At 33.4% G+C, this 127,885-nt stretch overlaps 2 protein-coding genes across 2 annotated transcripts; both read right to left on the bottom strand.

The window, feature by feature from the left end:
- Positions 1 to 22,534: 22,534 nt before the first annotated feature.
- Positions 22,535 to 94,429, bottom strand: LOC129225814 (2-Hydroxyacid oxidase 1-like). Its single transcript, XM_054860325.1, has 11 exons — positions 94,305 to 94,429; positions 90,418 to 90,596; positions 84,388 to 84,488; positions 82,675 to 82,812; positions 48,589 to 48,746; positions 42,305 to 42,560; positions 39,332 to 39,663; positions 38,827 to 38,918; positions 38,580 to 38,744; positions 25,224 to 25,293; positions 22,535 to 23,764 (listed from the first exon to the last, which is right to left on the bottom strand). Exons 2-11 carry the CDS (start codon positions 90,577 to 90,579, stop codon positions 23,541 to 23,543), a joined length of 1,698 nt encoding a protein of 565 aa, XP_054716300.1. The 5' UTR covers positions 90,580 to 90,596; positions 94,305 to 94,429; the 3' UTR covers positions 22,535 to 23,540.
- Positions 94,430 to 105,773: 11,344 nt separating this feature from the next.
- Positions 105,774 to 123,254, bottom strand: LOC129225813 (2-Hydroxyacid oxidase 1-like). Its single transcript, XM_054860324.1, has 11 exons — positions 123,092 to 123,254; positions 121,102 to 121,280; positions 119,464 to 119,564; positions 117,927 to 118,076; positions 115,625 to 115,776; positions 112,243 to 112,498; positions 110,723 to 111,054; positions 108,444 to 108,535; positions 108,193 to 108,357; positions 107,275 to 107,344; positions 105,774 to 106,319 (listed from the first exon to the last, which is right to left on the bottom strand). Exons 2-11 carry the CDS (start codon positions 121,261 to 121,263, stop codon positions 106,096 to 106,098), a joined length of 1,704 nt encoding a protein of 567 aa, XP_054716299.1. The 5' UTR covers positions 121,264 to 121,280; positions 123,092 to 123,254; the 3' UTR covers positions 105,774 to 106,095.
- Positions 123,255 to 127,885: the final 4,631 nt, after the last annotated feature.

Below are 127,885 nucleotides of genomic sequence, written 5' to 3'. Positions count from 1 at the left end.
TAATAATGCAATGTAAAATAACAACAAAAAAAGTTGAGGTGTTTAAATTATTTGTTGTATTTATTATCCACCAAAGTTGAAAACCTACGATTTTATGACCACTTTACCCCACCAGACCCTATATAGTGGATGGCCAAATTATTATGGACACAACTCAAATTCTCGTATTTTCAAGTTTAGACTCCTTTTTTGAAGAAGATAACCACATTTTATTTTTGAAATGTTTGCTTTGCATTGTTGCTACTATCATTATTGTTTTTTAGGAGTGGCAACACTACCAGTCCACGTCATTTTACAAATATGTGAAGTTTTTCACGTTTTAGTCTCTAATGTGTAAAATCAGCTGTTGTTATGAGTTATATTAAGTACTCTAAAAGTATTTCTAAGAAAGTTTTAGTGTCTGCTATAGTCAATACGCAACATAATCATCTTATGTATTATTTCTGTAGCCTGTTTTTTCTGTCACTACGCGAAATCTTTCGCATTTCTTGATCAAATTCCATGATTTACCCCTCATTTTAAAGATTATCGTGCCGGCTAATGACAAAAATAGACCTACGTTTAAAAAATATTTTTTCTGCCAAAAAAGCTGTATTTAAAAGCACCGGGCTGAGTTGTTCGGTTTAATTAAGAAGTTTAAATTGCGTTGTAACCGACAGAGCTGAGTGGTTCAATCATTAGAGCGTTCGGCTGGTAACCAGCTGGACCAGTACAGTTCTGGCGCCTCGTGAACGACCTGCCGAAATCGAAAAGTTAGACCAGAATCACGCATTTCGAAACCTTGATGTAGCCATTTATTCGTAATGTAAGCATAAATGCTTACATTATGTGCATAAAATGCTTACATTATGTGCATAAAATGCTTACATTATGTGATACATCTGATACCGTGATGTATCAGATTTAAAATTTTAGGCTTCAAGGGATTCCGTTTTATGTAGAAAAAAAAGTATTTTTCTTTGTGTGCTGAAATGCAGATTCTCCTGAAGACAGTTTTTGACTTTTAGAAAAAAAAAAATGTATAGTTCCTCAAATGGAAATTACGCTTTTAATTCAGTTGATCTCTTTTATATATTGTTTCTGTAGCCTGTTTTTCTCTCACTGCGCGATATCTTAATTACTCCTTAATCAAATTCCGTGATTTACCACTCATTTTAGAGTTTATTATGGTGGCGAATGACAAAATATTGAGCTATGGTTTTTTTGTGTCCGAAAAAAAAATCTTTTTATGTTTTTTTTAAATCACAAATTGCTTCATAGAATAGCGTTCGAAAATGGAGACATGTTTGCTCGGCTGAATAGAGCGTCGTGCTGGTAATGAGATTGGCGTGAGTTCGAATACAGGTCGAAAAGTCTTATATATTATTTCTCTCGTTACGCGAGATCTTCCTTTTGCCTTGATCAAATATCATGATTTACCCCTCATTTTAAAGCTTATCGTGCGGGCTAATTACAAAAGAAGCACTCACAACCTATTCATTTTTTTTTTTTTGTCAAGACAGAAAGTTTTCCTGTTTTTTACTGCGCATTATTTCAATTAATAGCATTCGAATAATTGCTCGGTTGTAATAGTAAGAAGGGGATGAGTTTGAATCTGGGCCGAGAAATGTTTAATATGTTGTTTCAACTTTTTTCTTTCATTCAGCAGAATTCTCATCCAAGTTTCCTTTAATACGTAATGTTAACTCATTGTAGGATTCCGAGCTACAGTTCTATTATTATTAAAATCAAGAAACAAAACATTAATTTTTGCACGATAAAATGAGTTTATCTTTAAAAAAAAATTATAATCATGAAAGTAACTTTTCTTAAGCACTTACTGAGAATCCAGGTAGTTGCCGGATTAGTTGACTATGAAACATAGCGGTATAATGCTTTGTCAACACAACAAGTTGAAATTTACCGGATAGTACATTTCAGATTTTTCTTAGCGGAATTAAAATATTTATACACTTACAATGCTCGTCTAATTGAAAATTTCTTTTCTTGTTGGTAAAAGATGCACTTTATTTTAAAATTTAACCAGGTGATTCGAAAGTTAAGTCAAGAAACTAAACATTTTCCGAAAACCGTATCCGAAATTTTCGCTATGAGATGAAGTTCATGGATTACCTGTTTAAAGAATATGAAATGTTTGAAATTTACAAACTGTAATTTTTATCCAACCGAAAATATAATCTATGATTATGGCAGAGTTTTCAAAAGTTTGCTACTTATCTGACCTATTGTCTAGACGACAATTAATCTCGCCAAAAACTTGCAACGGGCGTTTTAGGAGAATTCGCTAGTAGACTTATTTGCTTTCCTTCTCTCTCTCTTTGTGTGTGTGTGTGTGTGTGTGTGTGTGTGTGTGTGTCTGTGTGTGTTTTCCTTCAAAAGTTACACTTTGGTTTTCACCAAGCATTTTTGCAAACAAAATATTTTGGCGTGATTTCAAATTTGCTGAACTTGCGCTAGTAATTTAAAGCACGATTTTCGGCATGATTTTAAATGCCGGAAAACAATGTTAAAACATTTATTTCTGTAGAATAATCGGTCAACTAAATGAATGAAGCCGTAATATAAATTTTAAATGTGCATAATTAAGCATGTTTTGGTATAATTTTAAAACCCACCAAATTTGCTATACTCATTTTGGAAAACTTTGAGATATAGATTTTTGGCGCAATTTCATGATCGCGAACATTTTCTAGGCTTTCGACAAAAATTTTAGTTTTGACAAAATTTTAACTGCGCCTTGACATTTTGTTTGGCTCTGAAAGTGTTTTGAAGGTTTGATTTCTACAAAAGAAAAAAATCCCATTTAAACAATTTCCAAGAAACTTGGTAAAGTTTTAAACTGCGCCAACAATCAACGTTATCGGAATTTTTACTGTAATGGTTAGTTGGTAATTGGGTTGTCTTAATAGGCCATGCTGCGCCAAACAATTGTTAGTTAGTTAAAAGTGGTACATTGTACCATTAGGTTTAGTGTTAGTGCATTGAGTCGACAACCTAAATTTGATATTACCGAACACTTAATGGCAAGTCAAAGAAACTTAGATCCAAAAAGCTAGTACAAATTGCGCTTTTGTAAAACTTTCAGGCATGAGTAAAACCATTGAGAAGGAATCAAGGATTAGTATTCCTTTCAATGAGTAAAACCTTACTCATTAAAAAAAAATAAGTTTAAATAACTCTATATAAAAATAATTATGAATATCCATATATTAATATGTATATAAAACTTTAAAGTATTTTCTTGCAGTCTTTGTGATCTGTGACGGATCATAGATGTTGACCATCTCGTCATTTGCCCTGCTCTTTCCAAACGCCCTCTTGCGGACCGTTACTGGGAGTTCAGGGGTCTTTTGGATTCATAGACTTTTGCTACACATGCTTTTTTATTATTTTATATTTTTGTATCTTTGTCGACTTGTTTATATCCTTAATCCAATTGTACTTTTGTATCTGTCATAAAATCTTGCCATTAGAAATTAAAAAAAAAAAACATTTTCAATTATCTTTCTTTTCCAATTCTATAAAATCAACTTATTTCTCAAAAATGAAAAGTTTAATCAAAGCGTGCCAATATTAAGCGCCAACATAATCCGGTTGCCTAGGTTGAGTGACGTCACATTTCAGCGCGTGGGCTTTGTGTTGCGACGGCATCGGTTAGATAGAGATTCATGCCGTCAGGCCCAATAATGGAAGGGGCTTGATTTCGAGTTCGTGTGTGATGTCACATTCGGGCCTAAATATGTGTATCGTTTCAGTTTTTATTTCTTCAGCAGATTTCTAACCCAAGTTCTGGTTAAAAACGTTCTGTAGGATTTTGAGCTCCAGTTCTGATGTTGTTAAAATCCAAGAAACAAAACATTAATTTTAACAAGGTAAATCGTAGTTTAACTTTTTAAAAATATTTTGACAAAGTAGTAATTCGAATTGTAAATTCGAATCATACGTACTGTTTCTCAAAGATGTTTTTTTTTTTTTTGGGGGGGGGGGACAATACCATAATCTTATGAATAAGTCATTACATTTCTTAAGTAAAACAATTTGAAGATTTTTTTCAACGCTTTCTGCGAAAAATAAACAGAAAACTCACAATGTGGCGATTTTTCGAAAAATTCGGTTTATTTAGTTACTAGTTGTACCCGCGCGGCTTTGCCCGTAATAGAAAATTAAAAGGTTTTTTGGTTCGTCTGGTATATTTAGAAATAATGCATGGTGAATTTTCACGCCAATTGGCTTGTGCCTATGCTACGGTTACACGTTATAATAATTTCGTAATTTACTCGTCCATCTTATGATAATTTTGTTCTTAAAATTGGAATAGAAAAAGATCCACATCGAATTTTCGAAAAATCACTTCGAGGTGCACACCCCCATGCTACAAACTAACTTTGTGCCAAATTTCATGAAAATCGGCCGAACGGTCTGGGCGCTATGCGCATCACAGAGATCCTGACAGACAGATAGACTTTCAGCTTTATTATTAGTAAAGAAAAGTTTGATACGCGCTTAGCTCATTTAGTTAGAGCGTCGTGTTGGAAAAGTGAAGGTTGTGAATTCGATTCCTATATGGGTTTTGTTGCCTTTGAATACATTGCATCCTGAGTATAGTTATGGTATAAATTTCCAAGATATTCTAAAATTATTAGCGACCACATTAGGATTAGGAACCACACATGTGTTCTGTGTCATTAAAATCAGATAAAAAGAACGTGTATTTTAGCTTGGATCAGAATATTATATCTTGAGGGTGTTTCTTTTTTTCGGAGGTGGGGGGGGGGGAGATCCCTACTGCTTAAAAGAAAAACAAAGATACTTTTTTTTCTTTCACCGTCATCGCTGAAAAATAAAAAAAAAATTCATCACTTTTTTTCAAAAAACAGTCAATGTGACTGTTTCTCGAAAGATAGTTGTTAGATACGACATTAAAAGCACACCACTTTGCCCATTCGTATATTTTTATTTCTTAATATTTCTTATCAACTTCTTACAACATTTCGTAATAACACTGCTTAAAACATTTTAAACTTAGCTGCTCTAACAAAATATATTAACTGTTGCCACTCAATAGAAAACAAAATTAAATAAAAATATACTACTTGACATAATTATATATTTCATGTCTCGACTGTAACGATTTGGATGTCCTTTTGGATTTAATTGTAGTTTTGCATTCTAAGTTCATCTACCTCAGTGTTTTTTCTGCAAAAACGCAATTTTTTACGAAAAAAAAACTCGTTTTGAAGTAAAGTCTGCTTAAGTTAAGCCTTACAAAACTATGAATTGACACATAAGGCAGACGGTTTGCAACCATTATTATGAAAATTAGTCAGATCTCGATTTAAATTTCAAATTTTGCTTAGGGTTGCCAGGCTTGGCTGATATTTGCTACTTTGGCTGATTTCAATCAAACTTGGCTAAAAACAAAGTCAAAAGCATGTAAGTCAATGTTAGGCTCAATATTATTATTTATTATTATTATTATTATTATTATTATTATTATTATTATTTTATAGCGAACCCAATGCTTGACTGTATTATTTTATTTTATTTATTTATTTTCTTTTTTCACTTCAAATAACTTTACATGTTTTTTTTAAAATCACGCATTCAAATTTTATTTTGAAAAACATATTTCTCGAGACTGTTTCAAAATTGTTGGAGTAGATCATCAGTTTATATCATAGACTAATAATAAGAGTAGACCGAGCTTTCTCATTCTTGCTGATGAAGAAAATTGGTTCATAGATGTATCATGTGACTAGTGGAAGGGCTTGGCGAAGACTTTGGCAGCATGGTTGCTAGATGGCAGCATTATCTATAGTTTGGCACTCGACATGTATTTTAAGACAATGTGTTTTCATTAAAAAAAACTTCCAGGTGCAGAGATTGAACTGTTTTTCTTTTAGTTATGCATTATTTTGACATTAGTAATAGCTTTTGATCAGTTTTCGGTAACTTTTATTTCATTTGGAGCTGTCAGCGTTGGCGTGAACGAAATGGCGTAAACGTTTTGCGTTAACGCAAAAATGTACTAATCGGTATCTTTAATTGAAACTGTAGGTAAAAATCTTACCGTTTGCTGATTCTTCTTGGTCGCTTGTATCTTTTACTGCTTAGAGAGTTATTGAAATTGACTAAAGAAAATGCACAATACTATCTAAGCGAAAAACTCACTATATTAACAAAATATTTACAACTTAGAATAACAAATTTACAAATCGGACTCCATAAAAAATCATTCCTCCGTGTTCCATCAATTCTATTTATTTCATTTCGCGCTGGCGTTGATCGTCTGCTACGATTAACGCCCGCTGTTGCTAGGATATCCACCAGTCACATGGTTTGGTTTATGAGCAGCAAAAGGGTTGCCATAGCTCGGTCTACTCTTATTATTAGTCTATGGTTTATATGGATAGCATGTTGTGTAGCATTTTCTGGTGTAAAGTGACCAACTACACTAAAAGTACTTAATCCAAATGAAAATATCGATTGAGATGAAATCGCGAATCGCAACATAGTATGGAAGGAAGTTTTGGGTTAAGACCTGATTTCATCATAGTAAAAGTGGGTCCAAGTTCAAAATCTTTTAATTAATGACAGGAGATTTGTGTTGTGGAAGCAACAATGTAACAGATAGCATAAAGCAAAATGTTGATTTAATTGCATACAGAATCTTCTTTGTATGGTACTTTATTATTATAAGAAAGTCGTGGTGCATTTTCAATCCTAGTAATTTTTTTCATATTTATTGTCGCCATGTGTGATCTTCGAAACTACTTTTTTGGCAATACCGTTTGTTAAATATTTAAACGCAAACAGCTTTGAGTTCCCCTAGGTGGATGTCTGTATGGGAGGGGAGTCCTATATTCAGTAGTAGGCTTCTTATAGCTGAAATGCCGACACCCCCCCTTTCTGAAATAATCGATTCAATATCCTTAGCGTTTCCTGTTTAATTGTACATCTAACAATAAAAATTCAAAAAGCATCAAGATATCAGAATTTTTTCATAATTACTGTAATAATTAGCTGATCCGTGCATAGCATTCGCGCTCGTCAGAAGGAATTCAAAAACCCAGAAATTAAGTACTTTTTTGAATAGCAAAAATGTAGTTAGCTCTTTTTAGCTAATGGTGGAGAGCAAATCTTTAAAATGAAGTCTTACTGTAGAAGTTTAAGTTGTTAAGCAAGTTATGGCGCACCCATAAAAAGCAAATTTTAGAAATAATATGTATGATACTACCATGTTAAAAAAAGTTTTCTATGGTGTCAATACAACAACACAACACAGCTGTAATTTAGAATCTTGCAAACAGTTTGTTAAGATTGATAATACTCATGGAAATCCGGAAAAGAATTCTGCTGAAAAAATAAAACATTAAAACGATTTTTTTCGGCCCATGAGCATCGGAACTCACGATCTAAAAATATAAATGATTATTTTTGAAAGTATAATGATGTGCTGAAAGTTTTGCTTAAATGTTATTAACTTTAATGAAAATAAATCTTCCGGCCATTGGGTTTGTAACTCGAGCACTGAACTTCAAACTCAGATTACTGAAGTTTTGCCCGTATTAAAATTTTTTAAATATATTATGTATTGTTTAAATAAAGATATTTCTGGAACAATTCAATGAAATTCTATCAGAGAAGTATTGTGAGGCTCTGAGAAGTTGAGCTCCGACTCTGACAATGTTTACCTTTGTTTCAGAAAATAGGGAGGGGTAATTGGCGCTAAACTGAGTTGAGAAACTTTCTTAGTAGTTCTTCAAAAATATTCCAACTAAAAAGAAAAATTAAGAGCCACAAAAAACACCAGCTTAATTGAGGCGGTAAGAAGCAAGAAGTGCCAAGTTAAAATGGGTGGATATTGCATAGATAGGAAACATATGATTGGAAGCCTCTCCACTGTAATGCGGTGCTGCTGTTCAGCACGACTTTGAAAAAAAATCAATGAAATTCTACCAAGGATCTGAACTTCAAATGCGTTGCACTCATAACTTAAAACAATCCACTTACACCCCTTTGCGTCTATAGCTGCCGATTGTTGCGAAAAAAGAACAAAAAATCTAATTCCAGTAATTTCCCCTTTCTCATCTCGTTCCTATTTTTAGTTACTAGTTGAATCGCAACTATTTACTTAAATTTGGTACAAAAACTTTAAATCTTGTATTGTTTTTCGTTCTATTGATTTGTGTTCGGTTTTTTAACTTGAAATTGTGAAATCAAAGATTATTTAACAGTGCATGCACAATTGCACATTAGAGGGGAGTGAAAAAATTTTCGGGGGGAATTTTAAATCGGTCAAAGTGAGAACAGTTTCCCACTAGATCTAAACAACTATATCGTCGCCTCAGAGCAACAGTAAGATATCTTAGTGCTTTATCTGGGATAAGATATCTTAATGTTGCTCTGAGGCAACGATATGTAGAATTTGAAGTTGGTCAGACAAAGTCTTCATGCTAAACAAGGAAGTCAAAGCTCACAAAATTGAGTTCAAAAATGCAATTTTTTCCTTAAAATTCATGAGTTTTGTTATGTTGAGCTCAGAACCTAGCCGTTTTACTACGAACAAAAAATTTATCTAAGCCTTTGAAATCGATCACTGGTGGAAAAAATTATCGAGAAGCCCTTCCGTCTTATAAAATCTATATAGAAAATGGTGTTCAAAAAAAAATTGATTACTTTAATACACGGTATTTTATTCGAACGATTTTGAGTGAAATTTACAAAGAAACTGAAATCACACTTAGTTGAACTTTGTTGATGGAGTATTTTGAGCGAAAAAAAAAGTTCAAAGAAAGTCCGTTACCAACTTCGAAAAAAAAGTTCATAAACATTGAAAGATGATTTTATTTTGCATTTGAAGACTAGAATTTTCACCTTTGAAGTAAGGAGTTGTCTTTTGAGCACCACTCTCTAGTATCTCTCAGTACAATGTGGCAAGATCATATGTAGGTGGTCGAACCGCTATGTGCTTCGACAAAACCGTGCCGTAAGTAGTCATATAAGTATGAATGTTTGATAGACATAACTTCAATCTGCACTTTTAAATCTACCTTCCAGGATACTTTATCTAGAAGATCTGACAAGTTCGACTAAAAATGAAAGACCTTGGCGATTAGTTCTTTAAGAACAATATTATTTTAGAAACTACGTTATACTGAATTTTCCCACAAACTCTGAAAAAACATTTTGTCCGGAGCCTACAAATTTTACCTCACTCCTAATATTTTACAATTTTTGTCTGTCTCTTCTTATCCACTTTTTTGACTTCGGCTGAAAAACAAAAAACACAAATCGTTAGAAAAGGTGCACGCTGCTGGTCTTAAAAGAGTAAGAGTGGTGAGCGCCAGACCTACAGTATTACATAAAGGCCCAAAAATCGTCTGTAGATCGGGATCTGAAGGGGGTTGAGCATGCATGGAAAGGCTGACGCAATATTATTTCTGATTATTGTTACAGGCACGATGGGGATTATGAAACCACATGTCGTCGCCCCCCTGGGTGGTCGACAACCCCAGGGGAGGGGGGAAAGCAGTGGGGGGAGCCGTTTTCTAAAACACTCATAACTCGCGAACTATTTGAGATAAAACACTGAAAAAAGTGGCAATCGACGCAACAAAACAAGGGCTTCATAAAAGCTAAATATAATTATGGACCTATCTTTGTTGGTTTCTGAGTAAAATTCCATTTTTCGCAAATAAGCAAAATTTTTGAATAAAATGCGCAAAACAAACCTTTTTTCACCAAAATAAATTCCAAATCAAAATTGTTTGATTTTTTTTTTCAAATAATGTCCAAAATATCATTATTCAGTTTGTTAAAATCATTTAAGTACTGTTAACGCGCTGAAAAACAAAATGACAGTAGCAAGCTCGAACACGATTTGCATTATAGTTCAAGATCTGAAGGGGTATTTTGAGCATGCCTGGAAGACCTGACGCAAAATTATTTCTGATTAATGTCACAGGCACTATAGTGAATATGAAACCACATGTCTTCGCCCCCCTGGGTGGTCGACAACCCCGGGGGAGGGGGGAAAGCAGTGGGGGGAGCTGTTTGCTAAAACACTCATAACTCGCGAACTATTTGAAATAAAACACTGAAAAAAATGGCAAAAGATGCAACAGAACAAGGGCTTGAAAAACCTAAATATGTTTATGGTCTTATCTTTGTTATTTTTTATTTAAAATTCCTTTTTTAGCAGACATGCAAAAATTTTGAATAAAATACGAAAAGTGTTTTTTTCAAAGATAAGTTCTTTTTTAAAATTTTTTAACCGTTTAGGGAATTAATAAAACCTGAGTTTCATTATTCAGTTTGTTTAAAATTACTTAATTATTATCAAACGTTGAAAAGTGAAATAAAAGCAAGCTCAAACAGCATTTGAGGTAATTCACAAAAAAAAAAAAAAAAAAAAGTTTACGGAATGTACCTTGAAGACTCGACATATAAACCAAAGAAAATTTTGTGACTCTCCTGTTGTGGCGGTTTTATTTCGTAATATTATCAAAACAATGTCTCAGTTAAGTAATTACTTAATTATTTACCCTTTAACGCATTATAGCTGCTTAGTATGGGTCACAATGGCACTTTTTAAAAAATTAAAACATGCAAGTTTGCAAGTACGAAGTAATTACGGAAAGGATAAACTATCAGGATAACCCTTTTTGCAGATTTTACACCTGAGTTATGAAACATAGTGAGCGAGGCTATTGCCACATAAGCAGCATCAAAATTTCAGTGTAACGTTAAAGAAAATGTAAATAGTATCTTATCCAGAGAAGTCCTGCAATGGCAATGTCTTCAATAGCGACTGCAAAACTGCAAAAGAAAACCAAAGAAACATTTAACCTGGAAAATGTTAGCTCAAAAGTGATGTTAGTACATCTAAAAATCATTCCCATACAATAAGCCCAATGCTAGGTTAGGTTCATCAGAATGGTTCACTGAAGCAAAGCGAGAGGTCCGATTTCGTGAATGTAATTGAATATGATACTTCTTTCAGCAAAACTCTAGAAGAAGCACCCTATTTTAAGAACAAAGTTCAAGTTATCGATGGAATGAATGACTCTGGTCCATAATGTCCCAAACACTACTTTCAAATGTAGCAAAGATTTTGCAGGTCTCCAAATAAAAAAATATTAAAATTTTCTCTCCAATAGTCAAACTACACGAGTGGACCTTAAACACGATCGGTACATCTCACTGTCGTTTTCATAACTTGAAAACCAGAAGTTCCAGAAAGTACATTACAATAATTTCTTGTCATTTCCATCAGAAATAAATATAATATCAGCTCTTTACCATGCTCCTGCAATTCTTTCCAACATGTGCTAAGAAGTATTGCTCAACTGTACTATTGAATCAATTCCCCTGTACCTTAGCAGTGCCTTTAGATGAAACCAAGATTGGGTTTCACTTGAATGAAAATAAAACAATAAAGCCTCACACCTTATGATGCAGCCAGTGTTACCAGAGAGTCTAATTCCACCCTGCGCAGGCAAGAACTGCAAATAATCTTGTAATTGTTTTATTAATAATTCATCTTCCTCTAAATACTGTACTTTAAAGACTAAAGCAAAAACCCATAAACTACAAAATACTCGGAAGAGAACGATTCAATAGAACAATTACAAGTCAACAAAAAAGAGTATGATCCAGCTTTCAGAATTTCTGATATATTAATGCTTTATGTATGCATATTGATATTCTACAATTATTTTTTAATACGCATTATTTTACTAATTTTATTCAATTAGTTTTTTAGAGCTCTAGTGTATAATTTTATATTTATATTCGTTTTCATAAAAGCTCTAACTTCTCATTTTTTATATTTATTTAGTACATATTATTTCTTGTATCATTGTTCTTTGTTGAGTAAATTATAAAAAGCAATATCCGCAAAACAATACCCGCAATATTCTTTTGTGCAAATTGAAAACGCAAATTAATAACCATAAATTAAAATCATATTTGAATTGAAACTACTCTGGGCCTGGTTCCCTAGTTCCTCTCAAATTTAAAGCAGTATATAACAAAATTAAAGCCATAGTTAAATACTTTGCAATTAGAATAAGTTTGTAAACTGAAGAATGAATAGTTCGTCATAAGGATAATAAGGCTATTTTTTTCTCCTTAGCATACTGCCGTTTTATTCAATGTGCTAACTTAGGCAAGTGCTTGCATTTTCTATTTCGCTTTTTAACGCTCACGTAGGTAATAATTAAGTAGTTTTAAACAAACTGAATAATGAAATTTCAGGTTTTATTGATTCCCTAAACGGTTAAATAATTTTAAAAAAGAACTTATCTTTGAAAAAAAAGCTTTTCGTATTTTATTCAAAATTTTTGCATGCCTGATAAAAAGGAATTTTAATTAAAAACCAACAAAGTTAAGACCATAAACATAGTTAGGTTTTTCAAGCCCTTGTTCTGTTGCATCTTTTGCCACTTTTTTCAGTGTTTTATTTCAAATAGTTCGAGAGTTATGAGTGTTTTAGCAAACGGCTCCCCCACTGCTTTCCCCCCTCCCCCGGGGTTGTCGACCATCCAGGGGGACGAAGACATGTGGTTTCATATTCACTATAGTGCCTGTGACATTAATCAGAAATAATTTTGCGTCAGGTCTTCCATGCATGCTCAAAATACCCCTTCAGATCTTGAACTATAATGCAAATCGCGTTCGAGCTTGCTACTGTCATTTTGTTTTTCAACGCGTTAACAGTACTTAAATGATTTTAACAAACTGAATAATGATATTTTGGACATTATTTGAAAAAAAAAATCAAACAATTTTGATTTTGAATTTATTTTGGTCAAAAAAAAGTTTGTTTTGCGCATTTTATTCAAAAATTTTGCTTGTTTGCGAAAAATGGAATTTTACTCAGAAACCAACAAAGATAGGTCCATAATTATATTTAGCTTTTATGAAGCCCTTGTTTTGTTGCGTCGATTGCCACTTTTTTCAGTGTTTTATTTCGAATAGTTCGCGAGTTATGAGTGTTTTAGAAAACGGCTATCCACTGCTTTTCCCCCTCCCCCGGGGTTGTCGACCACCCAGGAGGGCGACGACATGTGGTTTCATAATCACCATCGTGCCTGTAACAATAATCAGAAATAATATTGCGTCAGCCTTTCCATGCATGCTCAACCCCCTTCAGATCCTGGACTACTGCGTAAGCACATCTCAGCAGGTAAGAAAGGTTCACTATTATTTCAGCTAAGTCATGCCGACTTTTCAGGAAACAGGTCATTGAGTCATTCCATGTCAAAGGAGCTCGCTGCCTCCACCCGACCATCTTCGATTTGAGAGAAATTTTATAGAGGTGCAGACAAGCCTTTGAAGCTAACCTAAACAAATTTTCAGCCTCCAAGACTCAAATCCTGAAGATCTAGGATCAACAAAAAAGGGCTCCAAAATGGTATATCAGCTTTGTGAAACGAATTGCCATATTTAGGCTGATCTACCTTTGAAGCCTATTTTGGAGCGCACTTTTTTTTTCTTTTTCGGGTGTCCCAGATCCTCATGATTTGTGTCTTGGAACTGAAAATTCGCATAAGATAGTTTTAAAGGTGTCTTCACCTCTTATAAATGTCCTCAAAAATGATTAGATGGGGACCAACAGGTGACATGAAATCTATGATGTTTAGTTTTTGCACCAAGTTTACACAACTTCGCTGCCTGTTTCCTGCCAAAGACTGCTCAACTCAGCTTAAATAATAGCAAAACTTTTTTATCTACTGGTGTGTGCTTAAGCAGAAAACTTTTGGGCCATTGACTTTAGGTCTGGCACTAATGGGCTCTTAAACTTCAATATTCGACTCCATATGTTAACAATTAAACCCAATGTATCAAAACTACGTCCAGTAAAACATCCTCTCATTTTCCCTTAGTTCGAGGTTTAGTTTGGAATTTTTGGTTGCTCTATTACCAATTGATTTTTGCTTGTTAAAATTGATTTTCTTTCTCCAAAAATTGTAAATTAAGTTAAGCGTTGGAAACGAACTCATTTTTTGCCTACCTTCCCAGTAAAAGTCAGAAAAAGAAGAAAAAAGCATGAAAGAAGGCTTAATGCATCTTTAAAACATTGCGAAAAAAAAGGAAGTCAGAAATAAATAAAATCTCGAATAAATATCGAAAAATTGGAAAGTACGGTATTGAGATGGGGAGAGTCTGTCGATCTGTCTGTCTGCCCCCCCCCCCCAAATTATTTTTGAATAATTCGAACATTTTTTTTTAATTCAAAAGATCTCGGCGAGGACACCTCATTCCCAAATTTCACTTTTTTATTTGAACAATTTTTCATTCAATTTTGAACAGTTCTAATCCTTTAACATTAGCATCTACAGAGAAACTAAAAGTCAATATATGTCCCGATTTTAAAGGCGGATTTGCTCCAAACAAATTTTGTTCGAAATGGCTCTTGATGACCAACACCCGAAACTGGCTTCTAGAATTTCAAGGCCTTCCCCAATTGGACTCCGACTCTGTTGATTTGTCAGAAATTTAGACACGGGGGAAAAATGACCGACTCCGACTTATGGAAATTTAAAGTATTCGATTCCGACTACTTTATCTTAAAATAAGTCGGACTCCGACACCGCAAACATTGGCAGAGTTACGGACTTGAAGGGAAAATGACCGATTCCGAATCCGAGTTTTTGAATCACAAACCTTCATATTCCGAATCTGACTCTTTTACCCCAAAATGAGATTGACTCTGACTCCGAATCCACAGCCATGGTATTTTACTCTAAAATAGTTGTTGTTGATATGGTTTGTTTTTATTTTCACGCTTAAGTTTTAATTCATGTATTCACTCTTTGGCGGATAAATTAGGATTTCTTTATGTTTCTTAATAAAGATATGCACAGACGATTTTTTTCTTTTTTGATAATGAAAATTATTTCTTTCTTTAAGTTGACATTTTATTGTTCTTTATTTATTATGAAAGTAAATTCATTAAATTTTACTCTGCTTTCTCATTCAGAGAAAGAAGAAAAAAGCACGAACGAAGATTTAATGCATCTAAAAAATATCGCGAAAAACAAGAAAAAGTCAAATATAAATAAAATAATTAAATAAATATCAAAAAAATTAAAAAATGGAAGATAAGATATTGAGATGGGGAAAAATATCTGTCGCTCTGCCTGGTTGTCTGAATCCCCCCCCCCCCCGCCCCAATAACTTTTAATTGGTTCGATTCGAATTCGATTGTTATTTTTTTTTGTATCAGCAGGTGTGAAAACAACTCAAAAAAAAAAAATAATAATAATAATAATTAAGAAAAAGAAAAAACAGTGAAAAGGAATTTTTGACAGCTTTTAATTCAAATTATGCGTTTCGCAATCACGGATGTGAGTGTGCGTGTGTGTGTGCCGGCGTGTGTGTCAGCGCGCAAGTGTGTGCGTGTGTGGACGTGTGTGTGTGTATATGTTTCCGACGAAGAGTGGATTCCAGTGGACTTTTCCTTTTCACTTCAGGGTCGGTCTCCCGTACCTTTGTGGTTTAACCAGTTTCACTTGATTCTGAAGACAACACTTATCTTTGAACCCTACAGAAGCCCTACAATCCTTAGTCCAGCACCTCCAGAGGTATATCGTTTCACTTGTAGGATTTTGTGTTTGCAAGCATATAAATATTATTACGAGCTTCGACCGGCTAGGATCAAACCCGGAACCCACCGGTCACAAGTTCGATGCCTTGACCTTTTTGGCAAAAAAAAAAAAAAAAAAAAAAAAGAAGAAAAAAATCGTGTTAAAAGTTATGTATGTATATTGCTCTTGACTTTCAAAAAAACAAATAAAAACTTCATTTTATTGTATTTTTTTATATGATCCATAACGTTTGGCGACTTCCTAGGCTCGGAAATCCCTCTGATTTCGTGTACAGTACAATTATTTGCTCGTTTCATAGTATAATTATTTATTTTACATAAGGATCTGCAAAAAATTTTGAAATGTCATCCAGTTACTAAGCTCATCTAATAACTGTTACTTTTTGTTCACTGTAACAAATTTCGGAAATGTTTCTGGATATATCGGAAACGTTTCCGAAATAGTAAGATTCCTTCATCCAATAGCGAACTCCTCATTATTCAGAAAGCTTTTTGTTATTTCAAAAAATCTAGAAGCGGAAGTGCTGACGCAATGCTGCGAAACGTATTTTATCCTTCCAACACGAGCGCCAGTGAGTCGGAAATAACGAGAACTTATTTTTTCCTTATATATGGTAGCTGCAGTCAGCAACTGTTGAGCATTGGATTGCTTGTTATTTCATGTCTAGAGAGTGGTAAAATGTGTCGAAACTAATTTTACGCCTTTGCATTTTGGACTGCCCTTGATTTTTAGACGATGTACGCAGCTATTAAGTTAGTTAATAACGATTTGCTTCTTTACAATTTCCTTTGCGACCATGATTAGACATATATTGTGTGTTCAAGCGTTAATAGTTTGAACACCCGTGTTTATACTTTATGAAACGAAACCCTTTGGATTACTTATCCAGTTTTAATGGAGGTACTTAGATTTTATTCCGCTTGTTCACTTGTAAGTATTAATGAATATTTTAAAACATGTTTTTATGTACATTTATATTTTTGTTGATTTGCATTTGATGAGCTCCAATTGTAACTGATTTTGGGTTTATCTAATTAATTTAAAGTTATCCTACATACCTATGTGCTCAGTGAACTATTTGTTGTAACCAATTGAAACTGACTAATGAAGCAAAAGAAAGAAGATTTATATTTGAAAAGCCATCACAGAAAAGCTATTCCGAATTACTTGAAAACGGTTTTTATATACTACATTCGTAAAAAAAATCAATTGTGTAATTCATTAAAAATATGGTTCTGCAAATGTTTTCTAGTATTGTAATATGCTTCACAAAAAATGTGCCAGTATTATTTATCATTTTTTATTATAAGTTATTCATTCATTAAAAAATATTTATACCATCAGAAAATGACCCACACTGTAACAAATTTCGGAAACGTTTCTGGGTATGTCGGAAACGTTTCCAAAATAATAAGAATCCTTCATCCAATAGCGAACTCTTCATTATTCAAAAAGCTTTTTATTATTTCAAAAAGCTTTTTATTATTTCAAAAAATCTAGAAGCGGAAGTGAGGCGCAATGCTTCGAAACGTATTTTATCCTTCCAACACTGGCGCCAGTGAGTCGGAAATAACCAGAGCTTATTTTTTTCCTTATATATGGTTGCTGCAGTCAGCAACTGTTTAGCATTGGAATGCTTTCATGTCTAGAGAGTCGTAAATTGTGTCGAAACTAATTTTACGTTTTTGTATTTTGGGCTGCCCTTGATTTTTTTAGACGATGTACGCCGCTATTAAGTTAGTTAATAACGATTTGCTTCTTTACAATTTCCGGTGCGACCATGATTACATATATATTGTGTGTTCAAGCGTGAATAGTTTCAACACCCGTTTTTATACTTAATGAAACGAAACCCTTTGGATTAATTATCCAGTTGTAATGGAGGTACTTAGATTTTCTTCCGCTCATGTCCACTTGTAAGTATTAATGAATATTTTAAAACATGTTGTTATATACATTTATATTTTTGTTGATTTGCATTTGATGAGGCTCCAATTGTAACAGTTTTTGGGTTTTTTCGAATTAATTTAAAGTTATCCTACATATACCTATGTGCGCTGTGTACTATTTGTTGTAACCAATTGAAACTGATTAATTACGCAAAAGAAATAAGATTTATATTTGAAAAGCAATCACAGAAAAGTTATTTCGAAATACTTGGATATACATACATTGGTTCAAAAAAAAAATCAATTGTTTAATTCTTTAAAAATATGGTAATGCAAATGTTTTCTAGTATTGTAATATGCTTCACAAAAAATGTGCCAGTATTATTGATCTTTTTTTATTATAATTTATTCATTTATTTAAAAAATATTTATACCATTAGCAAATGGCCCAGTTATTTATTAGTAAGCAATATAGTTATGCAATTAATTCATGTGCTTATTCATTTTGTTAGATGTGGTTGACAATAAAAAGTTCCTTGACATTAGTTGTTCGGTAAATAACATTTCCTTCGTGGATATACTACTTTAATATAGGACAGTCAGGAGGAATGAGTCAGTGACAAAAATGGAACAGCTGCTTTTACAAGCCGAAATAAAAAGAAATATTATTTCATGACATTGTTTTAAAAGTGATCATTTTTTAAATACTATGTTATTAATATACAATGTACATATGGGGAGAAGACGAGGGGCGTTCACCACGCAGACCGCCATTGACATTTTCAGGGATTGCTTTTTTTTAAGGGGGGGGGGGGGATTTATAGCATTTTATGGGTTCACCATCACTCTTATGATGTGGGGGGGGGGGGAATCTCGTATATATGAAATGGAGTAATCATGCAATAGAATTCAATGTTTTAATAAATAAAATATATAATGCATTTTGCGCACATTGTAAAAATAAAATCAGTAACCTATTTTGATTAAGTATTTATATTTGTGATGAACTGGAAAAGGGCAAGAACAGAAGAATCAACCCGAATGGTTCCAACAGGAGGACTTGGTGTCATATTTAAATTCACCAATTTCTCTGTTGGCACTTTTCGGTACACTTTGTTCGTCAGAGAAATTGACTTGACGCGAAGGGAAGGTAAGATCTGTCAAATTTTATCCGAAAATAAAAGCTATCAAGTTTGATACAAGATATGGTTTTAAGTTCTGCATTAAAAATACAATATGTTGATAATTTTGTCTTGAAAATATTGAGAGAAAAACTGAAATTTAATCTTGTTTAACAAACAATCCCACTTTTGAGAAAGAACACCCCCCCCCACCTCTCCCCTGACGATTTTGTGATTAGGAATGAAACTACTATATTATTTCTTAAATTTTCAAAAATTTATAACTGTGCATAAGTTATGCTGTTAACCATGCTATTTGTCATTAGAAATTTAGAAAAAAAAAAAAAAATCCACGAATGATTCTAAAATTGCTTGTTTGTTTTATTGCTGTTAGATATGAAAGAACTGAAACTGATATGGTATGCAATACTATAGTAAAGAATTATATTTTAGAAAAAATCACGGAAAAGGATTCTGAAATTCTCGAAAACGTTTTTGAAAATTGTTTGAAGAGTTCCGAAATACTCGGAAACGTTTTCGAAACTTTCAAGAACCACAGCCGCACAGAATAATCAGAAACATTTCTGGAAATTACGGAAAGAGGATTCCGAAATACTCAGAAAAGTTTCTGAAAATTACAGAAAGAGTATTCCAAAATGCACAGAAACATTGAAAGAGGATTCCGAAATACTCAGACACGTTTCTGGACATTACAGAAAGAGAATTCCGAAATACTCAGAAACGTTTTTGAAAATTTCATGAACCGCAGCTGCACGATATACTCAGAAACGTTTCCGGATTTTTTTTACAGTACAGTTATCTATTAGTAAGTAACATAGCTATGCAATTAATTCATCTGCGTATTCATTTTGTTAAATGTGGTTAACAATAAAACATTCCTTGACATTAGTTGTTCCATAAATAACATTTCCTTCGTGGATATACTAGTTTAATGTAGGACAGTCATGAGGAATGAGTCAGTGGCAAAAATGGAACAGCTGCATTTACATGCCAAAATAAAAAGTAATATTATTTCATGTCATTGTTTTAAAAGTGATCATTTTTTAAAAAACTATGTTATTAATATGCAATGTACATATGGGAAGAAGACGAGGGGCGTTCACCACGCAGACTGTGCCATTGACATTTTCAGGGGGTTGCTTTTTTAAGAGGGGGGGGGGGGTAGAGTTCAATGTTTTAATAAACAAAATATATAATGCATTTTGCGAACACTGTAAAAATAAAATCAGTAACCTATTTTGATTAAGTATTTATATTTGTGATGAACTGGAAAAGGGCAAGAACAGAAGAATCAACCCGAATGGTTCCAGCAGGTGGACTTGGTGTCATATTTAAATTCATCAATTTCTCTGTTGGTACTTTTCGAACACTTTGTTCGTCAGAGAAATTGACTTGAGGTGAACGAATTCCGGAACGCGAAGGGTAGGTAAGTCCTGTCAAATTTTATGCGAAGATAAAAGCTATCAAGTTTGAAACGCGATATGTTTTTAAGTTCTGCATTAAAAATACAATATGTTGATAGTTTTATCTTGAAAATATTAAGAGAAAAACTGAAGTTTAAGATTGTTTAACAAACAATCCCCACTTTTCAGAAAGTAAACCCTCCAATCTCCCGACGATTTTGTGATTAGGAATGAAACTACTATTTTATTTCATAAATTTTCAAAAGTTTATAACTGTGCATATGTTATGCTGTTAACCTGCTATTTGTCATTAGAATTCAAAAAAAAAAAAAAAAATCCACGAATGATTCTAAAATTGCTTGTATTATTGCTCTTAGATATGAAAGAGTTGAAACTGATATGGTATGCAATACTATTGCAAAGAATTATATTTTAGAAAAAATCACGGGAAAAGGATTTCGAAATTCTCGGAAACGTTTTTGAAAATTGTTTGGAGAATTCCGAAATACTCGGAAACGTTTTCGAAACTTTCATGAACCACAGCTGCACAGAATATTCAGAAACATTTCTGGAAATTACAGAAAGAGGATTCTGAAATACTCAGACACGTTTCTGGACATTACAGAAAGAGAATTCCGAAATACTCAGAAACGTTTTTGAAACTTTCATGAACCGCAGCTGCACGATATACTCAGAAACGTTTCCGGATTTTTTTTACAGTATTGTAGAAATATTTTAGAAGTTAAATGCCATACGCCGACAGGTTAGTCATTGTTCCGTGACCCTAATTCAAATTGAGTAAAAATTCCAATTGCTTTGAGAATACTATTTTAATGAATCTGTATCACCCAGGTTGTATTCCTGTGCACGCTTTTAAGAATTTGTCTAAATTATCCGGAAAGATTTTTTAAAAATTCATTTACACCACTTAATTCAGTTTTAAACGAGCTGATGTGTGCATCACATGACTTCCTTTTACTCAAATTTAATGTCATTTTTTTATTATTGGCAGTTTTAAGATGATTCAATAGTTTACTCTCTAAATATCACCAACAGTGACCAAATTAAAACCATATTTTTAAAAAAAATTTTAAAAAAATCGTCAAATTGGTCGCCAAGTTGGCGACAAAACTTGGCGACCTTTAAGACTGGCGGTATATCACCAAGTGTCCGCCAAATTATAACACTACTTGTTTACATCGAAATTAACAATAATTTCCTCACCAAAAGGGGGCAAAAGACCCCCCTTGGAGCATACGAATGCCAACAAAAAAGAAGGTGCACAACTAGACCTCACTACGAGTCTACGTACCAAATTTCAACTTTCTAGAACATTTTGTTCTTGAGTTATGAAACATACATACACACATACGCACATAATACACGCACATACAGATGTCACGAGAAAACTCGTTGTAATTAACTCGGGGATCGTCAAAATGGATATTTCGGGTGTCTGTACGTTCCTAGGCACATATCCACGTGTGGTCGGGTTGAAAAAAATCAACATTCATTTGGGGGTGCGCAAAATGGAAATTAAGGCCGATTTTTGGGTGAAATTTTTTTCGCGAATACAATGCTTCCTTTTTGTAAAAGGAAGTAAAACGAGCTGATGTGACTTCCTTTTACTCCAATTTAATGTCATTTTCTCATTATTAGCAGTTTTAAGATGATTCAATAGTTTACTCTCAAAATATCACCAACAGTGGCGAAATTGAAACCAGATTTTAAAAAAAAAAATCGTCAAATTTATCGCCAAGTTGGCGACGAAACTTGGCGACCAAAAGACTGGCGATATATTGCCAAGTGTCCTCTAAATTATAACATCACTTGAGTTTACATCGAAATTAACAATGATTTCCCCTCAAAAAGGGGCAAAAGACTCCCTTTGGATGATGCGATGCAACCAAAAAGGAAGGTGCACAACTAGACCCCAGTAGGAGTCTAAGTAGCAAATTTCAACTTTCTAGGACATTCCGTTCTTAAGTTATGCGACATACATTCACACATACACACATACGCACATACGTATGTACGTATGTACATACAGACGTCACGAGAAAACTCGTTGTAATTTGCTCGGGTATCGTCAAAATGGACATTTCGGGTGTCTGTACGTTCCTAGGCATATATCCACGTGTGGTCGAGTTCAAATTTAAACTCAACATTCATTTGGAGGTGAGCAAAATGGAAATTTTTGAGTGAAATTTTTTTCACGAATACAATACTTCCTTTTTGGCAAAAGGAAGTAAAAATAAACCAAAGAAAAAATATTTTTAAAAATGTATGTTTCATGTTATGTATTTAAAAAAACTTTTTAATTTCTTTATTGAATGTTAGTCAGTTACCCGTGAAATTGCCCTTAAATATTACACATTACATATATACTGAATACCAGATCGAACAAATTAATGCACACACACACAACAAAAACATCTTTATTCTGTATTGTTAATTAATTTATTAATTTAACTTCTTTTTTTCAAAATACATAAACTGACAGTTTTCTTTCTTTCTTTTTTTTTCATTTTTACTTGTCCACTTTTTTGAAATATTTCATGAATATCATAAATCAGAGAAAGAGTTGTAATTAATTATACAAATCTCATCAGAGATTGATAATGAAAGGGCATCTTTTTTCTTTATTTCTTCCTTTTTTTTAATTGATCAGGGGGTTTTACTAATGCTCAGAAAATTTTCATCGCAAAAGCCTCAACATGTAAATTTTTTTTAAATTTCAAGGAAAAAAAAACATCAGCCGTAACGCAAAATACTGAGAAACAAAAACTAAGAAGTCTAGCAGTCTCATTCCTCCCTGCCAATGGGATTGAATTGGTCACTGATGCTGATAAAGGATATACTATTTTAAACTAAGAAAAATACCTACTAAAAAGTTATCTTTAATTATACGATGGTTTCTACCATGAATAAAGGATAAATGAGTATTTTGCTTGCATATTTATCAGAAAGAAATAAAAATGCCATTCTATTTGAAACTTGTAATTATTATTAAAAGTTTTTGCTTTCTTGGAAAACTCAATCAGCTGTCTAGATGGTTTCTAAAATCAATAGAATATTTAAAACTAAACTAGAATAATGTGTTAAAAACGATGAAACAAAAAGGATAAAAAATAAATCAAGATGCATCTTATAGTTGGTAACGAAATAAACGACATGAAACCTCCAAAATAACTGAAGGTTCAGAATACTCTGTTTTGTAAGAGGTATTCTAGAAACACATTAAAATCTTACTTTTCAAAAGTATACTTGCTTTAATTGTTATCTCAGATGAAAATGGGCTAACACAGTAGAACAATGATTTTACCAGATGACTTTAATCCCTACTTCTTTCAATTTATATATATATATGTTTTCAAAGTGCATTTACGGAAACTAGTAGTTACCCATTCAATTCCATGTTCCCTTCATTACTACTCTCCCCTCCAACGAAAGTCAGCAATGAAAGTCCGAAAGCGAATTGCATATCCCCTATAGATATGTGCGATATTTCCCGTTTCTCTTAATCAAGTTGAGATCGTTTACGTCCTTCAGGTCTTGCTGATAGCCCTCATCGTAATCGTAGCCAAATGGACACTCAAGTGCGTCTTCACGGGCCTTGCTCTTTGCATCTACATCATCGGGCTTGTATCTGTTGGCGAAATAGTTTTCGCTAACTAACATGGTAGAGGTAATTTCGTTCACATATTTTACTCCTGCAAATAAACAGAAAATACAAAGTGTTGAAAGAGAGATGATACTGTAGTAACGCCATAGTAAGAATTTGTTAATATGTTATATTTTACGGAAACAATAATGATCTGAAATTGGAAAAAAATGGAAATTTTTTACTTGCAGAAAAGCAATTATAAAAGAATGAGATATACAGGGTTTGTATAAGAAGTATCGGGAACAAATTTTTGATCATGTGACTGCACATCACGTTCACGCCGTGCATGCTCCATAGTGGGGAACTTGACCTTAAACACGTGCCAAGAATCAGTTGTCTGTGAGCGTTCTTTCATGATAGATTTTGTTTTGAGTGAGCTTTTTACGATTGACTCGTTGCTAGTGCAAATGCAACAAACGATTCAACAGAAGTACGCCATCAAATCTTCTGTTGGGCTAGGAAAATCGAGTACGGAGACATTGGGAATGCTTCGCCAAGTGTTTAAAGATGAAGGCCTGTTACAAAATGCAGTTTTTAAGCGTCACAAAATCTTCAAAGATGACCGAGAGAATGTGGGGGAGGAACCCAGCAATAACGTACAACGAGTGCATGAAGGGCTGAATTCATGTCACCGGTTGAATGTGCATTAGATGGCAGATCGTATTGGCCTTGATGAAGGTAACCGTCTGAATCAGTGCTCCAAGGTAATAGACTATTTGAAGAAATGTGGCATCCCAACGATTCCCCAACCCGACAGTCCCGACTTGGTACCAGCAGATTATTTCCTATTCTTAAAAGGAAACCCTCACTGAAATAACACCACCTTGGAGCCCTAAGCGCTGTCAAAAAAGCTGGCACACGTGCTTTTAAGTACCTTCCGGAATCCGCCTACCAAGAAGACTTCAACTCATGAAAAAAACCTCTGCAAAAAAGTATCGACACTCAAGGTATGTACTTTGAAGAATTTTGGAATACAGTGAAACCTCTCTGAGCGGCCACTCTTCCATCCGTAAAATTTCTGCCGTTCAGTGGGGTCGCCGCTTTAAAGAATTTTCGTTACAGTTGCAATATAATTTCTATACTACATAGTATATGCAAGTCTAACACATAAAATGAAGTTTGAGACTTTTTTAAAGGAAAAAAAGGATTTTTTAGAATAATTTTCTCAGGAAATAGAACTCAGCTGCAGATACTACTTTTGCGCTTATCACGACAGCATACCAATCATTAAAAAAGAGCAGAATTTTTTAGTAGATGTATACCTTCTATAAGTAATACTAGTTGCCTAATTCACAGATATGCTGATGATAAATAAGTTACTGAGACACAAAACTTATTATGACGTGCAGCTCAAAAAAAATCTTTATGTTCAATCTAACACACATACAAAAAAAAAAAAGCGAAAACATTAAAACCATTCTTTTACATATAGGTCAATGTATAAAACAACACAAATTATTACTTGCACTAATATGTATTTGCATTAGTAAGGGGTATGAATTTACCCATGAAGGCCATGTCTCTGTCAAATTCATCTCGGAGCAGCTGAAGAACTCTTCTGACTCCACATTTACCCTAAAAAAAAGTGGGTAAAAATTAATGCTTCTTTTTTTTCAACATTTCCTCATTTCAAAGTATTTTTCACTAAAATTTTGGCTTAAATTTCCACTTTGCTAACCCCCGAGAGAACGTTGAGTGGTTTTTTTCAACCCATCCGCACATTTACGTGTACAAGAACGAATGGGACAGCCAAAATATATATTTAGACGATGTCCGAGTAAATTATCGCAAGTTTTCTCATGACGTCTGTAAGTATGTATGTATCTAGTAAAACTGAAAAACGGGATGCAGTAGAAGGTTAAAATTTGGTATGTAGACTCCGAGTCGGGTCTTATTGGGCACCACTCCTTTTGGTTGCGTTTAACTGTTATAAAAAAGGACTTTTTACTCGTTGGGGCTAATCGGTGTTAGTTTCAAAGCCACCTTTAGTGATGTTGTGAGTTGAAGACTGTTTTGCAATACATTGCCAATCTCGGGGTTTTTCAGTTTTGTCACCAACATGGCAATACAGTGGCTCCCAAAAGTCTTCGTACACATACGACTTTCAACGAAATAGGCCCCATTCCATAGGTTAGAATTAATATTTCGGAATAGGTATTTAATTATAAGATCTATGATCCATTTTTAACAAAACTACATGAAAAGTTTTTAAAAAATATTAAAACTTAATTTTTTAAAAATCAAAAACCGAAAAGGCCGGAAATTTTATCTCACAAAAGTCTTCGTACACTTTATAAAATGTCTATATATTATTGAATAATCTAATTTTTGATTTAGTTATTAATTAGTAGAATATCATACAGTATTCATAACACCTTTTAAACGTCTGGGAATAGATTTCATTCTTTTCCTTTCTTTTTTTGCGTAATTTCTGAGTAAGCGTTCAACCACACTTCGAGTCTTATTGTTTCTAACTCTATTTTCGTTTTAAAGACCTATTTTCGTAATCTAGCCTCCAGATATCTCTAAATACGTTACATTCAGTTAAAATCTGGAGATAGAGGGGGTATTTTCTAAATTTTAGGACAATTTTCGAGGCACTAGACGCAAACGTTGAAAACTGTGTGTTCTTATCGTTATCTTGACAAAAAACAAAGTTGTTTCCAATAACCAAATTTTTGGCTCAGAGTTCAAAATTGGTTTTTAAAAGATTTAATGGAACAGCATGATTCATTATTTCATCAAAAAATTACAAACTACCAAGTCCTGATGCTAATGTGCACCCTCACACTAGAACACCTCTACCGTCCTGATTAACTGATCCAAATAAGTTCTTAAGATTAAGTCTCTAATTTTTTCTTCTACTTACAATTATATAAAAAATTAACCAAAAATGTTGAATTCATTTTTATCTGTAAGTAAGACGTGATTCTAAAACGTTTTTAGCTTATTTAGCATTGAATTGCGACGAAAACCGTAAGCTTTCTGTTTTTCACCTTCCAAGAAAATTTCTGCGGGAAGAGGTCCCATTTGATCCAGCTAATCAGAGAACTTGGCGAACAATTTTAGGTTAAAATTAAATGTAAAATGTTTCATTTAACTCTGCAGAAACTTTTACAGCACTCAAATGTGTATTTTTCATAAATGTTTTAACTTCAAATCTCCGATCACGTTTTTTCAACTTTGCCGGTTGACCTTTTCTTACCTTGTTTTCGGTCCAATTCCTTTCTTTAAAGCATTTTATCAAGCACTTTACTATACAAACAAATAAGTTAACTAATTTAGAGACATTTCAAACCAATTCACCCCTACTGTGGGAAAAAAAAAATCAAATTTTGAATGGTGTTTGCGGTTTTTTACGAATACCGACCATTTTACAGTAATAAGCACAATATTAAGGAATAAATAAACAAAAAAATAAAGCCAAATGACTTATAAGGGTCAACACAATGCAAAAATATTAATAAAACGGCATATGATAATTTTAATCAGGAATTTACTCGAAAATATTTGAGTGTACGATGACTTTTGTGGCGTGTTATTTCTCTGTCTCTTCTTTTTCTGACCCATTTCAAAAAGAAGATCCGTCAATATTTTGAAAAAACCAATGGGTTGTATTTAGAATGACATAGGAATGATGTGAAAAAATATTGGACTTCATATTCGAATTCAGTTTCGAGTTATTTTGGTTTTACTAAAAAATTTCCAAGTGTACGAACACTTTTTGGAGCCACTGTATATCGTCAAACTGGTGACAGATTTGGCAAAACTAAAATCTTTTTTTGAATCTTGTTTCGATTAGACTACATTGCCGTTGTTTTGCAAAAAATCCATTCACTCAAATAAAAATCAAATAATGTGGGTAAAACAGTTTTTTGCATCGGTTAGCGAAAAACTAGGGGTGTAATTAGTTGAAGTGTTTTCGTGATCACTCTAAGGCACTACTATATTGCATTTTTATTTTATATACACGTTCCATGCAATTCTTATAAAAATTTTCGATCACAAAATACGGCAAAGAAAGCGCGTGCTAAAAAAAAGTGGTTTCAATAATAAAGGAGCAGTGGCTTCAGAGTTAATAATTAAATGTTTCTTACTAACTTCTATAATACAATCACTTTGTGTTTTGTAAATAATACTTGCTTATTTCGACAGAACACTACAACTAATAACATTTAAAATATTCGCCAAATAAACTAGTAAATTGTGGCCATCTCGAAATTTTTGCAAAAGCGGAACTATTTCTGAAATTAGAAAATTGGCACACTATGTTCTCTGACTTAAAATCTTTTTGCACCAATGCCTGCGCAAGAAATGTTTTTCCTTAGCAAATGAAAACAAAGAGTGTTAAAAAAAAAACAATTTGCACAGGTTTACCACAAAACAACAGGCCTGTCAAAATATAGTTACTCACGTACAAATTTACAAATTTGACGACTGCGTCAATTTCTAAATTATCGGAAGATCCCCGCAAACGCAGAATCAAAGAGGGAAAATCAAAAATAATTTTAAATCTATAGTTGAACTTATTGCTAACATTTTACTTGTTAACAAGTAGACGATTTAAACATATGAAAATTTAAAATCATTCAAATTTCTCCATTTGTTTTGCAACAATAAATAGCTGTCGCAAGATTTAGCTGTCGCAGTAAACAAGAAAAAGCGTTCGATTTCCCCAATTTTCTCAATTACCTTTGGAGATGATGGCACAAAAATTAAATCAGCTCTTGTACCCTGTATAGTCCACATGTCTATCATTTTCTTTCTTTCGTTTTTTCTTTCTTTTTGGTGATTTGATGAGGATTACAATCTGAGTGGCTTGCCAACCCTTACGCATGATATATTTTTATTACAGTACAGAATACATATAAACAACACATGAAATAATTTACATCACAAAGTGGGGAAAGTATATCTGGAGTGAGGGTGGGAGCGAGCCCACCGCCTCAAGTGTGTGAAGCAATCGCTTAGATCACTCAGCCACTGAAGCCCCTTATCAATTTTTTGTAAATATAGTTTCGTACTTCTTGAAGCATTGCACTTACAAGTAACGAAAAACAAAGCTCGATTGCGCAACTCCTTTTGAGCTCTATGCACCAAAATTGAATCAGCACTTGTAACTTTTAGGCTCTGCATTTGGATCAATTTTTGCTTGATTCCGCCCCCTTATTTGGTTATGTAAAACAGGCACACATGACGGACAAAAAAAATTTACCGCCCTTCGAGGAATGGGCAACAAAAACAAATGGGCACTAATTCACATGGGGGCACATGTGCATAATAAATTTCGTTCAATTTCATGCAGTAGTTTTTTGCGCTATAGAAACCAGAAAAAACGGAGTCACACACACATTCAAACACACAGAAAAGCAGACAGTTTCCAAAAATGGTGAAAAGAGACTGAGCACATCTGGTTGTGTGTTGATCAAAACGTGTAAAATGGTCGAATATTGAAATTCAAAAGTGTTCACGAATTCAAAACATAGACCCCAAACTATGAAATTACATGTAAAATCATCCCCTCTCCTAACCCCCACTTCAAAAAATAATGCGCCAAATCAACTTTAAATGCTTCAAAAGCATTTTTTTTAATCAGAAAAATAAATATTTCAAATTAGTTTAAAACATTTAAAGTTCAATTAAAACGTAAACAAAGTCATTAAAAAAAGTATCTAAACTCTTGTATTACGGTAAGCGGAAAAAAATCACTTTTATTATGAACAACGAATGCTAAAAAAAAGCCCTGGTAAAGGCATATTCCAGATAATCAGGAAATGAGAATACACTTTAAAAAATAACAATCCAGAGTGAGTAGAGCATATGTGTACTACTAATGTACGTAGGTAGCAAATGTGAGTTACTTATGTAAGTAGATAAGTAGAGATTGATACACTTGCTTGAAATGACAGGGATTTTATTTAAAACACGAAAAAAATGTGTTGAATCGTTGGCGTTGGATATTTATCTTTTAGCATTCCAATTGATGTCGGTCAATCGCGGAAGACTGCTGATTTGAGGCATCCACAGAGCCAATAATCATACGGGGTGAGATATGGGGACCTGGAAGGTCAAGCATGACGAAAGTGAAAAGGCTCAACACGCGATCAACATCGAAGGACGCGCGCAAGATAGCTTTTACGCTTATCCGTAAAAGCAAAAGAAAGACGAAAAAAAAAACATGAAAAAAGGCTCAATGTATCTTTAAAATATCGCAAAAAAAGTAAAAAAGTAAAATAATTAAATAATTATAGAAAAATTGGAAAGTAAGATTTTGAGAAGAGGAAAATGTGCGGCGGTCGATCTGTCTGTCTCCGTCCCTAACTTTTGAATGAACCGTCCGATTTGAACATACTTTGTTTTTATTAGAAATATCTCGGTGAGAACACCTCCCCCTTCTCATTTCTCTCTATCTCTCTCTCTCTCTCTCTCTCTCTCCTTGTTTGATTTATTTTTCGTTTAGTTTTGAACAGTTCAAAATTTAGCGTTTCGGCAACATATATCCCGAATTTGCCTCAAAAAGGAAAACTTTGTTGGAAAATCTATTGATGAAGAAAATCTATAAAATAGTTTTTTAATTATATTATATAGAAATTATCAGGTAATATTATATGGAAAAAAGAGTGAAGATTCTAAATGTGTTCCAATTTTTTTTTTCAATTATTTGTTGAAAATTTATTTATAAAAATCGAAGTACCATCTCTCATCCACTTAACATTGACGCAAATCAGAAATAAATTTGACGGAACAAAAATAAAATGAATTCAAAGCACAAATAATTTCCCCATGGCTGCGGAGTTGGATTTAACCCTTAACAGGGTTAATCCAACTCTTAGGGGTCAATCCGCAGGCTTGACCCTTAGAATTTTAGGGCCTTCGATTTTAGGGTTTGACTATACGACTCCGATTCGGACACCGCAGCCTTAGCAGAAATCGGAGCGAATTTTTCTAACCCTTGGAATTTTTAAACCTTCAACTTCCGACTCCAAAACCGACTCCTTTTCCCAAAATTGGTATAACTCCGACTGTTTTTGATTGTAAAATAATGCTGCGATAGTTTTTTTTTCATTTTAATTCTAAAATTTTAATTTATTTATTTTATTTTTGAAAACGGGAAATAAAAGATAATTTAGAGTGTTTTTTTAACACAAAGGAAAAGCTGTGCAGACGATTTCATTTCTGAAGAAAAAATTTTTAAGATGATATTTTGCTATTTTCTAACTACGTCTCCTGACTTTGCACGGTGTAGCACGAAAAAAAAAGTTGCTTTAAATGACGCACGTTCACAAATCAAGACCCTCAAAATTCCCAATCGAATAAGAAAACATCGTAAATAAAGTTACCACTCTCCTAAAAATACCAATACCCAAATGAATGAAGATAACTATAGCTAAAAGAGCGTTATTAGAATAAAGGAAAGGATCCCCAAAATAGCGTCAACATACCCTATAAATCATCATTGTAAATGTAGGAGAGCATTACACAAAAATTCCCAGTGTAATCTTGACAATAGTCACCAAGAACCCTTATGTGAGAGAGGGCAACGGTCCTTAAGATTTATTATCAGGGTAAGAGAAACAATATCTTAAAACTCCTATTAGAATGATGACAGTAGTCCCAAAACGTTGGGACAATAGTCCAAAAATTTTCCGCAAGAAAGAGATAAACATTCCCTAAAATTCCCCGATAAAATAAAGTCATCAGCTTCCGAAAATCCCCTATAGAATGAGGGTTACAGTTCAAGTTTTCAAATAACGTCTACAGTCAATCTAAAATATCTATGTGAAGGAAAATAGTTCCTAAGCCCCCTCTGAGGTTCAGAAAAAAAACAACTACATCGATATTCTCTTTTTTAAATCCCTTTACAATTAGAAGAATAACTTCAAAAAATTTATTATGAAGTCCGCATTAGAATAAAGACGTCAGGCCCTTAAAATGCACAGAAGTATACAGCCGTTCTAAAATAACATCAATAGCAAATCTAAAATACCCGATTATATGAAATGAAACTGTAAAAGTTTCTATTATTACAAATAATATCTTTGATTATCTTTGGCTGGCCCTTAAAAAAAATTAAAAAATGATTAATGGCAAAGTTCTTAAACCAAGTCTTCTAAGGGCCATGAAGCGCTTCATTTCGTACATGCACGATAGATGGCGCCGCTATTTTTTCATTAATTGCGCTCTTTCCAGATTTCTCATCAAAATTTTCAATTCATGAAAATGGAAATGCAGTGACTTTTATTTTAGTGATGAAGTGTTTGTTTTAAAGTTGTGTTGGTGAAATATTTTCATTTTGAGAAAAATGTCAAAACAGTTTCATTTTCCTTATCATAAAATTTCTACCCGATTTCTCCCTTGTTTTTTTTTTTTTTTTTTTCATAATGTTTATTTCCAGATACTTCGTTGTTTCCTAACAGTTATATTGTTTCCTCAAAATATGTTTCCAAAAACTCCCAAACGTTTTAGTTTATCGAGATCTTAATTTCTTATGAAGATTTTTTGAACATTCATTTTGAAAAGCATAGCATTAAAACAAAAATTATTTAAAATTTTATAGCCCATTTTAACGTAAAATAAAATCATGTTCTTTGAAAACAAAACCCTGCTAAGGTTTATATGTATACTGCAACTACTGTTCCGCCTAATTCTTGTGAAAAAAAAAAGGCTTCTGACCCTCACACCGAGTCAAAGTATAGAACGGTTCTGATACTTTTTACTTCCTTTTACAAAAAAGGAAGTATTGTATTCGCGAAAAAATTTTCACTCAAAATTCGGCCTTAATTTCCATTTTGCTCACCCCCGAATTAATGCTGAGTTTTTTTTTTCAACCCGACCGCACGCGGTTAAGTACCTAAACGTATAAAACCTTAAGAACGTATAAAACCTCGAAGTATCCATTTTGACATTCCCCGAGTTAATTACAACGACTTTTCTCGTGACGTCCGTATGTACGTATGTGCGTATGTATGTCGTATAACTCAAGAACGGTATGTCCTATAAAGTTGAAATTTGATACGTAGACACCTTTTGGGGTCCAGTTGTGCACCTCCCCTTTTGGTTGCATTCAGGTATTTCTAAAGGGGTCTTTTGTCTCTTTTTGGGGGGAAATCATTGTTAATTTCGATGTATACTGAAGTGGTGTTGTAATTTGGCGGACACTTGGCAATACTCGCCAGTCTTTTGGTCGCCAAGTCTTGTCGTCAACTCGGAAACAAATATGGTGGATTTTTTTCTAAAATCTGGTTTCAGTTTGGCCACTGGTGGTGATATTTAGAGAGTAAACTATTGAATCACATTAAAATTGCAAATAATGGGAAAATGACATTAAAATTGGAGTAGAATAAGTCATGTGATGCGCACATCAGCTCGTTAATTCTGTCATTGGTACTAGCTACCCTCTTTCCAAAAATCTGACTATACTCAATGATATTTCTGAGTAAAAACATTTTTGCAATCTGGATTTGAAGAGTTCTTATTGGCAAATTCAGTTACCTGATGAATTTGAAAATATGACTACTTTCGTTACTTCTATAGGCTTTTTTTTTTTTTTTTTTGTAAACAAACAGATTTGAATAAAGGTGTAAAAGGTCGTCTTCTGCTTTCCAAGCTCTGACTGGCATTTTTATTGCTGAACTTAATTCCGAGCAAATCTTTGGTATCAGAAATTATTTGAATGATTTTTTAATTTTGGGACAGAACTTTCAGGACTGCTTTGTTCGAAACTCTCAAATATACTTACAATATAAAGCTAAAGCGCTTGTTTGTTTGTTTGCTTGTTTAAACGCGCTAATTTCAAGAACTACTGGTTCGAAATGAAACATTCTTTTTGTGTTTAATAGTACATTTATTGAGGAAGACGAGAGGCTATTTGTTTTAAAATCAGATTGACCGAAATATTTGTAATTGCAAACTAAATGTTTAACTAATTGTTTAGGTCTATGATTTCCTAATAGATGGCGGGGTTAGTTAACTCATCGAGAGGGTGCTGGCCGACAGTGTCGATAGCTGCGAGGTCCATGCCACGCGGCTCAGACATGCGGTTGGCTACGTTATTGTGGGACCGTTGTGGTTAGTGAATTGATTTTTGAATGCGTTTTTTTTTCTATATTCAGGCGCATAATTTGATTTTGTAGGATTGTTCTAACGAGTTTTGTTTTCCTTATTTCTTCAACATGTTTTTGTTCTTATAGTTGATGGTAGTTATTATCTTCGTAAATAATTTGATTTGTCGCATTATTCAATTGTGATTGATCTTTATAACGTTCTTATCATAGTACTGTTTATTTGATGAAACATTTCAAATTGCAGAAAAAAAACCTCAATCGCTGAAGGGTTGGGTTACGGTAGCATGGTTGCTTGGACTGTTAAGCGATGAACCACACAGTTAAAGAATTATTTTGAGTTTTTAAGCTACTGTTAATCTTTTATGTGTTTTGGCGAACATTTTTGAATTCCAAAGAGAATTTTATTGGTTTTTTGAAAAGCTGCTTAAGCATTTTAGTTGGAAAAAAAATGATTTCACATCAGAAGGGGGGGGGGGGGGGGCGGATTTTTTTTTTATTCAACAGACTTCTTTTAAATTCTTAGCACGATCGTCGCCATGGTGGTACTTCTAGTTAAAAAACATAACACTATATCGAGATAAGTATTTTTTAATAGCTAGACAATCAAGGGTTTTTACACTGCTCATTAAACAATTCAGTATGTATCTTCCAAAATCTCTAAGTTAACTTCATTTGCACTGCCAACAACTGCAAAACATGTGAAAACGTTTCTTGGTTTATGTATGTTTCATAGACATTTAATATATAGGGTAGACTGACACATGAAAAGTCAAATTTTACTGGGACTTCCGAACATCAAGATGCTTTAAAAAACGTCAACAAGGTTTCTTTTCAAACCCGCTTGTTAGTTTACATCTATGTGATTCTCTGTTCAAACACTGATGCTTCAGGTACAGTACTTAGTCATTCCTTCTACAAGAAAAAGATGGTTAATTATCTCCTGTGTCATATTACAGTAAGGGATTATCAGCTTCTGAGGAAAATTACTCTACTAACGAGTTAGAGCTATAGGTTATATATAAGAAAGTGCGGGACAATCCTATTATTTTTCTCACTGAATCAAAGTGTCTTCATTATTTTTTATAAATATCTAATCCTGCTAATGTAATTACTCGGTAGTTACCAAAATTACTGAAATACAGAACTTATTATGACAAAAATTATTTTCAAATTTTAACCAGAACATATTTGCGAGAAAGATAATATTTTGCCTAATTATTTATCGAGTTGTCCTGGCACAGACAATAAAGTTTCAGCTATCAATGCATGTCCTAAAAAATTACTGACATATCTGATGGTTTTGGAGAAGAAACATGCATGATTCATTCTGAACCTCCTATAGAAATTTCTAAAAATCCCTTTTGAGTTCAATAAAATAAGGTTGCTGAAATTCAGTAAAAAGTTGAATTATTGAAGACGAAATCCCTTGTAAATGCTTCAAAGACTCAAATTTTTTACATAGCTCCTATTACTGGACTACTCATATACTTGAATCCTAATACTTCATGTAATTGTATTGTAATTTCTAATGCTTTGACAGCTAAGGTGTTAAAATATTCTCATGTATGTCATATTGGTTAAATAGAATGCTGCAAATTTTTGTCTATTCGTTACTTTTGAAAGGAAAGTATGGCTGATACTCAAAATTATGTGCAATTACATGATCAGTGCGTAAAATTCAAGAATTATAAGCCCTGTTTTGCACCCTGCGAACAATGGCAGGAGCACTCTAGTGTCTTTACTCTGTGCTTGGATCCTTATGTTGTGGGCACATCTTCTAGAGGCGAGAAATGAAGCAGTCTGAAAGGGTATGTGTTGTCTAACCGTCTACGAATTGCGTGAAAGTAACTTTCTCTGAGGTAACTCTCCTAACTGTACAAGTCCTTATTCATTAGGGTGGGTTGATTTTGACTTTTTTTTAAAATCGAAAACGCCTGTGGTGGGAAAAGTTGTGTATTGGCATCAAATAATCGCCTAAAAATTTTTTTGGGAATCAAAATATATTTAGATCCCCCGCCAGCCCCTTAAGGTTTGCACAAACATGTAAAAATTGACATTTTTAAATTTTTTTTTAAAAAAATCTTATGTATAATATTTTTAATCGACTGTGGTGGGAAAAGTTTTGTATTGACATCTAATGCTCATATAAATTTTTTTTGGTAATCAAAATATATTTAGATCCCTCACCAGTCCCTTGAAATTTCTCCAAATATGGAAAATTTGACATTTATTTGTTATTTATTAAATTTCTCATGTTTGATTTTTTTTAATCACCCGTTGTGAAAATGATTTCCTAGTAAGATTCTTCATTCATAAGTAATAATAATAATAATATTCAAGCTCCGCTCAAACGGTGGAATTTGGAATATTTTCATACTTTTTAAAATCTTGACGTTTTAAAACAAAAGTATTATCCAACACATTTTTTTTATTTTAAGCATTTTTTATTCTTTATTTTTCTATAATAACACTATAGAATTCTTTAGGATTAAAACATAGGTATAAAAGATTAAAATACCAGAAGTCTGTCGTTGCAGATTTACAGCAGCTCTTTGCTCATTTTTCCGAAGCATTAGGGGAAAATGACTAAGAATTCACCTCGGAGTTTTTTTTTTTTTTTTTTTTTTTTGTAATAAAGAAGTTTTACACATTATACATTGCTTTGTTCTCAAATTTTGGCATTAATTTTCGGGAAGTCAATGCTGTACGTATAAAATCATCATGGCGCGTTGCTCCACGAACAGATAAAGATGCTTCTGTCACCAACCTAACTGCTCTTTCTATCGCTTGTGTATGACATGGTAAATTCCACAACTCACTTTCGATAACCCCCGTTCAGCTACTTTCTCAAGTTCCGCATTGGATATATGTTTGGTGAGTGGAGGGTATGTAAGGACACAATATTGCCAATTTATCGATTCTGTATAGTCTTTTGCTTGAAAATTTAGAGGTGGAATGACAAAACCACGAATAGTTTCATCAGTAAGAGTTCGGGCCTTCAGGATTGTTCTGAAGCCTAATTTCCTTACTGAGGATCGCATGCCGTTGATCATGGTTATCAGCAGGTTTTCTGGATGACCAAAAAAAAAAAACATTTCTTTAAATAACAAGGTCAACTACTAAATTCAGATCATAGCTAAGATATCTTGAGTAGTGGATAACTTCCCAAAGATGCTGTGCACCGGCTGTGCATGAAGGCTCAGTTTTAATCAAAAACCAAACTTTTGCATACACTTTTATAATGTATTCTACAATAGTTCCTATTTCCAGCGATGACCCTTTTGTACCAACATACAAAGGAAGTACTCTGTTTGCTGTTGTAAGTCACCTAGCATGAGATAGCTTTCCTGGTGATTTGGTGGACAGTGATGTTAAACAATTTCCTGAACATATTGCTTGACATATTTGATACAAGTATTTTTGGTCAGTGCCAAGACTGTCTATATCAACTGTTGACAAATCAAAAGCGATTTTTTAAAAGTGGCATGCTTACATGTGCCAAAGAGCTTCCCTATGAGACCATTATATGTGAAAGGACCTGTAGTGCTTCCATCCAGATAGCGAAAAGGTAGCTTGGCGTGCAATTGACATACGAGTCACTGCATTGGCCTTTTTAAATGCAGCTCAAACAGTCTTATTACACCACCTTTCACACCACCATTGACTGCTGTTCCATCTGAACCTACTGCAATAAAATCCACAGTAGATACTTGGGTTTTTTTTAAATAGTCTAATATGCTTGATAACACTTCATTCGCTGTACCAATTCTTCTGCTCAGAGTTTTTCGTTACGATTTCTATTTGGTTCATATATGCTTGATAAGTGCCAAGAACTGGCCAATTTGTCAGACTGGGCTTGGGTGATTCAAATAGTTTCATTATATCACAGAGAAGAAGAAACAATCGGAGGAATCACACCATCTGTCTTTTTGACAGTTAAAACTAAGCAGAAGGAGCAAAGAAAAAAGGCAAAACGCGCAATTTCAGATTCCCGGCAGGGGTGGTGCATATAATATGATATGATAATTATTTTTGTCACAAACAAAGGGTCTTATTAATTACTGTGTTCACCACAGGTGATTAAAAAAAACACATAAGAAATGAAAAAAAAGTTTTAAAGAAAGTCATTTTTTACATATTTAGCGAAACTTCAGAGACCTGGCAAAAGGTGTAAATATATTTTAATTACCAAAGTTCTTTTTTAATGAATATTAGATGTTAATACACAACTTTTAACACCATAGGCGATTAAAAATATTATACATAATATTTTTTTTTTAAATGTTAATTTTTACATATTTGGCCGAACTTTAAGGAGCTAGTTGGAGATCTAAACATATTTTGAGTTCCAAAAAATTTTTTATGCGAGCATTTGATGTCAATACACAACTTTTCCCACCATAGGCGTTTTCGATTTCAAAAAAAAAGTCAAAATTGACCCACCCTATTATTCATAGCTATTCATGCCCCGTAAATATACTAAGAATGAAAATTTAAATGGTTAACTTTGCTATGAAATTAAAAATCATTTCTCTTCCGTTGCGAAGAGAAGGGTGTAGTATAGATAAAATCAGGTTACCGTAACTTAAATCGAACAATATGCACTGCCATGAGTATTAAGTTTTTTTTTTTTTTTTTTTTTTTTTAACTCTGTTGTAGGCAAATCATATGTAGACTCAAAGTTCTTCGTCTTCAAAACGTTAGTATTTAAAAAGAAACTGGAGGCATTCAAAAGAATGAGATGAAAATGATCAAAATATAGATGGATGTGTGTTGAAAGCGCAGGAAAATACTTACGCTATGCGACAGGCCCCAAACGATAGGTCTGCTTACAAAAACTGCATCGGCTCCCATTGCTAAAGCCTTGAAAATGTCAGTTCCCCATCGCACTCCTCCCTCCATGTACACCTCGATGTTTTGGTACACGTCCACAGCTTCCAAAACTTCGGCAAGAGCTTCGATCTAAAGATAATTTTAAAAGAGTGGTGTTACTCAATGTGTAGAAAATACACTAATAAAGATAATAACTATAATATATACTAACCGAAGCTGGAGCAGTGTCCACTGTTCCGCCATTATTGTTGCTAACAAGAATCGCACTTACACCGTTTTCAACAGCTCTGATGGCGTCGCAACCTAAAATATATGAAAATAACCCTTAAAAAGCGTAGTTATAGATGCTTAAGTTTTAGTACCGAGTTTTATTATTTGTTGAAAAACTCTAACAGAAGCTTAATCAATATATAAAGATGGGTACGTCAAATAAGGGCCAGTAAGTTCAACTCTATTTTTCTATGTAGGATCATGCAAACTAGCTAGATCTTGATCGTATTGTCATCAGAAAGCCTAACTATCTAAAACTTGATAATAAATCGTTATCAACAAGTAGTTTGTTATCAACATTAATAGTTATTAGAAATTATTCTTATAAATAGTGCCTGATCCGACCATAAAGTCTGCAAATTTACATTTCATTTCATTGCTTGCATAACTGATTGCTCAGCAGTGCTAACAATAAAACATTTAAATAGCATGACAGTTTAACATACCAGTCTGTATCGCTCGAGCTACGACTGGCAGATCAGTCAGAGTAATGATCCAGCGCAGGTCATCCCAAGTTGCTGCGGGATTTATCAGATAGTTGTAGTACCTCGGGGCAAGAAACGAACCAATGCACCGCTCATACTTCTCATATTTCTGATCCACCTTGACTGTTTTGAAGTAACCTTTCCCTTTCACAAGCTCAATTCTCGGCAGCCCTCGGTGTCGTCGGTAATTATTTCTTGTGTTTCCTCCAAAATCATCATCAAGATATTGTTCTTCCAAGTTGTTTAAATGTTCGAAACCTTCGTTTGATTCGTCATTTTCGATGTTTGGAAGTCTAGAAAAAACGTAACAAAATCATGCAATAGTTAAGATTTTTATCTCTGATATGTGTGAATTATTAAAATATGTTTATCGTAGATGCATTCTTGCGATTTGCAGACAGAGTTAAAATGCAGGAGGTAAAGTACGAAAAAATTAAAGCAAAATAATAATAATAATAATAATAATAATAATAATAAAATAAAAACAACGAAACCTAAATTTTATATGATCCCCTAATCAGGGGCGGATACAGGATTTCATTTTAGGGGAGGGGGCCGTCATGCTGAAGAATGTAATCTTACGTAAAACAATTTTCTTGAACTTTGGTTTCTTTAGGTGTCATCAAATGCACAAAATCGGCCTTTAGTTGGTCGCAAACTTAATTAATTTCAACTGTTATAAATTAATTACTTAAATTATTATTGATTAAAATTGATTGATAATAATTCGATACATTAAAATGACCTAGTTAAAGTGTATTCTAATCTGTTTAGACCAGAATTCACACCAACCAACACAATGCAATAAATAAATACTAGGAAAATCTTTAAAAAATTAAATGTTTTATGAACACGATAAATTTAGATATTGATTGAATATTAGCATAATACGCGACACAGGACACATCCATCGTTGATTATAAATTTACGTGATACTCGCAGTAGTGTACCTAGCATGGGGGACACCCGGGGTGGTAATTTGTGGTGTAACTCCCCCCCCTTAAACGCAAAATGAAAATTAAAAAAAAACGTAAACATGAAATTTATGCAATTTTCAGAAACAACTACATTTGTGTTTTAACGATATTTTTGTGTGCTAATGTATAAACACAAACAAAAATGGAGGGTCCGGGTATTTAACCCCGCGAAAAATATTTCAGTTTGTAGTCTTAAAAATGCATTTCAGCTTCATATTTTTCAATAATTTACATCTTCACTTTAGGTGTCACCCCCCCCCCCCAGACCGGTGACATCCGGGGCGGATCACCCCTGCCCCCGCAGCGACGCCACTGATATGCTTGACACATCCATCTTGCATGCAGAAAAATACAATAAAACTTTACTTAATAATAAATGCGGCGAAAATCATCTTTGGGATTACATATTTTACAAATTTAATTCGGACTATTGATGGAATACTCGCCGATTCTTTTCAATTGTAGAAAAATCAGAGGCGAATGAAAACGTCGAAGCCTCAGGGTCTGAAACAAGAACTCCAAATATGTTTCCTTCGGTTTTAAGCTTATAATTTTCTATTTAAAAAAGACAACAATGTTTTGTCCCCCGAACGCTTCATTGTTTTTTACTTCCTTTTACAAAAGAGGAAGAATAGTATTCGCGAAAAAATGTTCACTCGAAAATCGACCTTGATTTCCATTTTGCTCACTCCCGAATGAATGTTGAGTTTTTTTTTTTGACTCGACTCCACTTGGATAAGTGCCTAAGAACGTATAGACATGCGAAATATCCATTTTGACGATTTCCGTGTTAGTTACGAGTTTTCTCGTGACACCTGTATGTATGAATGTATGTGTGGATATGCGTATGTGCGTATGTATGTCGCATAACTCAAGAACGGTATGTCCTAGAAAGTTGAAATTTTATACGTAGACTCCTAGTGGGGATTAGTTGTGCACCTTCTCTTTTGGTTTCATTCGGGTGTTTTTAAGTGGGTCTTTTGCCCCCTTTTGGGGGGAAATCATTGTTAATTTCGATGTAAACTCAAATGGTGTTACAATTTATCGAACACTTGGCGATATATCGCGAGTCTTTTGGTCACCAAGTTTTGTCGCCAACTTGGCGATAAATTTGGCGATTTAAAAAAAAAACCTGGTTTTAATTTGGCCACTGTTGGTGATATTTAGAGAGTAAACTATTGAATCACATTAAAACTGCCAATAATGAAAAAATCACATTAAATGGGAATAAAAGGAAGTCCTGTGATGCACACATCAACTCGTTTGAATTTAATAGCGGCATCAATCTGGCAGCTTTTCCCCCCGTACCAGCATGATTTATATCATAAGCCAAGAAAGTAAAATATAGCTTAGCTCAATGATTGAATAGCTCAATGTATCTTTGCATGTTTTAAAAGAGTTCATAACGTTTCAATGTTCTTGGACCGATTGTAGGTGTAGTTGATAATGACGTTTGATCAACAATAGCACACCCCTGGGAAATCTGCTGAGCAATTACTAACCTAACAATGTCCACTAAACTGTGAGATCCAAAAGTTTCGCACGTGGTCCCTCACTGTGTTAGGTTGCCAATTGCGCCACTCAGCTTCCCTTTTCTTTGATGACACTTAAACACCAATATCATAGATTCTTTCAAACATTTCACCGTCATTTTTCCATTCTTCATAAATGCTAGAAACGACGACCGTGAACAATATACTCCTTGTGCAGTTTCAGAGATATAATACTCATTTCTAGTAACAAGCTATTGCAAATCTGTTCTCTATCAGTTTCGCTTAAATCAATTGCCTTTCTCAACTCGTGCAAAAGTAAGTGCGAGACTGCTTCCTCACCTTGTTCAGCAGTAGTTAAATACCGTTCCCTTTGAACCACGTACCATACAAGTTCATGGAAAGAAATGAAATTGGCCGTAATGTTTTGGCTCTTCAGTGGATAACACCTATATTTTCAAACTTACCGAATGTATTCAGGTACGACTAAATGGTTATGAAGAGACAATACATGATTGCACGCAACCGGGCTGCCTACACTGACGACAATGGCTCTGCAGCCTGCTGCTTCTGCTCTTTCTACAATGCTTTGTGTGATGCTTTTGTCAAAAAACATGTAGGTCTCCTGCCACAAGTTGGCTTGAGGAGCTCTCAGTGCTATCTCTTGGATATCTGTGCTCGAGAAGGCGTTGACGATGTATGGAACACCCTCGCACTCCGCCGCTGGAATGACAAAATTAACCTAAATTTTATAACTTAAATTTCGCACATAAATGCTTTCCAAATTACATCTTCAAATAAGAACATTTATTTCGAAAGGCAAAATATTGTGAAAAAAATTTCGTTTTTTAACAACTGCATTATCAGCTACCGTATTTTATGTTTCTACCTTTAACTCTAAACCCCCTACTTTTCAAATTGAAACTCTGGAGTTGACCTGTGTTGCATGATATGCGGGATAGGTGATCAATCCCTTCCTTTTCTTAGTTTCATGCCAGATTCACCTTATCCTTTACTGATCTAACTACTTGATTGCGTGTGACTTTTTCCTTCAGTTACCAATAACACGTTCTATGGAACGACTTTAGCCCGCGCCAATTCGAACCTATGCCGTCGTGGAAATGCCCAATGAGAGACTTAATGTTGTGGTGAAAATAAATGAAAACTTCTTGTACGTGCTGCATTAGAAATAAAGTTTTGTTGACATTAAAGTAATAAAAGCTACTTTTTAAAAATTGATGCAAAACTGAACTCGGATTGTTTTTTTTTATCAGACAGTATTCAAACCAAGTACTCTAGTATACCAAACTCAAGGGATCCTTATTATGCTCCTAATAATGTGACACGGAAGTTGACGAATTTCAGCATCTTGAAATTCCACCGGTTGGAGTCGGGTTTGAAGCCCCCATCTTAGACATAAGAGACTAACGACTGATTACAATGCCGTCGTAATAGCGTAATTACAATCATACGGTTTGACCTAACATCTTGAGACATGTTTAGATTCGTTTTAACAAAGCAAGAATTTCTCTGCTCGGATACGTAGTGAAACAAAGTGCTTATTTTAATGCGCATTACGATTTAATTATCACCTTAGATGTAATAAAAAGAAAATTTTCTAAGCTAAATTAGTCCAGTCAATGAACGGTTTGAAAGAACAAAAGTACATGCAGTTTTGCAAATTGGCACACACGTACAGTAAAGGCTCCTGATGAGCTTACCAAAAGTCCCCGTTGGTAGGGGGAGCTCGCAGCGCCACCTAGGATTTTATAGTTGTGTTTTTTCAGTTTTTGTCTTATATCTTAAAAACTGTTTACTTGCGAACAAAATTTTACTTAATGAATTAATTGTTTACTCACCGCCCCACGGGGACTATTAGTATGTTCAACAGGAGCCCTTCCTGTACGTGTGTGCCAATTTGCAAAACTACATGTTTTTTGTTTTTTTCACCCTTATTTTCTCCTTCGTTTTCTAGACATCAGGTTTTGTTTGAAGGGATTTTAAAGGGCAGCTTGACAATGTACAAATAGACGTCGCGGTCCTGAACGACTCAGAAAGAAGGTGCTTAAATTCCCATCCCCCCCCCTTTTTTTTTTTTTTTGGATATTTGACCACCTAAAGCTATTGTTAAAGAAGCTTTGAAGGATTCCATCAGATTGTATTCAGTTGGACTTATGAGTACGCGTAAAATATATGGGGATATTTATCGTGATTTTTGCCCAGGACTGTGCTAGGGAAATGTGAAAATGAAATGAACTACCCGGGCGCAAATCAGTTTTACATAAGGGGAGTGAGAAGCAAAGGGATAAGTGGACTTTTTGAAATTTTGAGTAAAAACGTGTTCAAAGTTCAGGCCTGAGCTAGGCTTTCTTTGGAAATTCTTTCTAAATCATGATGTACAATAGCACCTACTGTGGCTTCTGGTATCACCGCGAAACAGGTTAGATGTTTTGCTAAAATTTTTAGTTTTGGCACTTAATCTCTTTGCTTCTCACTGCTTTATGTGTTGATGTTCAGTTAAAAGATCACTGTTCCAGTATTTCCAGTAGTTGAAGTTTCATGGAGTGAAAAATAATAGCCTCATAGCGAAACTAATTGAAGTTATATCGAAACGTATTTTAAAACTTGCGTATTCTTTTGTATTGGTTAACTTATTCAGTAATAATCTAAACATAACTAAATTCAATCCAACAAAAATTGTTTTTTGGAAAAATGCGTTGGTTTTTAAAAGAAAAACTGTCAGTATTCCAGAATTAATTAATACATTTTTAAATAACGCATTTCAAAAATTTTTAAATGATTAAACAGCTTTTTCACCGGGTATTGTTTTTAATTATGAATGATTTGGTAACTGAAAAATTCATTATTTTTCTTGTCTACTAGGTTTTTGAGGAAAAGATATCAACACTTGTTTTCTTTATTAAAAACTAGCAGTACCCGCACAGCAATGCCCGTGCAAAAAACTTAATGAAAGTCCGTTGAATAAAAAAAATTGATGCCCCCTCCCCCTCTGATGTGAAAATGATCGGTTTTCTTTGTATAAAATGCGAACACACCTCTTCAAAAAAAAAAAAGTTTCTTAGGAGTTTAAAACTTTTCGTCAAATCATTAAATTAGATTAACAGTTGCTTTAAAATTCGATTTAGCGAGTGAAGCGGTTTTTACTGCAATTTTAACTATTTCGCCAAATAAACAAAAAAGACATCAATTAATATCTTTCAAATGTAAAAATAATTTCGCAGCTCTATTGTTTATCGCCAAACTTGCCCAGCAACAACGCTATCATAATCCATCCGTCTAACGAAAAAAAAAATCCCGTTTAACATTTAAAAATCATCGTCAGAAAAAAAGAAGAAAATGTCGTACATTTCGCTCGGATAAAAATAAATCAAAAGTTTCTTTCCTTTCAAAACAAATCGCCAAAACAATGAATTACATTAACGGTTGCCTTAAAACAATATTCCTAGACTAAACCCTGCTCAGCGCCTAATGTGCCAAGCGACCACGCTACCGGAACTCAGCCCTTTTACGAGTGAAGCGGATGTTTTTTCTTAGGCAATAATAAATGTTTCGCCAAACAAACAAAAAGGTATAAAACCACATTAACAGTAGCTTTCAAATCTTTATATATTAAGAGCTGCGTTGAACGGCTTTGCCCGGTCTACCTTGAGAACAAAAATTGTGTCAAGTGACATATATTAAACAATTAATTAAAAGAATAATTTAATAACTTAAAGAATAACTTAAATAAAAGAAAAAAAACACCATGCAAAATTACCCTTCCAAACAATGACGACAGATATTAAAATACTTTTAAGAAATTAAAATGCGAAAGATTGATTTTAAGAGCGTAACCATGGAAACATGAAATAAAATAAGTTTAAGAAATCAGTTGCAAAGGATTCAAAAAGCGTAACCATGGAAACGTGAAAATAAAATGGTTGACAACCGCAATCAAAATGACTTATTTCGAAATTGATTTAAAAACGCTTGTAACTTTTTTTCCTTTGAAGACAGAAGCTAATTTTTTGGACCAAAGGTCGAGAGAGATCTGGAGTAAAAAATCTCGCTTTTTCCAATGCTGTCAAAAAGAAAACTGTGGGTCAATTCCTTCATTTTTTACTGATAGATTTAATGAAGAAAGTATTGCTAAAATTTCAGCCAAGCCTAAAAAGTTAGAGCTAAAAACGCAAATTACTCCCGCCGTAATTAAGTTAGAGCATTGAAATAAATTGTTTAGAACGCAGAAAATTCTACCCTTTTTAACGATATATAATATTAATATGTGCAAGTAATTTTTCTCCCTTTTAATAGCCAATAATAGGCAATTTTCGTGAAATTTGGGCCTAAATTTGAATAAAAAAAGAACCATTTATCGGATTTTTTCGAATTATAGCCTATGTTACTCAGTAAGAAGGCACTTTTCATATAGTGAAAGAATTTTTCAAATAGGTGCAGTGGTTCCGGAGATTACCTCGAACATATAAACACACAAAAATCCGCCCTCTCTCTTTATAATATTAGTAAAGATTTTAAATCAAGATAAAATCTTTTTTTCAAGATAAAATTTTTACTTTTACTTTTAAATCAAGATAAAATTTTTCAAATAGGTGCAGTGGTTCCGGAGATTACCTCGAACATATAAACACACAAAAATCCGCCCTCTCTCTTTATAATATTAGTAAAGATTTTAAATCAAGATAAAATCCTTTTTTATTATCCGTTTCAAGAGATGCAACTGATCATTACTTAATTTTACAGATGAAAGATATTAAACCTATGGCTTTGTAACAAGTTTCATTGTTTTTTAAGCGGAAGAAACTTCATGTTTTAAAATAAGAATTTTTACTTTTAAAACATTGAGTTATTTTACTTATTTTACTTGTCTAATGTCACATTAATATCCAAAGTAGCTTTAAAAGTAGGGTCACCCGGGGTAAAATGGGTATAAAAAACAGCATTTTTGATTTCAGTGACCCATAGCAGAAATATCATGAAATATAATTGTGTTTTTGTTCAATATTCTATACATTGTGTATCTTAGATCTAATTTGGACATTGTTTGTGTTAACTTTTTACTTTAAATTCAGTGTAAAGGGGTATACCTATTTTACCCCTGTGTATACTCATTTTACCCCGTGCTTCGGGGTAAAATGGGTATACACCGGGATAAAATGGGTATATGCTGTTTAAAGTTGAACTACACTAACTAATGGAGAATTTTTTTTTTTAATTGAGTATAATTGCATTGGAGGAAAAAAACTTTAATCCAATACAACCATAAAAAATGTTTACAGAACCAAATTTATGAACAAAAGACGCATTGGCAAAGACTCGCGTTTTGGCAGAGGCAGTATTTTTACAACTTTGTGATACCTGCACAACATCAATGTTGCCTCTCGTGGGGAACACATAGGATAGTTTGGCAGATGATTTTGTAGCAAACTTCTCAGTATATTCACCTTCAGCTGAGATTTCAGTGATTAAACCTTTGAATTCCACAAATTTAACAACGACCCTGTTGCCAATTGCTGGGATGAACAACTAGGAGAACCACTAATTTTCACTCCTACTTCATTAGTTATTTTATCAATTATTAATAATGCCTTTTTAATTTATTTAATTTATGTGTATTTATTTATTTTTTCTGCTTTTGTTTGTCTCTTGCCTGTTTGTGTACAATCTTGCTGTCACCTGCTCTGTAATTAAAACTTCTCCCACCTTTGTTTGGACTCTTACTTTTTTTTTTTTTTTTGTAAATTTTTCATTTCCTTACCAGTGCTAAAAAATGACTTTGAACCAAGAGGTATAGCAGGAGGATTTAGTTATTCAGTACAACTTTGCTATGAGACATAAGGATTCTGCTGTGATTGTATGTGAGGTTGTACTTAGACTATGTTCTGAGCATGGGAGGTTGGTAGTTTTAAAAGGAAATTAAAAAGACAGCGTATTAGCTATCAATACTTACTATGTTTTCTAATATGTAGCAATGAACCATATACATAATAAACTTACAGTAAATTACTAACGTACAGTAATCATGAACTATATCGATAAAAATCGAAAAATGTAATACCTTTAAGTACTAATTGCCGTAAGTCAAAGTAATTAAAATAAAACAAATAAATACAGAGTAATTATTTATAAAACTTTTTAAAAACATACTTTTAGTTTAAAAGATGAATAATATCTAACATTTGTCTTGCAAAGATAATTTAAGTTTTTTAATCTTCATGCATTCAACATCTTTAACTCGAAAATGTTGGCTATACCCATTTTACCCCGTACAACTAAAAGTGCTATAAAATTTTTGTAAATATTAAAATTTACTTATTTTTTGAGTTTTCTGTAAGAAAAATTCTTTTTCTATCAAATCCAAATAAAAAACTTCCGAAAATCTTCGAGTAATTTTTTTTAGAAAGAAGTTTATCACTCACTATAAATGCATTGTTTTGTGTTCTGAAAATTAAAACTGTTGCTAAGCCTGGTAAATGAGTTGCTAGATTTTTTTTCCTCAACTCAAAATGTTGCCTGACATGTAAACATTTTCATCATATTTTTTTATTTTCAAGAAATGTTGTCCAGTAGAATAAAATGAAGAAAAATGCAACTATACCCATTTTACCCCGGCTACCCATTTTACCCCGGGTCCTCCTACTCGTTTTTAATATTTCCATACGTAATTATTGAAACAGAAACCTTTTTGGCACTATGTAAAAAAAAAGGAAATAAGTGAAGAAAGAAATATTACCCCTTGCTACTCCAATTTCACCATCTGGATCCACCAATTCCAGTGCATTAGTAGGCCCTGAACCAATCCCAAGAGGGAAAGAAACATCATCACCTAAGATTTGAGTTGTAGTATCTCGAACACCAACACCACGCAGAACTCTAGGTCTTAAACGTAACCTATATTAAGAACGGAAAATACAAGTAAATGAATCAATTTAGACGTTTTTTTAAACGCAAATTAATTAACACAGAGCGATTAAACATGAAGCTGTGTCTCTATCAAAGTTTCACGCATTTTGTTTTGTGTAATGCTATATCGTTTAGGATTCCTTTTGAATCCTTTAAGAATTGTAGCGTCGTACTAACCTAACATTCTTTTAAACAAAAACTGGCCAACAACTTCACTACTTAGCAGTAAGTTACCAGACTTATGGCAGAACTACGTGTAATATACTAGGCAGACCGGTTCACATCCAGAGACTGCAGTTTCATTCTTATTAGAACTCTTAACACACAGTCTGGAATCTTTATCTTTACTAATAATAAAAATGAAAGTCTCTGTCTGGATCTATGTTTATCAGGATCTCTGTGACGCGTAAAGCGCCTATACCGTTTGGCCGATTTTCATGAAATTTGGCACAGAGTTAGTTTGTAGCATGGGGGTGTGCACCTCAAAGTGATTTTTCGAAAATTCGATTTGTTCTTTTTCTATTCCAATTTTAAGAAAAAAGTTCCGAGCAAATTATGACAACGTGGAAAAGCAAATTACCAAATTATCATAACGTGGAACCGTAACACGGGCAAGCATAGCAAATTGACGAGAAACTCATCGCCATATATTTGTAAATATACAGGCAAATCAAATGACCTTTTAATTTTCTACTACGAGCCAAGCCGTGAGGGTACCTCTAGTACTGAATAAACAAGCTAGAGACAGATGTCATCTCATTGAAGCTGAGAGTGCCAACAAACTGATAGATAAAGGAAATTTATCTCACCAGCGAGTGTCCTCAGCATGGTACGGTTTGACTCATAAATTGAAGGCAAAGTTTGGGATATTTAGCTATGAAATTCCTCCCTTAAGCCAGGACTAAGGCAGAATTGCATGCAATATACCAGACCGCCCGGTTATCACATGAAGAGACTGCAGTTTCGCTCTTATTAGAACTCTTCTTACTTATTTGAACTGGAATAGCAAATAACTGCATGACATTGTCTTCATCCTCGTACGAATCCAATATTTTGGAAAAAAAAAATAGTTAACAAATATCAACATTAATGACGCTCAAACGCCTCCTTACCCAAAAATATCGCTCCAATCGACGGACGGCGCTAAATCTGTGGCGTTCAATCTTCCCATACCATAATTATCAGTATTAACTTCATTATTTCTTTTTCGTTTTTTGCATCTAGACGCTCCAAATCAAAATCAGATGTCTTACATTTTTTTTCCTAAGTTGATCCATTTCAACAGAAATTAAGTTAGTAATCTATTAAGTTTCGATTAGTTTATTTACCTATCTATTTGTTTTATTTATTACTAGCTGCGTAGCCCGGCTTTGCACGGTCTACCTCGAAAATTAAAGGAATGACAAGTGACGCGTGTTCAATAACTTGCTTTAAATAATAGAAAAAAAAAACGAAGATACTATATATTTTTCCGTCAAAAAAATGATGCTAAAATTTCGTTAACGGCAAATCTTAAACTCCCAAATAAATTAAACGCAACTAAATTTCTTGATTTTTTTTTTTTTTCATGCTGGCAGTGCAAAACAAAAAAAAGGCGGGGGGGGGGGGGGGGGGGGGGGGGGGAATTGTCGAAAAATAATTAAAATGAAAAATATTTAATTCAAAGCAAAGGCAAGAATTTTATTTGTTCACAGAAGAGAAAAAATGCAAACGCTCTTTCTTCTCAATGGTTTTATTCACGCTAATTTAATTGAGCTCGTTGGCAAACGATAAATTTCCAGTTTGATATTGGTGTTCCATTTGGCTTAAAGATGCTTATAACTTTTTTTCCTGGTGATTTTACAGCTTATTTTTTTTTTTTTTTTTTTGTTAATTGAAGGAAATAAATCAACTTCAGAGGTATTTTTCTCAGGCTTTCGAATGGGACTTGTTTGGGAAACATCAAATTTGGAAAATTATTTCGGGTATGAAGAGTCATTTTATTCCATTTTCAGGTTCTAAAACAAAAATTAGAACGGTTCAGTTCTTTTTTGGAATTTGAAAACCCCTGCAAAGTAGGGTATTGAGATGGGGAAAAATGTCCGTCGGTCTGTCTGTCGGTCTGTCTGTCTGCGCCCCCCCCCCTAATAACTTTTGAATGAATAGTCCGATTCGAACAAACTTTTTTTTGTTCGAAAGATCTCGGCGAGGACACCTCATTCCCATAGTTCACTTTTTGATTTGAACTATTTTTTGTTCAATTTTGAACAGTTCAAAAAAACTTAACATTAGCGCCTACGGGGAAACTGAAAGTCAATGTAGATCCCGTACTTGAAGACGGATTTATTTCAAACAAATTTTGTTGGACATAGCTCTTGACGCCAGACTCCGACTCCGAGAATTTAGAGGCACCTGACTCCGACTCCCGTGCCCGACAATTAATCGGACTCCGATTCCCCGACTTCGGCTTTGACTTCGTAGCTTTGGCAAAAATTTATACACGGAGGACAAATGACTGACTCCGATTCTTGGATATTCGTCTCCGACTCCTTTATCCAGAAATGAGATTGACTCCGACTCCAACTCCGCAGCGATGGTTTTCACTGTGAAATAATTATTAGTGATATGATTTGTTTTTATTTCACTCTAAAGTTTTTATTTAGGTATTCAGTTTTCGGCGAATAAACTCGAAGTCATTTATGTTTCTACATAACGATATGCGCAGACGATTTTTTGTTTTTTTTTTTTTTTTTTTGACAATGAAAAGTATTTCTTTAAGTTGACATTTTATTGTTTTTATTTATTTTGGTAAGTGCATTAATTCATTCGCAACTCCAACGAACTATAGGGGGCACTGAAGTCACTGTCTAATGGCGGACTTAAAAACTAAAACAAACGCACATGGTAACGAAGAAAATGCTAAAAGTGTTGTGATTTTTGTTCGTACGTAAGATTTTTCGCTTTATTCTTTTTAAATTAATTTTCAAAGTCTTGTGGATATTCTGGCCCACGTAGAAATAAATGAGAAATCAAGAAGCATTACTAAACGTCAAAGATTAATGCAAACTACGTAGTTCGTAGTTCTAAGCAGCTATTTCCACGATGTGAATAAAATATGACAACGTATATAAAGTACAAATACAAAATGAAAAAAGGTTAAAAAACCAGCAAACAGCTGTTTCGGCACTCTAAAATACAAATGCCATCATCAGTGCAAATAAAAACGAAGAGAGGTTCAACCCGACTAAAACACAGTCGAGGCAAACATTGGAATGAGAGACGATTATAATTGGAATGAGAGACGATTTTATGGATACCATTTATAAGAAGCTATGTAGCTCAGCTAACAAAAATCAAACACTTGCTCCTGTGAACTATTCGAGTTCCGTTGTCTTACCCTTTTTTCCTAAAATCAGTCTTCAAATTGCCAAAATCTTAAAAAAGTTTCATTTTTCCGTCACTTTTTCTCCTGTTAATAAATTAAAATTTTCACAGCTTAAACACCCTGTTCAGAACCTTGACAAATGGGGCATTTATAGTGTTTCCTGCCAGTGCAAATTAGCCTACATTGGGCAGACTCGACGATCCCTCAAATTCCGGATAAAAGAACATGAAAACTACGTCAAAAAACAGGATCTCAAACGCTCCTCTATTGCTCAACATTGTTGGTCTTGTGGCCATAATTTTATTTTTTCTTCCGCCAAAGTTATTCACGAGTGTTCGTCCATTCATGATTTAGATTTTTGGGAGTCATATTACATATGGAAAAATGCTAATTTAATCGTCAATGATTTGTCTAGCACTCCCCCTTTTCCTAATGTTTGGAAGTCTGTTATTTGATTTATTTTTTGTCCGTGACGTTTTCTCCTGAGTGCAACTGTCCTCTGTAGTTCTGACGTAACCCTGACGTCATCGTTTCCGGTACTGCTCTCATATCTTTTACAACTCGTCTCTCATTCCAATGTTTGCCTCGACTGTGTTTTAGTCGGGTTGAACCTCTCTTCGTTTTTATTTGCACTGATGATGGCATTTGTATTTTAGAGTGCCGAAACAGCTGTTTGCTGGTTTTTTAACCTTTTTTCATTTTGTATTTGTACTTTATATACGTTGTCATATTTTATTCACTATGCAGTACAAAGTTTTCGACTACTTTTTATGTATTTCCACGATGTTGAATTCGATATTTATCAATTCTTGATAAAACTAAATAATAATTGTGGCCTGACAAGAACAACAATTAATGCTAGAAAATTCAATATGACATTACAAATTATTATCGAAAGAAGATGATACTTCTTTGCCTTGCTTGGCTAGCGTTTATTGTTTTGCATTTGTTGCTGAGTTATTTCTCTCGAATTCCCGAATCTGTTAATTTAAAATTTTTCTGTTTAAATTTTTCTCATTTCTGAGTTACGATTTAATTATGTCAAGTTATGAAAATCATCTACAGAATTCTTACGGATATATGGTGGTAGTTTTCTTTTCAGTTGATTGACCATTATTTCTTTTTACTTATCGAATTCTGTAATCTTACCACCATTTTATTCCACTCATGATAAAAATTAAAAATAAACTAAAAACGCGAAATCTCGCCAAGGCTGGTTTGCTCGCACAATACTAAAACTATAACCCTAAACAAATTTGGCGAAACCTTTCAGCTGAGAATAAAAGGAATAAAGTAAATTCTTTCTTGGTTATTCATTTTGTTCTACGATAATATATTCAAGAAAATATTTTGCATACTGTCCATTCCAACTAAATGCTGCTGTAAAATATGGTAAGTTTAATTAATTTAAGATTAAAAAAACCCCATATTCTTACAAATTCATACAAAACAATAAAATGTTTTACCTTGTATAACGTTATCCAAGTTTGTAAATCCAGAATTTTCGCTTTCACCAATTATTAAGGAAATAATGAAAACTAACATTATTTTGAGACGCTCGAGAATACTACTAAGGGACGAATTAATTTCTGTAGCTGAAAGCAAACTAAGACACATCGATTGCGTTAATAAATACTCAGAACAAACTGCCTGTGTTTACGTCAACAGACACACGTGGAACGCAACGTGGCAATGTTTTAGTTTCATTTGCAGTTTTGTAAATCACCGCAAGGTAGCGTATTCGAGCGCTGGAGTTCCGAATTTAAAAAATTATTTTTCGCCACAGGGGAAAAGAAACGTTTTTTTTTTTTTTTTTTTTTTTTTTGATATGATGTATTTATTTTAATAAGCTTATCAATTTTAATTATTATTTTTTCGTTTTGAAAACTGTTAAAGAATTTTTTTAAGGGAAAAAAGTGTATTAGCTGCTTTGTTTAAAAGGTGCTGCCTTTTTTTTTTCCTTTTTTTACGCATCTAATTTTTCTAGACTTGTAAAGAATACTTTATTCCTAGAAATTAACAAAAATATGTTTGAAACAATTCTCGATTTTAGCTATTTTTGAGAATTTTGATTAGGTACTAGAAAGTAGTATGAGTATACGGGAAAGTAGGCTCGTATAGTTCTAGACGGAACTTCTTGTTTCCTTTCAAAATTGAAATCCATATAAGTCTATCTTTGTTTACAATAGAATGTAGGGGGCTATTTCTGGAAATTCTCCGAAATGTGAAGTTTTGGACATGCAATTTTAGGCTACTCTTGTTAAATTTAATTGAACAGGAAAGAATATCGGGGCTTTCTACAAAAACTTTTCGACGTTGAACTATTAAAAAACGCAGAATTATCTTTGGTCACGTTAGAAAGGGAAGGAGGCTCAGTGATCTTAATTGGAAGCATTTCAAAACTGAAGTCTACTCGATCCAATTTTCGAGTACATTCAGTTACTATAACAAATCCGGCGACTCTGTTTCGGAATTCTTCTACATTGAAATTTTTAAAATCATAATCTTACAATATGTTTGGAAAGTTTAAAAGGAAAGGACACAGGTTTCCCTTGTGTTGCCTCCAAGATTTTTGAGTGGGTGTCGTGCCCTTCCGCTTTTCAGCCAACCTTTGACACTTAACTTAATCACTTCTCCTTGCCCCTTAAAAGTTTTAACATAACTTAACAAAAGCAAATTTTCTTCGAAAGGAAACGATTCACACAAGCCTGTCCTTGAAACGTCACTCCCTTGTTTTAATCACTTATCCACAAGAATCTGATTAGAATATATCTGATGTATTTAGAATTATTTTTGAAACTAAACATTAAAAAATAATTATAAAATAAAAACAAAAAACCCCGACTTTGTAAAAACTAAAAAAACTAAAAAGGAAAATGTATAAGCCCAGTAGTTTAGAATGCTATTAAGTACTACTGAATAACTGCACCATTGAAATAGTTTTCTATTCGTACACGGATAAGACATATCATAAATTCAAAAACAGAATAGAAGAATCAACAGTCGGGACCCATTCAAATTTTACGGGGTTCCTTCATTTAAAAAGGAATGGGCCTCGACTGTTGATCCTTCTATTCTGTTTTTGAATTTATGATATGTCTTATCTGTGTACGAATATAAAACTATTTCAATGGTGCAGTTATTCAGTAGTACTTAATAGCATTCTAAACTACTGGGCTTATACATTTTTCTTTTTATTTTTTTTCAGTTTTTACGCATCCGGGGTTTTTTTTTTAATAATTATTTTTATTTTACACTTTTTAGTTAATTTTCATTGGCTTAGTCATTATGCAATATATCGCAATCTTGTCATTTCATTAAGAAAGATAGTATCGTGAGGTTTATTAAGTAACTTGCGGTGGTTTAAACTACAGATAATTAGTCCCTCTAGGGACCTAACTCGGCTTAAAGCTAAACCTTTAGCAAAAATGTGAAAACTAATTCAACCACAGCTATATAAACAGCCTGTATAACTAACTCATGATGACGCAAGCTAGCAAACATCGTCAGTCAAATCTTTCTCGCAAAACTAAAAAAGCCTGTCGCGAAAGTATACGTAGAGAAACTCAGTCTCCTGAATCACGACAAAAACAAATGAGGTGAAAGAATGTCCGGAGCGAGGGTGGAAGTCCAACCCACCGCCTCAAGTGTGAGAAGCAATCGCTTAGACCACTCCGCCACTGACGCACCCAATTAGTAGACGCTAGTAAACAAAAAATTCAGGCAGTGAAAGCTACCTGCATTTGACTCACGTTGTGTCGCACGCAGGTAGTGAGCGACACAGCGACTGCGTCCGACACGATCCCGAACTAACAAAATGGCAACTGGTTGTTGATATGGAGAATTTTGATGACTGTCATGTGTTTAGTGACACTCTCAAGGTTAAGACAAATCAATTGACGTAAGAATTACCAAAATTATATAAACGGACTTACATACATAGACTGATAAACACATTACCCTCCTCTGCGTCGCGCACGCGCAGTCGGGTAAAAAGCTTTTCAATATTTTCAAAATAACTACTATCGAAAACACTTGGATATTGTATGCACCTAGTATACCAAAAAGTAAAAAAGGTACCTTTTTTATGTGCCAAAACTTCTATCAAACAGTGCCCTTTTATCTGACAGCGCACTGCCCCTTTTTTGGTCTTAGGGGAAACATTTTTTCTGAAACTAAAATCAATTTTAGATTATAGAGCAAATAAAAAGGTTACGTAACTCTCCCATGGAAATTTTTAAACATGAAACTTCAAAAGCTATCTTTAGTGACTTTAAGGGAATGGCGAAGGTTGGAAGACTTTGTCTGGAATTTTTTCTATATTTAAATAAAAAAAAAACACAATTGAGAGCCTTGATGCAAGAACCAGGTAAGTCCAGACTTGCGCACTGTTGGTAAGACCAACAAATAACACACCAGTGTCCAATAAAAACTCTATTTTCTTTCCTTCATTATTTACAACAAAGTAGAGGTCTGATCTTACATTTGTGTTCTGTTGTTGCACCAATCGGAACATTTATATTGTTCACACGCAAAAATAAATTTAAAAAAAAGAAGAAAAAGAACTTACCTGGTTCTTCCATCAAAGCCCTCAATATATAAAATATCGTTGGTGATTTTAAAAGAAAGCCTTGACGTTACCAAAAGTGGACTCTATTCCGAAGTTTTTCGAATTTGACTTACTAAAACCTCGACTTAAGGCTTTATTTGGAAACGATAGGAGAAGGGATGCGAGGTTCGTCCTCCTCGAATCTTTAATCATAAAACTTTTCTAAATTTGAAGTCAATTTCGAATCTTTTAGGGTATTAAAGGGTTCAAGGCTATCTTTGAGGACGTAGAAGTGTCAGGAAGTCCCCAGAGCTTTTTTGTCATTGAAGATTTAAAAATGCAATTTTTGGCTGTATAGTGCACGTTACGACTGTATGTACGTTAAAGTATTCACAGTCTTAAATTAAGTACGTGTACTCTCCCAGGAAATTTTTCAAAATTGAAGACCTAAAAACGTTTTCTACGCTATGTTTGATGACGTAAAGGGTTGGATTCTGGATCTTTCCTAGGAAATTTATAAACTTCAAGACTTCAAAATGGTTTTGGGGAAGTAATGGTAGATTTAGGAACTCTCCCTTTTGAGTTGAAATTTTGTTCTGTTTCGGATTCAGTTTATCGTAGTCCAGACTTGCTTCCCCGTATGCGATTCTGAGATGAAAGTACCCGTAGCGATAATTTACGATTGACCAATGAAATCTCTAGCCAACTTACAGCATTTAGTTGAATCTGTCACAACCAGCTGAATACATAGTGAATATTACAGCTGTCTTTTTCCAGTTGGCATGAAATTCAGGATATTGTCCTCTTATATTTGTTGCCCAATTCTAAATGGGCAGTCAACAATTTTCGTGGCTGCAGAGAGCAAGTTTTTGATTTCTCTCAACAGTTATTTTAGCCTTAAATTCATTTCACCATGAAATGGATGCATAAAGATAGCTGGTCTACGACTGAAATATCATTTACCGCAGTGGTGCCCAACCTACAGCCTGTGGACCTCATGGACCCACGAAGCTGATCTGTGTGACCCGTTGTATTCAATGTCATGTGAAACGTAAAATGTATTCTGAAAAATTTCAAACGCACTAATCATCTTTATCCGGTCTTAGGGAAGATTGATGCAAAATTTGAAGCCAAGTAGTCATATAGGTATTGGTTTTCAAAAAACAGATCCAAAGTTTGTATCAATAAAATAATCATGCAGTAACAATGGAAGCAAGTTTTGGTTAATAATTGTCTTTTATTTTCTTTGGTTTCCCATTCTATTTAGGAAAAAAATTACATTTATTCTGACCCGCGATATTCCTCTATCGTCTTAGGTTTGGCCCGAGGTAAAAATAAAAAAGGTTGGGCACCACTCATTCATAGCATCAATCTCAGTTCTCTAGAACTTTTTCCACTTGTTACTTTATGCACAATTTCGACTTGAATTTGGAAGACAAGAAATTAAGTTACTTTTTTAAAGAAAATTTGCTTTACAAAAAAGAGTCAACTATTTTAAGTTGGCCCCCTAAGCAGTTGGCCCAGTCGGGGATCCCCGACTAGCCGACCTGGCCAGTCTGCCCCTGTATATATATTAGTTTAGCAAATGTGGCTTTTGCCCATTGTTACTCTATATTGCATGTACTGGAGCTTAAACATTCTCTTTTAGTTAATAGTTAAAATTTTGGTCTTTTGACCATAATTAATGAATCCTCCACGGCTGATGAGCTCTGGATTCATACTTTATCTTTTCCTACCTAATAGCTGTTTGCATTTTTCCTTTTTGTCATCATTAATTATTTATAATTTGCTTAATATTTGGAATTCTGTTTGCTTAATTTTATATATATATATATATATATATATATATATATATATATATTAGGGTGGCCCAAAAATTTCAAATTTACCCTATACCCCAGGGCACCCACTATTTTTTTTTACCTTCGTTGATAGTAGTAAAGTGCCAAAAATTCAATGTCCTAGGTTGAGTAGAAGGCAGTGCTCAACATCGTCAAAGTTTTAAAAAATTTGTTATTTCCTTATTTCTTAAATATTGATTTCTGTATTCTTGTTTTCTTTCAGATGCTGTTTTTGTGAAAGAAATACCAAGAAAAATATCTTAAAAATATATAACTATCAATAGTTGTTTGTGAGGACTGTTTTTATACAAGACATTGTTTAGGACTTTTTTGTGAAAATATGGCTTTATCATCAATACGTCAAGCGGACACTATATTCTTGATAGGTATCAAAGATCTAGAACCAATATCTCGATTTAATCAGTTACCAACTATAAAGCAAGTCCTTCTTAGATTCCATTTTTTTCTCCAAAGGAAAAAATCGGTTCGAAATGCCAGTCACAGCACTGTAGAAGAATTAATTTTAGTGTGGCAAAAAACAGCTATCCCGATTAGACTTGTAAAACATTGTATTGATAAGCTTGAAAAATTACACTCTGAATGGCTTCTGTTTAAAAAAAATAAAGGAAGAATCTCTGATACCCAAAAGAAACGTGAAACACTATTTCAAGAGCAGCTAGATATGTTATTTGACATTGCTCACAATGATGCAATTACTATATGCAAAGTAGATGAAGACAGAAAATTTTTAATTGATCAGAGGACGGAAAGAAATATGATTATTTCATCAGAAGACAAGAAATACAACATGAAACAAGAAAGGAAATTTCAAAGAAAAATGAAAGAACAAAAGAGACTTGAAAAAGGGAATGAGCCAGGGTCCTCTTCCCTGATATCTCCAACTGTGACTATTTCAAATTCAGATGATGAATCAAGAGAACAATCTGATTCAGCCATAGATAAATCAGAAGAGATGTATAAGTATATGTATAAGCCACCATCTTCTTTTAAAAGAAGGGAATCCCAAAAAGACTAACAGAATGAACCAATTGCTAAGAAATCTTTATTTTCTAAACATGTCACAAGCGCATTAGATCGCAATAAGGTTTCTGATAGGGAAGCCTTTAGACTAATGGTCCCTATTGCATCGGCATTGGGGCATGACCCTAGTTCCTTGCCATTATCACGAAGTACTATTCAACGCAAAAGGAAAGAAGGAAGAAAAGCTGTGTTTGAAGAAATAAAGCAATGTGTTTCTTTTGACGATCCAGTTATTGTTCATTGGGACGGGAAGATTCTTCCTGATATTTTGGGCACTGATAAAGTAGATCGATTGCCCGTATTAGTATCTGCAGGTGCAGATGGTAAGGAGAAATTGCTTGGAGTGCCAAAACTTGTAAGGGGTACTGGTGCAAATGCAGCGAATGCAGTTTATAATGTACTAAGTGAATGGGGTTTGGAGAACAAAATAGTCGGCATGTGTTGTGACACTACATCCGTTAATACAGGGTTTAAAAATGGAGCTTGTGTTATGCTGGAACATAAAATTGGAAAAGAATTATTATGGCTACCATGCAGGCACCACATTTTGGAGATTGTTCTCAGTAAGGTATTTACTCTCTGTTTCGGACCATCTAGTGGTCCTGACATTCCTTTATTCAAAAGATTCAAGGAAGCATGGCCCTTCATACACAAAGAAAACTATCAACCATTAGAAAAAGCTCCTGGCAGTGAAAATTTAAAGCTCACTGCAGTAAATGCTTTATTAGTTGTCTTAGGAAGGAATAAGCAGCCCAGAGATGATTACATGGAGTTAATAGAGATGACTCTTCTAGCTCTGGGCCATACTCCATATAAAATTCATTGGAGAGCTCCAGGTGCAGTACACCACGCTCGTTGGATGGCGAAATTGTTATACGCCATTAAAATTCACTTGTTTCGTGAGGAAGACAGTTTCAAAACCACACAAAAGGAAAAATTGCAGTTAGAACGCTTTGTGAACTTTGGAGCTCTTGTATATGTAAAATATTGGTTTGAAGCCCCTATGGCTACAAATGCTGCTTGGGCAGACCTTTGTCTGTGGAAAGACATGACCAATTATGGAATTATTGATTCTCAAATTAGTGAAGTGGTTAAAAATGCCATAAAAAATCATCTTTGGTACCTCTCGGATGAGTTAGTTGGCTTAAGTTTATTCTCAGAGAAAGTTTCAAATGAGGAAAAGGTAGAAATTGTCAAGAAGATGGAGTGTGAACCTACTGACCGGAAGGTAAAGGGAGATTTGTCACTTTTAACTGACCAGGCCGTTTTGGCTGATTTTGCCAATACAAGATCATTGCAGGTGTTTGATAAATTGAAAATAAATTCACATTTTTTGACCACACATCCAAATGAATGGAACAGCAATGAATATTACATTAGTGGTAAACAAATCACAAAAAATATGAAAGTTGTTAATGATATAGCTGAGCGTGGTGTGAAACTTTTTGAAGAGTTTAATAAGCCTTTGACAAATGATGAAGAAGAGAAACAGTTGGTCCTGCAAGTTGTTGAGGCTAACAGAAAGTTGGTTCCGTCCAAAACGACAAAACAAGTAGCTGTTGAAAGTTTGAAGCCATCAACTTCAAAGCATTAAACCATGTTTATTTACCCCAACCAGTACTTTCCTATAAGATTTTTGTATTATTAATCAATATTATACAATAAAATAAACTAATTTACTACTACTCAGCTATTTGTACTTAATTTAAAACAATCCTCAAAATTTCCTATTTTTCAATTTTATATTTAATATTAAATGTCTTTGAGCACTGTCTTCCAATTGGAATATTAGCTTCAAACTTTGCCAAAATACTTGTTTTATTACTAGTAAAAAAATAGCGGGTGCCCAGATATGTAAACTAGTTTTGAAATTTTGACTATAAAATATGGGCCACCCTAATATATATATATATATATATATATATATATATATAAATCTCGTGTCACTATGTTTGTTTGGGGTAAACTCCGAAACTACTGAACCGATTTTTATTAAATTTCATACGTATCTGTAATTTGGTCCAACTTAAAAGATAGGATGGATTTTTTTAACTTTTATCGCAAATAAAATGTATATTATACATTAATAGTGTGCATTGATTGTTTGGTTCTGTAAATTCTTAATAGAAGGCGCTGTGAGTTTATTCATCCTCAAATTTTTTATTCTTAAGTTAATTAAAATTTACAAATGATGCTAAGTTACGAATATTGATGGTTATCAATAATATCGCCGTAGAAAGTAGGAGTATGCAGGCCACACTTTTCAATGTAAATGTCAAATTCTACAAATCAAGTTGAAATTGATAAGCAGCAAAGCAAGGGTCGTTCCATCCTCACCACTGCTTGTAAAAACGTATGAGGCTATATAAATGTCGAGTTTTGCAGTTCCATGAGATTCCTTAAATACTTTGTCAAATGTACATTAATAAAGGCTCTTATTAGGGCGCATTTAAGGTGCGAGATATGGACAAACTTGACGAAATGAAACGATGAGCAATGAGTGGATATATAAGTAGCAACGACGCTATCTGGCATAATTTAGTTTCCCCGTTTACGAAAGAGACCCTTCTTTACAGCATCTTGCAGTATATCTTGAAAACGGTCAACGAGTACATTTTATCAAAGATATTTTCTACGAAGAGCACTTGAACCACCAAAAACTACCCTATTTTTTTTTTCTTTTATTACATTGTCAAAAACTTAATGTGTATGGCCCGATTCTCAGCAATAAAATTATTTACCAATGTTAGGCGCTATTTTACATACACTGTAAACAAACCCGAAATGTCACTGATTTTTTTCGTGGAACATGTTGGGATTTCACAGGTCCTCAACAATTTTATTTGGAAATCAAGGATCTGCTTCAAAAAGTTTCTTAAATTGCTACAAACGTCATGAATGCAGACTGTTGCGAAAAATATTTTTAATTTCTAGTTTAAAGATTAACTGAGCGTATTTATTAAGTATATCGGCTTCTGTTCGATTATGTTCAGTCTACATAGACGAAGACCTCAATGAACGTTAATGAGCCTTTGGATTCCGTAACGTTGCAGGAATCGTAGGCGAGTTTGACTTACGGTACTTGCTTGCTAATCTGTCTTATTTTTCGCCATGCGTGCAGCATTATTTTTGGAGCTTTCATGGAAAAATAAAGAGGTGTCGAGCTTAGTATTCAACTTGCCTAAGTTCTTTCTGAAGGTCCAGTGACACGACTGACTTTTTGCCAGGGAGATTACTGAATTCTTCTAAAAGATTCCAGGATGAATTCAGGAAGGGTAATGAATTTTAGTGAGGAACTGACTTTACTACTGTCATCGTGGTCCGTCCAGACTGACGTGACACCCAATGGGAGGAAGTGAGTCACTGGATTCCGTAACTTTCCAAGAGTAACAAGCAAGTAGAATTCTTTGTGCGTGCTTGAAAGTCTTTCTTTGCATTGGCTATCGTTGCGATAATGTTTTTGGTTCTTTCTTGGTGAGTCGAAAAAAGTGCCAAACTATTACTTTTAATCTTACTTCGGTTCTCTCTTAAGGTTTCAGAGAAATAAGTGTCTCAAATTGGAGAGGTTTCGGGATGCTTCAGAAAGACTTCAGATAATTTTAGGAAGGTTTCTGACTTTTAGTGGAATAAGTTCCTACTTTTGCAAGGTATAATACTGGCAGAAATTGGGCGTTTTCGCTGCTCATTACTTTTCAGGACGTTTCTTAATTGCTTTTACAGTGCTGAATAAATCAAAAAAATCATGGAAGTCACGCAAACAAAGAACACATTAATCAATCTCGGGCATAGCTAAAATTTAAAGCCAAGACATTAGGACCAAAACTCCATCTAAAACAAAACTGTGCATCCAAAACAAAGTAAATGCTGTCTTTGCATTTGTTTTCGTTAAACATTCCTTAACAGACGGAAATATTTGCGAACCGTTAATTGTCGAGTGTTTAATGCATATCACGATGCATTTCGCGAATTGTAATTATTGGTAGCACACAATCATTGGGAATTGTATTTTCTAATGCAGGTTTTGCATAACGAGAAACAGTATTCGTCAACTGTTTAAGATACTTTTCACGACATAATATCCAACACAATCGTCATTTCTGTCTGAAAACTATAGAAATTTTATGCTTGAAGATGTACTCCATAGAGTTAAACAAACAGACCGACGTTCAAACCTAGATTTTACACCAAAGATGTATAATGAAACTTTTGTGTTTATTGAAGATTTGTGCATTTCAATTTCAAATTTGTTGTTTATTCATTATAGTGTAATATCATCTGATCAATTGGTCACCGACTTAGTTAACACTGATTTACAACGAGAAAAAACAGTGCACTGACGATGTCTTAGCTACAATTATTGTAAATAATAAGCCATTACTGACAGCTGAAAAAAAAATAAAATTCAGATTGTGCTGGCCGTTGACGCTGAACAAGACTATATAGTTGTCAATGAAAACAACGCCGTAAACATTCCAACTGAATCTTTAAATTTCCTAGATATACCAGGAATGCCACTATACGATTTCCGGTTGAAAACTGGTTCACCAATTATTCTTTTTCACAGTTTAAATCCACCTAGATTATGCAACGGTAAAAAATTCTTCATCAAAATATCAACAATTTTGACGGAAAAGTTCAAAGGAGAAATATTTTGTGTTGCCATGTAATCCATTAACAGCGCCATAACTTTCAAACACATTTGGAAGTCTTCAATTTCCGATTTGTTTAGCTTTTAAACAGACCATAAATAGATCTCAAGACCAAACTAGTATGTTGTGGCCATCACGAAACTTTCTTCTATATTTTTCCTTTTTCTGATCCCTCCCCATGCTTGACGAGGAAGTAATATTCCTAACAAAAACAAAATTACACATGCAAAAACTTGACGACCATCCCAATGTCTGAATTATTGTAAAAACAAAAAAAAGAGCGAAAATTGAAAATTACTTTAAAAGCCTTACTGGAATTAATTACAAATATTTTATTTATTAACAAACATAAGATGGCAACAGATGGAAAAAATTTTTTGACAAGTATACTTGTCAAAAAAAATTTTGTTTGATTCCGTTCGTTATTTCTTGAGATACAGCAGTCACAATTGACGAAAAAAAACGTTCTATAACTCAACCCCCGTTTGAGCTATTGACACCAAAATTGAATCAGCACCTGCTCCTGTTAGGGGCAACGTATGGACCAAATTTTTTTTGATTCCACCAGTTACTTCCTGAGGAATAGCAAGCACGCGTAACTCAAAAAACGTCCCATTGCTCCACCCCCCTTGAAGAAATTCGCTCCAAAAACCAATGAGCACAAGTTCACATAGGGGCACATATGTGTACAAAATTTCGTTCAATTTCATGCGGTAGTTTTTACTGTAGAGCGGCCACAAAAAACTGGTCACACACAGACGTGACACACACACATACACACACACACACACACACATACATACACACACACAGACAGACAGACATTTTCCAAAAATAGTCGAAATGGACTCAGCACACCTCAAAACGTTCGAATCCGTCAAAATTCGAAATTCGAAAATTTGCACGAATCCAATACTTTCTTCTATATATTAGACAAGATTTATTTCCCCCTTTATTTAAACTTTTGTTTCGCGTTTTTTACTGCCGCTATTTGTAGTTATAGTGAACTTTGGTAGTTGCTTGTTTTCATTTTTTCTGCAATCATTAGACATTATTTTTATTCAAAAATGTATTACCGAGGAGATTCATAGAAATGCCTCATAAATCCATGTCATATCGATCTCTGAAAATCCCACGTTACATTAGAATGGCATTTTTTTTCATTCCATAATAGGATGAGAGAAAATATATAAAAAATGGCGATATAAGGGAATGTATTTCCTTTATTTGTAAGACTCAATTTAAAAGCTCATGAATGATCTTCGCAACGAAATAGCTTTTGTGCGTCCGATACTTTTGAGCGCATGTGAGAACGGATGGGATGGAATCATAGGCGACTCGTGGGGGCAACTGCCCCTCCTTTTCAAAAACAAAGGGGCACTGCCCCTCCGTTTTTCTAACTTCAAAGTTATAGATCGACTGGAAAATGCTGGTGCTGATCGATTCACGTGTTTAAAGAAAGAAGAATTGACTTAATAAGGGTACTTTAAATGTTTGTCACATTTTTTGATGAAGATTAAATTGGAGCTTTGAATCGGAAGAAGGAAGTCTACTGTTGATATTTGTCTCAAGATTTCAGGTCGTGTCCCTAGGTTTTTTTTTTTTTGAGATGATCATTTAACCAACAACAAAAATACCATAGCCCAATTTTATAAAATTTAAAATAAAATAATAAATAAATAAATAAAGGCGCTGCCCACATCCCCCTCCCGTGATTTCTCTGACCCCCCCCCCCCCAAATTTTTTATGGACCAATCGCCCATGGATAAAATCGCCCCCCCCCCCCAAAACAGGCCTCTGGATCCGCCACTGCTCTATTGTCGCTATTAAAGAAGGGATATTAATTCCATAAAATCCTAATTAGCATCATTAAGCCTTAAAAATACACACACAAAAAAGAAAAGTTTCATTAAAATTTAAAAAAATTCGCCAGTGCGTAACGTAGTCGCCTGGTGAGTCTGGAGATATAAAATGGATTTGGTGGATTAATTTACATTTTAATAGCAGTTTTAATGTTATTTGAGCGTGTTGTTTCACTAATTTGGTGGATTAATTTTAACTGCAATACCCTATACATAGTATTTAATGATAATTTTACCAAAATTAGTTTGGCGAAGTTTTTACATTTTAATGCAAAATTTGTATAGGCTGCAGAACCAAGATGTTTGAACACTCGTCCCGACCGCATTATCATAACTCTGTCTATCGAATAAGTTTTTAAAATGTCATTTTTTTTGCAATTAAATTCATTTTCTTCAACGAATGCAATCTAATTCATTATTTATTTTTGCAATTAAAAGCAGCGTAAAAATGTAAAATAATCCAAATCCACTATTTATCAGAAAAAGGACCAAGGTGCCATACATTCGCCAGAGACTTGTCAAGTTCATAAAACTGCGTAAGATGTTTGCTTTATCTACATTAATAAGATATGAATTTTAATTCCGAACAGAAGATGCTACAAAGAAAATGTTTTACATGTATTTGGCCTTTCCTGGTAAAAAATAAATATTTTTTCGACGGTAACTGGGGGTAGGGAGCAGACTCTATTTAATAACTTTCTTTATTTAGTTACCAGATTGTTGTACATAGCAAAAATACCCGGCGTTGCCTGGGTCAGTAATAATTATGAGAAACAATCATTACTTGCCCTTGTTTTCTGTTTTAAGCGAAAGAATTTAAAACAAACCTTTTTGACGTGATTAAAAATCGAGCTTCTTCCTTACTCATTAAACTAAAATAGCAATAAGTATAAAGAACAAAATAGTATTCAATTAGAAACGAAAGCACAACATGTAAGCATATACAAATTTGAAAAATTTCCGAAATATGAAATTAAATTTTACATTTACATGTTTAAAAAGATTTATCTGTTAGTACTTTTTTTTTAAATCTAAAACCTTCTCTGTATGGCTATTGATGTACGAACTGTTTTAAAAAATGTAGCCGCCCGCGTTCCCCTAACACTTGCTTTAATTTTTTATTTTTTTTTGAAATTCCAATTTTTGTGGGCACTTGGTGCGGTTTAAAATCTTACCAAATTTGCGAGAATCATTTTGGGACACTTTCGATAATACTCCCCCTCCTTACTAATTTTTATTATACAAATATTGTTGCCAGATGCTGAGATATTTTTGGTCAAAATAAAATGGCGCTAAACGGTTTCATCCGAAATGTTTCCAAAATAAGTAGTAAAATTTGGCGATTGTTTAAAATCGTGCAAAAAGAAAAATTAATGGAAGTTTTTGTGCGGTTTATGGATTTGCCTAATTCAGTTGTTGAATTATTTTTACACAGTATTTTTTTTTTTTTTTTAATATCTTTGATTGGCGATATTTTGTTTATATGGTGAAAGCTGAGAAACATTATTACGTAGTCTTTGGGCTCAAAAACAGCGACAGTGGAAAAAACTACCAAATGCATCAGCTACCGAAATCTTTCTGAAAAAATTCTGGCGATATATCTGCTGGTTGGTTGGATATAGTGAGCTAGTGTCCAATCAGCATAAATAATAATAATAAACCATTAATTACATAAGTTCCGTTTAAATGGAAAATAATCAACCAAATCTAGTTATTATTAGCCAATCTTGGGGAAAAAAACGTTACTTTAAAATTTGACTTGAGAAAAGCCTCAAACAGTCAGACGAAACACAAAAACATTCAACAATGCTAACTATGAACTGGGACTTGAGATGATACACTAAATAATGAATTGGGTTGAGGAAAGCCTTCGAACATGGAACAAAAAAAGCTCATAACTCGTTTTTCATACAACTTAGAACTTTCTAACAGATGCCATCTTCAGCAGAAAAATAAGCACTTTCAATGGACATATAATTTTAATATGTGCACGTATTTTTTCACCGTCATATTGGGGCATTTATGCGAAAGTTTGGACAAATTAGAATAAAAAAGGAACTATCAATCGGATTTTTTTCGAACTGGTCTACAAACCTCCCCATTACCAAAAAGAACAAACGGTGAAAGTTTCAGCCAAATCTGCCGGGTAGTTTCTGAGATCTTAGGGAACAAATTTACCAAAGTCCATTTTTATATATATAGATATAGAAGAAAGTAAAAAATTTGCTCGAATCCAATACTTTCTTCTATATATTAGATATAGAAGAAAGTAAAAATGTCTACTTTCGTTTTGGACTTGAAAGATAGATGTTTCTCTCATTTTTTATATGTCTTTAATTTAGTAAATGTATTTTTTTAAAGAAGTTATTGATTACAAAATATAGGAAATCTGAGATGAATAAAATGTAGTGTACATTCTAAAAGTTTATGTTGATTTACGATGGTTTACGATTACGTTGGTTCGATATTTATTATCACTTTCAAGTTACTTTGGTTTTACTTTTGATTGAAGTCATACTTGCAGAATTTACTAAGCGTAGGTATTGTGCTTTTACCATTGAAAATTTAGTTTGTACTTACTATAATCTATAAGTACTTAACTTAGCCTAACACTCCCATTATCAATCTCATATGTTTTAAAATTGACTATAATATTTTAAGCTTTACTAAAAATATTAATTAAGATGTATCAAAATATTGAGCAAAAAAATATTTTAATCTTCTCGCCACAGCAACGCGTGGCTGGATCAGCTAGTATATATATATAAATCTCGTGTCACGATGTTTGTTCGGGGTAAACTCAGAAACTACTGAACCGATTTTTATCAAATTTCATACGTATCTGTAATTTGGTCCAACTTAAAAGATAGGATGGTTTTTATAATTTTTTTTTGCAAATAAAATGTTTATTTTACATTAACAGTGTGTACTGATTGTTTGGTTCTGCAAATTCTTAATAGATGGCGCTGTAAGTTAACTCATCCTCAAAAATTTTATTCTTAAGTTAATTAAAATTTACAAATGATACTATGTTACGGATATTGATGGTTATCAATAATATCGCCGTAGAAAGGAGGAGTATAGAGACCACACTTTTCAATGTAAATATCAAATTCTACAAATCAAGTTAAAATTTTGATAAGCAGCGGATAGTTCCATACTCACCACTGCTTTTAAAAACGTATGAGGCTCATATAAATGTCGAGTTTTGCTGTACAATGGGAGCCATTAGGCACCTTTGCCAATACGTTATTAAAGGTCCTTATTAGGTCGCATTTAAGGTAATTTTTATGGACAATATTAATAAAATAACGCGATGAGTGGATGTATGCAGCAGCTAAGCTATCTGGTCTAATTTAGTTTCCCCATATACGAAAGAGACCCTTCTGTACAGCATCTTGCAGTACATATTGAAAACGGTCAACGAGTATATTTTACCGAAGATATTTTCTACGAAAATTACTTGAGCCACCAAAAACGATCCTTTTTTTTAAACATGTTAAAACTTAATGTGTTTGGCTTGATTCTCAGAAATACAATTATTTACCAATATTCCACGCTATTTTACATGCAATGTAAAAAAAAATCCGAAATATGACCGATTATTTCCGTGGAACATGTTAATATTTCACAGGTTCTCAACAATTTTATTTGAAAATCAAGTATATGCGTCAAAAATTTCCTAAATTGCTACAAACGTCACGAATGCAGACTTCTCACTGTTGTGAAAAATATTTTTAGCTCCCAGTATAAAGATTAACTGAAGGTATTTATTAAGTGTATCTGCTTCAAGTAAGCTACGATCAGTCTGCATTGCGTAAGCTCTAAGAGAGAGAGTGAATGAGCCTCTGGATTCCGTAACTTTGCAGGAATCGTAGGCGAGATAGACTAATGGTACTTGCTTGCGGTTCTGTCTTATCTTTTGCCATGCTTGCATCATTATTGTTAGAGCTTTCCTTCAAGAACAGTGAGGAGTCAAGCATTTTAATCAACTTACCTAAGTTTTTTCTGAAGGTCCAGCGACACGACTGGCTTTTAGCTTGGGATAGTACTGAATTCTTCGAAAGATTCCAGAATAATTTCAGGAAAGTTAATGACTTTTAGTGATGAACTGACTTTACTACCGTCGTCGTGGTCCGTCCAGATTGACGTAACTCCCTATGGGAGGAAGTGATTCTCTGGATTCCGTAACTTTCCAAGAGTAACAAGCAAGTAAAATTCTTTGTGCGTGCTTGAAAGTCCTTCTAAGCAGTAGCTATGGTTGCGATAATACTTTTAGTACTTTCTTGGTGAGTCAAAAAATGTGCCAGGCTATTACTTTTTATATTACTTCCGTTCTCTCTAAAAGTTTCAGAGAAGCTACTGTTTCGAATCGGAGAGGTTTTGGAATTTTTCAGAAAGACTTCAGGATGATTTTAGGAAGGTTTCTGACTTTTAGTGGGGTACGTTTCTATTCTTTTGCAAGATATGTTACTGGTCGAAATTGGGCGTATTCGCTGCCCATTTCTTTTCTGGACGTTTCTTATTTGTTTTTACACTGTTGAATAAAATCAAAAAAATCGTGGAAATCACGCAAACAAAGAAGACAATATTCATCAATCTCGGACATAATTAAAAATTAAAGCCAAGAGAATGGGATCAAAACTCCATCCAAAACAAAACTGTGCATCCAAAACAAAGTGAATGTTGTTTTTGCATTTGTTTTCATTAAACATTCCCGAACAGACGGGAATATTTGTCGAGCGTTAACTGTCGAGTGTTTAATATATATCACGATATATTTCGCAAATTGTAATTATTGGTTGCACACAACGATTGGGAGTTGCATTTTCTAATGCAAGTTTTGCATAACGAGAAACCGTATTCGCCAACTGTTTAAGATAATTTTGACGACATAATATCCAACAGAATCATCATTTCTGTGGGGATACTATATAAATTTTGTGCTTGAAGCTGTACTCCATAGAGTTAAACAAGCACACCGATGTCCAAATCTAGATTTTACACCAAATATATATAATGAAGCTTAACTGTTAGTTAAAGATTTACACATTTCAATTTCAAATTTGTTATTTAGTCCTTATGGTGCGATATCACCTTATCGATTGGTCACCGACTTAGTGAACACTGATTTTCAACCCGAAAAAACAGTGCAATGATGCTGTCTTAGTTACAATTATTGTGAATAATGAGTCATTACTGACAGCTGGAAAAAATTATCAGATTGTGCTGACCGTTAATGCTGAACAAGACTATAGAGTTGTCAATGAAAACAAAGCCGTAATCATTCCAACTGAATTTTTAAATTCTCTGAATATACCAGGAATGCCACTAGACGATTTCCGGTTGAAAATTGATTTACCAATTATTCTTTTTCAGTTTAAATCCACCGAAATTATGCAACGGTACACGTTTCTTCATCAAAATTTCAACAATTCTGACGGAAAAGTTAAAAGAAGAAGTTTTTGTGTTGCCACGTAATCCATTAATTTCGTCATAACTTTCAAACACATTTGAAAGGCTTCAATTTCCGATTTGTTTCGGTTTTGAAAATACCATAAATAGATCTCAAGACCAAACCATGTCTACTTTCGGTATGGACTTGAAACATACATGTTTCTCTCATGGGCTACTCACAAGTGAGAGTAGCCCATGAGAGAAACAAAACTCATCTATCGCCTACTCACGAGTGGGAAAGTTGTCATACCTATTCGCATTAGTTAAAGACATGTTAAGCAAGAATATTGTAAAAAACTTACTGCTTAGATAATTTTCAAATTTCAAATAATAGAACTAAATATCGAAGTCAATGTTATCTACCTCATTCATAAAATTTAATTTTTATATGTTTTTTTATTTAGTTAATGTATTTTGTAAAGAAGTTATTGATTACAAATTAAAGAATTCTGAGATGAATGAAATGTAGTGTACATTCTAAAAGTGTATGCTGGTTTATGCTTAATTTCAACGTTCAGATAGTTTACAATCGGTTTCGATATTTACTATCACTTTCAAGTTATGTTGCTTTTATTTCTGGCCGAAGTCATACTTGCAAAAATTACTAAGCGTAAGTATAGAGCTGTTACCATTGAAATTTTAGTTAGTACTTACTATTTTCAATAACTACTTAATTCTACCTAACACGCCCATTATTATCAATCTCATATGCTTCAAAATTGGCTAAACTAATTTAAATTTTGCTAAACATATTAATTAGATTCTATCAAAATAGTGAGTAAAAGAATATTTTAATCGAACTACTTCGCCACAGCAACGCGTGGCTGGGTCAACTAGTATATATATATATATATATATATATATATATATATATATATATATATATATATATATATATAAAAATCTCGTGTCACGATGTTTGTTTGGGGTAAACTCCGAAACTACTCAACCGAATTTTATCAAAATTCATACATATCTGTAATTTGGTCCAACTTAAAAGATAGGATGGTTTTTATAATTTATTAAAATGTTTATTACACATTAATAGTGTGTATTAATTGTTTAGTTCTATAAATTCTTAATAGATGGCGGTGTAAGTTAATTAATCGATATAACTCTAACATCGTTTGACCTACTGCAAAAAACACTATAATAATTTTTAAAAACTCCGAAACATTGCTTATTGTTTTCATGTAACGTTTCGGGATTTTACAGGTTTTTATTCACTTCCTGAGAAAGTCAATTATATTTGTCAAAAAGTTTCCATAATTGATACAAAGTGCAGATTTCACACCGTTGTGAAAAATATTTTTCTCCACCAGTATCAAGATTAACTGAACGTATTTATTTGGTGTATCGGTTTCAGCACGAGGACGATCATTCCAGATTGACTCCGTTCCCAAAGAGCGCGAAAAGATATCTGTATCACGAAGCTGTGCGAGAGTTGCAGACGAGTTACATTCGAGCCACTTGCTTGAGAGTCTGTCATAGCGTTGGCAGTGATTGCATTAATGCTTTGAGAGCGTGGTTGGAAAAGCAGGAAGATTCCAGGTTTTTTTATTGAACCTACGTTAGGCTTCTCTTAAGGTGCCAGGATCATAACTGGCTTTAAGGGGGTCCAGGACACATTTTGAAATTTTTTTTATTATGTACTTTAGAGTTTTAAAGTTTTTTGAACTGATTCATTATTTATTTAATAAGCAAAATCATAACATTAATATGAAAAAAAATTATTTTCTTATTTAAACTTAATTAGTTTTTTCAAAAAAATGGGGTTGCTTTAAATTGCTATAACTCAAAATATTGTTGGTCAATTTTAAATTTTTTTTCAAAAAAGTATGCACAAATATATAAGCTTTAATTTTTATTCGGCGATTTTAAAAATATTGATTCAATAAAAAATAAAAAATATTTGAAGAAAAATTTCGAAAAATTCGAAGATACTTTTTTTTAAAAAAATCATAATTTTTGCAGTAAACGTTTTTTTTCAAATTCGCCGAATAAAAATTAAAGTAAATTGCTTGAAAAAGATATGCTCCAAGTTTCATTACTTTATCTCTATCGGTTCCTGACTTATAAGAGTTTGAATGCAAGAAATCGGGAAAAATTGCATCATGGAGAAAAACGCGTTTCAAGTTATGTACACATTCGTTAGATGCATGCAACAAAAATAACTATAACTTTCGTTCTATTTAAGGTAGAAACAAGATTCAAACGTCCTCTTAAGCAGAAAAAAACGGAGCAATTTTTCAAATTATATAAAAAAAATTGCAAAATTTGAGGATTTTTGTGTCCCGGACCCCCTTAAACAAGAAGACTGCTGAATTCTTCAAAAATATTCCAGGATAATGTCTGGAAGGTTACTGAATTTAAGCGGAAAACACTTATTATCTTTCATTTTTTTCTTGCAAAGATACTTTCGCAACAGAAAATTGCAGTGACAATTGCATCGTCAGGCATTGCTGCTACTTTTTTTAGATGGTAGACGAACAGCACATTCAGTTTTAAAGTTGCCTATTAGATATTCATAACAAACCAAGCGCAATGTGTAACATTAAAGAAAAAAAACGCGGAATGGCTGTAGTGTTGCAAAAGAGTGCAATTATAGTTTGGGGTAAGTGTACTATGGCTCATGAGCAAAAAGCTTTAATTCGAAACACATCATACGATTATGCAAGATTTGAAAGGCAACGATCAACTTTTTGGTATTATTGTCTGAATACTGTCTGGGGACTTCCGGCAGACAATACCAGTTATTCCGATGAAATCAACGGATGTTTAAAACAATCGTTTTCATAGCGTAATGTCGAAATGATGCGATTAACCACGAACATGCGAGTACAAACGCAAAATGATGTATTCATAAAAGTATTTTCTAAGCAATTGCTGGGTATTGGAAACGGTGAAACTGAAATGTATCAAAATACACAGTACATCAATTAGCCCGACAATTTCAGCACTGCAATTGAGACGAAAAGTGAACTAATTGAGAGTGTATTCCCGAATATATTTTTTTTTTTTTATTATGACTGACTCTGTAATCGCGCTATTTTGACAGCAAAAAATGTTGATGCAGACGCAATTAACTTTTAAATGCTACAGTTGTTGCCCGGGAATTTGAAATCATTTAAATCAATCGACACAATTGCTGATTAGAACAAATCAGTAAAGTTTCCAACTGAATTTTAAATTATCTGGATATACCAGCAATGACACTACACAATTTCCAGTTAAAAATTAATTCACCAAATAAACTTCTCCATAATTAAAACTCCCCGAGGTTTTTACAAATATACACGTATAGTTATCAAAAAGTTCACCGGAAACGTTCTTGAAGCATTAATTTTAACGGAAAAGTATAAAGGAGGAATCTTCCTACTACCATGCATTCCATTAATATCGTCAGAATCTCCAACACAGCTTAGAAGGCTTCATATTCCGCTTCGCTTTGCCTTCACGATAACCATAAATAGATCTCAAGCTTAAACGATGGCGGTTTGGACTTGGAAAATAGGTGTTTCTCCCATGGGTACAGCTACATGTAACCTGCTCATGTGTGGAAAAACCATCAAATCTGTTCGTGTTAGCAAAAGACAAATTAATCAAAAATATTGTGAACAAATTAGTACAGAGATAATTTCCAATTTTAATAATTTAAAATAATAGAAACAATAGTTCGAAATCAATGTTATCTATCTTATTCATAAAATTCTACTTTTTTTTTATAGCGTATCAATTTATGCAGTATATTTTGAGAGAAGTCATTGATTAAAAACTATAGTTAAGGCTAACATGAATAGACTGTGCATACAAAATCTGTTATTGGTAAATGCTTAATTTCAACATTCTCATACTTTACGTACCACCTTCAAGTTATTTTGCACCATTGGACGAAGAAAGTACACTGCAAAAAATTTCCGAAACGTTTCTGAGTATTTCCGTGAAACTTTTCAGGATTTCAGTGGTTTTTATCCACTTCCTGGAAAAATCTAGTATCATTGTCAAAAAGTTCTCTGAATTGCTACACGTTGCACGAATGCAGTTTTCTCACTGTTGTGAAAAATATTTCTAGCTTCCAGTTCAAAGATTAACTGAGCCTATTTATAAAGCGTATGGGCTTCGGTTCGCTTATGACCTGTCCATGCTGATTAAGTGCTGAGAGGGAGCAAATAGGTATGGCAGACGTTCTTTTGTAAGAATTGCAGACGAGTATAATGCGCCATTCTTGCTTGACTTGGCCATGTTTGCAATACTGCTGATGGAACTTTCTAATTAAATCAGGAAAGTGCCAAGAGAGCACACCTACCTTAGTTTTCTCTAATTTTCCAGAAACATGACTGACTTTTAACGGGAAGATGTCTGAATTTTTCACGAGGCTTCCGAAATAATTTCAGAAGTGTTACTTAATTTTAGCGGAAATCATTCCAGGTTTTAAAAGGTATCTTAATGGTAGAAATTGGGCACATCAGCTGCCTAATATTATCCAGGACTGTTTCTGAATTGTTTTTACAGTGTTCTTTCTAAATTTGACGTAAGTATTGATAGTAGTGGTTTTGCAAAAGAAAATTTATTTATTCCTTACTAAATTTAATAAGTTCCTACTTCGGGAAAAAACGACCATTCTCAATTTCCTGAGATTTAAAATCAACGGAACTTTTTCCAGATTTGTTAAAAATATTAATTTGATCGTATAAAAACAATGAGTAAAAAATTATTTCCATTCTCAGCCACAGCAACGCGTGGCTGGGTCAGCTAGTATATATATATAAATCTCGTGTCACGATGTTTGTTCGGGGTAAACTCAGAAACTACTGAACCGATTTTTATCAAATTTCATACGTATCTGTAATTTGGTCCAACTTAAAAGATAGGATGGTTTTTATAATTTTTTTTTGCAAATAAAATGTTTATTTTACATTAACAGTGTGTACTGATTGTTTGGTTCTGCAAATTCTTAATAGATGGCGCTGTAAGTTAACTCATCCTCAAAAATTTTATTCTTAAGTTAATTAAAATTTACAAATGATACTATGTTACGGATATTGATGGTTATCAATAATATCGCCGTAGAAAGGAGGAGTATAGAGACCACACTTTTCAATGTAAATATCAAATTCTACAAATCAAGTTAAAATTTTGATAAGCAGCGGATAGTTCCATACTCACCACTGCTTTTAAAAACGTATGAGGCTCATATAAATGTCGAGTTTTGCTGTACAATGGGAGCCATTAGGCACCTTTGCCAATACGTTATTAAAGGTCCTTATTAGGTCGCATTTAAGGTAATTTTTATGGACAATATTAATAAAATAACGCGATGAGTGGATGTATGCAGCAGCTAAGCTATCTGGTCTAATTTAGTTTCCCCATATACGAAAGAGACCCTTCTGTACAGCATCTTGCAGTACATATTGAAAACGGTCAACGAGTATATTTTACCGAAGATATTTTCTACGAAAATTACTTGAGCCACCAAAAACGATCCTTTTTTTTTTAACATGTTAAAACTTAATGTGTTTGGCTTGATTCTCAGAAATACAATTATTTACCAATATTCCACGCTATTTTACATGCACTGTAAAAAAAAATCCGAAATGTGACCGATTATTTCCGTGGAACATGTTAATATTTCACAGGTTCTCAACAATTTTATTTGAAAATCAAGTATATGCGTCAAAAATTTCCTAAATTGCTACAAACGTCACGAATGCAGATTTCTCACTGTTGTGAAAAATATTTTTAGTTCCCAGTATAAAGATTAACTGAAGGTATTTATTAAGTGTATCTGCTTCAAGTAAGCTACGATCAGTCTGCATTGCGTAAGCTCTAAGAGAGAGAGTGAATGAGCCTCTGGATTCCGTAACTTTGCAGGAATCGTAGGCGAGATAGACTAATGGTACTTGCTTGCGGTTCTGTCTTATCTTTTGCCATGCTTGCAGCATTATTGTTAGAGCTTTCCTTCAAGAATAGTGAGGAGTCAAGCTTTTTAATCAACTTACCTAAGTTTTTTCTGAAGCGACACGACTGGCTTTTAGCTTGGGATAGTACTGAATTCTTCGAAAGATTCCAGAATAATTTCAGGAAAGTTAATGACTTTTAGTGATGAACTGACTTTACTACCGTCGTCGTGGTCCGTTCAGATTGACGTAACTCCCTATGGGAGGAAGTGATTCTCTGGATTCCGTAACTTTCCAAGAGTAACAAGCAAGTAAAATTCTTTGTGCGTGCTTGAAAGTCCTTCTAAGCAGTAGCTATGGTTGCGATAATACTTTTAGTACTTTCTTGGTGAGTCAAAAAATGTGCCAGGCTATTACTTTTTATATTACTTCCGTTCTCTCTAAAAGTTTCAGAGAAATGATTGTTTCGAATCGGAGAGGTTTTGGAATTTTTCAGAAAGACTTCAGGATGATTTTAGGAAGGTTTCTGACTTTTAGTGGGGTACGTTTCTATTCTTTTGCAAGATATGTTACTGGTCGAAATTGGGAGTATTCGCTGCCCATTTCTTTTCTGGACGTTTCTTATTTGTTTTTACACTGTTGAATAAAATCAAAAAAATCGTGGAAATCACGCAAACAAAGAAGACAATATTCATCAATCTCGGACATAATTAAAAATTAAAGCCAAGAGAATGGGATCAAAACTCCATCCAAAACAAAACTGTGCATCCAAAACAAAGTGAATGTTGTTTTTGCATTTGTTTTCATTAAACATTCCCGAACAGACGGGAATATTTGTCGAGCGTTAACTGTCGAGTGCTTAATATATATCACGATATATTTCGCAAATTGTAATTATTGGTTGCACACAACGATTGGGAGTTGCATTTTCTAATGCAAGTTTTGCATAACGAGAAACCGTATTCGCCAACTGTTTAAGATAATTTTGACGACATAATATCCAACAGAATCATCATTTCTGTGGGGATACTATATAAATTTTGTGCTTGAAGCTGTACTCCATAGAGTTAAACAAGCACACCGATGTCCAAATCTTGATTTTACACCAAATATATATAATGAAGCTTTACTGTTAGTTAAAGATTTACACATTTCAATTTCAAATTTGTTATTAAGTCCTTATGGTGCGATATCACCTTATCGATTGGTCACCGACTTAGTGAACACTGATTTTCAACCCGAAAAAACAGTGCAATGATGCTGTCTTAGTTACAATTATTGTGAATAATGAGTCATTACTGACAGCTGGAAAAAATTATCAGATTGTGCTGACCGTTAATGCTGAACAAGACCAGGCTCGGATTGGCCCGCCTGCCAACCTGCCCGAGGGCAGGTGCGCCCTTCCTACTCTTTAAGATGAAATGCAATACAAACGCCTTCGCTGAAAAACAAAATTAAAAAAAAAAAAACTTGTCTTGCAAAATCAGAACGAAGTTTTCTAATTGATTCGAAAGCTTCCATACCTTCCCCTCATTTTGAAGTTTCGAAAATTTTTCTCCGAGCCCGGTTTCCCTAATGTTATCGTCTAAAATTTTCCGTCTTTCGAGTTTCAATTTCGAAAAATTTCCGGGGAAAGTTCCTTCTATCCCATCTCCCCTCCCTTTCCGTAATTTTTCCAAAGATGATCAACAAGAGCGTTTTTAAGACTCTTATTTCAAAAAAAAAAGTAAAGGGAGAGACCTTCGAATCTTCAATTAAAAAGACTGCCTATTCTGGAGCTTCGATTTCGAAAACGTTCTGGAAGAAAGTTTCGAATCGCATTTTTTTTCCCTAATGTCATTAAAGATGGACGGCAATAGCGTTTTAAGATTGAAATTAAAAACAATTTCTGGAGATAAGGCCACTAAACTTTCTCTCTTTATCTTCTAACATCATCGAAGTTAGTCTAAAACTGCATTTTTGAATTACATGAACAAGTTTATTATTGTTGGTAAAATCGGTAGGGGTTGCCGTTTGAATGCAGTTGTCTAAGCGTTTATCAGTGAGTTTTCCTACACTTAGTTTTAATGAATTTCATAGTGGAAAAGTTGAATTTCGTATAGATATGTTGCAGTGCATTTTTTAACATAATGACCACTTGACACCAATATCGCGTAGTGAAAAAAAATCTCTCTCAGAAGATGCGAAATCAAACCACTGGGCGACTTCAGAAATTCGGGATGTACTTATTCATTATTTTTTCTAAATTGCCGTTTTTGGCACTTGAGTGAAAAAACTAGTGAAACGTGCTTTCCCCTAAAAGTTAACAAAGATGTCCTACAGTCAAGTTTTTACAATTTCAATGGGAAGTCCACAAAATCTCTCCTCTCCCAAATAAACAAAAATCGTCTAAAATTGTGTTAAAAAAATTCCGGGAAAAGGTCACCAAACTCTCTCTCTCTCCATCCCCCAACACATCACAAAAAATCGTCTACAACTGTATTTTTATGACTTTAATTCCGAAAATTTTGCAGGGGAAAGTTCCTCAACTCCCTCTCTCCAATGCCATCGAAGATTGTCAAAACTTTTGAATTTTTGGAGCTTCAATTTTGAAAAAATCGCCGGAATCGAAAACGTTATCGAAAATGTCGTTAATGAGGGCTTTCAATTACGTTTTTAGAACTTCAGTTCCAAAAACATTCCAGGGGAGAACCCTCAATCTCGAGTCCTTCTCCTAATGTCAATGAAGACCCACTAACTTATGTTTTTGAAGTTTCAATATTGAAAATTTGAGGGTTTACTCCGGACTCAATCCCTTCCCTTTACGCTACCAAAGATGGCTAACCATCGTATTTCAAAGCTCCAATTTCCAACAATTTCCGATGGAAAGTTCCAAACCCCGTTCCTTCCCCCTACGTCATAAAAATTGGCTTACAACTGCGTTTTTGAGACTTCAAGTTCAAAAAATTCCGGAGAGGAGCACCATGTCTTTCTTTCCTTCTTTCTTTCCTCATCTTTCAACATCATTCAAAGATTGTCTAAAACAGCGTTTTTGGAACTCCTAACATCGAAAAGTTTCTGTTGAAAAGTTCTGAACCCCATGTCTTCTGCTACGTCATTAAAGATGGTCTACAATTGCGTATTTAGGAGTTCAATTACAAAAAAAATTTCCGGGGCCCCCGAACCCCCTGGTTTTTAGTAACACTAAAATTGCGTTTTTGAAGCTATCATAAAACAACTGGGGAGAACTCATGTCTCTCATCTTTTCCTTCAAGAACACAAAGATAGCAAATAATTGTGTTTTCGAAAATATACCCTTAAATTAAAAAAAAAAAAAATCCGTAATGGGGTCCCCAAACCTCCCTTTTACTTGTTAACCTCCAAATAGTCTGAAAATGCGTTCCGAACAAAAATTTTCGGGAGAAAGCCTGCAAACACTCCTTCCTTTGCGCGAATATTAAACAAAACTCAATCAACAAACAAATCCAAAACTATCTTCAAATTTTATTTTCAAATGCAATTTTAGTATTTCATTATGTTCGGTACGTAAACTGGTAAAAAGAGATGCCATTTTGTTGCTGCAACCTTTTTTTATAAGGAAAAAAAAACAATTGAGGACCTGAATAACAACTGAAAAAACTTCACGAGTTTTCAAACGAATCAAAAGTTAAAGGGTTTAATTCAGATAATAGATCCAGAATATTAGTAGAAACTCTTTTTTCAGTTTTTTTATTCTTGTGTGTGTGATACTCGAAACACTTATAACTTTCATTCAAACTCTTTGAGCGAAGCACATTACACATTATTCGGAAAAAAAAAACATGCTACAAATTTTTAACTTTTTAAAAAATTTTATTTTCATTAGTCCACCCTCCCCCCCCCCTAATGAATTAAACAATCGCCCCTCTCAACAGGATCGTCTGGATCCGCCACTGATCGCTCCTCTAAAATGATCGTCTATATCCTTTCCGCGATCCAACCTCCCCCCCATTCCAAAACCTCCACCCCCATTGGCATGCGCCTTCAGAAAAATTGGGGTATGCACCTTTTTGAGGACCCAGTCCGACCCTGAACAAGACTATAGAGTTGTCAATGAAAACAAAGCCGTAATCATTCCAACTGAATTTTTAAATTCTCTGGATATACCAGGAATGCCACTAGACGATTTCCGGTTGAAAATTTATTTACCAATTATTCTTTTTCAGTTTAAATCCACCGAAATTATGCAACGGTACACGTTTCTTCATCAAAATTTCAACAATTCTGACGGAAAAGTTAAAAGGAGAAGTTTTTGTGTTGCCACGTAATCCATTAATTTCGTCATAACTTTCAAACACATTTGAAAGACTTCAATTTCCGATTTGTTTCGCTTTTGAAAATACCATAAATAGATCTCAAGACCAAACCATGTCTACTTTCGGTATGGACTTGAAACATACATGTTTCTCTCATGGGCTACTCACAAGTGAGATTAGCCCATGAGAGAAACAAAACTCATCTATCGCCTACTCACGAGTGGGAAAGTTGTCATACCTATTCGCATTAGTTAAAGACATGTTAAGCAAGAATATTGTAAAAAACTTACTGCTTAGATAATTTTCAAATTTCAAATAATAGAACTAAATATCGAAGTCAATGTTATCTACCTCATTCATAAAATTTAATTTTTATATGTTTTTTTATTTAGTTAATGTATTTTGTAAAGAAGTTATTGATTACAAATTAAAGAATTCTGAGATGAATGAAATGTAGTGTACATTCTAAAAGTGTATGTTGGTTTATGCTTAATTTCAACGTTCAGATAGTTTACAATATATATATATATATATATATATATATATATATATATATATATATATATATATATATATATATATATATATATATATATATATATATATATATATATATATATATATATATATATATAGTGCATATATGTACAATGTTATTATTAAGATGCTGACAGTTTTTCAGTTTTTTGGGTCGAACAATATTCTAAATGTCAAACTGTTGTAAAAAGCGAATACACTGGATGCCGGTTAATTGAACCAGCTGCTTTAATGAATCAAATCAGCAAAACAGAATCCAGCTTTATTGAACTTGCCGTTTTAATGATTTAAAACTGCTTAGAACAAATATGATTCATATAAGCAGCAGAAGTTGTATTAGTTTTTTCTTTTCCAATTACTTTTTTAACAATCGGATTTTTAACAATAGAAAAGAAACAATTATGGGATAAAACAAATTCACGGTTTTATTTTTTATAACATTTACCTCTGAAATGCTCGTTCATTTTCTTGAGTAGTAGTTTCGCTTTCGGGACCGTGGTTGTAAAATTGTTCAGTTCCGGTTTCCTTGTCCTTATGAAAATCTCGAACACATAGGAAATTTTGGTACCGTCTTTCCATGTATCTAAAAGCAAGTAAAGACGCATGTAGCAGCAAATCACAATATAAAAAAAAAACAAAAAAAAAAAAAAAACATTGAATCTTTAAATGCCTTAAGTGCCCTTCCTTTTCACGCAAAAAAGTATTTATTCAAAATGACAGATCCTGAAATGCGTTCACTTTAACCTAATTTCTTGCAAAGTATTTACAAAATGTTACACAGTTTAAACTTTTTCTGATGCTAAACATGCGTTTTAAATTTGTTTTAATTATTTAAAACTCTAAAATAAAGTTAATATTTCTTATGAAACGTATTTTAAAATGTAACAGTTTGATTTCAAAGATATAGTTTTTGATTTATTAGGCCTAAAAGAAAGGTTCTTAAATTTACCGTGAATGGGGCTACGTTGGCCCTAATTTTGGAAAAAAATTTCGTCTTCTCCCTAGATTTGTATTACTATTATCATTTCTAAGCCGTGGTAACCTTCTTAATACCTTTAGCGTACTCTTTATTTAATTTCTGAAGGGTTGTCATTTTTTTCCAAACCGTTTTTTCTGTTTTTATTTGTTTTTTTAGGCTTTTTTTTCACAATGTTACATTTGCATTTTGGTTACTTTGATCCAAGATGGTTTTCCCTATTTACAGTCATTACATAACTGGGTATAGCTAGCACCATTTTCAGCACAAAGAATCCATACTTTTTACGGGGATGTAGCTGATAATCAAAAACGTTTTTGGGAACAAATTTAGCAGAATACTTCATACGCGTGTTTCGAGGTTTCAGGGAACCTTTTTTCAACGCGATAGAAAGCTTTGGAAGAAAAGACATCCTGTAAGAGCAACGAGAATGAATAGAAAACAGTTTCAATAGAAAAAATAACAAATTAGCAAAATAAACAAGACAAAATGGAATTGAAAGTTGAAATTTATTGCATGGTTCTCTTCGAGGAAAAACCTTTAAGCAATAAATTTCGTCAAAAATCCCATAATAATAAATTCTGCTGACAAAATGAAACCACTAATGAATAAATTAGCAATAAATTTATGTTAAAAAAATATTAAGATTTAATTGCCACATTTAGCGAAATGCAGAACTGACATATTACAGGAAAAATATGAGAAACGTTGGGGAGACAACAAAACTAAATCCAAAGTTTTTGTAAAATGAAACGAGAAATGGAAACGTAAAGACGTTACCATTTCCTGTCTTTACAGTTTCATTTCGACGTTTTATTTTTCAAATATTTAGCATTTTTTATTTCTTTTGTTGTCTATTTAGACGTCTTTACGTTTCCATTTCTCCTTTTACTGCTTTTTGATGAAATTTATTGCTTAACGTTTTTTTTACTATGGGAATCTTGAAATAAATTTCGGCTCACATTTCCATTATGTTTTGTTTATTTTGTTAATTTGCTATTTTTGCTATTTAAACTGTCTAATGTTCATTCTCGTTGCTTTTACCGGACGTCTTTCCATTTAAAAACTCACTATTTGCATTGAAAAAGAGGTTCCTTGAAATCTCGAAACATGTGTATGCAATAATCTGCTAATTTTGTGCGTCAAAACGTTTTTGATCACCAGTTCAAATCTGATACTTACAAGATGTCATCGAAGTAAGCGTTGTCATTTAAACGACAGTCACAATCGTCGCTCCATTCGGAAGGCCCTTGGTAAACTGAAGAGTCTTTGCGTTCGCTGAGCTGAAGAATAATGAAATATGTATCAAACGTTGATTGGAAAGAAACTTTTAATTTGACAATTATCTAAAATGTTACCAAGTGAAATTTTAATTTTTATTGGGTAGACCAAATGAACACTTAAGCACGCTTTCATTGTCGAAAATCCTTAACATCGTTAAAAACTGCAGCACAATTGGTGCATGACAGTAAAAACATAAAATTCTTCTTCAAAAAAGTCCAGATCTTTACCAATTAATTACGAATACTTACCTGTTTTTTCTTTAAAAGTTGGGGGTATAGGGGCTCTAAAGGGAAACCTACTGACCCAACCAAGGGAATTAACAACCGTAACAAGATCGCTAACTTCAACATTTTCAGTTTCTTCTTTGAAAATGTAAAGAGGGAAGATAATATTGCAAAGGAAAACTTGTGAAACCTTATCCCCCCTGCCAAAAAAAAAAAATAAATAAATAAATAAATAAATTAAATAAACAAAATAAAGAAATAAATAAAACAATTTGAATTTTGACATCTTGAATTCAAATTATGTCTTTCGCAATCACGAGTGTGTGTGTGTGTGCGTGTGTGTGTGTGCGTGTGTGTGTGCGCGTGTGTGTGTGTGTGCGTGTGTGTGGTGTGTGTGTGTGTGTATCTAGGCGTGTGTGTTTGTGTCTGTGTGCAGGCATGAGTGTGTGGGTAGTTGTGTGTGTGCATACGCGTGTGTGTTTGTGTGTGTGTAGGTGCGTGTATGTATGCGTGTAAGTATAGGATATTGACGCAACCTGGAGATTGTTTTCGCTAGAGGAGCAGCATCGAGAAGAGATGGCCCACGGGTGGTGCTGCAGAGGGAGGCGGGGGGGGGGGAAATAGAATTAAAGGAAATCAAAACAATCAAGTGAGAACAATAAGCAATCGTGATTGCTCAAAAAGAAGCTGTTTATTTACTGGGACGTTGAGCTGTTCATTTACTGTTGCGCATCAGTTTCAAGAAAGTGTCTTGTCGCTCCTGAAGCACAAATGTTACCTCAAAAAATGACATAAATGAACTTTTTTAAAAGTTCAAAGATAGTCAAGTAGCGGATGTACATATGAGGAACTAATACACTTATTTTTTCTATTTTCAATAGTTAATATCGTTTAAATTAAGTTTTTTTTCCAACACTTTAACACGCTATCTTCTGTAAAGCAACAACTCTCTAGTGTCGTATTATGTTTTATTGTAGTATTGTAAAGTTTTTATGCATTGCTTTTGTCCACTTTATTACATATATTGATGTTAAATTACCAAAATATTTGTCAAGAGCAAAATAAAATTGTAACTGATAATAATGTATTTCTTAATATATTTATACAGAAAGGGCTAATCTCTGTCCGGATGTCCGGGCTAAACTTCAAAACTACTGGAGGGATTTTAACCATTTTTTCACCATTGATAGCTACATAATCGGGGAACAACTTAGGCTATAATTTATTACTAAAAAAACTCAGTTTAAGAACATCGTGATCGAAAGCAGTAAATGTCATGTCATTTCCAAATCAAGTGATTAAAGATTAAACCCATTGTTTCGAAAATTCGTTGCCTAACAACAGCAATATTAAAAGTAATCGTAATGTAAATTTTGAATCAAGGCCTCCCTGGAGCAAGCATGACATTGCTTTCTTAGGAATTGCATCCTCATCCTTATACATAAAGGGCTAATCTCTGTCCGGATGTCCGGGGTAAACTTCAAAACTACTGGAGGGATTTTAACCATTTTTTCACCATTGATAGCTACATAATCGGAGAATAACTTAGGCTATAATTTATTGCTAAAAAACATAGTTTAAAAACGGCGTGATCGAAAACCGTGAATGTCATGTAATTTCCACATCAAATGATTAAAGATTAAACCCATTGTTTCGAAAATTCGTTGCCTAACAACAGGAACATTAAAAGTAATCATAATGTAAATTTTGAATCAAGGCTTCTCCGGAGCAAACATGAGTCTAAAGTCATTTACACTTTTGGAAACTCATTTTTTGCACACTTAAGTAAACATAGTAGAGAGCTTTTTTTTTTTTGTGTACTATTTGAGTAAATAAAGCGCAGTTTTTTTTAGTGATCTTTGTTTTTGTTAGATATATTTTGGAAATTCTTCAAATTTTTATATGCTTCACTTTGTGCTTTCGTTTCTGAATGAATACTCTTTCTTTCTTTATACTTATTGCTGTTTTACTTTTATGGGTAAGGATAAAGTTCAATTTTTAATGACGTCAAAGCGGTGTGTTTTGAATTCTTTCAGTTAAAATAGAAAACAAAAGAAGGTAGCGATTGTTTCTCACAATTTTTACTGACCCAGGCAACGCCGGGTATTTTTTCTAGTATTTAAATAAAGTTCCTCAGAGATCCACATGCTGAGATTTATCTGAACATTTAAAACTGATAAACCGTGCAAGTAATAGGTGCGGATTGTCTCTGAGAGTGTCAAGTGTACAACATATGAGACTGAAGCAGGGAGATGCAAGGGTTGTCAGTGGCAAAATGAAAAATTTAGAGATGACCAATGCAAATGGTAGGTGAACCTCTCCTCTGTCTTCGGGCATTAGATATACTATATAACCAAAAATATCGGGACACTTTCAAAAATTCACATTTTTACGGATTCCTCAAGAAATAAAAGACCATTTTCTTTCCCCTTCCACATAAAAAGTCTCCAGCAGCCATTTTCCCATAAAAATTAAATCTACTTTTAATTTAGAGGACGAACAACAAATTGGGGAAACACAAGAAGGTTTTTGATCATTTTTTATTGTAAATATCTGGGAATAAGCTATAAATTTGGGAAATAAGTTAAAAAACCATCTCTTAACGATACTATAAGCATTTCTTTCGAAAATGCAAATTTTCTTTAAAGATTTTCGGCTCATATCACGCAGAGTTTTCCGTCAAACATTTCTAAATTTTAGAATATTTGACAGCATATTAGTGAAATGTAATTTAAAAATTTTAAGTTAAAATATTGAAAGTTTAATGAAATGTGAACGCTTAAGGCAATTAATTTTTCCCTGCGCATACGCGAAAGATAGTCTTGGCTGGACAACGAATCGTGAGGGATCGTTCGCAAATAATCCGTTCTTATTATGAATCACTCTACAACGATATCAGGAAAGTGTTGCCAGTTTGCGAACGACCCCTTACCATTCGTCGCCTCTCCAAGAATCATAGAAATTCGGCTCTTTAGATCGCTGATAACTTTTTTAATTTTAAAGATATTGAGGTGGAATTTTTTTAATGAGGTGTAGGCTTGATATCTGAGTTTTGGATTATAAACGTTATAAATTGCTATCTTGCGCGTTCGCAGTGAAAATTTAATTGCTTTAAACTTTTATATTGCATTAAATTTTTAATATTTTAACATCAAATTTTATTGTTATGTTTCTCTAACAAGCTGTCAAATATTTTGAAGTTTAGTTCCGTTTGACGAAAAACTCTGCGTGATATGAGCCGAAAATCTTTAAAAAAATTGCATTTTCGAAAGAAATGCTTACATCTCGGAGGGGAATAAGAGATACTTTCACGAAAACATAAAACTAAATTTTAGATATAGTTTTTAAACTTATTTCTGAAATTTAGAGCTTATTCCCGTTTATTTAGAATGAAAAATGATCAAAAACCTTTTCATGTTTCCTCAATTTGTTGTTCGTCCCTTAACTGAATAGTTGACTTAATTTTTATTCGAAAATTGGCGGCTGGAGTATACTTTTTATGTGAAAAAAAATTACAGAGCAATTAATCTTTTATTTCTTGAGAAATCAGTAAAAATGTGAATTTTCGAAAGTGTTCCAAAACTTTTGGTTATATAATGTAGTACTAGTAGCCCTGGGAGGTGGCATTATACAGTTTTATTTCGAAAAAAATATCGAGGAAAGCCTGCCTCGGACCTTATCCCTCTCTGCCTGGGTTTTACTCAAAACATAAAAATGTCCACTTGCATCCCTTTGCTTTCCACTGCCTCATACGTATTGTGTGACATCAAACTTTTTTTGAATCTAGAAAAACCTTCGAGTGTGCGATGTTAATACACTTTTGCTAAAACTGCTTGCTTAATGACAGAAGCTTCTGTTCTACTCTTATTAATTTTCTTAAAAATTATTATACTTTCGCTGTATTATCTATAATACGTACTTAGTATTTGTTAATTTCAAAAAAAAAAAAAAAAAAGAAAGAAAGGGGAGAAAACTTACTGTCTTGATATGTTTACTTTTCGTTTCACCTAATCTAACCAAAATAACTAAACATTTATAAACACCGCTTTATTTATCTATTTAATTTTGAAATGATGTTGCTATTATATTTTTAATTGTTTTTTTTTTTTTCAATGATAACACTGTTTGGCAAAAAAATACCTTCGAAACTCTTCTGACAGAATTCTTGCTGATTCTTATGTAAAATGATCCCCTGAGTCTAGATATAACCATCTTTTAACCCTACATGACCCACTTTTCGAAATGGCGCCCCACAATTTTTTTCCGCTTTCAACAGTTTCACAGCCATTATATTAATTTGGAGGAAAAAGGAGCAATTTTAATAGCCGTTAACATTTTTCTGAAGAACTATAGGGGTGCAAAGTTTAAAATCATGAACAGTTAAATCAAGTGGAGAGACTCGGGGGGGGGGGGTATTCCCCTTGAAGTATTTCAAAAATCAACATTACCGATTTTTTTCTTCTAGGGAATTGTTTTACAACTTTTTACTCAATTTGTGGCCTAAAACCGAGTATAGAAATCACTCCTTTGAACCTTATGTCTGAAAAATGCTCATGTTGATTTTTTTTTTAAATTAATTTGGAAGAGTTGCATTTTGCGTAGTCAGAGTTGCATTGCACTTCAGTAAAAAAAACTTCCCGCATTGTTCAACTTATACTCCCAAATATAATTATGATTAAAAATAAGCTTAAGTATTCTTATAAAGTAGCATTTAAGCATATACTATTTATATTTCTGGGGATGCAGCGTCTCCATTGTTTATTATTTCTTAATATAGTGGAAAATAATGGGAGCAGTGCATCCCAAAAATATAAATATACATAAATATTATATTATAAGCATATCTAAATTCATTTTAATCATAATTATATCTGGGAATGTAAGTTGAATAATACGAGAAAGTTCTTTACTGATGATTTGCGATAAGACTCTGACTATGCAAAATACGTTGCTTCCAATATTGAAAAAAAAAATTCACAATGTGAAAATTTTTTTTGGACATGGGGCTTATAGAGGTGAGTCCTATACTCTGATTTTATGCCGAAAATAAATGATTTTTTTAAAGCAAACTCCTAGAAAAAAGATTGGTTTTGGTGATTTTTAAGTATTTTAGGGGAGGGGACTACTCCCATGAGTTCCCCAATTTGCTACAAATGTTCATGCTTTTAAACTTAGTACTTCTCTAGCATATCAGAAGAGTGTTAATGGCTAATATGATGCTCTCTTTCCATCCAAATAAAATAATGACTATGGAAATGTCAAAACCCGGAAAATTCGTGGGTGCTATTTCTAAAAAGTGGGACGTGTAGGGGGGGGGAAACGGTGATCATATTAGGATTTAGTGGATCATTTTACAGAGGAATCAGCAAAAATTAGGACAGAAGCATTTTTGATTTTTTTTTTTTTTTTTTTTTTTTTTTTTTTTTTTGCCGCATAGTGTAATTAGGCAAAATGCAGATGTTTGTCATAACGAAAACTCGTTGCATTTCAAATAACCCTGGAAATGATAGAAAGCTCGACAAAAGCTTCAAAAACTGCCAACTAACTGTTAAGACACATTTTAAGAAGATGAAAACGGTATCTGAGACATTTAACAGCACTTTCAAAGTCATGGGAAACACAACATTATGAATTTACAAAACATTATTGAAACAAATAAGACATATGCTAGTTACACTCTCTATTCTGCGCATTACCACATTACCTGGATTTTAAGCGTTTCATTTAAACCAGCAGCGACACTCACGCTTGCCGAAGTTTCAAGGGAGGCGCCAACTTCTAAAGAAAGGCTGCCATCGGGAGTTGGGGATCCTCGTACGGCAGTCTCCGACATCAGAAAAAGTAAAACTAAAACCCAGCTCAACATTGTTGTGACAAAGTTTTCTACAAAATTACATAAAAACAGTAGTTATATATAAGAAACATCTTTACATTATACGGAATAAAATTCGCAGTAAAAACATTTAACATTTTATCTCACAATTTCATGATATTGATTTTCATGGGTGCATAAAGAATTTAATTTTATTCATAAATGGAAAATCAGGAACTGGTATAGTGACGGATGCAATGCAACCAAAAGCTTTAAATTGTGGATAATAGTAGTTTTAGTCCTATTTTCCTGACGACAACGTATCAAAAATAAATACATATTAATCAAACGCGTAATCAAAAATAAAACAAGTATTTACCAGTGAAAGTCATAAAGGTATTTTTCCTTTATTTTTCAAATTTTTATTCAGCAAAATATAACATGGTAACTTCCTTTTTCTTCTAAATTCTGCCGAGATTAAAGTTTTTAAACAATAAGAATGCTTAAAAAGGCATAAACATAACATAAATTCTGCTTTACTTTTCTTTCGCGTTTATAATTTAATGATAAGAATGCTTATTCCTTTTTTCTTTATCTTTTACTGCCCAATACTGTAGGCTAATCTTGGTTTGCAAATGCATACTAGCATATAAAAGTGTTATTTTAAAAAATGAATCAATGACCAATTAATATTCCTAACAATGAATTGTCGGAGTAATAGATTTGTTTCAAGCATACGAAAGATCAACAACTGTGTTAGGGAATTTAGACTAGTCTTAACAAATTCAATTGAATTTCATTTTCCCATAATTTTACAAAGCAGATTTTAATGTACAAGCCAATAAAAGAAACTCATTTAATTAATTTTATAACTTGACGTTATATTCATTTCCTTGAAATCAACATTATTATAATGTTTATCTCTGAAAGCTGTAGAATATTTAAAGCTTGAAAACTTTTAATCCGTCAATTTTCTGGTTGCAATGTCTATTTTGAAAAAATAGTATTTTTCATTTACAAGTTCAAAACTGTTTAGATTTTGTATTGAGTAGAGCAGGAGTTCCCAAACTTTTCCGACTCACGGCACTCTTTGAAGAATTAGAATTTTCTCACCGCACCCTAGTCCATCTCTGCTTCTTGTGTATCAGGGTCATACGAGATACAGTTGAGTCCCATTCAAATTTTACAGGGATCCTTGATTGGTCAAAAAGGAATGGGCCCCGACTGTTGATCCTTCTATTCTGTTTTGGAATTTATGAATTGTCTTATGTGTGTATCGATTATAAAACTAATTCAATGGTTAGTTATTCAGTAGTACTTAATAATATTCAATCACTTGAATTATATTTTTTTCTTTTTAGTTTGGTTTATACGCAGTCGGGTTTTTTGTTTTTATTTAATATTTTGTTTTAATTTCCTGTAAGCATTATAGAGCACTGACTTGTTGACAGATTATGTAGTAAAGAAGTAGTCATGGTAATGATAATAATTTAATTTAATTTAATTTAATAATGAAAACGTTAGCAATAAATTTGCAAATTGATTATAGAAAAGTTATAATTATAAACATCCACATATTTTTTTCACACTTATCCCATCCTACACTACTATTAATACTACAGAGAAAATATATGGACTGTTCGCATGTTCTCTTACACTGTTAAAAATTTTCCGGAAAATTTACGGTAATTTTTACTGGCATCCATGTTGCCAGTAACTATTACCGTAAAAATCAAATGTTACTGTAAAATTTTACGGTTTCCTCGGTAGGCCACGGCAACCAATTGGAGCTGGGATCGCTTATTTTTCCGGTATAAATTACCGTAAAAATCATCGATGCGTTAAGTCCGCCATTTTACAGTAACAATTACCAGAAAATCCTACTGAATTTTTAACAGTGTATATGTTGTGTTGACAAGTGCCCAAACCTTAGAACTAACTCGCAAGAATAAAGAATTTTCAATGCATCAAAAAAATAAAACACTGTTATACATTCACTTGAATGTTTATATAATGGTTTGCAATAATTAAGTTTAGATTATCAGGTTGAAGTATGTTTTTACTTGAAGACGACAATGATAAAATAATCTACAGCACCTGTTAAAACAAGGAAGTTGTCACCACAGACACAAATAAGGCTCATTGCTCTGAAAGTTTGGCCAAAAGGTAAGGCTGGTACTTATCCGATCGACTAGATTGGCCGATCGATTCTTTGAAAGTTGATGAACACTTTTAGTTACATTGTGCATCTAGAAACCTTTCCAATACTAACATAAAGACAGTAAAATTTTCAGGAAATCTGTTGGGTAGTTTTTGACTTTACCCCGGACACTCGCATTTGGAGATTCATTTTTTTAGCCTACTTTCCCAGTAAAAGTCAGAAAAAGAAGAAAAAAGCATGAAAGAAGGCTTAATGCATCTTAAAAATATCCCGAAAAACAAAAAAAAAAGTCAAAAATAAATAAAATAATTAAATAAATATCGAAAAATTAAAAATTGGAAAGTAGGGTATTGAGATGGGGAAAAATGTCCGTCGGTCTGTCTGTCTGTCGGTCTGTCTGTCTGTCCCCCCCTAATAAATTTTGAATGAATAGTCCGATTCGAACAAACTTTGTTTTGTTTGAAAGATCTCAGCAAGGACACTTCATTCCCATATTTCGCTTTTTGTTTTGAACTATTTTTTGTTCAATTTTGAACAGTTCAAAAAAACTTAACATTAGCTCCTACGGGGAAATTCAAGGCAATTCCGAACTGTGAGGCGAATTTGCTTCAAACAAACTTTGTAGGAAAAAGCTTTTGATGAAAAACTTGTATATAAAATATCTTTCTGAATTGAACAATTTTCTGTTCAATTTTGAACAGTTCAAATCCCTTAACATTAGCGCCTACGGGGAAACTAAATGTAGATTCCGTACTTGAAGGCGGATTTACTTCAAACAAATTTTCTTGGAAATAGCTCTTGACGCCGAACTCCAGACTCCGACTCCGAGAATTTAGGGGCACCTGAATCCGAATCCGACTCCTGTGCCCGACAATTAATCGGACTCCGACTCCCCGACTTCGACTATGACTTCCTAGCTTTGGCAAAAATTTATACATGGACAAATGACTGACTCCGATTCTTGGATATTCGACTCCGACTCCTTCATCCCAAAATTAGATTGACTCCGACTCCGACGCTATGGTTTTAACTGTGAAATAATTATTGTTGATGTGATTTGTTTTTATTTTAACGCTAAAGTTTTTATTCAGGTATTCAGTTTTCGGTGAATAAACTCGAAGTCATTTATGTTTCTACATAAAGATACGCGCAGACGATTTTTTTTTTTTTTTTTTTTGACAATGAAAGTGTATTAATTCATTTAAAAAATTATTTTTGGCAACAGGGGAAAAAGAAAAGATTTTTTTTTTGATAGGATGTATTTATTTTAATGAGCTTATTAATTTTTATTATTTTTTTTCGTTTTGAAAGCTGTTGAAGAATTTTTTTTAAATGGAAAAAAGTGTATTAGCTGCTTTGTTTAAAAGTTGCTGCTATTTTATTTGTTCGTTTTGTTTTTTCTTCTTCTTTTTTTTACGCATCTATTTTTTTTAGATGAGTGAGGAATATTTTATTCCTAGAAAGTAGCTTAAAATATTGGAAAAATATGTTTGAAACAATTTGCGATTTTAGCTATTTTGAGAACATTGATCAAATACTAGAAAGTAGTATGGGTATACGGGAAAGTAGGCTCGTCTAGTTCTAGACAGAACTTCTTGTTTTAAACATAAATACTTACTATAGCACTTTGTAAATGTTTCCAGAAATTTCAGGTTTCTTACTGCCGAGCTGCCACACCAACGGCAGTAAACCTTCTTGATTGTTTTGATTCCTTCTTATAAGGCGACCTCCACAAACTTCAACATCTGTTTCCGCTATTCCTGAAATAGGTCCTATAACTTTCTTCTCATAGGTAGAAGTGTAATTAAAATTAAAGACACACGCAAGCTCACGTCTATAAGCATCATATGTGTACTCAGTAAATAGATATATTTTTTGAAGACTTTTAAGAAGTTGAAATATTAAAGTAATAAAATCTTTTATTGCCTGTTTTCGAACTATTTCGCTGTGTTTGGTCAGAATACATCAACTTTATTTCTTGAAAAATACATATTTATTTAGTCAAACGTGGGATTAACTCGTTTGATAAGATCAATGTAAGGGAAAGTTACTTTCAGAAGAGGCACCTTCATTACATTGCAGTTCGTAACAATAAATGCTTCCTGATAGCTTTTAAGAAGAATTTCTTGGTAACTTTTTATCTGATTGCGATGAGATTGAAACTGCCATTACAGCTGAAACTTCATCCACACATAAATTAGCCTACTGAACAAGAAGGTATGTTTTACGTGCTTTTTTTTTTTCGTTGTGAACAAACAAGCGATCTCAGCAGAAAACTGTTTTTCTTGCTGATACTACTTTAACATAAGCCATAGTTGACTAAATCTGCAGTTACGCCTTTGTATTTGATGCATTACCACTAACTTCCAAAAGTATAAGTTTCTTGAGGTAAAATTTTCATTTCACCCACTCGATAGCATACATACCTTTAAAAGTCTCAAAATGAAAAACATAATCCACACAAACATATCTTAAAGGGGATTTGTGATACTAGATTAAAAAGAAGATAACGACGCGGTTATAAAAAGACTATACCCCCGCCCCCCCCCCCCCCCCCCGGGCCACGCCGGAGAGAAATAATTTCCATGTGTATGCGTATGTTTCATTTATAATGCAACGCTTAAGGTAATGAATCAGTGTTTTTCATGATTCATTCATTGGTTGCATGAGAAACGTGCTGATGTGAGAAAGAGGTCAAAAATATAGGATTGCAAAAATGGCAAATGGGCGTATCAGCTAGGAATATTTTAGAACTTTTGCTGTTTTTTTTTTAAAGACTGCAATTGTTAAGTATGAATCGCCACTACTTTTGTGAAATTAAATGTTATCACGTCGCTGCTACTTTAAACTGCTTAAAAAAGTCTTCTTAACTTGTTTGAAGTATGTCAACAATACAGAACTTTAAGAGATATGGAGAAGCATGTTTCTGACTTTGAAATGGCGTAAAGCTAGTAGGGGAATGTAGGGTAATGCCGCTGAGTGAGAAATTCCGCTCTTTCAAATATCTTCTAAACAAAACAAAATAGAAAGCATGCGACTGGTGCCCCCAAATAGCGTACGTGACTCTACGTGTCCATCATATCATAAGTTCATAATTATTTTCGGATCGTAGTTATTTTCGGATGGAAACTTTTCAACCGATTTTTAAAAATTAAGTTCAGAATTCGTCAGACTTTTTGTTACCCGATAGCTAAAAGACGCCTGCACCGAGTTGTAAAATTCCTATTTGTTTAAAAATGCTTCCCATGTGGTAGAATGACAAGCTAATCTGTTGAGGGGTTCTGGAAAATTCCAAGAAACTCTTCAAATTTTATACTTTTTGGCGATGTTCACGGCACCATGCAATTAGTATACTCACGTCAGCAAGCGATATGTCACAGGTCACGTGGTTTTGCCAAGAGCGGAGAATTTTCATTTTTTTGTTTTGCAGTAGTCTTGAACGATATTTTACTTTCGCGGCATTGGGATGCTTAATTTTTACAGTACCGCCTGTAAATTTTAATTACATTATTACAAAATATAAATTGCAAAGCAGAAAGTTAAGTGTATTATGCTACTATGGTACTTGAATTGATTAATTTAATGTTTTTTTACGAAGTACTAACTTAGTCATTATAAATTACTTTTAAATGACAAAAAAAAAAACTATCTTCAAAAATACCTGGGAGTTAGAAAGCAAAATGTAATTGATCCCATTTGCATACGGTTTCCTACCCATACCAATAAATAAAATTTACTTTAAAATTCTATTACAAAAATCAGCTAGAGATCCAGGAGATCCAGTTATAAAATGGGGATAGATTGTATTTACTATATGATAAAACACTCTAATACCTAACTACAACTATGTACGACTTATTAATTTTTAATCACTATTTGAAGTCGGTGATTCCTATAAACTACTATCTAACCTAACTGACTACCCACAGAATCCTGAAAACACACTTAATTTAACTAAACACGTGATTAGTCCTTAACCAATCCTAGCCAGTTATGATAAGTAGTTAGTTTATAGTAGGCACTGACTTCAAAAGATGTTTAATCGTATGGTTAATGTGATCAATTACTGTTCGCTTTTTAGTTCTTGGGTGTTTTTGAAGGTATTTCTTAATGTAATTAAAAATGTTAACAATTAAAATCCCATATATTGAAGGAACACACGCTTAAATCAATTTCACAATATTGAAATATCTGAGTAAAATAACGTATGGGAGACAATTTTTTCTGCAGAAAATTGAAAGAAAAGGGTAACAAATTCAAATTTTTTTCATTTTGAAAACTCGAATTAGGTGAGTTTTGAGTTTGACATCAAAAGCAACGCATAAGCGGTGTGAATGAAATGTGGATTTTAACCTATTAAAACAGAAAGAAAACAAAGATATTTGGAAAAAAAAAGAATCGAATTCAAAACTGTAGATCAGAATTGCGCTAAAAGTTAAAAATAACTTTAATCTTTGAACACCATCGATTATACCTTCAAACATAATTTTTGAACTTAATACAAAAAACAAAAAGTAATATTAACTGACGTCATACTTTGTTCATATTTTTTCAGGAAAACCAATCGAATTCGGAAACAAATCATTGAAATCGTTACACAACGTTTTACACCATTACTGGTATGCGAGTAGTATTGATGCACCTTATAACATAAAAATTTAAATGCAAATACCATGCCCTGCCATCAATCTTTGAGTTGAACCGCACCATTGCTGCGGTCACTAATCTGGTGTGCTAATTCTACATTAGTTACCAATTTGTTTGGCTCTCTCGGCTCTCTTAAGAGGATTTTTGCCACCAGCTCATGTGATTCCTATTCCGGGCTGATGAGTGCTAAAAAGCACGAAACTGCAGTCCTCGGATGGAATAACTGAGCTGGTGGTGTATTTTAAGTATTTCTGCCTTAGCCCTGGTTAGTACGGTAACTTACAACAAAATAGTTAAAACTTATGTTTTTAAACAATCTCTTTGAGAAAAAAATCGTTAAAATTTTCATAAACAACCTACTTCAGATTCAGTAATGAAATGTTTTGAATCAAAATGTATCCCATGACTCTATCGAGAAACTAAGTATCTTGGGATACATCAATGTAATTTCTGGCTTCAATTTCTAAATATATAGCATGTCCTCTCTATCTTATTCTATGCCAGTGGTACACAACCATTTTATACCCGCGGGCCATACCTCATATTGGGAAAAATCTCACGGGCCAGAGCAAATATAAATTTAATTATGTTATTTAATTTCATTCTAGATAACATGGAAGAGCTAGAAAAAGGAAAGACAATTACAAACCAAAACTTGTTGTTACCATTAGTCATGCTTATTTTATTGAATCGTATTTCACAGAAACCAATTTACGATTAATTGACTTCAAATTTAGAACAATCATCTATAATATAGAATGAAGATGATAAGTAGTTTTGAAATTGTCCAAAATAGTTTTCGTTTTGTAATATTGAACACAATGGCGGACTACATAGAGCAACTTCGCGGGCCGCACTAGGTCCGCGAGACATAGACTGAGCACCACTGCTCTGTGCTTAAGCGGTTTAGTTATTCTTGCTGCACAAAATTCGTTGCTCAAAATAGTCATGCTATTACTATATTGCCGTGAAAAAAAGCTTGGATGACCGTGGAAATTTTTTTTATTAAACTAGTATGTTGTGGCTATCACGAAACTTTTTTTTCTATATTTTTCTTTTTTTTTTCTGATTCCCCCATCCCAATGTCTGAATTATTGCAAAAGCAAAGCAAAGAGCGAAAAATGAAAGTTATTTTAAAAACCTTGCTTGAATTAATTACAAATATTTTATTTGTTAACAAACATAAGATGGCAACAGTTAAAAATTTTAAATCATTGAGATAATCAAGTCAGACAAAACAACGTAAGTAGAAGCACAAATTTGTAAATTACAGCAGACACGTGTTTCGGCGTTACAGGGAACGCCTTTTTCAATGCAAAAAATAATGAGCTTATGGATGAAAAGACATCCGACAAAAGCCAAGAGCAGATAAGCATGCAGCTTAAAAGATAAAAACAACGGATTAGCCAAACACCAATGACAAAGTTATAAACCGATCAGGAACCAATAGGAATGCAAGCAAAGGCCAGGAGCTTTCTCTTAGGTACGAACCCAGAAAGAAAGAATTCAATTGGACAAAGATTAAGCCGAAGCTTAAACAAAAAGAAAAGAAATTGTCAGTAACCGTGAACCGCAAGAAAGGAAAAGCAAATGGAAAACCAAGAAATAAAATAAACCGAAACAAAAAATATTCAAAAAAGGAAAAATAAAGATAAAAAGAAGAAAATTGAAGGGGGGGGGGTGTCAATCAAGACAAAAAGGTAAAAATAAACAAAGGAAGATAGATAAAAATGAATGGGGAAAAAAAGGGGGGGATGGGGAAAGGACAGTATTAAAGATATGGGAGCCAAATGTTAGAAAAATATGGAACTGCACTAAGATCGTTAACTAAGTTAGAACTGTTCCTCAAAATATGAAAGGATTCCAAAAAGTCAAGATCTGATGAATTGGGGAATTTTTGGATAATCTGATAAGAGTTAAAATCAAAAGAGTGATTCGAATCCCAACAATGTTGAGCAATACTACACTTATTTAATTGTTGTTTTTTCACATAATTTTGATGCTCTTTCAAGCGAATTTTTAAAGCACGCCGAGTCTGTCCAATATAGGCAAGTTTACAACTACAATTAATTCTATAAATTCCACAACAATTAAGAGGGTGAATAGGATCTTTAAGAGAAGAGAATGAAAGTTTATTAATAGGAAAGAACACCACCTGGAATTGGAAACGTTTTAGAATCTTAGCAACCTGATAGCTTACAGATGGAAAGAATGGCAAAACAACCAAATTCTTTCTGATGAAGGTTCGGTTAAGAACATTAGTTTGGGATTTATTTGAAAGTTTTTTATAAATGGAATCAATCAAAGTTGGCGGATAGTCTCTATCAATTGCCACAGCTTTAAGATAATTAAGTTCCACTTTAAGAAGTTCCGACGAAGAACAAATATTAATTGCGCGATAAACAAAAGAATTGAAAGCAGAATATTTTTGATTTGGAGGATGAGACGATAGTCTATGAGGAGGTAAAGAAACAGCAAAAGGTTTGCGATAAACAGTAGTTTCAAAACCAATTTCAGTACGAGAAACAAGTACATCAAGAAATGAAATGCAATTATTCCTTTCTTTCTCACAAGAAAACTGAATATGAGGATCAATGGAGTTTAAAATAGACAAAACCTCATCACTCTCAAACTGATTCTGCTTCATTAGAACAAAACAATCATCAACATACCGAACATAAAATTGAAACTGCAGTTTTTGGAACAGCTTAACCTCAAAATAATGCATGTAAATATCACTAAGAATGGGGCTAAGTGGGTTACCCATAGCCAGACCATCTAACATAATATAAAATTTCCCATTAAAAACAAAAGAACATTGCTTAAGACAAGTACGGGTAAGGAAAATTAAATCCTCAATTTCCGTATTGGTGAAATGAAATTCAGAAAGTCTTCTACGAAGGCATAACAATGAACCCTCGACGGGAACGTTCGTAAATAAAGAGTTAACATCAAAAGAAGCCGTAAAAGAATTATTTGGAACGAAACTATGAATTTTTTTAGCAAACTCAACAGAATTTTTAATAGTAAATAAATTGTGACTCCTAAGGGGTGAAAACACAGAGACTAAATATTTTGCAAGTTTATACGAAGCCGTACCAATATTGGAAACAATCGGCCTGAAAGGAATACCAGCTTTATGCACCTTAGGTAAAGCATAAAATCTAGCACAATTAGCAATAGATGAGGTTTTGTCTATTTTAAACTCCATTGATCCTCATATTCAGTTTTCTTGTGAGAAAGAAAGGAATAATTGCATTTCATTTCTTGATGTACTTGTTTCTCGTACTGAAATTGGTTTTGAAACTACTGTTTATCGCAAACCTTTTGCTGTTTCTTTACCTCCTCATAGACTATCGTCTCATGCTCCAAATCAAAAATATTCTGCTTTCAATTCTTTTGTTTATCGCGCAATTAATATTTGTTCTTCGTCGGAACTTCTTAAAGTGGAACTTAATTATCTTAAAGCTGTGGCAATTGATAGAGACTATCCGCCAACTTTGATTGATTCCATTTATAAAATACTTTCAAATAAATCCCAAATTAATGTTCTTAACCGAACCTTCATCAGAAAGAATTTGGTTGTTTTGCCATTCTTTCCATCTGTAAGCTATCAGGTTGCTAAGATTCTGAAACGTTTCCAATTCCAGGTGGTGTTCTCTCCTATTAATAAACTTTCATTCTCTTCTCTTAAAGATCCTATTCACCCTCTTAATTGTTGTGGAATTTATAGAATTAATTGTAGTTGTAAACTTGCCTATATTGGACAGACTCGGCGTGCTTTAAAAATTCGCTTGAAAGAGCATCAAAATTATGTGAAAAAACAACAATTAAATAAGTGTAGTATTGCTCAACATTGTTGGGATTCGAATCACTCTTTTGATTTTAACTCTTATCAGATTATCCAAAAATGCCCCAATTCATCAGATCTTGACTTTTGGGAATCCTTTCATATTTTGAGGAACAGTTCTAACTTAGTTAACGATCTTAGTGCAGTTCCATATTTTTCTAACATTTGGCTCCCATATCTTTAATACTGTCCTTTCCCCATCCCCCCCCCCTTTTTTTCCCCATTCATTTTTATCTATCTTCCTTTGTTTATTTTTACCTTTTTGTCTTGATTGACACCCCCCCCCTTCAATTTTCTTCTTTTTATCTTTATTTTTCCTTTTTTGAATATTTTTTGTTTCGGTTTATTTTATTTCTTGGTTTTCCATTTGCTTTTCCTTTCTTGCGGTTCACGGTTACTGACAATTTCTTTTCTTTTTGTTTAAGCTTCGGCTTAATCTTTGTCCAATTGAATTCTTTCTTTCTGGGTTCGTACCTAAGAGAAAGCTCCTGGCCTTTGCTTGCATTCCTATTGGTTCCTGATCGGTTTATAACTTTGTCATTGGTGTTTGGCTAATCCGTTGTTTTTATCTTTTAAGCTGCATGCTTACCTGCTCTTGGCTTTTGTCGGATGTCTTTTCATCCATAAGCTCATTATTTTTTGCATTGAAAAAGTCGTTCCCTGTAACGCCGAAACACGTGTCTGCTGTAATTTACAAATTTGTGCTTCTACTTACGTTGTTTTGTCTGACTTGACTATTCAGCACAAAGGTATTTATTTATCTCATTGAGATAATATTTCCGATCATTTCCATACAATTAAAATCACGAGAAATACGCAGACGACAATCTACTACGATTTATCTTTCTCATTGCATTAATAAAGCTATTTTTGTTCGCAAAAAAAAAAATCAACACCTCTTGGAGCGATTGGCGTCTAAATTGAACCAACGCCTGTTTACATATGGATTGATATTTATTCCAAATTTCATCCAGAAGGTAGCATTTCTCCTTGAGATACGGCACTCACAATCAAAAAAAAAAAAAAAAAAAAGAACGTTCGATTGCACCACCTCCTTTTCAGCTGTTGACAACAAAATAGAGTCTGCACTTTTCCCCTTTAGGGGCTACTTGTCGATAAATTTTTCTTTGATTCCGTTCATTATTTCTTGAGATACAGCAGTCGCAATTGACGACAAAAAACGTTCTATAGCTCAACCCCCGTCTGAGTTATTGATGCCAAAATTGAATCAGCACCTGTTCCTGTTAAAGGCAACATATGGACCAAATGTTTGATTCCGCCAGTTACTTCCTGAGGAATAGCAAGCACGCGCAACTCAAAAAACGTCCCATTGCTCCACCCCCTTGGAGGAATTTGCGCCAAAAACCAATGGGCACAAGTTCACATAGGGGCACATATGTGTACCAAATTTCGTTCGATTTCATGCAGTAGTTTTTGCTGTAGAGGGGCTACAAAAACTGGTCACACACACACACACACACACACAGACAATTTCCAAAAATGGTCGAAATGGACTCAGCACACCTCAAAACGTTCGAATCCGTCAAAATTCAAAATTCAAAAATTTGCACTAATCCAATACATTCTTCTATATATTAGATATAGAAGAAAGTAAAAATGATGAGTATTAAAGGTGCAATCGTGGCAACAAAACAAATCGTTAATTTTTGTTGCGAAAACTATCTTTTATTTTTAACTGCTGCGAAAAAATCGTAGTTTCTACGAATTGCAACTTCAAACTACGACGCTACGAAAGTGGGTCCAAAAACTACGATTTTCTGTTTTTTAAAATTTATAGTGTTAAGAACAAAAAAAAAAAAAAAAAAAAAAAAAAAACTGCATTAAAACTAAACCGGTAAGTGCAGAAAACCAAACTACACGTATGCTGACGGTGTTTGCGTAACAAGCATCGCTCTTCGAAAATTGTATGGTGTAAGATGGATCAGTTTTTAGATCGCGACACTGATCCAGTCATTTAAATCTTCGGCCAAAAAGCGTAAAAACTGCCAAAAACTCCGTAAAGAAAGAAAATTTTTTATTGCGTATTTAATGTTTTCTGTATCATATTTGAAATTTGTTAAGTATAATTGTTTTTGTTCTTTATACCGTTAACAATTTGTCACTGTTTAAATCTGCGGCAGTGGACTAACTGAATCAACTGACATTGTTTTGCTTAAGATTTCACAAATTTTAGCATAGGAAGTGAAAACATTATGTCGAACTAATAAATCATTTCTTTTTACTTTCTTCTATATCTAATATATAGAAGAAAGTATTGGATTCGTGCAAATTTTCGAATTTCGAATTTTGACGGATTCGAACGTTTTGAGGTGTGCTGAGTCCATTTCGACCATTTTTGGAAAATGTATGTCTGTCTGTGTGTGTGTGTGTATGTGTGTGTGTGTGTATGTATGTATGTGTGTGTGTGTGTATGTATGTGTGTCACGTCTGTGTGTGCCCAGTTTTTTGTGGCCGCTCTACAACAAAAACTACCGCATGAAATCGAACGAAATTTAGTACACATATGTGCCCCTATGTGAACTTGTGCCCATTAGTTTTTGGCGCGAATTCCTCCATGGGGGGTGGAGCAATGGGACGTTTTTCGAGTTACGCGTGCTTGCTATTCCTCAGGAAGTAACTGGCGGAATCAAACAAAATTTGGTCCATATGTTGGTATTAACAGGAACAGGTGCTGATTCAATTTTGCTGTCAATAACTCAAACGGGGGTTGAGCTATAGAACGTTTTTAGTCGTCAATTGTGACTGCTGTATCTCAAGAAATAATGAACGGAATGAAAGAAAAATTTATCGGCAAGTAACCCTTAGTGGGTATAAGAACTGATTTTATTTTTGTGTCAACAGCTAAAAAGGGGGTAGCGCAATCTCCCGTTCTTTTTTTCCATTTTGAGTACCCTATCTCAAGAAGTAATGCTACGTTCTGGTTGAAATTTGGAATATATGTGAATCCATATGTAAACAGGCTTTGGTTCGATTTTGACGCCGATCGCTCCAAGAGGTGTTGATTTTTTTTTTTTTTGCGAATAAAAATATTTTTATTAATGCAACAATAAGAAAGATAAATCGTAATAGATTGTCGTCTGCGTATTTCTCGTGATTTTAATTGTATGGAAATGATAGGAAATATTATCTCAATGATTTAAAATTTTTAACTGTTGCCATCTTATGTTTGTTAATAAATAAAATATTTGTAATTAATTCAAGTTAAGCTTTTAAAGTAACTTTCAATTTTCGCTCTTTGTTTTGTTTTTACAATAATTCAGACATTGGGATGGTCGTCAAGTTTTTGCATGTGTAATTTTGTTTTTGTTAGGAATATTGCTTCCTCGTCAAGCATGGGGAGGGATCAGAAAAAGGAAAAATATAGAAGAAAGTTTCGTGATGGCCACAACATACTAGTTTTTTTTGGTAATACTTCTTTATGTAGTAGATATCAATTGATAATGAATAAGATAAGAAGTTAGTCTAATGATTGGGACTCTGGAGCAATGGCCAAATTTTGGACAACAACCGTTTGATTCTGTCAATGAATTATAGGCAGAAATAAATAAGGTCTTTATCTTGAGGCGTCAAGAAAATATGCAACCATAAAGAAAATTGCCAAGAACCCAAGTTATTGAAATTTTCCCCGCATATATTCTTAGAAAACTAAAATATATTCATTTTAACTTCAAAACAGTCGATTTCGATAGTTGACTACCTGGCGCAAATGTTAAATTTTACAGTGTTGTTAATTAATGTAACATTGCCGAGCTCCTATCGACTAATTAAGGATTTTCTATTTCGATAACAATAACACACCATCTGTCGAGTAACTAAGCAACGATATCGGAAAACTACATCAAGGGATAGAAATTTCGTAATATTTCAATTTTTCCCTCATTGATATGCTAATTACCAACTGAATTAAAAATTTAAAGCTCATGTGATCGCTAAAAGTATAGATATTTGGTGATGTCATATGTAGTAGACAAAATTCAACTGATCCGAATGACAATAAATAGTTAAATGTAGATATAAATAGTATGTCAATTTCAAATACAGATTTTTGTATTTGTAAATTACGTGCTATCTTGTGACTAAGAGAACTCGAACTCATAAATGTCCCCTTAGACACTAAAAATTTCGGTTTGTAGCTCTATCCGTAAGGAAGTTACAATGCGGTCAAAAGTGCATTGAGTATCTTTGAGAAAATATGATGCTAGTGGTACGGTTGTGATTTTGTTTGTTTCGTTTTATTCGAATTAGCAGGGGCACTTTCGTGCACCCGAAATCTTGCCTCAAAAAGCAATTATTGACAAGAACTACTTTTTTTTTTTTTGAAGTAATAGGAAAGTATGTGTCAGAAGGATCTGTGAGACTTGAAAACTTTACAGATTTTCTTCAAAGATTTTTTTAAAAGATTGACATTTAATCGTTGCACATGACAGGAATTATTTTCAAGTGCTCTCATACAGCTTAAAATAAATATTCATTGATCTTACAACTTATTGTTTATGAAAACTGTCTTTTTAATAGCTAGAAATAACTTCAAGTAAAACAGAACTGAAATAGTACACACATACACACAACTTCAAATTTGAAATGTTTTTATTCTGAAAATGTAATTGCAGAATTCATAAAATGATAGTTTATTCAGAAAAAAAAGTTAACTTTAACAAGACTCTATACATGAGTTCGATTTTTTCCCAACTTCTCATTGTTAAACTTTTTGAAGTATGCCTTGAATAATTTTGTAGCCATAGATCAGGAAAATTGCTTTTTGTCTAATTTAGATTATCAGCCGAGCAGATTTTTTAAAAATGTTTTATGGCTTGTTTGCTTTGAAATAAAGATACTTGAGAAGTTTCTTTCTCTTCGGGAGAGTTTTCAGTCGTGAAATGCAGTGTTTCATTTAAAGATATGTGCGGAATTTTCCGTTTCTCTTGACTAAATTGAGATCATTTACATCTGTGAGATCTTGTTGATATCCCTCGTCGTAGTCGTAGCCGAATGGGCACTCAAGTTGATCTTCACGGACTGTGTTTCTTGCATCTACGTCATCGGGCCTGTATCTGTTGTGGAAATAATTCTCGCTCACCAACATGGTGGAGGTAATTTCATCTACATGCTTCGTTCCTGAAAAGTAATCAAAAAGTTAAAAAGTTGAAGGAAGGAAGATATTATCTAAGTTACGATACGGATTAATCAAGTAGAGTTTGGACTGGCTATTCGACAGACAGTTTATCGGAGCAGTTGAACGTTGAGTAACGTTGAGTAACTTTAATAAACAAACAGGGGGTCTAAGTAGTATGGTAATAACGGACAATTAATACTTAGACTAAAAACTATTAGAATAAGTATTAACTTTTTGAAATTTTTGCAATCTATAAGTTACATTCTTAATAAAAAATTAGAATTTAAGTGACTACAGTCCAACTGTGTTTATCAAAGGTAACACTCCTTTCTTTTCATCACCCTGATCACGATTGTATAACAAACTATAAAAAAAAAATGGATTTTATTAATAATATATGTACGTGCTTCGTTCCTGCAAAGAGAAGAAGTTAAAAAATTGTAAGAAAGATGACATTTTATTGACACAATTTTTTTTTTTCACATAGAGTTACTTGAGAAAGTAACAGCGATCTTATGGTAATTGCTGAAAATAGTTGTTAAAAGTACTGTGCCCTTGTGATCAGAAAAAGGATATGTTCCGTAGTGGACAATAACTTGTGTAACCATTTTCTCTTCGTTGTAAAATCACACTGTCGCTGTACAACATCAAACGTTGCGCACGCGTTAGTATCTCTACTAATAGATGGTGCCTCTATATACTCTGTTACGTGACGCTCTCTAACGTCTAATGTGAAGTTAGACGCTCCAACTAGGATTGAGTTGAATGAACCTCATGTACTATGATCCGCATCGTACAATAAGGCATCAAAAACCTTAGGATAGCTCCTCAGCTCTAACTCAACTTGAGGCATAAAGAAAAAGCGTAGCTAATTCGTTACATTTATTATTGTTATTTATTATTATTGCGTATATTTATACCATATCAGTGTTTTGTGAATCAAAATTATGAGTTTACCCATAAAAGCCATGTCTCTGTCGAATTCAGCTCGGAGTAGCTGAATAACTCTTCTGACTCCACATTTACCCTAGAAAAAGATTTGGGAAAAAATAAATAAAAACATTATTTAAGCAATTTTCCATTTTACAATTTTCACGAAAAAATCAGATTAATTTACTCGTTTGGTTCATATAAGTTCCAAAAGGTGAAACTTTTGGAGCCAGTAAATGACAAAAAGAAATACCTTAATAAAACGACAGCAAAGTTCGAGTTATATTATATCTTTAATTTGTAAGCGTTTCTAAATCAAGCTAGATGAAACCACCTGTGAAGGCTACCACTTACATCTCTTACCACCAAACAGATTGGTGTTTCTAATATCATTTGCACTAATTATGCCAAGAATTTCATTTGTGTGACTTAAACTTACCAGGGAATCGCAATAGGGGAATAATGGAAAATTTTAATTATATAACTCTCAAAATAGTATATAAAGGCATTTTTTACTCAAACATTATTTGCCTTCGTGCTCCCATTGTCAAGAAATAAGGTCTTTAAATTTGCCGAAATTTTAAGAAAAGTGCCAAAGGATTGGCGAGATAAAAAAGGTACATGCGATTTCGCCGTGTGGCACGTCATCCATCTGCAAAACGTGTAAAAGATGTTTTCCATTATTCTCCAAAATCTGCTACATTTGGCGACTTTTATTAAAACTTGGGCAGACTTTAAAACCTGATATTTCGAAAATGCGGGTACGAGGAAAAATAATGTGTATAAGTACATGCAATACTATACTCTTTCGGTTTCCACTTATGTAAGTTTTTTCCAATGCGACACCATCCTATGGTCTCCTGTTAGTTGTCGAGATAAGAAAAAAAAGCCAAATGGATTGAAAATTTAATAAACAAGTTTTTGATTATTAAGTAAGTATCTCACGCTATGAAACAGGCCCCATGTTACGGGTTTGTTGATGAAGACTGCATCGGCTCCCATTGCTAGAGCCTTGAAAATATCAGTTCCCCATCGCACACCTCCAGCCAGGTACACCTCGATGTTTTGGTACACATCTACAGCTTCCAGAACTTCGGCAAGAGCTTCAATCTAAACAAAATTTGACGTGAGTATTTTTAATCAATAGAGCAACAAGTGAAAACTATTAAAAGTTAAAATAAGGTTTGTGTACTGACTGATGCTGGGGCTGTATCAACTGTTTGGCCACCACTGTTATCCACAATAATAGCGCTTACACCGTTCTCAACAGCTCTGACGGCATCGCATCCTGAGAAGTAAATAATTTAATTCAAAAACAGCAAAATAGTATAATTTAAAGTACAATTCATTTTGACTAGATAGCTTACTACTACTTTTAAAGTCTGACAACAATTTCTAAAATACACATTTAACATTCTTATTTACAACTGTCAATTCCTCGTAAGTTAAAAATATCGGGTGAGAAGAAAAGTGGTTTACCCTTACTTAAAACAAAGTTCAATATCAGACGATCCTACCAATTCTTCTCTGCATTTATAAGAAACTCAGTACAAAAAGATTGCTTTACGAGTTAGAATTCCTATGTCTAGTAGGGAGCCTAGAAATCACACCGATGATTGTTACTTTCGTTCACACAATTTCCGTGGATAAAACAGCAGAAATAGAAAGAACTTCAAAGTTCCAATTTCGAATATAACTCTTATAGACACGATTCATTTCCTCCCCTCCCTCAGGTCGAACCTAATGATATGACAATCAAAAAAAGTATTGTCATCACCTCTGCACATACAATTAGATATAAAGAAGCAGTTTCTTAACGTTGTATCAAAAGATGGCAGTTGTACCAAACATTTGTGCGGAAAGTTTCATGGTTTACCCGAAGCTAAATTGAAAAGTTAAATCTTTTGTTGATCAGAAACCCACAATGGGAAGAGAGGATTAAGAAATTTAGGCTGCCATAACAACAAAGAAAAAGGGTTGCCTTTAAAGATGTCATTTGAAAATTTCTGGGTAGCTATAAGAATACTGGACATGAACAGGCTGGACGAATTCCAAAAGTTGAGCTGCTCCGTGACTGTCATGAAATTACATTTTCTTTGCCTGAGAAAATTTAGGATCAGCCATTGAAGTGCGATTTAAAAGGTTCCTCCTAGACAGCAAAAATTCGGAGTTCAAATATCCAGGAGAATGGGACAGGAACATCGTCACCTCAGAGCAAGTGTAGGATATTAGTGTTATTTCTGGAATTAGATGTCTTAGTGCTGCTCTGAGGCGACAACATGCTCATTAACTATTTCTGGATGTTAACAGATAGACCTGACATTGCGCATTAAAGAAGAACGTCAAATTTCGTTCGAAAGTGAAAGGGTGCGTTGGAAACTTATTTTGTTTTGTTTCGTTTTTTGCAACTTAAATTTGTTTTCAACTTTAATACATATTATTTTCTGCTCTTAGAAAACTCCCCTTAATCAGTTTGGATATGTAGGTAATTTCCTAATTTAAACTACATCTTAATTCGATGTAAAAGGTTGAAAATCAATAGAGCTTTGCGTCTTTCTCTCGACCATAGCCGGATCTTGTAATCATGCGACAACGATATTCATTCATTTAAGCCAATAAAAAACTGATTCCCGAAAAATCAAAGTATATCACTAAGAATATATTATTTTCCATCTATTTAAGTTAAAAATTCCCCACTGTTTCCAGATAATGCATACAAATTTGTTCGGGACAGTTCTTTTTGATGGAAAATTCCAACAAAAATGGAAATCAAACTTACAAAAAAGCTTGACGTGATTAAAAAAAAAAAAACAGAGGTCTTTCTCGAAATCAGCACACTAAAAACCATACAGATCAGCTAAAACTCACCTTGTATTTTTCAAAAAATGTAATTTCGCAGACCAGTGTTGTTTATTTTATAGAATTTCTAAGAAAATATCTGTGTAAGAGTGAAGGATGGGGGAGGGGAGTAGGGTGGTTCAAAAAAAACTTTTTTTTCAGCTAGAGTCTAGGACTTATTAATAGTATTATTCTATAAAAGTTTTAGATTCTTATTCAAACTTTAAGAGGCTGCTCAATAACCCCCAATTTAACATTAGCCGTCTGGCTAATGGACAGTAATTTACTGAATTTACTGAATAATGTATATGCATATTACTCGTGTATATTATAATATGTAATATTGTTTTTTCAGTTCAATGAATTTTTTAAACCCCCCTTCCCATACTTAATGAAGTTTGGGGGAGGGGGTTGAGCACCCTCTTTCAGTTGAAATAGGAAGCTAGAATTCTTCCAGTATATTACTATGCATAAGTGGGAAAATATTAAGAGGTATCCTGTTATCTAGGAGAAACTTTTTTTTTTGCATGCATTTTTGAACAGCTCTGGGGGGGGGGAACTATCTGTAAAAGTCATCGGGGGCACTATACCCCATGGTACATCACTACCACTGAAAGATACATGAATTTCAACGTACCAGTCAGGATGCCTCGAACAACGATTGGCAGATCAGTCAATGTCGTGATCCAACGGAGATCTTCCCAACTTTGCGCGGGATTAATCAAATAGTTGTAAATTTCCGAAACAAGGAACGAGCCGATGCACCTCTCGTATCTTTCGTATTTCTGGTCGACCTTAGTCGTTTTGAAATAGCCTCTGCCTTTCACGAGTTCGATGTTGGACAGCACGTGATGACGTCGGAAATAGTTTCTGTTGTTGCCACCGAAATCGGCGTCGATGAAATTCTCTTCTACGGCGTCTAAGTGTTCGAACCCCTCGTTAGACAAATCATTTTCGATGTTTGGAAGACTGAAAAAATATTTACGAAATTAAGTAAAATTAACATTCTTTTTATCCTAACCATCAACATCAAATCATTAAATCGAAGAGCATAGATAGTCAATGCAATCAAATCCGGACTAGTGATATGTACCATTAAATTGAGGATACTCTTATCTCGGGTTTTGTTAAATCCAAATTATATTGCACAAACAAGATCTCATACAAACAACTGAAACGTATCTACGTTTATATATTTCCGCTAGGGCGATTTTCTACCCTTTTTAATGATAAGTTCTTTATTCTGGCGCAAACCGTAAACATATGATGAATTTATAGCAGAAATGGAGAACATGCGGACACGAGACTGCATCACGCAGCCTCCATGTGGTTCTTGTGTGGTCATTACAGCAGCTACGTAGCTCTTCTATTAATAGAATACAACCTCGATAACTCTGATTTCTCGGAAAGAGAAAAAATCGAGTCATCGAGGTATTAGGTTTTTAAAAAATCACTACAGTAATTGTCACAATTACGCATACGTCACACGTAACATGCGACCGCTTTTCACAACCATTAACAAAATATTTTCTCCTTCATGTTTTTAATGGATTAAAGTTGCAGAACTTAAATATTGATTTTTTTAAATATCGGGTCATCCAAAGTGGTAATCAAAATCGTTTACATGAAAGATAGCCTATTTTCAATGAGCTGTAGCTGAAGTTTGTCACCTTGCATCTTCTTTTCGTTAGTACCATTAAAAGGACCATATTATTTCCTCTAAAAATAGTTTTTTTCCGAAGGTATTGTTTCAAATAAATATGAAGAGATGGGTTGAAAATATTATTTATTGTTTACGAGAAAATCTCGTTCTACAATAAATAAAGAATGGTGTTTGGCATGGAAACCGGCTTATAGTGATTTTGCAACTGTTCTTCTTAGACAGAAACAGATTTTACTTCTCTTTTAAAAAGTTATTTGGCAAATAAAGTGTGGTAGAAACAGAAAAACACCTTGTTCTGTCTGATTTATCAGTATGTTTCCTGACTTCTTGTTAGTTTCGTGACCTCTTGACATCTCTCACTACTTTTTGTCTTATTCTGATCAGTTTTTGCCCTTTTATAGAAATTTCAATATGGCATTTTTATTGTTAGTACTCTAAGTATATTATGTTACCGTTATACGATATATATCACCTTCATTTTTTAGAAAACTTACCGAATATACTCTGGCAAGACTAGATGATCCTTAGCAGTAAGTATTAGATTTGGATGAACTGGCCGGTCAACAGAGATAACAATGGCTCTGTAACCTGCTGCCTCTGCTCTTTCTACAATGCTTTGGGTGATGCTTCTATCGAAAAATATGAAGGTTTCCATCCACAGGTTGGCATGAGGAGCTCTCAGTGATATTTCCTCAAGATCTGTACTGGAGAAAGCGCTGACGATGTACGGAACACCCTCGCACTCTGCCGCTGGAAGCAAAAGAATCATTTTAGATTCGTCAGTTTTAAGAATAAGAAAATGTCTCTTCAAGGTATGACAAACGGAAATTGCTTCTACAATTGAACGAAGCAATTGCCTGTTTGGGGATATTTTGATGGTTGAAATTTTAACCCTAATTCCAACCAAGTAACCCTAACACCAGTAGACCACGTTCATTGTTGATCACTTTTTCATTTCTTCATTCTCTTAAAATTACTTACCAGTAAAATAGTTATGTTACTGGACCCAGATCAACCTTGTCAAAATAAAGCATTACCCCGCATATCGAGCATTTTCAAAAAAATATGATCAAATTATTATGCTATGGCTTGAGTTAGAGCCGCTATGTAGATAGGTTGACGCATCAGATTGAATTTAGCCGTTTTTGATCGGATTTTTCATTGTTGCGAAGCTATGGTTGTTACCCCAGCAAAGTTTCGTGTTTCGCCAAATTTGCCGTTAATAATATTTTATTTAATAAACAATTCACGTGTGCAGCTAATAATCGCTTGCAGTGAACAATCACCAAACGCTATAACTCACCTGAAAAGACATCCACTAGAACACGCGCTCCGATCCAAAATGGCTGATCTTAAGCTGATGCGCCAGCTCAGGGGCCTTAGCCTGAGATTCATTGTTAATGACGTCAGAGCGTAAGTCGATATGTGAATTCGTTATTATATATATATATATATATATATATATATGAGGATGGCGTTTTCCAAATTTAATCTTATCGACAAAATTTATTTTCTACCCCAGTTTATATCATTAAACTGCAACCGAAAATTAAAAAAAAAAATGTTGCACATGTTTCCAGGGGTAATCAACGCTTATTATTATTATCTAATTTTCTCACAATCTTTTAGTTTTAAAATTATCATACGTCCATGCCTAACCACGGGACGCAGGAAAGGAGATAAAAATTAAAAATTTTATTTTTAGGAACCGTGTCTCAGGTGTCCGACGAGTGGACTTTACAAGGGACACTACGTTTGGACATCTGTTATGTACTATCATGCATGGGAACTTACAAATTTTAAATAAAAGTCAGAAATCTTAACAATAGACCACACGTGGGACCTTACCTTTCTACTAATGATAAACACTCGTTTTCAAGTGTAGAGACTTTTATTTATTTATTAAAAAGCATTGCACACAACAGAAAAAAATCTAGTTACAGTGGCAACAGCAATATAAAAACAGCAATTAAAACCAATTATACATTTAAACTATTAAAGCATAGCGCTTCGAAGGGAAGAGGGTACGCATCAAAACATTTTGGACACATGAAGTCCTAAAAGGTGACACTAGCGAAGTTTCAGAGATTAAGCAAATAAATCTGAAAGGGATTTTCAGTAAGCGTTGAATGGTTTTGAATTATATTTACGTTTATATTAACGACTTCGAGTGTAGGGAAAGATTAAATTCAAAAGTTAGAAATCCTTGGTTATGCACTCTTTTTTTTTTTTTTTTGTAAAATCGAAAATATAAACAAAAGGCTAAGATACGAGAAGTTTTATGAATATGCACTGGTATGTGGGAGAACTGAGGGGGAAGTTGAAAAATAGCACATCTGAGGAACGAAAATATAGTGTGAGCAGTAAGAGCATTAAGGAAATGGGCTAAAACCAAGCAATGTAGTACATGCCTATACTTGCAGATAAACATATTGGGGAAGTCTCGGAGTGGTTAAAGCACCCTGGTAGTGTGAGCTCAGTATTTCTGAGAAAGCGAATATTATTTAAAGTTAACGTAAAAATGCTGCCTCGGTGTAAAAGAAGTGAATAACAATTCTCTGAGACGATCCTAAAGATTTTTTCTGAGGTCGAATAATCGAAATATTTCAGAAAGGTGGTAGTGTGACAAGAAAAAGTAAGTATGGTAAAGAATTTCGTGCTAAAAAGGTTAAAATTTGAAAAATACTTCTCAACAGACTATTTGATTCACTTTCTATTTGAGCACTGTGGAATCGCTCCAATTAAAATAATTATTTGTTTTGACTTGAAGCTCAAAACCAGAAAGTTCTAAAAAGTAGATTTAATTTTAAACCACTTTTCATCTGCTAAACATTTACTAAATTCTGAGTAAATTTTATAAACGTAATTGTTCTTAACTTACTGTTTAAGAGCATGTAATTAAAAAAAAAGTAAACCATTCGAATTTTTAATAAACTTTTTAGTGTTCTTCAGCAGATTGAGAACGCCGATCTAATCTATTACAAGAGTTTCAGTTGATGAAAACTAAAATCGTGCTGTATGTTTTTGTACAAATTATGTTATATTGACTGTTGGGAATTTCAAATGATATTATGAATTCCTTATGTTTATTTTAATATAACATTTAGCTATAATAAATTCCCAATATCCTTGCATCTTGTAAGGTCACAAATGCTAATTCAATAATTGTGACATATTTTCCAATCTTGGACACGTGCGTGTCTCGCACCATGAAACAACGAAGTTCTTTTTCATTCAGTTGGCCGCGGTTCTAACATCGGGAAATGTATGTCTTGAAATCCATGCAAATGACTCTGGCTAACTATATATAATGTTTCATTAGATGATATCTCTCTTTCTGTTTCGAATACCTTATTTGTAATTGCTTGGTCAGCCGAATCGGCTGTTTGCCGTCATGCTCTCGAATAGGCAGTTCAAAAATAAAATTTAACAGCTAGCCTAATTTTAACTCAATTGAACTTCGACTAGCTAAATGACTTTAATTGGTTTACAGATTTAATATTAAAGAATATTCAAGTTTGTTAAATTGGAAATGCTTCGCAAGAAATAGTTTTCAGTTCATATTTTTCATATGCAAATAGCTCGTGGAGGAAATCATTTGTGTATTATCGCCATGGAGAAAACTAAATGATAATTTCAACTACAAGTAGTCTTTCCTGTACATGATTCCTTTTTTTTTCACTCCGCGATTTAAAGAGCACTATTTTAATTTGATTTTTATGGGGTAAGTTCACTTGATTTAATCCCTCCACCGAGCTAACATTGACTTCTGAAGTGACTGGGAAGGAGAGTATGTTAAATTATTTTCCCATTTTAATACTCGGCATAAAACAGTTCATTACAAAACACGTTAGGACCGAAAGGAGAAAATGTTACCTCTAGCTATTCCAATTTCACCATCTGGATCCGCAAACTCCATAAACGCATTAGAAATCAATCCAAGAGGAAAAGAAGAATCATCTCCTAAGAGTTGAGTCGTAGTGTCACGTGTACCAACACCACGCAAAACTCTAGGTCTCAGACGCAATCTGTAAATAAAAAGAAAGCAAAAATAAATGGTTCTCTTTAGATATTAAATAACATCAAGATTAGCAAAATATATGAATGAGGTCTCAAGCTAATGGCATTGTCGTAAAAACTTGATAAATTTGCTTTTTGCTGATGATTTGTGTAAGATTATGTCTCCTTTTAAATGCCCCCATATAGGTGGTTCTTAAGTAATGGTCCATTGACCGCCAACAAATCAAGGACAGTAGGCAAGTTTGCGATATTCACTACCTTGAAATCGCTAAAAAGATTTCCATTTTTTATTGATTGCTACAACTACATTTTGGAGCAAGTACGGAAAATTTTATTGTTGCCCCCAAACTGCTAATAATGATTATGATATATGCATTTTAACAATTGAAAGGATGTTTTACGTGTGTTATCACACAAAAGTAGTTAACTTGTAGAACGTCTTTCAGATCGACTTCATACTTTAAGAATACGCTTTTACCCTTTAAATGTTTCTTTTGATGCTGACAGAAAAAATAGAAACGAAGTATTTTAAAACATTAATTATTTAATAAACATTGCAACTATGATTGTTAAATAACTCATGAAATATACTTAACTCTTAAATCTGCATTTGATCATTTTTTACGGATTTCGGTGTAATTTAAAATACTTAATAATCATTTCATTAGAAGGATGAACCTTTTTCATTATAATTTCATATTATTTCAAAGATTATCTTAAGGAATCTTCAGTACCGACTCGAATCTTAAGGAATCTTCACTGTAAAAACGATTCAGAAACGTTCCTGGAAAATAATAGGCAGCTGATGTGCCCAATTTCAGCCAGTAACATATCTTACAAAAACCAGGAACGTTTTCCGATAAAAGTCAGTAACCTTTCTGAAATATTAAGAAATCTCCCTTAATAAAGCCAGTCGAGAACCTTTTAGAAAAATATAATAGGTCTAATTTATTTGATTAGAACCTTCCTGATTTACCAAGAAAGCTCCAGAAATATTAGAGCATCCACTGCCAAGCTACGCGAAAATTGCAAGCAAGAACCAAGCATATTCCTTGCCTGCAATTCCTGCCTCGCAAAGCTGTAGCTATCCAGTGACTTATTTGCTTCCATTGGAAGCTTAGTCAATCCGGATGGGCCGTAAACAATATAAAGCCGATACACTTAATAAACACTCTCCGTCAATATTTAAACTGGTAACAAAAAATATTTTTCACACCAGTGCAAGGTCTGCATTCGTGCATCTTTTAGGAATTCAGGAAACTTTTTTGCGAAGATACTTGATTTTTGGGGGAAATAGGTGAAAACCTCTGAAATCACGAAACGTTCCACGGAAATAACCAGTAACGTTTTGGAATTTTTTTACAGTGTTCAATGGGCGAAAGTCTTAATCTCTAGATCACAAGATACCACTTTTATTTTTACTAATGATAAATTCACGGATTCACGTGTAGCGACTAAAAAATTAGACGCTGCACATCAATGCGTTTTAGACTCATGAATACCTAAAGTTAACAATAAATAAAATATTAGCGGCTTCGTGGAAATCTGAGTTAGCAGTAAGACGAAGCACAAGTGCAGCCAACTTCATCTTTGCGGAGAGGTCATCATGACAGTCCTCACATCTATATAAAGTATTATACTAGGATTTTCGCAGTGTTGAAACTAAGGTTGGACCCCAAATCACTCTCGCTGCCCGCTTAAGACAAAGCTATTAAAAACAACCTGCGCTAGTAATCTATAAATTAAGAGTATTACTACACAATTTTAACAGCAGAGATATCATACCTCAATGTCTATTTCCTGACTTTGTAAAAGCGATTCGACCTAGAACCTCCCAAAACAAGATCGCTCCCCTTCAAAATCCTCCTATTGCCCATCAGAGGGTGGTACTACCCCCGCTGCTCTAGACAATGCAAAGCATCAGCTGGGAATTGAAATATTAAAGAAGTTTAAAATTATCACCCTTACGAAATGATTATTATGAGGGAATGTAAAGATTTTTTTTTTTAAGTACGATTGTATACATACTGTTGGTTCAGATCTATTCATGCAATGGCCCTACTTTGTTTCCAACCCTTGACCATTCATATACACAAATCAGTTGAAAAAAGACTGAGTTTATTCATTTGTTATTTTTCAATGAAAATGCTTTTCTTACCTCTGGAATGCACGTTCATTCTCGAAATAAGTAGTCTCGTTGTCTGAACCGTGGTTGTATGTATGTTCTCGAACTGAATCTACCTCCTTTTCAGTGAATGTTTGGAAGTCTCTTACAGAAAGGAAATCTTGGTATCGTCTTGCAATGTATCTAAACACAAACCGGTACACATACATTATGATATTGAAATCTAGTACAAAAAAAGACAAATAACAAATGTTTTATGTTCCCTTAAAAAAACTTATAGAAAAAGAAATTTTATAGTATTTTAAAAAACAATATTTATGTTAAGATATCTCACACCCACAGTACAACTCTCACACCTGCAAAACTACTTTCCGAGAAAAATCAATTTAAATGTAATGCGCCTTAGCTTAAATTCTTATATTAACACACTGACACATATCAAAAATAAAGTTAAAAAATGTTTTTTTTGTTTGTGGCTGTCTTGCATTTTAATAGGACTGATAAAAAAGGCACCAAGACATGTATCTAGCTCAAATCGACAATTTTTGACTTGTGGCAGTGACACTAACGCATCTCAAACATAAGTTTTTTTTTTTTTTTTGTGTGTGTGTGGCTATCTCGCATTTTAATATAACTAATAAAAATGCACCAGGATATGCATAAAGTCAAAATCGACAATTTTTGACTTGTGACGGTATTAGGTGAGCGATATTTGTTTTATTGTTTGAATATCTTGAATTCGTTACGAATGCATTACTTGTAAATCATGGATTCTTAAGATTAACTAAATTATACTAAATAAATTGCCTGAATAAAAATTTCCCAACGTAATATATATTTGTTCAAAACTTTATTTTACAGTTTATTCTGTCTTTCAAAGCTCTATTTGAATTTTTTTTTGATTCAAAAGGGTTTTTTTAAAGCTGATTTAAAGATACTTTTCTTCGTTTAATGAGTTACTTAAGAAGTAACAAGTTTTAAAGGGTTTTGTTTTCTTTCTTTTTCAAAGATGCATTAAATGCTTGCTTAACAAATGTATGCAAAGAAAATATATTGTCTTAATTTCAGGAATTCCGTCAAGGGTCAATGATAAAAGCTTGGACACACAACTTAGTACGTAATATTTCCACCATAAATATCGTAATTTGTTTGGAAATATCATTAATCGTATTGTATTGAAGTCGTATATATGTAAACATTTTTCTCTTTTTTCTTTCCTTTCATTTAATTTTTAGATTAATGTTATATATTCGTATGATGCACATTGAGGTCTTTTATAACATGCTCAAATATTTTAGCACTGAACTTTAAGAGCAAAGAATGAATGTTGCAAAAACTAAAATTAGTTGCGATAAATAGCATAACTAACTTGACTCTCAAAATTTTAATCTTTTTGTAGTTACCATTTTTGTTCTGATTGTAATATACATGTTTTGAGAAGCTTTTTTTAATATCAAAACATCCATTCAAGTTTTAAATTTTTGTATTATTTAATCATATTTTGGTGCCACGAGCTCTAAAAATGATTTTTAAGTTTTTATTTTGCGGACTTTGAACCTAAAATACGTACAAGATATCATCATAGTAGTCATTGTCATCCAGACGGCAGTCACAGTCATCATCCCATTCGATGGGCCCTTGGTAAACTGAAGAGTCATCACTTCCACTGATCTGAAAAACAAAACAAAGGGTATGTAATGATAGAAATACTTAAATTGCAGCATTTGTCTACTGTGAAAATGTTTAGTCTAATTTTATTTAATTGCTTATTTATTTAATTTTACACATTAAAAAGTTTTAGGATTTCTTCAGCAACTTTTGCCATATTTGTTGCAGCACAGTGTCTGTAAGGTTACCCAAAGTATTTTTTTTCTTTTTGTCATGTGTGCTCTGCAATCTACAAGAAAATGTTCTAACCCAGTTGTCGGAAAATGGCGGACCGCGGTCCAGATCCGAATCGCCAAAAATGTTTTAAAAGTCTAAATTACACAAATTTATTATTTAAAAACATTTTTATGTAGGCAATAATATCTTTAGGTGCAACTTTGTTTTACTTTTTCTAGTATTTTGGAAGTGATTGATAGGCTGATTTAAGTTTTTAATGGTTAGTGTTGAACATTGTTTTGCTTCAGGGCTACAATAAACCTTTTCTTCAATGAAAAAACATTTTGGGCTTACGATGCTAAACACCTGTGAAGTGTTACTGCTTTACATTGGAATCTTTAGCTTTTCAACCATATTTGAGTTGTTTCTAAATATTTCAGTGTCTGCTGTCTGTTTTGTGTGTTAGCCATTATGTGTATTATTCAGTTTTGAAAGCATATTGCTTTGAATACTGATTTGCTTGCATTTTCTCTTTATCTTAAAAAACTGAAATACTTTAAAAATAACAAAAAGAAAAAAACGATCTTTAGATAGGACAATTTTGATTTTATGAAAAAGTCTGCACATTTTCTGTTTCTCCAAGCTTGTGAATTTTGATATTGCATTTGAAGCAAAAATTTGATATTGAACAAAAGTAAATTTGTTGCCTTTGCTATGGTTCTAGAAATTTAATTATAATCAGAGATAAGCAAAAAATCTTTGCTGCAGAAAGTTTCTACGTAACGAAAACCTTTGTTCACTAACATTTTTACAAGTGACTTGAAATTGTTATTTTTAAAATAAAAAAATTGATACATCGTAAGAAATAAAAAAGTTCTGCAAACAAAACAAAAGAATTATCTTCTTTGTTATACAGTTTTTTCAAATATACGGCATTGAATCCCTATTTGTTTGCATTTGCCCTTAACGTAATTCTTCTAAGCGAATTAAAATACTTCTAATGTTGCTTCAATCACATTAGGTACGTAAAAAAACCATTTAGTAGCGAATTTTTCTATTTTCACAAAATACTTGTTCATTTTCCGTTTTTTCACGGTTGTAATTTAGAACTTTTGCACTGCTTCAAATTCTGTATTTCAAAAAAAAAAACTTGCCGCCTTTGCAATAAATCTAGAAAGTTTTTGACTATAAGAAAAAACGTCAAACCAAAATTTAGAACCAAAGACACATTCTAATAAGGATAATCTTTCTTTTTTAAACATTTTATAAGTGACTTAAAATGATTTTTTTTTAAATAAAGAAAAGGAAACATTATAAGAATGTAAAAAAAATCTCAAAACGAAACAAAAAACATTCAAGTTACATATTTCATGCTTAACATTACCTGAGCTTCGATCGTTTCATCAAAACCAATGTCAGCACTCAAGTCTGCTGAAGTTTCAAAGGAGGCGCCGACACCTATACCTACACTGCCATCGGGAGTGGGGGAAGCTCGAATGGTAGTCGCTGACACCAGAAGGAGTGAAGCTAGAGCCCAGCTCAACATTGTTACGGCAGAGCTTCCTACAAAACATTAAAACATCAACTGATAGATATATGAGAAACCTGTGTGCTTTATGTACCCGGCCTTACACGAAAATTTCATTAAATACCGTCTATTACTTATTCATTAGCGTGCAGAATCCTTTTGCAGTTCATTCACTACAGATGGAGTTATTCTCAAATGCCCTAAAAACATGTACAGTGGCTCCCAAAAGTGTTCGTACACCTACGACTTTCAATAAAATAGACCCCTATCTATTGGTTGGAATTAATATTTCAGAATAGGTATTTAATTATAAGATCTATGATCCATTTTTAATAAAGTTACCTGAAAAATTTTAATAAAATATTAAAACTTAATTTTTTAAAAATCAAAAACCAAAAAGCCGGAAATTTTATTTCACAAAAGTTTTTGTATACTTTGAAAAAATATCTATATGTTAGTAAATGATCTAACATTTTACTAAGCTATTATTTAGTACAATATCATGTAGTATCAACAATAGCTTTCAAATGTTTGGGAATAGATTTCATTATTTTTTCTTTCCTTTTTTTTTTTTTTTTTTGTGCAATTTCTGAGTAAGTGTTCAACCACACTTCGAGTTTTACTATTTCTAGCTCTCTTTTCGTTTCAAAACCGTATTTTCGTAATCTAGCCTCCAGATATCTCTAAATATGTTACATTAATTGCAAACCTGAAGATTGAGGGGATATTTTCTGAACTTTAGGACAATTTTCAAGGCACTAGACGCAAACGTTGAAAATCATGTGCTTCTTACCGTTATTTTGATAAAAAACAAAGTTGTTTCCGATAACCAAATTTTTGGCTAGTAGTTTAAAATTGTCTTCTAAAATATTCAGATGAACATGATGATTCATTACGTGAAATACACCGCCAGCTCAGTCATTTCTGAAAATGATTGAGCTGGCGGTGTATTTCACGTATTTTTGCTTTAGCCCTGGCTAATGGGCATTAATTTACTGAATATGATGATTCATTATTTCATCAAAAAATTCCAAACAACCAAGTCCTGGTGCGGATATGCACCCTCACAGAAGAACACCTTCACCGTCCTGATTAACTGATCAAACTAAGTTCTTGAGATTACGTTCCTCATTTTTTCTTCTATTTACAATTACACAACAATTTAACAAGACCTGTTGAGTTTATTTTCATCTGTAAGTAAGACGTTATTCCAAAACGTTTTGGAGCTTATTTATCATTGATTCTGTGACGAAAAGCGTAAGCTTTCTGTTTTTCGCACAAACGACGAAATTTCGGATGGTGTTTGCTGTTTTTTACGAACACCAGTCATTTTGAAGTAATAAGAAAAATATTAAGGAATAAAAAAACAAAAAATTAAAGCCAAATAACTTTTAAGGGTCAACACAATGCAAAAATAATAAAAAAGCGACATATGAGAATTTTAATCATGAATTTATTCGAAAGGATTTCAGCGTACGATGGCTTTTGTGGCGTGTTATTTCTCTGTGTCTTCGTTTTTTGACCCATTTCAAAAAGAAAATCCGTCAATATTTTTTAAAAACTGCTGGGTTTCATTTAGAATGACATAGGAATGATGAGAAAAAATATTGGACTTCATATTCGAATTCAGTTTTGCCTCATTTAGGTTTTACTAAAAAATTCCAAAGTGTACGAACACTTTTGGGAGTCACTGTATAACATATTTCTGATGTGGATTTTATTCATTTAGCTAGTATGTGTGTTTTTCAAGAAACTCAAAAAGATACTTTTCAACTCATATTCTATATTTTTCAACATGTAATCAATTTAAATTGGGTGTTAATTTCGATTTCTTTTTTTTACTTACTTTGAGACTTGAGAGATGTTCAGAGATGTTTCCAAGTTTCTTGCTGCCGTGCTGTCGCGCGAACGACAGTCAACTCGTCCGATACTTTTAAACCCCTCTTTTAAGACGACTTCTTAGAGCTTCTCTACCCGTTTTCACTTCTCCCAAACTGCTATCCCTGATTTCCCTGCGTATAGATAAACATGTAATTAAAGGACATGTGCAAACTTACGCCCATAAGCATCACCTGCTTCCTTAGTAAAGACACTTTAAAATGGAGTCTTGAAAAGATGAAGAAGGTAAAGAAATAAAAATTTTATTACCTTCAAGAACCAACTTTGCACTGTTTGGACAAAAAAATAGTAGTTTTATTATAGTTTAAGAGCAAAGATTAATTTCTCTGGACGCGTTAACAAATAAACGGTTTCATAAAACCGATGTAAGGAAAAGTTGGAATCATTGAACTGATTCTGTTCCTGAGCTACCTCCATTACTTTATACTTATTATCAACAGGCGTTGCTTGTTGTTTTTCAACTAAGTCATGCTTGGCTTGAAGATTCTCATGCTACCTTGCTACCTGAGACTTTTTCCACACATTGACTGCAATACAAGGAGGTATGGACTTCATATTCTTATTCTAATTTTCTGTTTCAATAACATACCGATTAATATTATTAATTATTCAATAATATACCATTATTCTAATGAGGATTTAAAGGCTCTGCTGACACTATTTTCACATGCGAGTCTTAACAAAAATGTGCTTAAATCAAAAAACGAAGTAATGACATGTGATAAGGCGAGATCATTTGAAGGAAAAAAAAGATGCCATTTAAATCCGAAATAGTATTTATCATCTTGGGCGAACGTTTTTAAAAAATAAAGTTCTTGGTTTTGAATCCCTCAATACTACTCCTTCAATGGGGGGGGGAGGGGGCAGACACACCTCTCCCTGTGTCAGAACATTTAAGTAAATGTTTTAGTTTTCAATATTTAATTAATTACTTAATTCGTTTTCGACTTTAAATTTTACTCATAATTTTGCAATACATTAAGTCTTTGTTTACGATGTGTGTGTGTTTTTCTTTATTTTTTCTTTTTTTTTTTTAAGTTCTTTCATTTTATTTTTATTTTTAAACTTTGTTCGAGAATAGCAAAAATGAAAAGGCAGCTCAATATTAACTAGAATGTTATTTCTAGCTTCTTTAAAAAATATATATATGCAAATACTTATAAACAAGTTATTCAGATTTTTTGCTACGTAGAAAATCATTTTGATTTCAAAACTACTAGTTTAGGTTACAAAAAACCGAATAAAACTTGAACAAATTTAAAGGGAGGGGAAAAATGTGTTTTTAGATTTCAGATCAATGTAACTAACAATATAAGTGTTGCTTTTTATTGTTTAATAGTGTTTTCTATGCAAGGAAGGTGCGCCAAATAAGACCACGTAAACCATTAATTGTTCGAGAATAGCAAAAAGGAAAAAGCAGCCCAATAATGTTATTTCTAGCTTCTTAAATATATATATATATATGCAAATACTTATAAACAAGTTATTCAGATTTTTTGCTACGAAGAAAATCATTTTGATTTCAAAACTAATAGTTTAGGTTACGAAAATCCGAATAAAACTAGGGAGGGGAAAAATGTATTTTTAGATTTCAGATCAATGTAACTAACAATATAAGTGTTGCTTTTTATTGTTTAATCGTGTTTTCTGCAAAGGAGGTGCGCCAAATAAGGCCACGTAAACCATTAAGACCACCCCCTTATTTTTTACCCTGATTTCCCAGTAAAAACAAAGAAAAAAGTAAACTGCATGAAAGAAGGTTTAATGCATCTTAAAAATATCGCCAGAAAAATAAAAGTTGAACATAAATAAAATAAGAAATACATACAATAATAACAAGGAGACCCAACAACAATTATTGGGGTTCCGTTGCTCTTTTGAGACAGTAAAGGTGGTGGAAGATATCCGGTGCCGCATATGCTACGTGCACGAACTGGGTGCAGGAGTATCAAAAACAGGGAAAAAAAAGAACTTATTAGTGCCAACAATGTGACGACTATTTTTTGTCTTTTCCATTGAAGTAAATATGCAATTTTTGATATTTGTTTTGAGTTTATCAAACATGGTTTAAAATGTTTTTACATTGGCAATAAAGAAGTTTTCTTTATTTTTAGTTTGATAGTTCTTTTGGCATTCTTATTAGAGTTGACCTTTATCCTCTTGGCATTTTTTCAGAGTTGGCCTTCTTATGGACCACAATTCCAAATGAGGCCTACTCTCAATTTTTCGTTAAACAACATAGTTAAACAACATAGTAAAACATAGTTTAAACATAAAATTTCACGTGGAATGATTTTTTTCCCCTTTTCAATAATCATTTGATGAATGTACAAACATTGAAGTGAATTTAATCGCAAAAGAACAAAATATGAGGCATTAAACGTTAAGTTGGTCTTATTTGGCACTTACCTTATCTTTTCCTTAATTTGTTAGTTTTTAACTTGTTATAAATTGCTTTTAAATACAATTTGACTCCCTTTTCCATGACTTAATATTGGGTTCACTTTTTGATTAACAATAGGTTCAAATACTAAAATTTATTTTTCATACATAATTGCTTTCGTTTAAACATCGAAAAAATCAAATCGGAAGCAACAGTTTTAGATATTATATCAAGGAAAAGACTAAGTTTTTTTTGTTCTTCGGCCACGAGAATTTACTTCAGTTATATTTACTTCAGTTCTCGCTTAGCAATGGCCAAATACACACATAAGTCGTTAGACAGACATTAATAATTTTAAATTATCCTTGAAAAATGCTCAAAATTTTGCGGATGAAAAGTTTTTATGGGCACTCTTCTACACAAAAAGAACGTTGTTTGAAATTTTCAAATGATTTTTTCGACTACTTCTCGAGTTTTGCGTTAGCAAACATTTACACAGCGTATTTTTATGTATAAAATGGGTATGAAAAAATTAAGTTAAAAAGAAAAAAAACTAAACAAAGCTAAATTTTTCATTATTATTATAATTACAACAACTGTACGATTATTCTTATTATTATTGTAATTATTATTATTTTGCTATTGGATATTCAGAACATGAACTATTATATCAGATGTCTTTTTTTTTTCTTTGAAATAATAACAAGTAGTAACGAAACAAAAAAGAATTTGAGTTTATATAGTTATATTATCAAAATCATTTAGTTATTGAATAACATACCTTCTTTTCTGTGCACATTTATACATTCGATCACCTACCACTCATCATCCGAATTACGAATTTACTGGCGTAATCTGTGGGTTTTCTGCGCAAACATTATGGTCTTACAGGGAAAATTTGCACCACTGCTTTATATGAACTTAAGTTGTATTTCGTAAAATTGGGACATATTTAATATGTCTTTAAAAGCTTTATCATCCTTATATATTATTTCTGTAGCCTGTTTTTTTTGGTTTCTATGCGAGATTTTCCTCAATTCTTGATCGATTTCTTTGATTTACACCTTATTTTTAAGCTTATTGTGCAGGCTACTGACGAAAAATAGATCCACGGTCTAAAAATTGTGTTTTCTGTCAAAAAACCTGTTTTAACGAACCAGAATGAGGTTTTCGGTTAAATTTATAACTTTAACTTGTACTATGACCGACAGAGCTGAATAGCTTGGTCGGCAGAGCGTTCGACTGGTAACCAGGAGAATGAGTGTTCGGGGCCACGTCCGGACAATCTGCATCAAAAAATTATCGAATTATCGCGCATTACATGAACTCTTAATAAAGTGAATAACAAATATGAGGGAATTGTATAAATGAGAAGGAAACGCTCCTTGCTGTTATGAAAGCTTGATGTAATATTGAGCTAAATTACTTCTGAATTGTCAGGGTTTTTTTTTTTTTTTTTTTTTTGGGTTCAATTTTAAAGATTTGGCTCCAGTAAGAAAATTAAAGCATAATGTAAGCGAAAATATAAATATCAGGCTTAAGATTTCAGACTAAAATAGAATTATTTTTTGTTCAGAAAAAAATAATAAATCGTATATTGAAATATAGATTCTTCTAATGAGTTTTTGACTCTTTGTACAAATAAAAAAAAATACTACCTTAATTTAAAGGGTAAATTCCTTTTTTTTTTCTTCTTTTGTAAAAAACAAATAGCCTATGACATTTTTACTACATTCGAAAAGCTACGCGAAAAAAGAGCTTAGTTCAACTTATTTTGTAATTTAACCGTGCTGTTAAATGATGAGCACATGCTGCCGACTAAGTCATAACGATTCAAGCAGCCTGCGGTAACAAATTGTAAAAATTTTCAAAAATAAAAACATTTCTCTTCAATATCTAATCATATATATTATTTCCCTCTCATTTTAAAACTTATCAGGCCGGCTAATGACGAAAAATAGACTTACGGTCAAAAAATCAAGTTTTCTTCAACGCCCCTTGCTGTTGCAAAACCTTGATGCAGCCTGAAGTTCTTATGCAGATTTTTTTTTAAAGCAAAGTTCTAACACAATTTTCCTATTTTTTACGTCGCTTTCGGCAAGAAAAAAAATTAAAATTAACCTATGTATGAGTGTGTGTGTGTGTGTGTGTGTGTGTGTGTGTGTGTGTGTGTGTGTGTGTGTGTGTGTGTGTTTTAAATAAAGCTTAAAAGTACTGGACTTAGTTGTTCGGTTAAATTAAAAAGTTTTTTTTCGGTAGAGCGTTCGGCTATAAACTAACTGAAGTTCGGGCAAGCTCGAGCTGTCCGACATAATAGCAAATTTTGATTAATATTACACATTACATATAGTCATAACA

Source organism: Uloborus diversus, chromosome 7, assembly GCF_026930045.1.
Source record: "Uloborus diversus isolate 005 chromosome 7, Udiv.v.3.1, whole genome shotgun sequence".
Taxonomy (NCBI): Eukaryota; Metazoa; Arthropoda; class Arachnida; order Araneae; family Uloboridae; genus Uloborus; species Uloborus diversus.
Note: the sequence above shows the minus strand (reverse complement) of the source record. Positions and strands in the feature narration are given on the sequence as shown.

What these genes read in the sequence shown, in the direction of transcription:
- LOC129225814 (XM_054860325.1), bottom strand. Translation starts at nt 90,579, where the DNA reads ATGTTGAGCTGGGTTTTAGTTTTACTTTTTCTGATGTCGGAGACTGCC. An exon ending in ATGAAACGCTTAAAATCCAG is followed by an intron (nt 84,489 to 90,417) that starts GTAATGTGGTAA and finishes ATTATTCTTCAG; the next exon opens with CTCAGCGAACGCAAAGACTC. An exon ending in TTTGGGGCCTGTCGCATAGC is followed by an intron (nt 25,294 to 38,579) that starts GTAAGTATTTTC and finishes ACTTTTTTTTAG; the next exon opens with GGTAAATGTGGAGTCAGAAG.
- LOC129225813 (XM_054860324.1), bottom strand. Translation starts at nt 121,263, where the DNA reads ATGTTGAGCTGGGCTCTAGCTTCACTCCTTCTGGTGTCAGCGACTACC. An exon ending in AATGAACGTGCATTCCAGAG is followed by an intron (nt 115,777 to 117,926) that starts GTAAGAAAAGCA and finishes TTTTATTTACAG; the next exon opens with ATTGCGTCTGAGACCTAGAG. An exon ending in TGAAATTGGAATAGCTAGAG is followed by an intron (nt 112,499 to 115,624) that starts GTAACATTTTCT and finishes TTTTGCTTCCAG; the next exon opens with CGGCAGAGTGCGAGGGTGTT.